Genomic DNA, 124,854 nt, shown 5'->3' with positions numbered 1-124,854 from the left:
CCATTGGCCCTGACCCTTCAGCCGGTAGGGCATGAAAGGGAGGACAGAACAGGGCCCCTGGGACTACCCAGGAGTGGTGGCAGGCACCTATAGTCCCAGCTACTCAGGTGTCTGAGGCATGAGAATCTCTTGAACCCAGGAGGTGGAGGTTGCAGTGAGCTGAGATTGTGCCACTGCACTTCAGCCTGGGCAACAGAACGAGACCCTAGCTCCAAAAACAAAAACAAAAAACCAGCTCTCGGCTTGGCACTCAAGGAGATGCCCTGCCTAACCCTCATGACCATTGGTGAGGTAGCTGTGGGCACCACCTACTCGGGCAAATGACAAAGCTCAGTGATCTGCGCATCTGAGCCAGGGTCATACAACTGGTGGCTACAGACAAACCAGTAAATTTGAATCCAGCTCTGCCTGACACCAAAACCAATGGTAACCCCCAAAACCAAGCAGGGCTGATGACCTCCAGCAGTCCCCTGAATTGGGTCTGGCCTCCTGTCCTTTGGGTGGGGTGACCCTTGGTGGGGTCCACCCATCTTTTCTTTTCTGGGGGGGTGGGATCTCACTCTGCCACCCAGGCTGGAGTGTGTGATCACAGTAGTCTCAACTTCTTGGGCTCCAGAAATCCTCCCACCTCAGGCTCCCAAGTAGCTGAGACTACAGGTGCCCGCCACCACACCTGGCTACACTTGTTTGTATTTTTTGTAGAGACGGGGTTTCGCCATGTTGCCCAGGCTGGTCTCGAACTCCTGAGCTCAAGTGATCCACCAGCCTCGGCCTCTCAAAGTGCTGGGATTACAGGTGTGAGCCACCGCACCCACCATGCCCATCTTTTCTAGAGAAGCAGCTTTCGAACCTGTAAAGCGGTAACAATACAAAATGCGTTTGAGACCTCTGTGCGTTAGTATGTACACACAGGTGTGGACAGCCACAGCAGAGCAGCACCTGCGGCACACAAAGCAACATGGAGTGGGTTTTACAGGACTTCCTGGAATTCTGAAGGCTGTGCCACTGTTCCAGCATGTTCTAAGCATCCCCGAGGCTGCCCTTCCAGCTGTCTCTGTGGTTGAGGGCTGCCATGTTACTGAATCTCTTCCCCTCTCAGCATCACTTCACTTCCATCCCTGAAGGTAATATCTGTCTGGAGCCACAATCTTCCAGTCATCGCAGGGGCCCCAGCTGCCCTTTCTTCTCCTAAAGGCCTCTTTGGAGATAGAGGGCAGCAACCTGCCTTCTGTCTGCAGGGACTGCCCCTCCATGAGTCACCCACCCACCAAAGCCCACCCATCCTTGAGACTCACAGAAAGCCAGTCCTCACCCTGCCCGTAGCCCATCCCTACGTCCTTTTTAGAATGTCAGCAGATTTTGCCTTCTCTCTGCCATCCTATTCCCAAAAAACAGAGGAGCCAAAAAAAACCCTGCTCAGAATCACTGCACTCACTGACAGTTCAAGATCAAGTAACGGAAACATCCGCCACCCACCTGGAAGGAGGCTGGCGCTCTTTCACCCGTCAGATGCCTCTTCAGGGTCCACTCCTTGGGGCTGGGGCTGTGTCTGGCAGGGGAGCCGCCTGGACAGCCAGCACACAGAACAGACACCTGAGCTCAACCAAGGCAGGCACTGGGAGGGCACGGAAAAGAGACCTGTGGCAGGTGTGACGGGGAGTAGCAGGTCGGTTGCATCTGAGGGGAGACCTTGTGGGTGAAGAGTGGGCTTTGGGGGTGCTGGTGGCTGAGGGTCCCAGGCACAAGGCCCTGGGTGGGACATGATCTGTGGGTTCTGGAAAATGTTGGAAACCCAAGAAGAGTGAGGCGGGGAAAGTGCGGTGTAGTGGGCAGAAGCCCCCTCCCGTGAGGCCTCATTGGCTGCAGTAAGGAAGGTGCCATGGGAAACAACAGGAGGGTTTTAAGAAAGTGTTGTGAACTGACATGTTTCAGAAGTTGTCTCTGAGTGGGCCGGGTGCGGTGGCTCACACCTGTAATCCCAACACTTTGGGAGACTGAGCGGGGTGGATCACCTGAGAAGTTCAGGACCAGCCTGGCCAACATAGTGAAACCCCATCTCAACTAAAAATACAAAAATTGGCTTGGCATGGTGACGGGTGCCTGTAATCCCAGCTACTCAAGAGGCTGAGGCAGGAGAATCGCTTGAACCCAGGAAGCGGAGGTTGCAGTGAGCTGAGATCGTACCACTGCACTACAGCCTGGAGGAGAGAGCAAGACTCTGTTTCTTAAAAAAGTTACCTCTGGCTGCCTTGTTTCTACAAGGAGGCAGGGGTGAAAGCAGAGTGATTATTTAGGATGTGCCACGTGCAGATGACAGCTGACTGGACTCACTCAAGCCTAACAACCCAATGGCTGAGGGAAGGGGAAAATGTGTATCGGAGACTTTGTAGCTTCAGAGCGATGGAGCCAGAATTGAAATCCAGGACTTGGTTGAGCAAGATGGCTCAAGCCTGTCAGCCTAGCACTTTGGGAGGCCAAGGCGGGCAGATCACTTGAGCTCAAGGGTTGGAGGCCAACATGGTGAAACCCCATCTCTACAAAAAATACAAGAATGAGCTAGACGTGGTGCTGGGTGACTGTAGTCCCAACTACTGGGGAGGCTGAGGTGGGAGGATCGGTTGAGCTGGGGAGGCTGATGCTGCAGCGATCCGTGATTGTGCCACTGCACTCCAGGCTGGGTGACAGAGCAAGACCCTGTCTCAAAAATGAAAAATCCAGGACTTACCCTTCCCAATCGCCATGCCTGATGTTTTACAATACTAATTGCTAACGTTTATGGGGTGTCATTTATTCTTCTTACAACCCAGACAATAGGTATTACCTCCATGGTACTGGTGGAGAAGGCTGACTCCAGCCAAGATGTGAGTGAGATCTGGCTGGCTTCAGAGCTCAGGTTCCTGATGGAGAGGAGGCAGGGGCTACTTGACACGTAGTGGTCTGGGGAAGCCCTCGGCTTTTCTCCCTCAATGTCTGTACATCCTCTCTGGGCCCCCTGGGCATTTTCTGACTGTTTGATCACTGAGTGGCTTAAGTGGCCCCTGAGCTTACAGGGTGACAGAGCACGACTTACAGGATGGGGACCTGGGGCTGGTGGCATCTGTGCCCCTTAGCTGGGAACAGGCTCCCTCAAAGCTCACTGGTGCTGACTGATGCCACTCGTAATGGCACACCTGGCAGAGGCCTCCCTCCCTCCCTCCCTCCCTCCCCCCCCTCCCATTTGTCTTCCAGAAATCTTCACTCAAAACCCTAGTCTCTGCTTTAGTTCAGGGTGACAATCATGCTACCTCTCCATGCAAGCACAGGGAAAAATCTCTACTGCTTTCACTTAAACCCCGATAGATAGGAACTTTTCCCAAAGAAATGTTTCCTATGAAATATATTGCACCCCACTGGATAGGTAGAGGAAGTTTTTATTTTTTCGAGAGCAGGTCTCGCTCTCACCCACACTGGAGTGCAATGGTGCCATCATAGCTCACTGCAACCTCAAACTCCTGGACACAAGCAATCCTCTGGCCCCTCCTGAGTAGCTGGGACTACAGGTACAAGTCACAACACCTGGCTAAGTTTTCAATCTTTGTAGAGACAGAGTTGCCCAGGCTGGTCTTGAACTCCTAGGCTCAAGTGATACTCCTGCCTTGCCTCCCAAAGTGTTGGAATTATAGGTGTGAGCTGGCAAGTCTGACCTAGAGCAAGTTTTAGAGCACAGTTTATTGTTTGTATGGCTTTTTTTTTTTTTTTTTTTTTTTTGAGACAGAATCTCACTCTGCCGCCCAGGCTGGAGGGTGGTGGCCCAATCTCAGTTCACTGAAACCTCCACCTCCTGGATTTGAGTGATTCTTCTGCCTCAGCCTCCTGAGTAGGTGGGACTACAGGTCAGGCTGGTCTTGAACTCACCATGCCCAGCTAATTATTGTATTTGATTGATTGATTGATTGATTGAGACGGAGTTTCGCTGTTGTTACCCAGACTGGAGTGCAATGGCACAATCTTGGCTCACCGCAACCTCCGCCTCCTGAGTTCAAGCAATTCTCCTGCCTCAGCCTCCCGAGTAGCTGGGACTACAGGCATGCACCACCACGCCCAGCTAATTTTTGTATTTTCAGTAGAGATGGGGTTTCACCTTGTTGAACAGGATGGTCTCGATCTCTTGACCTCATGATCCACCCGTCTCGGCCTCCCAAAGTGCTGGGATTACAGGTGTGAGCCACCATGCCCGGCCTAATTATTGTATTTTTCGTAGAGATGAGGTTTCAACATGTGGGCCAGGCTGGTCTTGAACTCCTAACCTCAAGTGATCTGCCTGCCTCAGCCTCCCAAAGTGCTGCGATTACAGGCATGAGCCACCATGCCTGGCCTATGACAGCTTTTTAAATTTATTTATTGTTTCAAGACAGGGTCCTCTCTGTCACCAGGGTTAGAATGCAGTGGCACTATCGGCTCACTGCAGCCTCGGCCTCCTGGATTCAAGCAAACTCTCCACCTCAGACTCCAGAGTAGCTAGGACTACAGCTATGTACAACAATGCCTGGTCAATTTTGTAGAGCCGAGGTCTCATTATATTGCCCAGGCTGGTCTCAAACTACTGGGCTCACGTGATCTTCCTGCTTCCACCTCCCAAAATGCCAGGATTACAGACATGAGCCACCATACTCAGCCTGTTACGGCTTTATTGAGATATGTTTCACATATCACAAAATGCACCCACTTAAAGTCTACATTTCAGTGATTATTAGTATATTCACAGATATACGTGACCATCGCCACAATGTAATTTTAGATTATTTCAGCTCCTCAAATCCTGACCCCTTGGCAGTCATTCCCCGTTCCTGCACCTCCTCGCTGCCACCTGCCTCCTCACCCCAGCCCGCAGCCCTAGGTAATTAGTCATTTACTTTCTGTCTGTGTGGGTTTTCCCACTGCAGACACTTCCCACAAATGGAATTATACCACATGTAGTCTTCTGTGAACCTTCTTTCTAGCATAATGTTTTTGAAATTAATCTATACTGTAGCATGTTATCAGAACTGATCCAGAGCAGGCAAGTCCCCAAATTGGGATTTAGCAGGGGAGGATTCTTGGCTTTGTCCAGGAAATCATTCAAGGGTGAGCCAGTGGTGTCAGCAACTTTTACTGAAGTGGCAGTGCACAGCAGCACAGGGCTGTTCCTGGCGCAGCGGGGCTACCCCATAATCAGAGTGCTTGGAGTAGCAGCTCGGAGGCAGGTCTGCACTCATATTTATACCCTTCTTTTAAATGTATGCAAATTAAAGGGTAGATTATGCAGACATTTCCAGGAAAAGGTTGGTAACTTTTGGGTCATTAGGTCGTTGCCATGGAAAAGGGTGGTAACTTCTGGGTGTTGCCATGGCAATGGTAAACTGACATGCTGCACTGGTTCGTGTATCTTATGGAGAACTGCTTTCACTCCATCCTTGTTTTAGTTAGTTCTCAATTTGGTCCAGTGTCCAACAGCTGACTCTGGAGTTGAGTCCCATCTCTTACCTTAGTAGTATTTCTTTTTTCTTTCTTTCTTTTTTTTTTTTTTGACAGAGCGTCTCTCTATTGCCCAGGCTGGAGTGCAATGGCGTGATTTTGGCTCACTGCAACCTCTGCCTCTTGGGCTCAAGGGAGTCTCCTGTCTTACCCTCCTGAGTAGCTGGGACTACAAGTGTGTGCCACCAGGCCCAGCTAAGTTTTGTATTTTTAGTGGAGACAGGGTTTCATCATGTTGGTCAGGCTGGTCTTGAACTCTTGACCTCAAGTGGTCCACCCACCTTAGCCTCACAAAGTGCTGGGATTACAGGTGTGAGCCACCATGCCCAGCCTGAATCATTTTTTCTTGTATGGATATATCATATTTTACTTATCTATTCATCAGTTGATGGATATTCAGGTTGTTAGTACCTGAACATTCGTGTACAAGATTTTTAATGTGTTGACATATGTCTCAGCTCTCTTGAGTATATCCCAAGGAACAGAATGGCTGGGTTTTACTGTAGCACTAGGTTTAAAATTTTGAGGAACTACCAAACTGTTTTCCAAAGTGGCTGCCACACCAGCCACATAATAAGCATTCTAATTTATCCACATTCTTGCCAACACTTGTTATTGTCTATCTTTTTACTTCAGCCACCCTAATGTACATTAAGAGGTAGCTTGTTGTGGTTTTGATTTGTATTCCCCTGATGACTACTGATGTTGAAAATCTTTTTATGTATTTAATAGCTATTTGCATATCTTCTTTGGATAAATGTCTTCAGATCCTTTGCTCATTTTTATTTAAATTGGGTTGTCTTTTCATTGTTGAATTTTTGTTCTTTATATATTTTAGGTATGAGTCCCTTGTCAAATACATGATTTGCAAATGTCTTCTCCTGCCAGGTGTGGTGGTGGCCCAGGAGGTCAAGGTTACAGTGAGCCATCATCATAATCATCATATCACTACATCTTAACAGCAGAGCCACAGAGTGAGTCCCTGTCTCAAAACAAAAAACAGAAAAACTGTTTTCTTCCATTCAGTGGTTGTCTTTTCACTTTTTTTTTTTTGAGATGGAGTCTCGCTCTGTCACCCAGACTGGAGTGCAGTAGCACAATCTCAGCTCACTGCAACCTCCACCTCTCGGGTTCAAGCAATTCTCCTGCCTCAGCTTCCTAAGTAGCTGGGATTACAGGCATGTAACACCATGCCCAGCTAATTTTTTGTATTTTTAGTAGAGATGAGGTTTCACAGTGTTAACCAGGATGGTTTTGATCTCCTGACCTCATGATCTGCTTGCCTCAGCCTCCTAAAGTGCTGGGATTACAGGTGTGAGCCATCACACCCAGCCTGGTTTCTTTGTTTGTTTGTTTGTTTTGAGATGGAGTCTAGTTCTGTTGCCCAGGCTGGAGTGCAATGGTGCAATCTCATCTTACTACAACCTCCACCTGCTGGGTTTAAGCAATTCTCCTGCCTCAGCCTCCCAGGTAGCGGAGATTACAGGCCACTGCCACCACGGCTGGCTAATTTTTTAATTTTTAGTTGAGATGGGGTTTTACCATGTTGGTCAGGCTGGTCTTGAACTCCTGACCTCAGGTGATCTGACCATCTCGGCCTCCTGAAGGGCTGGGATTACAGGCATGAGCGACTGTGCCTGGCCCACTTTCTTGATAGTATCCTTTGACACACATAGTTTTTAATTTTTTTGAAATCCAATCCATTTTTTTCTTTTATATCTCGTGTTTTTAGTGTCACAGCGAGGAGATCCTCTCACCTCACCTCCCAAGTAGCTGGGACTACAGGCATTCACCACCATACTTGACTGAGCGCAGTGGCTCATGCCTGTAATCCTAGCGCTTTGGGAGGCTGAGACAGGCAGATCACTTGAGGTCAGGAGTTCGAGACCAGCCTGGCCAACATGGTGAAGCCTCATCTCTACTAAAAATACAAAAATTAGCTGGGTGTGGTGGAAGGATGCCTGTAATCCCAGCTACTTGGGAGGCTGAGGCAGGAGAATCCCTCTAACCTGGGAAGTGGAAGTTGCAAGGAGCCAAGATCGTGCCACTGCAGTCCAGCCTGGGCCACAGAGTGAGATTCTCTCAGAAAAGAAAAAAAAAGGAGAAAAAACATTTTTTTTTGTAGAGACGGGGGTCCTACTATATTGGTCTTTAACTCGGCATCCAAAAGAGCTGGGATTACAGGCTCCCAACACCACGCCTGGCTAATTTTTGTATTTTTAGTAGAGACAGGTTTTACCATGTTGGCCAGGCTGGTCTCCAACTCCTAGGTTCAAGGGATCTGCCCGCCTCAGCCTCCCAAACTGTTGGGATTACAGCCATAAGCAACTGGCCTGGCCTCTTCTCACATTCATGATGTTGTCCCGTGATGTACAGAAGCTTTAAATTTTTCTGCTTTTTCTTCCATTGTTCATGCTTTTGTCACCAATTCTAAGAATTCATTATTGCATTCAAGGCCGTGAAGATTTACCTTATGTTTTTTGCTAAGAGTTTTAGAGTTTTAGCTTTGATATTAAAGTCTATGATCTCTTGTGAGTTGATTTTTGTAGATAGAGTTAGTGGGCCAATTTCATTCCTGTGCATTTGGTTAGCCAGTTGTCCCAGCACCATTCTTTACCTTGCCCCACTGAATGGTCTCTAATGGTGTCAAAAATCAAATTGACATCCAGTGTGTACCATGGATGTAAAAAGTATATAAGTTGACCATAAATGTTTGGGTTTATTTCTGAACTCAATTCTATTCCATAGGTCTATATATCTAGCCTTATGCCAGTACCACACTGTTTAGATTATTACAGCTTTGTAGTAAGTTTTGATACTGAGAAATGTAAGTACTTCTACTTTTGTGTGTGTGTGTGATTCTCTCTCTCTCTCTCTCTCTCTCGCTCTCGCTCTCTCTGTTGCCAGGCTGGAGTTCAGTGGTGCAATCTCGACTCACTGCAATCTCCACCTCCTGGGTTCAAGCAATTCCCCTGCCTCACCCTCCTGAGTAGCCGGGACTACATGGACCTGCCACCATGCCTGGCTAACTTTTTTTTTTTTGTATTTTTTGTAGAGATGGGGTTTCACCATGCTGACCAGGATGGTCTCGATCTCTTGACCTCATGATCCACCCACCTGAGCCTCCCAAAGTGCTGGGATTACAGGTGTGAGCCACCTCACCAGGCCTACTTTGTTTTTAAATATTGTCTTTGCTATTTGAGGCCCCTTGCAGTTTCCTATTTAGTAGATTCCTTAGAATTATCTACATACAGTCTCATGTCATCTGTAAATACAGTTTTACATCTTCCTTTCCAAACTGGATGGCTTTTCTTTTTCTTGCCTACTTGCCTAGGCTAAAACTCCCAGTACAATGTTGAATAAAAGTGGAAAGAGTGGACATCTTGTCTTTTTCCTGATCTTAGAGGGAAAGCTCTCAGTTTGTTCATCAATAGCATGAAATGCAATATTAGCTGCAGTTTTTGTTTTTATTTATTTTGAGACAGGGTCTCCCTCTGCACCCTGGCTGGAGTGCAGTTGCTCAGCCATGGCTCAATCATAGTCCCAACTACTTGGGAGCCTGAAGTGGGAGAACTGCTTGAGCCTAGGAGACTAGATCTGGACTCAGGCAGTCCTGCCACTTCAGCCTCCCAAGTAGCTGGGACTGCAGGCATGAAATCACCATACCTGGCTAGTTTTCATATTATTTTGTAGAGATGGGGTTTCACCATGTTGCCCAGGCTAGTCTCAAACTCCTGGGCTCAAGCAATCAGCCCACTTCAACCTCTCAAATCGCTAGGATTTTAGGCATGAGCCACCCTGCCTGGCCTGGCTACAGATTTTTTTTCACAGATATGTTTATCAGGTTCAGAAAGTTTCCTTCTCTTCCTAGTTTGTTGAGTTTTTTAATCATAAAGGAGTGTTGGATTTTGTCAGTTGTTTTTTTCAGCATGTCAAGATGATCATGACATTTTTATTCTTTATTCTCTCAATTTCATGTGTTTCATCAATTTTCAAATATTAAACCTTGTATTCCTGGGATAAATCCCACTTGGTCATGGTGTATAATCTTTTTTATATGTTTCTTGATTTGCTGGTATCTTTTTGTTCTGAGACAGTCTTGCTGTGTCTTCCAGGCTGGAGTGCAGAGGTATGATCTCGGCTCATTGTAACCTCCGCCTCCCAGGTTCAGGCGATTCTCGTGCCTCAGCCACCAGAGTAGCTGGGGATTACAGGTGTGCGCCACCATACCTAGCTAATTTTTGTATTTTTTTTTTTTCCAGAGATGGGTGTCACCATGTTGGCTAGGCTGGTCTCGAACTCCTGACCTCAGGTGATCCACCCATCTTAGCCTCCCAAAGTGCTGGGATTACAGGCGTGAGCCACTGTGCCCGGCCATTTTTGTATTTTTATTAATAGTAGAGATAGGGTTTTGCCATGTTGGCCAGGCTGATTTCAACCCCTGGCCTCAAGTGATCTACCTGCCTCAGCCTCCCAAAGTGCTAGGATTACAGGATTACTAGGATTGCACCCAACCAGTTTGCTGGCATCTTGTGAAGGACTTTTGTTTCTGTAGCCACAAGGGATACAGCTCTGTAGTTTTCTTGTGATACCTTTATCTAGCTTTGGTATCAGGGTAATACTGGCCTCATGGTTCCTGCCTCTTTTTTTTTTTTTTTTTAAGATTTGTGAGGGATTTGTATTCATTTTTCTTTAAGTGTTTGGTAGAAATCACCAGTGAATCCATCTGGGTCTGGAGTTTTCTTTGTTGAAAGTTTTTAAATGACAAAATTGAATCTTTTTCCACGTTGTAAGTCTGTTCAGATTATGAGTTCTCCTCAAGCAAGTTTTGGTAATTCATGTCTTTCTAGGAATTTTTAAAAATTTCTTCTATTTATCTAACTTGCTGGCATGCCGTTGTTCACAGTGCTCCTTTATTGTCCTTTTACTACTTTTTTTTTTTTTTGAGACGGACTCTTGCTCTGTTTTCTAAGATCTGTTTCTGCGATCTTGGCTCACTACAACCTCTGCCTCCTGGGTTCAAGCAATTCTCCTGCCTCAGCTTCCTGAATAGGTGGGATTACAGGTGCCTGCCACCACAGCTGACTGATTTTTTTTTTTTTTTTTTTTAAGTAGATACAGGGTTTCACCCTGTTGGCCAGGCTGGTCTTGAACTCCTGACCTCAAATGATCCACCCACCTTGGCCTCCCAAAGTGCTGGAATTACAGGCGAGAGCCACTGCACCCAGCCCCCCTTTACTTTTTATAAGCATTAAAGGCTCCCTTTTCATGCCTGATGTAGTAATTTGAGTCTTCTTTTTTTCCTCGGTCAGTCTAGCTAAACAGTTGTCAATTTGTTGATCTTTTCAAAGAAAAAAAATTTGGTTTTACTGATTTTCTCTATTTTTCTCTATTTTCTATCTCATTAATTTTGTTTTTACCTTTATTATTTCCTTCCTTTGGCTTGCTTTTGGTTTGGTTTGCTCTTCTTTTTCTAGTTTCTTTTTTTTTTTTTTTTTGAGACGGAGTTTCACTGTTGTTACCCAGGCTGGAGTGCAACGGCGCGATCTCGGCTCACCATAACCTCCACCTCCTGGGTTCAGGCAATTCTCCTTCCTCAGCCTCCTGAGTAGCCAGGATTACAGGCACGCACCACCATGCCCAGCTAATTTTTGTATTTTTAGTAGAGATGGGGTTTTACCATGTTGACCAGGATGGTCTCGATCTCTTGACCTCATGATCCACTCGCCTCGGCTTCCCAAAGTGCTGGGATTACAGGCTTGAGCCACAGCACCTGGCTTCTTTTTCTAGTTTCTTAAGGTGGAAGTTTAGGTTATTAGAAATCTTCCTTCTTTTCTAATATTGACATGAATAGTTATAAATTTCTTTCTACACACTGCTTTTGCTGCATCCTATAAGTTATGTTGTGTTTTAGCTTCCACATACCTCAAGATATTTTATAATTTCCCTGTAATTTCATCTTTGACTCACTGATTATTTAGGAGCATGTTTTAAGATTTCTACATATTTCTAGCTAGGCGTGGTAGCTCACACCTGTAATCCCAGTAATGTGGGAGGCAGAGGCGGGCAGATCGCTGGAGGTCAGTAATCCAAGACCAGCCTGGGCAACATGGTGAAACCCCATCTCTGTAAAAAATACAAAAATTAGCCAGGCATGGTGATATACTCCTGCAGTCCCAGCTACTTGAGAGGCTGAGGCATGAGAATCGCTTGAATCCGGGAGATGGAGGCTGCAGTGAGCCGAGATCGTGCCCCTGCCCTTCAGCCTGGGTGACAGAGCAAGACCTGTCTCAGGAAAAAAAAAAAAAAAAAAAATTCTACATATTTATTTCCTCGGTTGTCGTTTTCTAATTTAATTCCAATGCAGTTGGGAAAACAGACTTTATATAATTTCAATCCTTTTCCATTTATTGAGGCTTGTTTGAAGGCCTAGTATATAGTCTGTCCTGATGACTGTGTCGTATGTACTTGAGAAGAGCGGGTATTCTGCTGCTGTTTCATGGAGTGTTTCGATGTCTGTCAGGTCTTGGTTTACAGCATTGTTCAAGGTTTCTACTTCCTTGTTGATCTTCTGCCTCATTGTTTCATCCATTATTGAAAGTGGGGTATTGGCCCGGTGCGGTGGCTCACACCTGTAAACCCAACACTTTGGGAGGCCAAGGTGGGTGGATCACTTGAGGTCAAGTTCGAGACCAGCCTGGCCAAAACGATGACACCCTGCCTCTACTAAAAGCACAAAAATTAGCCAGGTGTCGTGGGCACCTGTAATCCCAGCTACTTGGGAAGTTGAGGCAGGAGAATCCCTTGAACCCAGGAGAAGGAGGCTGCAGTGAGTCGAGATCGTGCCATTGCACTCCAGCCTGGGTGACAGAGCAAAACTCCATCTCAAAAAAAAAAAAAAAGTGGGGTATTGAAGTCTCCAATTATTACATTGAATGGTCTAGTTCAGTTCATTTCCCTTCAGTTTCATTAGTTTTTGCTTCATGTATTTTGGGCTCTGTTGTTAAGAGTGTATATGTTTACAGTTATTTTATCTTCCTCATAAACTGGCTCTTTTTATTTATTTTTTGAGACTGAGTCTTGCTCTGTCGCCAGGCTGGAGTGCAGTGTTACAATCTCAGCTCACTGCAACCTCTGCCTCCTGGGTTCAAGGGATTCTCCTGACTCAGCCTCCCGATAGCTGGGACTACAGGCACGTGACACCACACCTAGCTAATTTTGTATTTTTAGTAGAGACGAGGTTTCACCATGTTGGTCAGGCTGGTCTCCAACTCCTGACCTCCAGTGATCCACCAGCCTCTGCCTCCCAAAGTGCTGAGATTACAGGCATTAGCCACCCTGCCCGGGCATCTTCATTCCTGTTTGAGACAAAATCTCACTGTCACCCAGGCCTGGAGTGCAGTAATGCAATCTCGGCTCATTGCAACCTCCATCTACCCGGTTCAAGCAATTCTCCTGTCTCAGCCTCCCGAGTAGCTGGGACTACAGGCATGCAACACTACATTCAGCTAGTTTTTGTATTTTTAGTAGAGATGGGGTTTCATTTACCATGTTGGTTAGGCTGGTCTCAAACTCCTGGTCTCAGGATCTCCCTGCTTCAGCCTACCGAAGTCCTGGGATTACAGGCATGAGCCACCATGCCAGGTCTATTCCTCCTTTATTTTTGAAGGAGAGCACAGGGTTTTGATCCATTCTCAGTCTACTACAGTCCGGAGGTGGCAGCTCAGTGGGCTTGTTACCCCATGCCTGTGTCCCTTCTCTGGACATAAACTTATCCCGGTTCCACAGCTTACTAGCTATGTGACCTTGGGCTGGGCAACTTATATCACTGCTGTGTGCCTGTTTCCTCGTATATAAAATGCAGAAAACGATGGTGCTGTCCTCAAAAGAGTGCTGGAGGGTGATTTAAGACACATAAAGCCCTTGAGCTGGTGCAGAGCCTACAATAACACTGGCTATAAGCTCATTTGCCCAACAGAAACAGCTTGGGAGGGTGGGGCATAGGATTCAATGAGCAACTGAGCTCTTCCCAGCCCCAGGGCTCCTCCCTAGGTGTGTGTGTGTGGTGGGGGGTGTTTAGTAGAGGTGGAGGGAGGGGCTACACTATGTTGCCCAGGCTGGTCTTGAATTCCTGGGCTCAGGCTATCCTCCCACCCTCAGCCTCCTAAAGTGCTGGGATTCCAGGCATGAGCCACCACCCCAGCCCTTCCTAGATTCCCTTTAATAAATGTCACCTGGTTTTCCTACAGAAGGCTACTAGGCTCAGCAGAGGCAGCCTGTAAACTGACTAGGGTTAACAACAAAGCCACCACCTGCACAGAAGGACGCTCATGCCATGTTGTAGGCTTTACACATGTGAAGACGACAACGGGCAAAACCCATCCTGTCCTTTTGCAATATTACCTGGGCCTGGAGTGCCTACAACAGCTGGCCCAAGCCTCCTGCTTGTGGGAAGGACTGCTGGAACCATTGTGAAGCTCCAGATAGGCCTGAGAAGGTGCCTGTGCACCTGCCTGGGCTCTGCAGGAATCCAGAGAGCAGGTGCCTGGAAACCTCCCACAGCAATGAGAGCCACAGACTCTTCCAACTCATATCTGTCCCTGTGTCATTGCCCAGGAAGAAGTTTGCATCCACCCTGACAGCACTTGGTCCAGTCCCTACTGCCCTCCTTCCCCTGTCTCCCAGCCCCACTCTGACCCTCTCCCTCCAAAACAAGTGAGACAGCTGACTCATGCCTCAAGGAAGGCCATTTATTTCCAAGATATAGACTTTTAAGACAGGACTTTTCAGAAGCAGGAAAGTTTAGTTGTTGCCAGAGTTGTGTCGAGGACACAGTGACAGGCGCCATGCGGACGTGGAGCGGGAGGTTTTGTTCAACACTGTTACAACACTTTTGTAAATGAGCAAAACATCTTTAAAAATCCTTATAAATTCTTTATAGTATGTTACACATTTAGAGACAATATTTACAATAAAAGGATGGGGAGGGAGGGAAAGAAATCTACTTTACAGTAAATCTTTGCATAAAACAAGAGGACTGATAGAGGTGGCAGCAGGCTCCCCACCCACCTGGGTTTCCCTGGAATGAGTGAGGGTGTGTGGGGGCCGGCCTGGTGATAGGAGCTCTATTTACAACAGGAACAGCCCAGCTCCGACCCCATAAATCAGTGTGTAAGTGACAGACACCAGGGGTGTTGACCATCCCCTCTAAGGGGAAGGAGGGGGGCTTCTGTGTGCCTGGGTTGTGGAAGGAACAGGCACAGATGGAAGAACAAAAAGAGGGGTACCAGCAAGGGGGACCCTGGACCCCCCATTCCCAAACTGGAGAACAGGCAGCTGCCCTGGTCAAAGCACTCGGGGTGACTCAGGCCAAAGGATGATGGGGAATAACCCTGGTGAGGGGTTCAGTCCTGCCTCCTGGGGGTGGCCCCAGCCCCCTTCTCTGGCTCTGACAAGTGAGGGCAGGATCCTTTGTGCACCAAAGGCAGGGAGCCCTGGGGGGCGAAGTGGGGACGGGGTGGGGTAGAGGGCAGAAGTCACTACTGGAAACACCTTGGGACAGTGACTGCACACACACTTGCACACACAAGCCCCTCCCCCCGTGGACACACGCACCCTACACCTCCTCTCCCCAGACAGACACACATCCGCACTTAGGAGCTAATGAGGTGCGAGGGCAGAGGGAAAAAAGCAAAAAGCCAGCATCACCCAGGATCTTTCCTTAGTCAAATTTAGGGATTCCCTAGCCACACCCATGGTCCCCAAGGGTCCCCAAGTGGAGCCACAAAGGCTCAGGAGGACCCATTGGGTACATGTGCACAGGGACACAGACGCCCGCAGCAGCTCCCACCCTCTCTGGAACCTCCTTCTGTTCACTCTTGGTCCAGCTCCAGCCTTCTCTGCCCACCCCCTGCCAGTTCCAGCACACGAACTAGAGACATGGCCTGCACCCAGGGGTCACAGAAGAGGGGGGTGCAGGCCGGAGGAGCCTCCTGGTTCCCAAGGGGCTGTGGGGAAGGGTGGGGCCCAAGCGGCACGGGAGAGGGGGGGATCACAGACACTGATGCAGGCGAGAGGCGGCCGAGCGGCGTAGGGGCTGGCTCTGCAGAGTCCCCGGGTCCCCGCGCATGGGCGGTAGCGAGGCCGCAGATGACGGAGCCCGTGCCTTGGTGGACTCCAGGCTGCTAAGGCCGGAATCCTTGTTGTCACTGTGCGCCCGCGCGCCCGCAGGCTCCGGGGGGCCCCCTCCATCCAGCTCCTTCCACTTGTTGAAGTTGAGGTCGGTCAGCGGGCTCTGCACTACCACGGTGTGGCGGCGCCAGCTGCTCCGGCGCCGCCGGGTCTCGGGCGATAGCGGCTGCCGCAGGCGCACGGCAAGCATGTCATCGGCCGTGCCGCGGAGCCGCAGCCGCAGTGTCTCCATGAGCGAGGGCCGCGAAACCAGCGCCGCCACCGGGGGCCGCAGCGACTCCTGGCTGCTGGACGACGCCGAGCCGGGCGGCTCGGGGGTGCAGGGACCACCCCGGCCCGTGCCCTCACTGTCCGGGCGGGCCCGGGCCAGGCGGCGGCGTGCCAGGGTGTCACAGGGCATGAGGTGGTGCGAGCTGAAGGACGGCCGGCGCGCCAGGCGCCCCCCAGGCCCCGCGCCCTCCGTGTCCGTCTCCACGTGGCTCAGCTCGCTGCGCTCATCGTCTGCCTCGTCCCCTGCGCCCGCCCGCTGGCCGCCCGCACCCGAGCACACGCTGCGGTCCATGGTGGACAGGGTGGAGTAGCCCGACACGATGGAGCGGGTGTCCGCGGCCGGCCGCTCCTCGGGCGCCGCCGGGGGGCTGAGGCATCCAGGAGCCTCGGGGGCGACGGCGCCCGGCAGCGACCCCTGCGGCCGCTCCCGAGCCCCCGGCGCCGTGGCCCCCGCCCCGGGCTTGTGCGCCTCCTGCTCCGAATCATCGTCGGTGCTGCTGCCCAGCCCCCGCGCCTCCCGCCGCTTCTTGCGCTTGCGGTTGACCGCCGAGATGAAGGAGATCGCCAGCATCTCCCGGGCATACGGCTCCTTCTTGGGGGCCCACGAGCCCTGTGCGGGAGACAGGTCAGGATGCGGAGGGCGCCCAGACTCGGCCCTGGGCCGACCCGCTCTTCCCAGTCCGCATCATAAAACGCTCTTCTTCCAGCCCTGTGCCGCCCTCCGTCCAAAGACTACCCCCGCGCCCCATCCTGCAGCCAGCACAGCACCCACGAGGGCCCGAATCCAGGCTCTCAGCTCTTTCCTGTGAACCGGGCTGGTCTCCCCAAGCCCCTTTCTATTCTGTTTTCCGTATCCAGGCCTGGCTAAATCCTTTAAGACATGGCTCTGCTGATGACAGTCTCTCCACAGTGAATAACGCTTGGCAGCATGAATCTGTTTCACACACACCCTGGGGTGTCATCCTCAGAGCCCCGGCAGGGGCGCTCTCTGATCACAAGGCCCCCCACCTCTTCTCCATCGGCTGGAAACCTGCCTTCATCTGCTCAGCATCTACAGGCCTCAAACCCGCCCCAATTCACATTCTCACCTTTCCACAGGACCCCACCAGCTTCCCACCCGACCAATCCCTTAATCCTAGGTCAATCCTGGCCAGCTCTTTCCCTGAAAGTGGCTGAGAGATCCCCCTACCGTGTCATGATTTGGATTGGAGCCACTCCCAAACTGATTTTCAACCCCAAGCTGGGCAACTTCATGCCCTGTTCTCACCAGGACCAGCCCTCACTGCTACACCCTGTGTGTTGTGGGGCCTTGGCCTTTCACACCTTCCCAGGAGGGCCCTTGCTGCTGGCCAAGGCCTCTGGAAGCTGGTTTTCATCCTCCCTTCTGGCCTCTCCTCTGCCTCTTAGGAGAGGAGAGGCTCTTCTTCCCCTCACTAAGTGAGCCTTAGTGTTCCCAGGACTCTGTTCTTGGCCCCTTTGCCTTCTCTGTTCATGTTCCCTAGAAAACACCATTCCCAAGTGACACTGCTATCCAGGCCTCCCTTTCCAACACCGCAATCTCTTGAGCTCCAGGATTCCTCTTCCCATTGCAAATCCATTGCTACCTGGGTGTGTGTAGGCTCCTAAAACCTATCCAGAATCACAGCATCCTACCTACCCCTGCCCCAAACTGCCTCCATTCATGTTCCTCACCTTAGGGCAGTCCTGTGACTCCTCCCTCTCCCCACCACTCACAGCCAAGTCCTGGATTCTTCTGAAATGGCTCCCAAAGCCAACTCTTCCTTCTCCTCTGGCAGGCCCTCTCTGGGCCCTCCCACCCCTCCTGTCAGGGTTTCCTGCCTCTGCCCTTGCCCCAGCCTGGGCCCCTCCTCCAGAGCAACCATTCTGAAGCAGGTGTCTGATCCTCACCCAGCTTCCCTCGGAAGCTTGCATGACCCAGCACTCACCAGGATAAAGCACACGTTCCCCCAGCTCAGCACATAGGGCTCTTGACAACCCAGCCCCAACTCACCCAGCCTACTGCCCTGTCCCGACCCTAACCCAGCCTTCACTATGGAAACCCTTCCTTTGATGTGACATACACTGTTACATTGCCGGCAGCCCTTAATATCCCCCGGCCCTATTCCCTGGACAAGATACTACTTACCCTACAAGGCTCAGCTCAAACGTGGCTTCCTCTGTACAGCAACCTCCCAGCCCTCCCCTCTCCTGAGATGGGAGATCACTTCTCTCTGTTCCTGTAGTCTCACTATGCTCCTAGCTTTTCTCACATCAGCCTCATCAAACTCTGAGCTCCTTGAGAGCAAGGGCTGTGACTTGGTTGTTTCTTCATGGCACATAATGGGTGCTCAATAAACGTGAAATGAGCAAATTGGTGAATGAAATCCCCTTAACACAGGAAGCCTTGCAGAAGCAGATGCTAAGACTGGTTCCCGTCTTGGGCTAGAATGGCCTGACAAGGTCACGCTGCCCTTCAACACCTCCTCACAGACCACCTGCTGTTTCAGCCACGGTGTAATAATGAACAGAGACCCAGATGCCTCTTGTGGCCACTACAGCCACTGTCCTCTCTCTCATGTTAACCAGTTCTGAGAAAGCCAGAGCATGTCAAGGACTCAGGAGTCACAGGCATGTGGCTCCTGGGCCATGGCTGCCCACACTGCATGACTCCAGAAGGCGCCCCCAGAGTTGTGCAATGTGGTTGCACTGCTACGATCAGCCTGGGGCATGTGGTAGCCAATACTGCTTTCTTTCCAGGCCAGTGCTCTCTGAGAGACTTAAGAGGCCGCTGGGATCATCTGATCACACTACCCTCTTATCCCGGCTGGTTCCAGAAGCAATTAAGTCAGATTGATTTCTCTTCCAAGGAATACAGAGGTCAGAATATTCAGAGAGATCAGGGAGTTAATCCAAGATATACTGCAGGAAACCAGAAGGTCAGCAGGAGCAATGGACGGAGGTGACAAGAACCTGGATATAGGTCACTATAATGAATTTTCTCCCTGTCACAGCAATCGTATGGACTGAGCTCCCTGTCACCAGGTGTGCAAGTGCAGCAGGGGCTCCATGCAGAACCTACAGGGGACCCTTGCCCCAGCTAGAGCATTATTATTTTTGGAGACAGAGTCTCCCTCTGTCACCAGGCTGGAATGCAGTGGCGCAATCTCGGTTCACTGGAACCTCTGCCTCCCGGGTTCAAGGAATTCTCCTGCCTCAGCCTCCCGAGTAGCTGGGGTTACAGGTGCCCGGCTAATTTTTAGTATTTTTAGCCATGTTGGCTAGATCAGTCTTGAACTCCTGGCCTCAAGCGATCCTCCCACCTTAGCCTTCCAAAGTGCTGGGATTACAGGCGGGAGCCACCATGCCCACAGCTTTTTCTTTTGTCCAGTGTATTCATCTGACACATCCTGAGCACCTGCCAGGTATCAGGCACAGGCCTGTGGGATGGGCTTACAAACCTGAGACCCAGACAGGTATGAGCCCAGTTCCGCCAGCCAGTGATTAGCTGATTTCACCCACTGCTATGGACTAAACTGTGTACCCCCTAAACTCACATGCTGAAGCCCTAACCATCAATTTGGAGATGGAGCCTTTGAGAGATGATTACGTTTAGGCAAAAGTGGGACCTTTGATGGGATTAGTGCCCTTCTAAGAAGGGATATCAGAGGGCTTGTGCTCTCTCGATCGCTCTTTTCTCTCTGCTTTGCCTTGCAAGGACACAGCAAGAATCAATCTCCGTCCCGCCTCGAGTCTCTGTCTCTCTCTGTCTTGCAAGAACACATTGAGAGATGGTGGCCATCTACCATCTACAAGACAGGCAGGGAACCCTCACCAGAAATGAGCCATGCTGGGACCTTGATCTCAGACTTCTAGCCTGTGGAACTGCGAAAAAATCCATTTCTGTTGTTTGAGGCACCTAGCTATGGCATTTTGTTACAGCAGCCTAAGATGACTTTACACCCACCCTGCCCTCAAGCTCTAATCTCACAGCCAGGCAGAGTCACCCAGGGGAGACTCATCTCCTAATGGGTTCTGTCTCAGAGGGGAGGCTCTGGACTTGCTGGTTGTGAGACCTGGACCAAGTTAGAGAAGCTCCTCCAGCTTCTGTTTCCCCAACTGCAAAATAAGGATAATCCTGTCTCTAACTCACAGGGCATTTGTGAGGATTAGTAATTCTGAGCACAGTAACACAGCAAATGCTCAGTAAATTGTAACTATTCATATTGTTGGATACTTTAAACTTAGGTATCAGTGATGGCCAAAGGCATTATTGATGATGGCTGAACCTGCCAAACTCATCACCAGCCCAACTACTTTGGTGAAGGCGCTCTTAACTGGAATCTCTGGGTGGGCTTTGGGGGTCCATGAACTCCTTGAACTTGCTATAGGATTTTGTCTTTCTGGAGCAAGGGTGCATAACTTTCCTTTTTTCTTTTTGAGATGGAGTCTCACTCTATTCCCAGGCTGGAATGCAGTGGCACAATCTTGGCTCACTGCAACCTCCGCTTCCCCAGTTCAAGTGATTCTCCTGCCTTAGCCTCTTGAGTAGCTGGGATTACAGGCATGTGCCAGCACTCGCAGCTAATTTTTGTATTGTTAGTAGAGACAGGGTTTCACCATATTGGCCAGGCTAGTCTCGAATTCCTGGCTTCAAGTGATCTTCCCACCTCAGCCTCTAAAAGTGGTACGATTACAGGTATGAGCCACCATGCTTGGCCTCCTCTGATTTCTGAAGGGGCCTGAGACCCAAAGTAGATGGGTTCTAGTATCTGTTATCAATGCAAACATTTTCAGGTGGCCAGCTCTCCGTCAGGGTCAGGGTCATGGAGAAGTTTCTTATGGGGCAAGGGTTGGGGCCAAGGAGTATGAGGAACTTGAATAAGGCAGGGCTGGGGAAATCAGACAGAGCCTGGTCAGGAGCTAGACTTCTCCCTGTACCAGTGGGGGTGCTTGGGGATTACCGCAGGCAGTTAAGAAAGCTGAGCGGCAGGTGAGAGACCACCAGAGAAGACAAAAGTGGTCCCCTTGCCCAAGAACTTGTTAAGATAAAGGGAGTGGGGTGCAGTGGCTCATGCCTGTAATCTCAGCACTTTGGGAGGCCAAGGCAGGAGGATCCATGGAAGCCAGGAATTCAAGAACAGCCTGTGCAAAGAAGCAAGATCCCATTTCTACAAAAAATTAGCGAGGAGTGGTGGTGTATGCCTGTAGTCCCAGGTACTCAGGAGGCTGAGGCGGGAGGATCGCTAAAGGAGCTGAGGCGGCAGTTAGAGGCTACGGTGAGCCGTATTCAGGCCACTGCACTGCAGCCTGGGAGACAGAGTGAGACCCTGTCTCAAAAACAAAAGATGATAAGGGAGGCTTCTGAGCATTAGACAGCTTCACTCCACCCACCATGGAGCTAAGAGACTGCCACATGTGCCTGCCCATACTCCTACCCACACAGCCAAAACCATCCACACAGGGAGGCACAATTGGAATGTGGCTATAACTTAGGGCACCAACAACGCCTGGGTGTCCTGGACACAGCCTGGAGAAAGACTAGAGACGGGGCTGTCACATCTACAACAGTGGCTTTTTATGAGCTTGGGAGCACTCTGTCCAAATGGAATCCTCCCAGAAACCCAACGATGTGAGACGGAGCCAAGAGCCGCTCAGAGCGAGGCTGTGGGAGCGTGGGTCCCTGCCTGCTTGGGCCTCACACTGCTGTGGTCACAACCCCATGGCAGCTCCAGGGAATGCTTTGACAATCACTGACCTGGGTTTTAGAGTTAGGCAAAAGAGACAGACGCTGGCAATCATGAGTGTCTAGCACTTGCAGGGTTTGTGCCCACCCTCAGTGCTCACAGCCTAGCAGGGGTCCAGGCCCTGGTGCCCAAGGCAGCCCCTTCCCTACAGCCGAGACAGGAGGCCGAAGGCTCTCCTGGTGCCTCCCACTTCCCTGACTCCGACCCCTGGTCTCCCCAGTAGATGAGACTGAGACCACAAGGGCACACACAACTGAACGCCCCTGTCCCTGAGGCAGTTATTCCCATCACTATTTCAGAGACTGGCAGCCTGGTCCGTGCTTCCGTTTCTTAGGGGCTTGGCCCACTGGTTTCAGCTCAGGTCAGGACAGAGCCAGTCCCTATGCCAGAAAATCCAGAAACACTCTAAGCCTGACAGCAGAGGATCAGAACTCAGACGCCAGAGCACCATCAAGGAAGGCGGCCACCTAAACAGCTCCCCTCACTGAGGCCCAAGAATATGCCCAGTCAACCTTCTAGTTACTCAAGTTCTCCGGGCCTTGGTTTCCACATCTGTAAAATGGGGATGGCACAAAACTCAAGGGTCTTCCGTAAAAATGAAATGAAACTAATGTTTGTGAAAAGTTCTCTGCATGGCAGCTGACACCTAGTAAATGTGCATTTCCTCCTCTTTCATCTCACACAATAGTGATGACCTCAGTGAAGTCTCTGAGTCAGTTTACAATACAGACGTCCTCTCTAAAAAGCATATTCTGTTGTTCAAGCCCTATGACTGAGAAGGCCTCTGCAGGAGTTCCCAGCCTAACACAGGAGTCAGGGCCCAGACTGGGGAGCGGTAACCGGTAGTGCCTCAGCAGGAAAGAATTGCAAGCCAGGAGGCTTCAGGGAGGTGCTGGCCTGTGAGCTCTGGGGAAGTCAGAGCTGAGTCCACTGGAGATGGGGTGGGGTCACAGGAAGCAAAGGAGGACATCTGGCTAGAAGGGGCTCTCAAGGGACTGTGGAGAAGCCAGGCCCAAAGGGGCGGGACAGGGCTGCCGGGCAAAGTGCTGGCTCTTGAGAAGGGGCTGCAGACTTTGGAGACCTCAGCCTGCGCATGATGCTCCTCAGCCCCTTCAGGAAATCTGCCTTGCTTCATGGGACTCATCCAGACTTCCTTCTCTCTACTGACTTTCCCTGCCACCTTCACGCTCAGCAGAGGGCCTCACCTTCCACTTCGCTGAGGAAAGAGCCATCAGCTGGGGGTGCCCCAATGACCTGCTGCCAACACTGCCTGCAGGTGTGCCCCTGCCCCTCCCTCTTCCTACTCCACCTGCTGATGCATCTGCCAGGAGCAGAGGCTACTGCTGCCTCATGGGCTCAGGGCCCAGCTCTTTCTCTTTCTCCTCTCTTCTCTCACCTGAATCATTGCAAGTAAATATGTGCTTTTGTCTTTTGTTTTTTGAGACGGGGTCTCTTGTTCTGTTGCCCAGGCTGGAGTGCAGTGGCATGATCATGGCTCACTGCAGCCTCAACCTCCCAGTCTCAAATGATCCTCCTGCCTCAGCCTCCTGAGTAACTGGGACTACAGGCATGCACCACCAGGCCTGGTTAATATTTGTATTTTTTGTAGAGTTAAGGTCTCACTATGGTGTCCAGGCTAGTCTCTAACTCCTGGGATCAAGGGATCCTCCTGCTTCGGCCTCCAAATGTGTTGGGATTACAGGTGTGAGCCATTACGTCTGGCTGTGTTCATCTTTTAATGAAAGCTTCCCTCAAGCCATACTTTCCTACGTTTGCTCTGTAAATCTGTCTTCACAGTCGGACTTCTCAACAGAGTGGTCTATGCATGCTCTCTTCCCTCCTCACTTTATTAGCTTGTTCCATCTGGCTTCTGCCTCCACTGTACCCCCAAACCTGCCAGACGGTCTATTTGTTCATCAGCTTAGTGTCTGTCTCTCATTAGAAGCTAAGCTTCGTGAGGGCAGGAGCCTATCTGTTTGGCTCATTATTTATATTTTCAGTACCCAGCACAGTACTGATACAGAGCAGATTTTCAAGACGTATTTGTGGTATTATCAAATGAATTAGTCCTATCTTTTTCAAAAACATTGTCGGGTTTTGGTATCAGGGTAATGCTGGCCTCATAAATGCATTGGAAAGTGTTTCCTCCTCTTCTGTTTTCTTTTCTTTGAGATGGAGTCTTGCTCTGTCGCCCAGGCTGGAGTGCAGTAGCACCATCTCAGCTCACTGCAACCTCCTCTTCGAGGGTTCAAGCAGTTCTCCTGTCTCAGCCTCCTGAGTAGCTGGGATTACAGGCATGAGCCACAGTGCACAGCCACCCTCTTTTACTTTCCGAAAGAGATTGTGGAAAATTGATATTTTTTAAATAAGTATTTAAATAGTATTTCAGTAATTCCAATATAATTAAAATAACTACTTAAATATTACACCAGCCAGGTGCGGTGGCTCACGCCTGTAATCCCAGCACTTTGGGAGGCCGAGGTGGGCAGATCACAAGGTCAGGAATTTGAGACCTACCTGGCCGACACGGTGAAACCCTGTCTCTACTAAAAACACAAAACTTAGCCGGGCGTGGTGGCGCACGCCCATAGTCTCAGCTACTCGGGAGGCTGAGGCAGGAGAATCGCTTGAGGTTGCAGTGAGCCAAGATCACACCACTGCACTCCAGCTCGGGCAACAGGGAGACTCCATCTCAAATAAAACATATTATACCAATATTTTAAATTATACTATTTTATATTTAGAATATTTAAAATTATTCAATTGTTTAAGATTCTAAAAATTCCTTAAATATCTGGTAGAATTTACCAGTGAAACCATCTGGTCCTGGAGTTTTCATTGTCGGGGGTGGGGAGGGTGGTGTCACAGTTTAAATGACACATTCAATTTCTTTGAGAGGTACAGGACTATTCAGGTTATCTATTTTTTTTCTTGAGTTTTGGCAGTTTGAATCTTTCAAAGAATTGGTCTGTTTCATCTGTTATTGAATTTACGGGCAACTTTATGCCCATAAGTTCAATAACTTAGGGGTGTAGTGATGTCCCTCTTTCATTCCTGATACTGATAATCTGTGCCATCTTCTTATTCTGTCAGTCTGGCTGGAGGCTTGTCAATTTCATTTTGTTGTTGTTGTTTTTTGTTTTGTTTTGTTTCAAAGAACCAGCTTTTGGTTGCACTGTTTTTTTTTGACTGTTTTCAATTTCATGGATTTCTGCTCCTCTCTTTATTTCCTGCTGTTTTAGGCTCTCCAAAGACCTTAAAGAATATTTATTATAATACCCCACATACGTATTGTTATTCCCATTTTACAGATGAGAAAACTGAGGCTCAGAAAGAGGTCAAGTGACTTGCCCAATGTCCCAAACTACTAAATGGTGGCACCAGAACTCAAACCCGGGACTGTCTGACTCCAGGGTCTGTGCTTCTAACCACTGAGCCACACTGCCTTGCAGTCACGTAACTCCCAGGCCAGGCGCTTCTACTACACCAGACGCCTTAACACTGCCAAGGTAAGCAGCTTCTCAGCTTCCCTTGAACACTCAGTACCTCCCACTTTCCCTCCCAGGGACCATCAACTTTCCCCATGGTCCAGCTGCCATTCCCTCAATTCCGTTGAACAAAAACCAAAGTGGGCTGGCTTGTGCAGGGAAAAGCCTTCAGAATTGCCTTCATACGTACCTTGGACTTGGCTGAACTACAGGTGGCAGAATCTGTTGGTGAAAGACAGAAAAAAAAAAACGGAAAACTGCATCAGGGAAAAAGAAAGCTGAATCTTATGCATACAATTCCCTACCTCAAAGGCTTCAGAAACCAGGGAATTCTGAAACATGAGATCTCCCCAGGCCCTAAGACTATGATGGACTTCTGATGTCACTTTCTAAGGAAGAGGGATGGAGCAGAAAGTGATGTTAATTGCCACTTCCTCTGGAGGCAGGAAGTGACATCAGGCTGCCAGCCACTGGCCCCACATTTATAGATGGCTAAGGGCAAGGGGGCATTGTCTTTGAGCCTGGTTCCTCTCCCTTTCCCCTCCTGTCTTGTCCCGTCCCTGTTACTCTGAAGCACTAGAGAGAAAATGCCAAATATCAGATGCAGTCCATGGAAACCACCACAGTGAAACACAGCAAGTCACAGATGCTCTGGAGAAATGGTGACCATACAGTGCACAGAGGTTGCCCTATATCTACCCCCCAGCACACGAGAAAGAGGAGGAGCCACGTGAATAATGGATAAAACGGCAGAAATGGAGTGGGTGGGATGCAGGAGGTGGAGTGGGCTGGTGATTAGACCCCTCCGGACGAGGGGTCACCCTGCCTCTTCTCCTGGGGACCCTCATGGGCAGACTCCCCAGTTATAACCAGAGCTATGAAGGAAACTAAAATCATTACTTCTAAGGGGCTTGGGTCTCCCTCCCTTAATATCACTGGGGTGGAGAAGGAACCAGAAACATGTCCTGGCAGGTCCTCTCCAAGACTAGAGAGGAAGCAGGTTGGTCCAAGGGCTTCCTGGGGTCCCAAAGGATAGTGGGCAGGTGCGGTTAATCCACACTCTCGGGCAGGCAAGTTAGATGCCCCCTCTCCAGACCCCTCCCCCTGCACAATGTGAGAAAAGCAAGATGGGCAACCACACACGACATACGGGGCAGGCGGGGGTGGCGGGTGATTAGAAGAGACATGGGGCCCCTCTCTGCCGGGCCATCCCCACATCTTCTGGCCCCTCCTGAGCCTACCTCTGGAGACTAGGGAGCTCCTGGTCTCCCTAGTGTGTGCCTGTCAGAGACAACAGAAATACTAAAGGGTGGGACAACCATAGTGGGGGAGGAGTCAGTGGCTGCAGCCATAAAGGGAGTGGCCACTCATCTGTCTCTGAGCACAATCATCTGTCCTCTGCCATGAGAGGGCCAGAGGCCCTGCAAACAGGACTGAAAGCCCTAGTTTCTTAAGCAGGAAGAGGCAGCCCATTGGGGTGACTGAGGCAGGAGTTAGAGATAAGAGAAGCTTCTGGGCGTGTCATCGCTGGTCTCCAGGGAGACTGGGTCCCTGTCAGGATCACCAGCAGTGGTAAGGCTTGGCACAGAGAGGCCACAGGGTCTGTGGCACTGTGGGAGGGCAGCAATCTGATGCCCAGGTGTCCAGGCGATGGGGAGGGCCCTGGGACCAGTGAGAAGGGGCTTTAGGATGGGAGGGGTATGGGCTGCTGGGGCAAGTAGTTAGCAAGCAGGGGTAACTGGCATGTCAGGGTGGGGTCCTCACAGCCTGGGGTATTCTGCCTGCCTCTGTGCCCACCCAGCCTTCTTATAATCACCCGCCACTGTTAGTGACCGAGGCCGCAACACTGCACTGTACCCTTTAAATCTCCAACAGGTCCGCTGGAGGAGGAGAGGGGAGAATAGGAGGAGGGGATGGAAGGAGAGTGAGGGAGAGGAGGAGGGAGAGGCAGGGGTGCAAGGAGAAAAGGAAGAAAAATTATCAAGAGGAACATGCCCAGGACACAGCCAGCCCATGGGAAATTAAAGGCTGAGGAAAGAAACCAGTGAGAGAGGGTGAGCAAAGCTCCGACCCGGCATGGGCGGGCACCTGTGCAGACCAGAGGCAGCACGGTGCGAGCCGGACTTCCCCAAGGAGGGAGCAGGCCCCCAACAGCCCCGTCTCCATGGTGGCAGGCAAAGGAGGGCCCCACTGGGGTGGCACAGGGAAGCTGGGCATCTGGCCAGACATCTGGGACCCTCAGGAACACAGTGCCCACCCTTCCGCCTCCCCACACCCAGGCCCCTGTGCTCACCTGACCCTGGGTCACCAGGGGGCACTGTCCTGCCAATGTTGGGCAGGAGGTACTCAATGTTGGGCACTGCCTGAGGCTCCTTGTCGCCCACAGGGGTCTGTGAACAGGAGGAGGGGTCAGCTGGCATGCCCTCGGATGCTAGGCTGCCAACCCCGAAGAGGGGGGTGCCCTGATGACAGGGCCCGTGTCTCCTCCATCAAACCTGGCTCACCGGGGCAGGGACCATCCCCCTTACCAGCCAGGCACTCTTAAGGATGGTTCCTACACGTCCCCTATGAGACGGTTTTGTGCATTCCTCAACACCTCGGAACCAAGAAGGCCAGAGCAGCCCCTTCAGCTGGGGGCAGGGGCTGTGTCCCCCACCACCAGACTAGAGCCCCTCCAACCTATGTCCTTCCCAGTAGCCCAGAGGCTGGAGCTGCCTTTACTCCTGAACTGGGTTCCCTCTGAGCAAGCCCTGTATCTCTCAAATTAGACTGGGACCTCCTGAAGGCAAGCTCTGTGCCTCCCTATCAGACTTGGGGCTCCTAAGGAGAGGGTGTTTCTTCCATCCGACTGGGGAACCCCCAAGGACAGGCACCTTCCCTGGCCTGAGTCCCACTGCCCACCCTGCCCCCAAGGACTGGGGCCCACGCTAGCCCAGCCCACGGCATCACTTACTCTCTCTCCCTTGTCCTCTTCATCACTGAAGAACCAGTCTGACTGCAGAGGAGACAAAAGGGAGGGATGAAATCCGTGTGGGAAAGAAAAGGCTCCTCCACCTGCTCCCTCCAGAGGACCCACGCAGCGGCAAGGGGTGCTCCTCTCTCAACAAACCCCAGGCTGGTGGGGCTTGAGAGAGGGCTCGGAGGGAACCTGACTCCACAGACTATATAAAACCCTGGGGGAGGGAAAAGGTGGGACCCCAATGCAGGAGGAAACTGGGCCTGGAATGGAAGGGGCCTCCTCAGATGGGAGGTGGGCTCAGGGAGAGCTTCGCTTTTTACTTGCTTTTCTCTAAACACTGTCCTAGGCACAGCCGTATGGTGCCCCCCCCAAGGCGAGCAGGGGGGCAGAGTACCCTCAGTGCTGGCCACATCCATGGCTGTGACAACCAAGTGTGCCCCATGCCACCTGCCACACATGGGTGCCACACTGACAACAGGGGTGTCATGTACCAGCCCAGAAAAGGAAAATGCCAGGAGACAGGTGTTGGAGGTTTCCTGAGGGGCAGGAGTCGAGAGCTTTCTCATAAAGGCCAGACGAGAGAAAATAAGGACCCCCCGCAACACTTTAATATATCTTGTGAAATTCGAGAATCTTGAAGGTAAAATTCTTTTTTTTTGAGACAGAGTTGCGCTCGTTACCCAGGCTGGAGTGCAATGGTGCGATCTCGGCTCACCACAACCTCTGCCTCCTGGGTTCAGGCAATTCTCCTGCCTCAGCCTCCCGAGTAGCTGGAATTACAGGCATGCGCCACCATGCCCAGCTTTTTGTATTTTTAGTAGAGATGGGGTTTCACCATGTTGACCAGGTCTTGATCTCTTGACCTCGTGATCCACCCGCCTCAGCCTCCCAAAGTGCTGGGATTATAGGCATGAGCCACTGTGCCCAGCCTGAAGGTAAAATTCTAAGTTTTTGTTCTTTTTTTTTAAGATGGGGTTTCACCATGATGGTCAGGCTGGTCTTGAACTCCTACCTCAGGTGATCCACCCACCTCGGCCTCCCAAAGTGCTAGGATTACAGGTGTGAGCCACTGTGCCCAGCCAAAATTCTAAGTTTTCTAGGAAAAAAATCCAGATTGCTTATAAATGAACACATATCACAGGTACTTGGAACCTACAGCACCAAGGAACAAGAAGACAAGAAAGTAACAGTTTCAATGTGTTGAAAGAAACTAGAATTTTTTTTTAATAGAATTTTATACCCTGCTAAACTCTCATTTGAGTGTGAAATAAAGCTATTCTTGTTTTGTTTTGTTTGAGGGAATCTCACTCTGTCACCCAGGCTGGAGTGCCATGGCGTGATCTCAGCTCACTGCAACCTCTGCCTCCTGTGTTCAAGCGATTCTGCAACTTCAGCCTCCCAAGTAGCTGGGATTACAGGTGCACGCCACCATGCCTGGTTAATCTTTGTATTTTTAGTAGAGATGGGGTTTTGCCATGTTGGCCAGGCTGGTCTTGAACTCCTGACCTCCAGTGATCTGCCCACCTCCGCCTCCTGAAGAGCTGAGATTACAGGCGTGAACTACTGCACCGGCTTTGAAATCAAGCTATAGTGAGACATCAGAAACTTTACTACACAAAGACTCTCTTGAGTACTTGAGCAAGTAAAGAGATGAACTTCGGAGCAAGCTCCAAGAAGTAAGTAAGGCACTTTGGCTTTTATTCTATTTATTTGTTTATTTTTGAGACAGGGTCTCTTGCTGTTATCCAGGCTGGAATGCGGTGGCATGATCCTAGTTCACTGCACCCTTTAACTCCTGGGCTCAAGAGACTCTCCCACCTCAGCCTCCTGAATAGCTGGAACTACAGGCGTGTGCCACCTCACACAGCTGATTTAAAAAAAAATTTTTTTTTTGGTAGATTTTGGGATTACAAGCATGAGCCACTGCACCCCACCAGTTTTGGCTTTTAGATGTGGTAGAAGGAAGACACAGAAACTGATAAGCATTAGAAATTGATAGTGACAGGCCGGGCGCAGTGGCTCACACCTGTAATCCCAGCATTTTGGGAGGCCGAGGCAGGTGGATCACCTGAGGTCAGGAGTTCAAGACCAGCCTGGCCAACATGGTAAAACTCCATCTCTACTGAAAATACTAAAGTTAGTCAGGTGTGGTGGCACACACCTGTAATCCCAGCTACTTGGGAAGCTGAGGCAGGAGAATCGCTTCAACTTGGGAGGCAGAGGTTGCAGTGAGCCAAGGTTGTGCCACTGCACTCCAGCCTGGGCAACAAGAGCGACTCTGTCTCAAAAATAATACAAAAATTAGCTGGGCATGGGGGCATGCACCTGTAATCCCAGCTACTAGGGAGGCTGAAGCAGGAGAACCGCTTGAACCCGGAGACAGAGGTTGCAGTGAGTCAAGGTCACACCACTGCACTCCAGCCTGGGCAACAAGAGTGAAACTCCATCTTAAAAAAAAAAAAATTTACGAAAATTACCCCTTACTTCCCTCAACACCTGTGAAAGAATGGGAATAGGCAATTTACAGTCCCATTCATGTAGACTTAAAACACACAAAGAAAGGCTGGGTGCAGTGGGTGCAATATCAGTACTTTGGGAGGCTGAGGCGGGTAGATCATCTGAGGTCAGGAGTTTGAGACCAGCCTGACCAACATGGAAAAACCCTGTCTTTAAAAAAGAACACACACAAAAAAAATATTATATACATTTAAGGATAGCCATGTATTCACAATAATCGGAAGGTGGCCTGGAAGGACACGTTAGGCTATTACAGCGGGTGCCTGGGGCTGGGGAGAGCAGAGCCGGTCCAAAATGACGGAGGGAAACAAGCGGACTTGCCTGAGCATTCATCATAAGCCTCAGTTATTATTAATCATGATCTGACATGCAATTAACTCAAACAGCACAGGAAGGCCAGAAGGGAAACAAGATAGAGACAGAAAAGAACAAAAGAAGATAAGAAAAACACAAGCTCTGGCTGGGCGCAGGGGCTCACAGCTGCAGTCCCAGCACTTTGGGAGGCTGAGTCAGGTGGATCACCTGAGGTCAGGAGTTCAAGACCAGCTGGCCAACATGGTGAAACCCCGTCTCTTCTAAAAATACAAAAATTAGCTGGGCATGGAGCACGCCCATAATCCCAGCTACTTGGGGGTGCTGAGGTGGGAGGATCGCTTGAGCCCAGCTTAGGTGATAAACTGTCTCAAAAAAAAAAAAAAACTAGAAAAAAAAAAAAAGAAAAATGGAAGCTCTGGAGTCAGTCATCTTGGTTCAAGTTCACCTTAGCCAAGTTACTTTCCCTCTGTAAGGCTATTTCCTTATTTCTAAAATGGGCATGATGTGAGTACCTCCTTCCAGGCCTGTGGGGGAAATTACGAAGAAATACTGTATGGAAAACACTGAGTGCAACACATCACTCGTGTATAATAAATGCGAGCTCTCATTCAAAGGTGCGGCTTCCAGAGAAAGGCTGACCAAAGGGAGCCTGAGGATTGGCCCAAAGAAGCCCGCCTTTAACTCAGGTTGGAGGGTACCCAGAAGTACTCTGCAAGCAGGCATCTACAGGAAGCATCTGGGTGGCCAACAGCTCTCGAGAGGAATCCTCGAGAAGATCCACTGTAAGAGGCTACTAGTTCCTGCCACCCTGCTTCTGCACATGCTGTTCTCCGCCTGGGATGCCCTTTCTCCTGGCTCTGCCTGGCTGAGTTCTCACTGTGGTCTTCTAAGACAGTTCAAGCACTCCCTGCACACAGGGCAGGGGAGGGTCCTTCGGTGGGGCTTCCTTGGGCATAGCCCAGAGCACGAAGAGATACTGCTTTTACTGGCAATATTCAGCAGGCTCCCATTCATCTCTATGTTCCTAGCATGGTGATCTGTCTCTGCATGGAAATAAGGACCACGACGAAGATGAAATAAGGACCACGTCCCTGGGAGGAAAGCAGTATTGTCATCTCCACTGAACAGATGAGGAGACTGAGGCACAGCAGGTAAAGAACTTGTCCAGGGCCACACAGCACATAGGAGCAGGCTGGCTCCAGAGCCACTGACCTCAACCCCCTCCCCCACCCCAGGGGGCATTTGCCAACGTCTAGAGATGTTTCCGATGGTGACAACTAGGGTGCTATTCCCAGCATCTAACAGGTGGCAGCCAACGATGCTGCTCAATGTCCTATAATATGCAGAACAGCCTCCCATGATAAAGACTTATCTGGCTGAGGAGGTCACTAGTGCTGAGGCTGAGAAACATTAGACAGCCAGGCGCCGTGGCTCACGCATGTAATCCTAGCACTTTGGGAGGCCGAGGTGGATGGATCACCTGAGGTCAGGAGTTCTAGACCAGCCTGGCCATCATGGTGAAACCTCATCTTTAAAAAAAATAAATAAAAATAAAATAAAATAAAGAGAAATATTATATATCACCGCATGTGCTGAGTGAGTCCCTGAGCGAATGCCCTGGGGTGATCTTTGTTTGGGTTCCATTTGGCTTCGTAAAACTTGCACATGGGGAGGTGAACACCTGAGTTGCTCTCCTCTCCGCTCTGCCATTATTTTGCCGTGTGGCCCCGGGCAAGCCACCATTCCTCTTTACCCCTCAGCTGCCACCCTCTTTCCGACCTCAAGACTGGTCTGGCTGCCGCAAGTGACAGCACTGCCCTGGCTATGGAGACTCTGGGCTAGATGCTTGGGTGGGCAGGCTTTCAGGGCTCAGAGTGGGTGGCTCATTCCCTCGACAATCATCCAGGGCTGATTATGTCCAAATACCAAAACAGCAAAGAAGGGAAGGCCACCAGCTCAGTTCTCAGGAATGACTGAATTGAAAAGCCCAGCTTGGCCAGGCGAGGTGGCTCACACCTGTAATTCCAGCACTTTGGGAGACCAAGATGGAAGGATCGCTTGAGTCCAGGAGTTCAAGACCAGACCTAGCAACATAGTGAGACCTCATCTCTACAAAAAATACAAACATTAGCCAGGTGGCGTGGTGGCATGCATCTTTAGTCCCAGCTACTCAGGAGGCTGAGATGTGAGATGATAGGATCACCTGAGCCTGGGAGGACAAGGCTGAAGTGAGCCATATTTGTGCTACTGCACTCCAGCCTGGGCCACAGAGAGATTCTGTCAAAAAAAGAAAGGCAGAAAGAAAGAAAAGAAAAAGAAAAAGAAAAGCGCAGCCTTTCACAACCTCAATTAGCAATTCACTCTTTTTTCTTTTTTATTTTTTTGAGATGGAGTTTCCCTCTTGTTGCCCAGGCTGAAGTGCAATATGGCACAATCTCGGCTCACCACAACCTCTGCCTCCCAGGTTCAAGCGATTCTCCTGCCTCAGCCTCCCGAGTAGCTGGGATTACAGCCATGTGCCACCATGCCTGGCTAATTTTGTATTTTTAGTAGATGGGGTTTCTCCATGTTGGTCAGGCTGGTCTCGAACTCCTGACCTTGGGTGACCCACCCACCTCAGCCTCCCAAAGTGCTGGAATTACAGGTGTGAGCCACCGTGCCTGGCCCCATTCATTCATTTATTTACTCCACAAACACTAAGTGTCCACCACGTGCCAGGCACTAGTGTCAGTGCCAACTGAGACAAACTCCACCTTCTCCACCCTGCCCAGGGCAGGGACTCCCCCTTGGGGCTTTGGCCTCCTTCCCTGAAGACTGCAGTTCCTGACACCTCAGCTGACCTCAGGTCTTGGGCTTCTAGTGGCTCCTCCAGGAGCACAGGGCCAGATGCCCATTCTTCCCTGCTGCTGCCCACAAAGCACACCCTCATGGGTGGCTCTGGGGCTCCCTGGTGCCCTGGGGAGTAAGTTTTCCCAAGGCCTCATCAGGATCCCCGACGCTGCAGGGCAGCCCTGGCCTCCCAGACAGCTCTGGAGTGGTGTTCCCAGTGTCAGGATGCAGCAGGCTGTGATCCTCCCTCCTGGGGCTCAAAGCCCTGACCATGCAGTGAAGGAGAGAGACGGGCAGGCAAGGCCGTTAGCACGGCTCGGCCACCCACCACCTTACCTATTGCCCCGGCCCCCTCTCTCCCTCCCAAGCCAGCTCAAAGAGGGACCCAGGAGTCTGTCCTTTGGGTTGGTGCGGGGAGGCTTTGGTCAGACAGACCTGGCTTGAAATCCTGGGCTGCTGCTTATTAGCTGTGTGACCATAATCAAGTCGCTTTGCCTTTCTGAGCCCGTTTCCCCCTCTGTAAAATGTCACCTCTGGGGTGACATGGCCCAGCTTTCCTTCCCTAAAGTGTCTATGAGGTTTGGGGGTGAGGTTTCCCTTCCTCTGACCAGCTGCCAGTCTTATTTCCCCTGGCAGGAGGGGTCTGTTCCCATTCTTTGTGGGTTGTTAACAAGAATTGGAAATGGAAAATCTACATCCGTGCCGGCCCCAGAAGGCGGTGGTGCTGCCTCAGGGTTGGGCTCTGGAAGACCAAAGCCTCCTGCGCCCTCTGCTGGCCACTCTGGGTTCTCCTCCGCCCATGCACAGTAACAAGAACCTGCAGGACCAGGGCTGTTAGCATCTAGGAAGCCATGGGAAGGGAGGTGACCAGCCCGATACATGCCAAGCACTGCTGCTGGATCCCTGTGTCCTGCCCCACCTGCCCCTCGTTACCGTGGATGCACCACTACCTCCCTGAAACCTCGTGGGGCCAACAGGGAAATTCACTAGAGCCTGATGCCCAGGCCAGACCTTGGCCCCTGTCTGCTCATGTCTGCCAGGACGCATCTCCAGGGGGGACACCTTCTGAGGCTGCCCATTCTGCCCTCCACCAACAGCACCTTCCCTGCCCTTTCTCCTCCCCTGCCTCTCCCCAGGCATCTTGGACACTCGGGGGCCTCTCGACTCTCCCTCAGGGGACCCAACATCCCAGGACAGTAGGGATTCCGGGATCCATTCCTGTCTTGCCTTGAAATGCAGCCCGTGGATTTGGGGGGGGGCACATACCACCCCAGCCTCATGCTCTAAAGCTGCTGAGCCCTTCCTGAGGCACACCCTGCCACACTGAGAAGTGAGGGGCTCAGAGGAACCCGGCCCAGGCTCCAGGCGCTGCCGGGCACTCTCCAGAACAGAGGCTTACATGCTGGATCAGTGTTTCCACGATCTTGTAGCGGTCAGGCATGTGGGTCACCATGTCTGTCATGTTGTCCTCAGACGTCCTCACCAATGTCGGACCAAAGACTAGGGCCAGGTTCCGGGGTTCCATCTGGACAGCAGGGAAAGCAGGTCACGGCGAGCACCCTGAACTCAGTCCTCCCTCACTCTGGGCCCCTGAGGCCTCTGTCCCCAACTACATCCTGATCCATCCCCAGCTGAGAGGGTGGACACCTCCTTGTATGGGTGTGGAGATGCTAGATAAGTCGAGCACAGGCCAGATTTCAGCCCCATTCATCCCCAGGCCCAGCAGCCATGAGCAGTGCCCAACCTGTACACCTGTACAGGGCAGCCCTGAGTGGTCAATGCCAGCAGTGGGAGACTCTGCAATAGGAAACATGTTAGAGATCCCAGGAGTTATTTTAGGCCTGAGGAAAAAAAAAAATCCAATCATTTCCAGGTGTCTGTAATCCCAGCTATTCAGGAGGCTGAGGCAGGAGAATCACTTGAACCTGGTGGGCGAAGGTTGCAATGAGCAGAGAACTCGCCATGACACTCCAGCCTGGGTGGCAGAGCGAGACCTCATCTCAAAAAAAAAAACAAAAAGTCCTATTGCTCCCCTCATTTTTCCCACTGCAGAACCAGAAGGTATAAGGGGTCTGATGAGGACAATGCAATTTGAGGGACTGGTGCGGAGTCAGAGGATGGCAATGCATAGGATATGGGGTGGCCAGGGTTCCCTGCCTCTGGAAAGCCCTCAAACTCAGGAGATGTCGGGGGCGGCGGGGAAGGAGGGGGATGGAGCAGTCATAGGAGGAAGGCATGCCTAGAGGGGCCTGAGTAGTCACACCTGGACCTGCAGGAGCTCAGTGAGTGCCGAGGGCCCCCACACAGTAAGTCCTGTGCTTGCCTCCCCGAGGCTCCATTCGGGCCCCTACCCACCTTGTTTTTCTCAGAGTGGTCAGCGATGGTCTTGAGATGGCCCACAAGGAATTTGAGTGTTTCGTAGTAGTGTGCTGGGAGATCCCGGATCTGAGCGGGAGACAAGAGGGCAGGGGGCCAGGCTGTGAGGACCTCCCCCTGTCCCCGTCACACCATGCCCGAAAGTGCTCCCACTACCATGCCTCAGGGAGTCTGGAATTCACTCTCTCACTGCCCGTTCTCTTGTGTAGATGGGGAAACTGAAGCCCTGAGCGGAGCAGGGCTCCTGCAAAGCCACAGGGGTCATCGGCGACACCGGCCTCCAGCTTCCTGGGACAGAGGTGCGCAGGCAGCTGACCCACCTCGGGCCTAGCAGCACCTCTCACTCCTTACCAGCTTCCTCAGCGTCCTCATCCGCTCCCGTGCATCCTCAATGCGGTTGGCCTCGATGAAGTCGTTGTATTTGTCTAGAACACAGCGGACACTCTTTAGAGAGGTGGGGGCAGTGCCTTCGTCTGTTCTCTGGGTGGACTTCCGGGCCAAGGGCCTGCTGGGAGGGCTGTGTTTTGTGTCTGTGACCAAACCCACCACAGCTGCATTCGGGCGTGCACCTGACCCAAGGTAGCCCAGGTGTGTTCATTTGGGAAGCAATAAGCTCTGAGCTGCAAGCTGATCCCAGAAAAGAGGTCCCTGCCCCGCCCCCTGTCTCCAGGACATGGACAGCAAGGTTCAACAGGTCAGAAGAGAAGGGCACCTGGAGAGGAGGAGGGGCCTCAGACACCCCCTGCCAAGAACTCCCCCAACTCTCTTCAGAACAAGTCCATGGGGACCTTTAAAACATGGACCATGATAAGCCTATTCTGACATTCATCTGGATGAGCTAATGCACAAAGACAGCCAGGAATAGTTTTAAAGAAAGAGTGACTCGCGAAGATCTGCCCCACCAGAGACGGAAACATCCGGAAAGGAGGGCACAGCTGACGCCGGCTGGTGGAGCAGAAAAGGCACAGCAATGTTAAGGCTAGAAGGGGGGTCAAAGGGGCCGTGTGGATGTTTACTATATGATAAAGACAGCACTTCCAATGGGGGAAGGATGGGGGCCCCAACAGATGTCCCCGGGACAAATGGCTACCATCTGGGGGAGGATTATTTCTAGCTCACAACACACAAATTTAATCATATGGTAGAGCCAAATGTGAAAATTATAAAAGCATTGGGGAAAAAATAAAAAAATATTTTTATAATTCTAAGGACATTCTTAACATGAGATGCAGAAAGGAAAGATGAACAGCTTTGGGTCACAATTTAAACAATTGTTTTTGGCCAGGTGTGGTGGCTCACATCTGTAAACCCAGCACTTTGGAAGGCTGAGGCGCACTGATCACTTGAGGTCAGGAGTTCAAGACCAGCCTGGCCAATTTGGCTAAAACACTGTCTTTACTAAAAATACAAAAACTAGCTGGGCGTGGTAGTGGGCACCTGTAATCTCAGCCACTTGGGAGGCTAAGGCAGAAGAATGGCTTGAACCCAGAAGGCAGGGGTTGCAGTGATTGGAGACTGCACCACTGCACTCCAGCCTGGGTGACAGAGTGAGACTCAGTCCAAAAAGTAAATAAAATAAAAAATTGTTAGGCCAGGCACAGTGGCTCACACCTGTAACCCCAGCACTTTGGGAGGCTGAGGTGGGTGGATCAACCAAAGTCAGGAGTTAGAGACCAGCCTGGCCAACATGGCAAAACCTGTCTACCAAAAATACAAAAATTAGCTGGGCATGATGGTGGGCACTTGTAATCCCAGCTACTCAGGAGGCTGAGGCAGGAGCATCACTTGAACCTGTGAGGCAGAGGTTGTAGTGAGCTGAGATCATGCCATTGCACTCCAGCCAGGGTGACAAGAGTAAAACTCTGTCTCAAAAAAAAAAAAAAAATCGGCCAGGTGCGGTGGTTTACACCTATAATCCCAGCACTTTGGGAGGCCAAGGTGGGTGGATCACGAGGTCAAGAGATCGAGACCATCCTGGTCAACGAGGTGAAACCCCGTCTCTACTAAAAATACAAAAATTAGCTGGACATGGTGGCACGTGCCTGTAATCCCAGCTACTCGTGAGGCTGAGGCAGGAGAACTGCTTGAACCCAGAAGGTGGAGGTTGCGGTGAGCCGAGATCATGCCATTGCACTCCAGTCTGGGTAACGAGAGCAAAACTCCATCCAAAAAAAAATTGTTTTCAGTTTCTTTTTCTTTTCTTTTTTTGAGGAGTCGTCTCACTCTGTCGCCAGGCTGGAGTGCAATGGCTTGATCTCAGCTCACGGCAACCTCTGTCCCCCAGGTTCGAGCAATTCTCCTGCTTCAACCTCCTGAGTAGCTGGGATTACAGGTGCCCACCATCATGCCCAGCTAATTTTTGTATTTTTAGTAGAGACGGGGTTTCACCATGTTGACCAGGATGGTCTCGATCTCTTGACCTCTGGCGATCCGCCCGCCTTGGCCTCCCAAAGTGCTGGGATCATAGGCGTGAGCCACCACGTCCAGCCTGCTTTTAGTTTCTATTTTTTTGTAAAGCCAGTCAAATTTAGCAGTGAGGGCTTGTATACCAACTTTAGTGACACCAATGTTAATAAGTTCTGATAACCCACTACCATCAGACCAGCCTGCTTTTAGTTTCTACATTGCAAAGTGATAAAGCAAATGGCAGGCCAGAGCAAATATTTGCAAAAACTAACAAAGGGTTAACATGTATAATACACAAAGAGCTTGTCTCCCACAAATCAGCATGAGAAAAAGACAACCCAACAGAAAAATGGACAAATGGTCTCCTCAAGCCATGACAGAGAAAATAGAAACAGCCAATACGCGAATAAAAAATGATTTAATCTCCCTAGTAATGAGGGCAATGAAAATAAAAACAATAATGAGATACCATTTCCCTTATCTGATTAGCAAAAGTTTAAAATATTAAGAATATTCAATGCTGCCTAGGTGAGGCAGCTCACACCTATAATCAATCCCAGCACTTTGGGAGGCTGACGCGGGAGGATCGCTTTAGACCAGCAGTTGAAGACCAGCCTGAGCCACACAGTGAGACCCTGCCTCTACCAAAAAAAAAAAAATTTTTAATTAGCTGGGTGTGGTGGTGCAAACCTGTAGTCCCAACTACTTAAGCTGGGTGGGACGATTACTTGAACCCAGGAGGTCAAGGCTGCAGTCAGCCATGATCATGCCACTGCACTCCAGCCTGAGTAAGAGTGAGACTCTGTGTCAAATAATAATAATTGTTATTTTATTTTTATTTTTATTATTTATTTTTTGAGACGGAGTCTTGCTCTGTCACACAGGCTGGAGTACAGTGGCGTGATCTTGGCTCACTGCAACCTCTGCCTCCCAGGTTCAAGCAACTCTCCTGTCTCAGCCTCCCTAGTAGTGGGGACTACAGGTGCACACCACCACACCCAGCCAATTTTTGTATTTTTATTAGAGATGGGGTTTCACCATATTGGTCAGGCTGGTCTTGAACTCCCGACCTCAGGTGATCCACCCACCTCAGCCTCCCAAAGTGCTGGGATTACAGGTGTGAGCCACTGCGCACAGCCTTAAAATAATAATAGTAATAATATCCAATGCTCATGGGTATGTGGGCAGACAAACTCTTGCTTTTTTTTTTTTTTTTTGAGAAGGAGTCTTGCTCTTGTTGCCCAGGCTGGAGTGCAATGGCACAATCTCGGCTCACTGCAACCTCTGCCTCCCAGGTTCAAGCCATTCTCCTGCCTCAGCCTCCCAAGTAGCTGGGATTACAGGCATTACATTATTAGTGGAGGTCTAAACCAGGGCCTCTTTCTTGGAGTGCAATTGACATTAGCACTCAAAAAGGTTCACCGGGACTTTGAAGGAGCAATTCCACATCTAAGAATCTCCCCAGAGAGCACAGATCCAGGTGTGCAAGGACTGATTCAAGGAAAGCCATTGGAACAGGTTATATAATAGCAAACATTTGAAGACAACCCAAATATCCATCAATAGAGGAGTACTTAAAGAAATTATAGTCTATTCAAACCATGAAATTCTATATGGCTGATTTAAAAGAAGAATGAGGTAGAGCTCTCTGCACTGACAGGAATGAACCTCAGAATTACATCTCTGCTTTTGTTAAAAACAACTCAACCAGCGGTGTGCTGGAGTCTGCTCACACCGGCTCCTGAGAGCAACTGTGGGCATCTCTAACCAATTCCATGTTGGTGACATCATGTTGGTGGCTTGAATAAGCCATGATGGGAGTATTTACAACATGGAAGCTGGAAAACTCGAGACATTAGGGCTTTTCTCCCCTAGAGACAGATGTTAAACATCTGCTAGGACATCCCTGAACCCACCCAACTCCAAACCCTGCGTATGCATGTGTGTATCTCTGCCATGCATAAGAGGGCCAGAAGAGAAACACAACAGGTTGTGAATAAGCAGCTCAGCAAGCGGCCAAGAGCTTAGCTCTGGAGCCCAACACCTGAGGCAGAATCCTGGCTCTGCCACAGGCAGCCTGTGTGGCCTTGGGCAAGGCATTTAACCTCTCTGAGCTTCAGCTGCCCCATCTGTAGAGGGAACTTGCTGTAGGGAGTTGTGCTTGGCACACAGTAAACCCTCAGAAAGTGCTACCTGCAGCCTCCCTTGAAAGGGAGTGGGAGAGTCACAGGGTCCTGTGCTGTTTTCTTTACTCACAACTGTACAATCTACGTTTTGTTTTTCTTACAAGCTTTTGTGTTTAAAAAAAATGGGTGGTGGCTCATTCCTGTAATCCCAGCATTTTGGGAGGCTAGAACAGGCAGGATTGCTTGAGCCCAGGAGTTCAAGATCAGTCTGGGCAACATAGTGAGAGACCCCCAATTTCTTTAAAAAATAATAATAATATATATATATACACACACACATATATTTTTTAATTAGCTGGGTGTGGTGGTGTGCACCTGTTGTCCCAGCTACTCAGGAGGCTAAGGTGGGAAGATTGCTTGGGCCCAGGAGTTGAGGCTGCAATGAGCTGTGATTGCACCACTTCACTCCAGCCTGGGCAACAGAGCAAGACTGTCTCAAAAAAAGAAAAAAAGTAAAATCAACAAACCAAATAAAAAAGTCGTGGTCAGGGTGCAGCAGAGTGGCATCCCCTCCCCGCCCCCACTTCCACCTCCTACTCACCATCAGTGAAGAGAGGCTCGGGCAGCTTTCGGAAGAAGGACTTCAGCAGGCTGCTGATGACATTGAGGTCTTGCCAGCGCTGCAGGGGAGAGCAGATGTCAGGCCACAGGCAGGCCTAGCCTGATGTCTATGTCTCTGTGATCACCCCAGAGCCCAATCAAGCCCACCAGGCCTTCTCGGACCCACTTAGACCAAGCTCTCTGCTCATCAGGGTGGTGGCAGCAGAACTGAGTCCCCAGCGAGGTCCTGTGCCCATGTTCACACTTGGACCCAGATCCTCCCTGCCCCAGGCTCCAACGCCTGCCCATCCACAGAAAGTCCCAGGAACCTTCTTTAGGCCAGGCACTGCGGGACACACTGAGTGACAGCTGCCTCCTCCACTGGGCGCAGGTAAATTATCTGTGATCCAGCAGCCATTGGTGCCAGCGCCTTCCTTTCTCAGGCCCTCTGCACATGCTGGTTCCCTCAGCTAGAACGTTCCTCCCCACCTCCACAAGACTGGTTCTTCATCCCGTCTAAAAGTTGCTCTTCAGAGAGGCCTTCTCTGACCCAACAGCTAAAGCAGCCATCTTCACCACTACCCACCACCTGTACCCCAGCCCTGACTTTGTTTCTTTTGTGGCGCTTAATCCTGTTTGTCATTATTTCCTGCTTTTGTGTCTGTGTTCATGCCTGTCTCCCTGCAGGACTGTAAGCTCCAGGAGGAGCCGGGATCCCATCTGTCTCACTTCCCTATCACCTAGTTAGGACAGTTAACCTGGTACTTCCGTGGCCTAAATGAGTAGTTCTGACAGAAGGAGGCAATTTTGTCCTCCAGAGCCCCACTCCACCCCCAGAGGACATTTAACAATGTCTGGAGCCATTCTGATTTTCCCAACTGGGAGGTGCCACTTGCATCTAGTGGATAGAGACCAGGGATGATGCCACATTTCCTCCAACGTACAGGGCAACCCCACACGGTGAATAACTGCTCTTCCCCAAATGCCCATTGAGGTTGAGAAACCCTGGTCTAAAACAAATGGTTAAGTACAAGAACGAACGGCTGGGTTCGTTCTGGTCCATTCTGTCCACCAGGTGGCACCATCACCACACACTGCCGCCAAGGCAGGCACAGCCACCTTGCTGGGAATGGCTCCAAATAACTCAGGCCCAGAAAGCGACCTAATACTCCCAACAAAGAGACACAACGCAGCCGCACACATACTCATTACAATGGATCCACAGCTTAATGTCAGACAATCCCACAAACAATACCCTCCCCCTAGGCTCATGGGGGATTAGATTCGTCCCCCACCACACTGACTCCCAGCATGCCCCAACAGCAAATGACGCAATGATATCTAAGACAAAATGACACACCCAATACACCTGCCAGGCCCCCATCCGTCCCTGGCTGAGGCCAAGCTGACCACACACCCACGCACACCCAGTGCAGCTCCTGCCCACCCGACCCCATTACCTCCTGGCCCTCAGGTGTAGGCCCGTCTCATCTCCCAGCTGCCAAGCCCAAGGCCCCAGCCAGGGCTTCTTGGCCCCTCCAGAGTCAAGCACCTGCCCTCACCCAGCCTCGATGGCGGCCTTCTCCTTCTGCCCCACACTGAGCATGGCCCCTGCTGTTCTGCTGCCCGCCTTCAGTCATTCCATGCCCAAGCCACAGCAGGACCCATGCCACTCTCTAGTCCGTGCTCAGTCTATGCCTGTTTATGGCCTCATGCAGCAGACTTTCCACACCCCAAATCCAATGGAGCCACTCCCTGAGACGGCCCCTCCGGTCCACCTCTCATGCTACTCTCTGGTTTCTGCCAGGGGAGATACCACCAGCCCCAGCTCAAATGTGCACCTCTTCCTCGCCCCTCCTTCCCCGTCTCAGGTGGCCAACTCTTAGGGTTGCTCCCCTCCTCCCCATTCCTCTGGGACCACCAAATCCTCCGACCCTTAGTGTTTCCATAGATCAGTGCCTTCTCCTCAGACTTCTGCCCTCCCCATTCCTATCCATCGGGCATGAGCAGGAGCATCACTCTTGAACTGCGCTCTCACAATGCCTCCCCAGCTTAAGAACCATCAAAAGCTCCCTACTGTCCATCAGATCAAGGTTGAAGGCTTCAGTGAAGCCATCAAACTCCCTCTCTGTCCCCCGGGGTCTCACCCTCCCTACCTCCAAGCCCAGGAGGCGGATCCACTCTCTGCACTAACCCTCAAACCGCCCCCCCCCCCGCCAGGTTATGAAAAATGCCATCATCTCACTCCACGGCCTTCTGGTCCACCTGCCCCCTCCTATTCTTTCCTCAGATACTCAAACCCGGGAGCTGCCACCTGCTCCAGCCTGAGCACCCTCTCCTTCCTCATCACAGTGTGGTCCCTGATGAGAGAGCTTTTTCTCTTGTCCACAATTTCTCACACACTTGTCTCATCTCCCCATTCCCCAAGGACAGGAAGACTCATGTATTTCATGAGGCTTCACGTGTGTGACTCATGGGACATCACTGCCCACGTTCATGGTTTCCAAAATATCTTTTTTATCAGGGCCCCTTTGGGCAAATAAAATTGTACAGGAAAACCCAGTACAACAGACAGGGCAAAGCAGGGTTGTCCTAGCAAGGACAGAGGGTCCTGACCTGCCCCTGGCCTCCCAAGGCCCCTCTGGGGAACCCTAAGACTCTGGGGAACAGCATTTGAGAATCACAGGCCCTGCTGGAAACACTTAAGCGTGGCTGCAAATCCCTTCACAAGCTGGTCTCGTCTCACCTGAGCAGCCACTCTCTCCATGCTGCAGCCACCCAAATTGCTGGCCATTCTAGAAAACACCCAACATTCCCCTTTCTCTAAGCCAGTGGTCTGCAAACCACGCACAGTCTGTAGGCAAAATCCAGCCACAGCCTGCCTTTGGATAGCCCTTGAGCTCAATATGGTTTTTACATTGTTAAAGGATTAGGGAGAGATCAAGTGCAGTGGCTCACACCTGTAATCCCAGCACTTTGGGAGGCCGAGGCGGGCGGATCACGAGGTCAAGAGATCGAGACCATCCTGGCAAAGAGGGTGAAACCCCATCTCTACTAAAAATACAAAACTTAGTTGGGTATGGTGCTGCACACCTGTAATCCCAGCTACTTGGAGGCTGAGACAAGAACATTGCTTGAACCCGGGAGGTGGAGGTTGCAGTGAGCCAAGATCACATCACTGCACTCCAATTGGGCAATAGAGCAAGACTCTGTCTCAAAAAAAAAAAAAGGATTAGGAAGAGGAGGAAGAGAAGGAGGGAACGCAACAGAGCAAACCACAGCAGAAAACATTCACTCCATTGCACAGGCCATTCTGTTGCCAGGAACGGCCTTACCTGGCTTTCACCGGCTTGTAGTAAACTCTACTCATCCTAAACACTTAGACAAAACCTCCGTCTGTCCTCTGGGCCTCTGCCTCAGAGCTCCCCAGCCATGACTGCACTTACTTGTTCCACTTCAGCCTGGGGTGATGCCCATCCCCAGGGTGGCCCAAGGGCAGGTTGCATCCTGCCCATTCTGGTGTACTGGACCAATGCCAGGCATGTCACAGGGCAGCATGCATGCAACACAACAGGCCGCAGAACTCTCCAAGCAGAGCGCCACCCGCACACCACCTCGGCCCCCCTTCCACAGACCCCCCCAGCTTCACCCACCTCATCCTGCATGTTGATGTCCCCAGGCCCTCGGTTGAGCTGCTCCTGCAGGCTGGACACCACTGCATTATTGCCAGGCACTCGGTAAATGCCTGTGGATTCCAGCCCTCGAGCCTCCACAATGCGACAGCACGCAGCCACGATTAAGGGGACACGCTGGGGACACAGGGCAGGGGTGTTAGGGGGACAGGGGCCAGAGAAGCAAGGGAGGCCAAGATGGGGACAGTGCAAGGCCCAGAGCTGCTGCCAGGAACCTTTCGGGGAACACAAGGCCCTTGCTGCCTCCAGTCTGGGAGCTAGAAATGATACCAAAGCCTCGCCATGGTCTGAGAGGAACTGGGCGTGGCCTTGGCCCTGATGCTCCCTCCCTGGAAGGCCCAGGGCAGGCGGGGGCCTTCTCCTCTCTGGGCTATTTTCCCAGCTGTGTTTGTACAATGAGGTGGAGAGCTGGTTCCATGTCCCTTACTGCTGACCCTCTGTGCCTCGGTGTCCCCCCTGCCATGCCTGTTCTGGCATGTGGCAGAGACCCACCTGGTTCTCCGTGGCTGGCTGACACTCCTCCAGCCTGACCCCAAACGCCCTTGGGGCGGCCTTTTTATTTTTCTTGATGATATGGATGCCCCAGGGGGTTTTGGGAGCTGCAGCACTGTCATCTGACATGGGGGAGACAGAGAGCCAGGGTGAGCTGGAGTGCCCAGGAGGCTCACACACACTCACTGCCACATTCACACATTTGGACGTATGGGGACTCCATCAGAGAAGCACCCAGATGCCCAGGACTGATGAGACACTGTATGGCAAGAGAGAAGGCCTAATGGGGACAATGCTTACCCCAGAGGAGAGGCCCAGATCAATGCAAGGACTTCCATGTGGCCTCATGGGCCAAAACTACAAGGTGGGAGCCATAGAATGTTCTTTGTTTCTTTAGAGATAGGGTCTCTGTCCCTCAGGCTGTAGTGCAGTGATATGATCATAGCTCACTGCAGCTCAAATTCCTGGGCTCAAGAGATCTTCCCTCCTCAGCCTCCCGAGCAGCTGGGACTAGAGGCTCACAACACCAGACCTGGCTAATTAAAAAAAATTTGGCCGGTCTCAGTGGTTCACGTCTGTAATCCCAGCACTTTGGGAGGCCGAGCTGGGTGGATCACGAGGTCACAACATTGAGACCATCCTAGCTAACATGGTGAAACCTCGTCTCTACTAAAAATTTAAAAATCAGCTAGGCATGGTGGCGCGCACCTGTAGTCCCAGCTACTCAGGAGGCTGAGGCAGGAGAATCGCTTGAACCTGGGAGGTGGAGGTTGCAGTGAGCCGAGATCACACTACTGTACTCAAGCCTGGCAACAGAATGAGACTGTCTCAAAAAAAGAAAAAATTTGCCAGGCACAGTGGCTAATGCTTGTAATCCCAGCACTTTGGAAAGCTGAAGCAGGCAGATCACGTGAGACCAGGCGTTCGAGACCAGCCTGGCCAACATGGTGAAATCCTGTCTCTACTAAAACAACAAAAATTAGCCAGGTGTGGTAGCACATGCCTGTAATCCCAGCTACTGGGAGTGCTGAAGTGCAAGAATCACTTGAACCCGAGAGGTGGAGGTTGCAATGAGCCAAGATCACGCCACTGCACTCCAGCCTAGATGAGAGTGAGACTCTGTCTCTAAATAAATAAATAAATGAAATGTAAAAAAATATTCTGTAGAGATAGGGTCTTGCTATGTTACCCAGTGTGGTCTCAAACTCCTGGCCTAAGCAATCCTCCAGCCTCAGCCTCCCAAAATGCTGGGATCATAGGTATCAGCAACCATGCCTGCTGGCCCAAGGAAAGAACTAACTTTCTCTTCCTTTTTTTTTTAAGCCAGGGTCTCGCTCTGTCATCCAGACTGGAGTACAGTGGTGTGATCTTGGCTCACTGCAACCTCTACCTCCCAGGCTCAAGTGATTCTCATGCCTTGGTCTCCCCAGTAGATGGGATTACAGGTGCATGCCACCACACCCAGCTACTTTTTTTTGTATTTTTAGTAGAGTCAGTGTTTCACCATGTTTGCCAGGGTAGTCTTGAACTCCTGACCTCAGGTGATCTGCCCATCTCAGCCTCCCAAAGTGCTAGGATTACAGGTGTGAGCCACCTTGCCTGGCCAGGGAAGAACTTTCTAACAGTCAAAGGTGAGTGCAGATGGGAAAGGTTGCTCTTGGAAAGGGTGGGCCTCGCCCCTGCAGAGACACCAGCAAAGATTAGAGGACCACTGGAAGGGATGTCGGTGGGGGGAATCAGGCTCCAGGCCCTTCCTCCCGGAGATCCTGAGGGCCCCCAGACCCTCACAGGCATGTACATGTGGAAAGACATACTGGGTAACCCTGGCACACACAAGCAGACACAACCCAACGCATACACATGCCCTCCCCTCCCCAGTCCCCTGGCCCACACACCACCCTGTCTCAGTGGCCACCTTCCTACCCTTGCTCCCTGCGGGCAGGTCCTGAGTCCTGAAGCCACGTGCTGCACTCTGCTTGAGGAACTCAGACTTGAGGCCCCCCAGGCCTCGAGAGCCTTTCGGGGAGGAATCAGCTTTGGGCCCAGAGCTATGGCTGTGTAGGAAAAGCGGGAGAGGAGAGGTCTTCATTGGGGGTGGCCCAGCAGGCCACCCACCCTGGCCTCCTGCTGCTTAGGACCTCCCCTCCATCCTGTGGCAACACCTCCATGCCTGACTGCAGCCAGAGACCCTGAATGCCCCTTCCTCCAGCAGAGGGTGGCCCTGGAGGTGGGTCAGGAGAACATCCTTTGCCTAGAGCCACACCGCCACCCCCACAGAGGGGACAGTTCAACGAAGGCTGGGCCTCACCTCACTTTGCGATAATCATTAAGCTTCTTGCTGATCAGAGCTTGGTTGGCACAGCCGGGGTCCTAGATCAGGAGAGGAAAGAATGGACCACGTCAGTGCCCACAGCCAGCCCACCCCAGGACTTATTCCGGGCCCTGACTCCCCTCTTGTCCACCTGCAAGGTGGACAGCCAGACCCTGGAGTGAGAAAGACCAGGCCCAGACTTCCCCCCACCCTCTCACCAGCTGTGGGGCCTTGGGGAAGCCTCTTAAGATTCTCTGAGCCTCAGTCTCCTTGATAATAAACATGGGGGGCTAACAGGGCAGGTTCGGGGTTGGGTGCAGAATCACCCAGGTAGCACTTGCCACCGTCCTAGCAGACGCTGAGCAGGTACGGAGGAGGGGCCCCAGGAGAGGCTGCTACTGCCTTAGTGACAGTGGCTTGGGACCCCCCCAATCACACCTTGTTGGGGGCAGATAAGCCAGGACCCCAGAGGAGGGCCCAATAGGTGCCTTCCTCCCTGCAGTGGGGAAAGCCATTCCAGGGAGAGCAGAGCCTGGTCAGTAAGAGGATGTGTCCTCAGTGAGAGGCCTTGCACCAGCGCCCCTCCCATGTCCAGAGCAGGCCCAGGCCCCCTGCCCTCTTGGCAGAGACCCCAGGCCCGGGACACCCACATGGCTTTGTGTGGGTGTCTCAAGGCACTTCTCTGCAGGTTCCTGGCCAAAGGAGTGAATGGGGAGGAATCCCACCCAGGACCCTGGGGTGCAGGTACAGCTGACTGTAAGAGGTGCCATTAAAAATAGGCTGGGCGCGGTGGCTCACACCTATAATCCCCGCACTTTGGGAGGCCGAGGCAGGTGGATCACGAGGTCAGTATATCGAGACCATCCTGGTCAACAAGGTGAAGCCCCGTCTCTACTAAAAATACAAAAATTAGCTGGGCATGGTGGTGTGCGCCTGTAGTCCCAGCTACTCAGGAGGCTGAGGCAGGATAATTGCTTGAACCCAGAAGGCAGAGGTTGCCGTGAGCCAAGATCGTGCCATTGCACTCCAGCCTGGGTAACAAGAGTGAAACTCCGTCTCAAAAAATAAATAAATAAAAATTAAAGTTAAATTAAAAAAATAATAATAGTAATAGGCCAGGCGCGGTGGCTCACACCTGTAATCCCAGCACTTTGGGAGGCCGAGGTGGGTGGATCACAAGGTCAAGAGATCGAGACCATCCTGGTCAACATGGTGAAACCCCGTCTCTACTAAAAATACAAAAAATTAGCTGGGCATGGTGGCGCATGCCTGTAATCCCAGCTACTCAGGAGGCTGAGGCAGGAGAATTGCCTGAACCCAGGAGGCGGAGGTTGCAGTGAGCCGAGATCGTGCCATTGCACTCCAGCCTGGGTAACAAGAGCGAAACTCCGTCTCAATTAAAAAATAATAATAAATAATAATAATAGTAATAATAATTCTAGCCAGGTATGGTGGTGGGTGCCTGTAATTCCAGTTACTCGGGAGGCTGAACCCAGGAGACAGAGGTTGTGGTGAACCAAGATCATGCCATTGCATTCCAGCCTGGGCAACAAGAGCAAAACTCCGTTTCAAAAAATAAAAAAATTCTCGCTGGGCTCAGTGGCTCACACCTGTAATCCCAGCACTTTGGGAAGCCAAGGTGGGCAGATCACCTGAGGTCGGGAATTCGAGACCAGCATGACCAACATGGAGAAACACCGTCTCTACTAAAAATACAAAATTAGCCGGGCGTGGTGGCGCATGCCTCTAATCCCAGCTGCTTGGAAGTCTGAGGCAGGAGAACTGCTTGAACCTGGGAGGTGGAGGTTTTGGTGTGCCGAGATTGTGCCATTGTACTCCAGCTTGGGCAACAACAGTGAAACTCCATCTCAAAAAAATAAAAATTCTCCCAAAATCCCTGCAGAAGCCCTTGGCTCCACCCCTGCCAACCTGTGGCCTAAGCCAAGCCTCTCGGCCTCCTCAGGAGGTAGGTCAATGTGCTCATCCCCCTGCAGACAGGCCAGCTCCCTGCAGTTCTGGAGCGGGGGCACTCATGGCCTAACACACTCCTTAGGAGGCCCCTGCCTTCTTCACCTCCTGCGAAAAGCTGGGACTGGCCTGGAGCTGACCCCTCCATGCCAAAGTCTGCCCAAAGTGACCCTGACACCGGTCATAATAATCCTTGTCATCACTAAGGTCAAGATGGTGACTGCCAGTCCCCGGACCTGAGGACCCCAGGTCCTCTGTGAGCCCTGCCCACGCACCCTCCTTACCCCAAACCCTCGGGGGACACAATCGAGAGGTGTACTCCTGTCAGCCCCCCTTTCTAGCAGAGGGAAGTGAGGCTCAGAGCGGTCATCCCAGGCCCACAGCCGGTGAGAGGCCACCCTGCCCGCCCTCCGTGGCTGCCAGGCGGGCCAGGCCCTCACCTCGCCCTCGGCCCTGCTGTTCTCCCGGATCGCTCTGATCCAGCCCAGCATGTCATCCCGGTCCTCAGCCTGAAAGAGATATTCACAGAAGTCAGCGGTGGTCAGCCGGAACACGTGCCTCCTCTTGGTCTCGCTGTAGGAGATGTCCACGAGGCAGGAGCCGATGCAGACTGGCGCCGCCTCGTCCTCACCTGCGCCGGCCGCCGCAGCCCCCGCCGCCGCCGGCCCGGGCTCCCGCCGCTCCTTGCTCAGCGAGAGCGAGCGCGCCCGCAGCGCGGCGTACACCCGCTTCCACTGGCGCAGGCCGCTGCCCGCTTTCTGCAGGGAGACACGGGGTTGGGGGAGACGGGAGTGGTGAGAAGCCAGTCCTGCCCACCGCCCTCAGAGTAGCAGAGAGAGGACAGCCAGGGGACGGGCCCCACACTGCCTACTAGGAGCCCCCTGCTCCACTCGGACCTGGGCAGCCTCCTGCCCACAGCCCACCAATGCTCTCTCAGCTCCTCACCTGCTGGACACCCCTACCCATCATCCTCAAGCACCCCAGCACACCCCAGCCCTCTCCCCTCTAAACATCAGCATCAACACTCACCGGGTGATGGCAATGCCCAGACACCCAGCATGGCCCTCTGTACATGAAATCCTTGGGAAGCCACTCCCAGCCCACGCCCCTCCCCATGCTGCCCCCACCCCAGCAAAACTGCTCAGAACCCGACTCCACTTGCTCAGAAGCGACTCTCAGGGACACCCAGAACGACCATGTGGCCAAAGCCAGTGGCTGCTTCTCCCCCTTGGCTGTTTTTTTTTTTTTTCCTTTCTTTTTAGATGTAGTCTAGTTCTGTCGCCCAGGCTGGAGTGCAATGGCACGATCTCAGCTCACTGCAACCTCCGCCTCCCAGGTTCAAGCAATTCTCCTGCCTCAGCCTCTCGAGTAGCTGAGATTTACAGGCGCGCACCACCACACCCAACTAATTTTTGTATTTTTAGTAGAGATGGGGTTTCACCATGTTGGCCAGGCTGGTCTCGAAATCCTGACCTTGTGATTCCCCCGCCTCAGCCTCCCAAATTGCTAGGATTACAGGCGTGAGCCACCTCGCCCAGCCCCTTCTCCCTCTTGCCTTAACCACTCATCGGCATCTAACACAGCCGGCCCCTCCTTCCCTCTCCAGACCCTGTCTCTGCAGCTGAGACCCCGTGTTCCCAGCTTTCTTCCTAATCCCACTGGCTCCTTCCCTAGTCTTTTCTCCTGCCCCTCCCTCACCCTCTACACCTGTAAACAGCCAGGAGGCTCGTCCCTAGGGGACATTTGTGTGGAGGGAGCTGGAGAGTGTGCTGTGGCATCTGGGGGATGCTGACCAACATTGCACAGGACAGCCTCCCCCAACAACGAATTACCTGGCCCAAAAATGCCAGCAGAGCTGAGAGTAAGAGACCCTGCCCTAAAGAAGGTGGAACTCCAGAACTTTGTCCTGACTCTCCTCTCCTCTCCCTGCACACCTCCCTCAGGGATGTCATCTGTGCCGTGCCTTTAAACCAGGTCCATCTGCTGATGGCCAGTCCTTGGCCCAGTGTCTCCAGCCCCAGCCCGGGACCCCACTCTGCTCAGTGTCTTCATGTGCAGGTCACATGGGCGCTTTGCACAATACTTGTCAGGCCATGTGATTTCTTAACATCAAACCCGTTCTCCACCCTCTACCCCCATCTTTTCCAGCTCAGTCCACCCACCCAATTGCCCAGAAACCTGAGAGCTGGCCTTGACTCCTCCCTTTTCCTCACCCTTGACATCCCATCCATGAGGAAGTCTCAACTGTTCTGCCTCCAAAACATCCTGTCTGTATCTTTCCTACTACCACCGGGTTCTCGCCATCAATGCCTCTTGCCTGGAGGATGCCCAGACCTTCCCAGTCTCTACTCTCACTCCTACAAGCATCCCCAGCCAGCAGCTGCAGCGAGCGTGTTAGGATGAAAAGATCACATCTCTCCCCCACTCAGGATCCCCTCCTGAGATCCTATCACCCTCAGAGTCAAATCTAAGGTCTCCTGTGGTCTGCCCCTGCCTCTCTCCAACAGATCCCCACGCCTTTCTCACTGTCAAGCCAGGGGGCTTGCAGGTGAGCGAGCCACGCCTTTCCATTCTCAGGGCCTCTCCGATTGCTGTTCCTTCTGCCTAAGCGCCCTCCCTCACTTCTATAAGTGGCTGCTTCCTTCTTTCCCTTCAGATCTGAGCTCCAGCGTCAACATCACCTCCGCGGAGAGGCCTTGTCTGACCATATTTTTCCCTCAATGCAGCTCCTGCTTCCAATCAGCCCGATCCCTTCCAAGAGCTTACTGCAGCCTCAGGCTGTCCTGACAGGGGAGCTTGTCCGGCTGCTCATTTCCATATCCCGGGACCTAGGGCTGCATGCAGGGATTCATCAATATTTGCTGAATAGATGAATTAATGATTCTTGGAGCACCCTGAGGGTAGGAGCTCCATCTCCCATCAGACCAAGGGCTCCTCTCCGCTGGCTGGTGGCCCACCCACCGCCCCACACCCAGCACAGGCCTCGGCCCTCCGAACAAGCCAGACAAGGAGACCCTGGGGCTGGCAGGTGGGCATAGCCCACATGTGGCCTCACATCGTGTGGCTCCTGTGCTGTGAGCCCTGCTCATCACAGAACTTCTGCATAGGGACAGGGATATTGAGAGTAGGAGACAGCAGGGCCCTCCAGGGGAATTTTAATGTTATGGTGAGGTGGTGACAAGGGCACTTCTCTGAGACTAAACCAGCGGGATGACCCGGGACAAATCACCCACACTCTCAGGCCTCAGTGTCTCTGGCTGGTAAATGAGTGAGGGAGTTGGTCACTAAGGCCACATGCAGCTCCCATGCTGGGGCTGAGGCTTCTGGGACAAGTCATTGTCCCTCTCCCTCCTCTGCCTGACAGCCCGTGTCTCTGACAGGCTGGAGCTGGGAGGAGCACGGAAAGGGTGCCCACAGCCTGGGTGGACCAACAGCCTCAGGCTGACTTGAAGACCCTCCTCTAATGCCCAGGCCACGGCACCCAGGGAAGAAGCGGCATCAGGTTTTGGGCAGCAAGGGAGTGTAGGCCCTGTCCTCCAGAACTGGCCAGTGAGCAGGAAGGGGCCAGCTCCTGCCCCTGAACTGGGCTCAGGGCCCCCAGGAGCTGAGGGTCAGGCTCCCTGGCAGGGGGAACCAGCCGCTCTCAAGAGGACCCTTACGCAGCTCACACATTAGACTGGAATCGCTGGTCCACATGCGGCCCTACTCACACTGTGCACATGGCTGGCCCCTCCCTGCCTCATGGCTCCTACCCCATGTGTCGCTGCCAACTTGCTGGCTCTTTTCAGTCTCTATTAACCTCCCCTGCCCCCCACACTTCTCTCAAGGCTCAGCTGGGTCTCTTGCTTTCTTCCTTCAAGCTCCACGCAGAAGCACACATGACTCTTGGTGCTGACAGACAAAGGCGGTCCCCAGGGAGTCCTCCCTCTAGTACCACGCCCTCAGAGCCTGTCCCCAGAACACCTCCACTGGGGTCTGTCCAGAGCCCTCAGACTTCACATAGCCCCAGTGGAACCCCTTGGCTTCCTGTCCCCAAACCTGCTCCTCCAGCATGCCATAGCCCAGGAGTCCCACCACCCACCACCCTCCCTCAGCCCCAGCCAGGAATCCAGGAACCTTGCCACCACCACCTCCTCCTCTGCCTCCTGTACCTCCCAGCTGCTGGCAAGCCCCTCCCCACCTTCTCCTGGAAACTCTCTCTAAAGGGTCCACTCCACCTGGCCCCATACCACCCCCTTGGTCAGGGCGCCCAGCCTCACTCACTTGGACAATGGCAATGACACTGCCTCCTCCTGTCACAGACACAACCCCAGTCTCCTAGCATGCCCAGCCCACATTTAAAACCCTGGACAGGGCCGGGCACGGTGGCTTATGCCTGTAATTCCAGCACTTTGGGAGGCTGAGGCAGGCAGATCACTTGAGGTCAGGAGTTCGAGACCAGCCTGGCCAACATGGTGAAACCTGGTCTCTACTAAAACTACAAAAATTAGCCAAGTGTAGTGGCATGTGCCTGTAATCCCAGCTACTCAGGAGGCTGAGGCAGAGAATTGCTTGAACTCAGGAGGCGGAGGTTGTAGTGAGCCAAGGTCATGCCACTGCACTCCAGCCTGGGCAACAGAGTGAGACTCTGTCTCAAGAAAAGAAAACAAATGGCAGTAAGCAGAATAAAGCAGTGCCAAGTGCAGGGCACCAGGTAACACCTTTGCTTAGATCCCTGCATTTAATCCTTAGTAATAGATTTATGAGTGAGGGATTACTGTTAGCTCCATTTACAGACGAGGACACTGAGTCACGGCCAGGTGAGTCAGACAGGCTCTCATGACAGGTGAGGCAGTCGGAGTGAAACCCAGGTTCATCCTAACCTCGGGGAGGGAAGGCAGTGGTCTCTCCTCCCACTTCTCCAGCCCACAGCGCAGCCCGGGCAGGGTTTGCACCCCATGGATCCGAGCCCTGCCCTTCTGTCAGAGGTTCCCTCCCAGACCTGCTGGTTCCCTTCCAGACCCTCCCCACCTACTCCCCAAAGCTTCCAGGTCCAAGCCCCCTTCGCCTCTCACCTGATCTCCATGGTGGCTCCTAACAGGTCTTCTTGCCTCCAGTGTGGCCCCTCCCTAACTCGCTCCCAGGGAGCCAAATGGATATTTGAAAGCTGTAACTCCCTAGGGAAGAGCCCTCGAGCCCGAGAGCTTTTGGTTGCCCTTAGGATGAACACTGCGTTCTTTGCTGGCCTGCCTGCCTTCCTCTTGGGCCTCAGCTCTCCTCTGGAAATCACCCTTGCCTTGCTCCTCGTTTTCCAGGAGCCCCGGTGGCCATCTTCAGGGTGGCCTGTCAAGCCAGGGTCCTTGTGGGATGGTTTCACCAGAACTCCAAGCACAACTTAATCAGATCTGTCCCACAGCAAAATCCACCTTTCTTGTTAACTTCTTTTACATAAGTTCTTTAAATCCCCCTGCCAGGAAATTCTTCCTAGCATCCAACCTCCATCCTTCATGCTGCAACCTACACTGCAAACTCTCTCTGGCTGCAGAGTCTGTCAGGATGGGTCTAGGAGAAGCTGGAGGGTTCTGCTGGAGCCAGCTTCCCCCTCATTCCTCAACCCATCTTACCTTCCCCTTCTTGGTGAGGATCTGCTTATAATACAACCAGCCTTCTCTCCTGATATCACTGAAGGTCGCATCTGAGAGGTCAGAGGTTGAGTGTCGCTTAGAAGGAGCGTCAGCATCTTCAGAGGTGCCCCAGCTATCCAAGGACTGCAGGGACACAACAGAGGGCAGTTTAGGGTGGCTCCCACAATGCCAGCATCTCAGGAACCCCATGTACCACTCGAGGCCACACAGGCCTGGCGTATGTCTGTGCTACGCCCTGATGTGCTGTGTGACCTCATGGGCGTTGCCTGTCCTCTCTGGACCACTTGTGTTGAGGTCATGAGACATCCATAAAGGAGAAGCCAGAAGGAGGAAAGGCTATGGCCAGCCCTGAGACCACAGGCCTCACCACACAAGAGGAGCCCGTCCGGAGCCTCCTGAAACTTTACAGACTTAGAAGAATTAAGGAAACGAAGGAAATGACCATGTCAGCAAGGAGTTAAATAAACAGAGGAAGTGGGAACACCGACAATGCTGAATGAGTGGAGCAGGTAGTCATGTCCACAAGGAGTTAAACAGAGGAAGTGACCATGTCAGCAGGACTCCAGCCGCAGAGGGCACAAGTCAAGGGAAAGTTAAGTAAGCAGAGGAAGTGATAAGGAAGGAATGAGCCAGGTGCCAGCATCATTGAGGCGTTCAACCAACCCAGGAGACAGAGGGCTTGACATCAAGATGGCTTTTCCAGTCCATCTATAATCAAAAACATCCAAGCAGGGTGGGGAAGGCCAGGCACAGTGGCTCACGCCTGTAATCCCAGCACTCTGGGAGGCAGAGGCAGGCGGATCACTTGAGGTCAGGAGTTCAAGACCAGCCTGGCCAACATGGTGAAACCCCATCTCTACTAAAAATACAAAAATTAGCAAGGTGTGGTGGCGTATGCCTGTAATCCCAGCTACTCAGGAGGCTAAGGCACAAGAATCCCTTGAACCCAGGAAGTGAAGGTTTTGGTGAGCTGAGATCATGCCACGGCACTTTAGCCTGGGCAATAGAGTGAGACTCCATTTCAAAACACACACACACACACACACACACACACACGAAAAAAATATATATGATTTAAAAAACAATATGTCCAGGTGTGATGGCTCATACCTGTAATCCCAGCCCTTTGGGAGGCTGAGGTAGGTGGATCACCTGAGGTCAAGAATTTGAGACCAGCTTGTCCAACATGGTGAAACCCCATCTCTACTAAAAATACAAAAATTAGCCGGCATGGAGGCACATGCCTGTAATCGCAGCTACTCGGGAGGCTGAGGCAGGAGAATCACTTGAATCTGGGCGGCAGAGGTTGCAGTGAGCCAAGATTGCACCACTGCACTCCAGCCTGGGCAACAGAGTGAGACTCCATCTCAAAATAAACAAACAAACAAACAACAACAACAAAAACCAGCCGGAGCTGTCACAGGCCTGATTCAGCCTCCCCAGGACCTGAGGCTGGGAACTCCACCTGTCCACCAATCTCAACCTGTGTCCCGGCCACCTTTCCATTTCCACCCCAGCCCCCTCGTCCCCTGAAGACAAGACACAATGCACGTATTGACTGAGGGTAGTGAAAGAAACTAATGAAGCCCCGAATATAAGCTTGGGGAGCTTCTAGTCTAGCTGGGGAGCCAGGCAGGGAAACAGCAATTGTGCATGAGGTGTGCTGAGTAGGAAAACGGAGTAGCGAAGGGAGGTGTGAAATGTCAGAAGCGGAGGCTGGAATTTCAGGGAAGACCTAAAAACCGTGAAGAAAGTGAAGTGGGTCATGTGGCCATGAGGGGTGGGCCTGGAAAGAGCCAGTCCAGGCAGGAGATGCTAAGCCCAAAGGCCCTGGGTAGGGCCAAGAGGTGTCATGTAAGGATGCCGGGACCCACACAGGAGGGCGGGTCCTGCAGTGGACACGAGGGTGAGGGGTGCAGGGAGGAGGGGGAAGGCAGCAGCTGGAGCAGAAACCCCCACGCCGAGGTTATGGCCCATCTCCCCAGCACCCTCTCTCCTGATGACACCCTCTCCTCTGATGCCTTCTCTCCTGCATGCACACTCACACATGCTGCTCACCCTGTCCACCTCCCCGACACCCTCGCTCCCAGCACCCTCCCTCCTGCTTCCACACCCTCGCTCCCACACAGCACGCACATACACACACACTTGCCGCTCACCCCGTCCGTGAAGAAGCTCCGGAGCATCCGCAGGCTGGGGACACGGTTTGGCAGGCGCCTGGAAAGCAAGGGCCGAGGGTGAGGGATGTGGGCGGCACAGCTGGGACCTCACCATCTTGTCACCCACCAAACCCCAAGGCCCACAGGCCTTCCAGCAGGGGTGGCACACTGTCCCGTGCATAGAGGACCCTAGGGCCAAAAGCCCCACCCCAGAGCAGCCAGCCAGCGCGCCTGTGGCCACCCCACTCCACCCCACCCCACGTCCAGACAGGGCCTCACCGCAGAACCCGACCCTCGTCCCGGAAGGTGTTGAGCCCATCATCGCAGGACTTGGAGCGCTCCGTGGTGATGGCCAGCAGGTAGGAGGAGCGGCGGCCAGCCTTGATGCTGCCTGCAAAGCCGCCCACATCAGGCCTCAGGGTCAGGTTCAGCGGGGCAGCAGGTTGGGGGCTTCCCAGAGCCCTCCTTTCTGGGCAGGGGCAGGAGGTGACTCTCCCAAGGGGCCCCAGGAAGAGCAGAAACCAGAGGAAGAGGGCAGACATCAGGCAACAAGCCCAACAGAGATCCCTGGGATGGGGCACCAGGGGAGAGGGTGAGGCTGGGGCATGGGGAGCGCTCACTGCAGTCCTGCGAGTAATGGCGTCCCAGGGTGAAGGTGAAGGTTGGGGAGGATGGGCTGGTGCCCAGGACGGGGGCCGAGTTCATGGCACTGGAGACCACAGCAGAGGCAGGGACGTGCTTGGCTTGGAGGTCAATGCTGGGGCTGGTGGGCTCATCTGTGCACATGGAAGGAGAGAGGTGTGAAGCAGGCAGAGAGCCCACCTTCCCCACCCCAGCCTTACCATCCCCCATGCCTCTCGCTTCCAGGTTCAGACACATCCCAAAGAGTTCCGCTAGCAACAAGCCCACTGTCAAGCGTGACTGGCCCCTGTCCAGACTGTGGCCACGGAATGCCTCCCCTCAGGAGTGAGGCTGAACCACCCTCCTTAGACCAGGCTCCTGAGGGCAGAGCCAATATTCCTCCATCAGACTGGGAGCCTCCTGAGGGCAGGGATGGTGTCTCCCCCATCAGATTGAGAGCTTTCTTTTTATTGTTTTTTTTTTTTGAGATGGAGTTTTGCTCTTATTACCCAGGCTGGAGTGCAATGGCACGATCTCGGTTCACCACAACCGCCACCTCCTGGGTTCAAGCAATTCTCCTACCTCAGCCTCCCGAGCAGCTGGGACTACAGGCAAGCACCACCATGCCCAGCTAATTTTTTTGTATTTTTAGTAGAGACGGGTTTCACCATGTTGACCAGGATGGTCTCGATCTCTTGACCTAGTGATCCACTTGCCTCAGCCTCCCAAAGTGCTGGGATTATAGGCGGAGCCACAGTGCCCAGCTGAGATTGAGAGTTTTCTAAGGATAGGGGCTCCCCCATCAGCTGGGGCTCCTCCAGGGCAGAGACTATATCCCCCCTCAGACAGTGCACTCTGGAAGAAGAGACTGCCTCTCCTGGCCACAGCCTAGAGCCTTCCTTACTAACAGATGGGGCTGCGTCTCTGCTCCACCAAAGGCTGTCTAGGGGAGCCAGGCCCGTGTCTTCCCCTGCCGCAGGCTTCCTCCCTCTCACTGTCTGCTAGGCTGTCCCAGGGTGAGCTCACCTCCCAGCTCCCACCATCCCTCACCATTACCTTGCATCTTGCTCTTCCCCCGAAGCCCCCCCCCACTCCCTATCTATCCTGCTCCCTCCTGGGCACCTCACAGTCAACAGCCCTGAACCTTCTCCCCCTCTCACTCCCAACACCGGGTGAGGCACCACCCCCAGCCCGGCCAGAAGCCTGGGCATCACCCAGCCTCTCTACTCTCTTGCCTCTCCCTCTCCCACATCCAGTCTAAGGCAAGGCGAGCCTTGGAGGGTTCCCTCTGCTCTCTTTTTTTTTTTTTTTTGAGATGAAGTTTCACTCTTGTTACCCAGGCTGGAGTGCAATGGCACGATCTTGGCTCACCACAACCTCCGCCTCCTGGGATCAGGCAATTTTCCTGCCTCAGCTTCCTGAGTAGCTGCGATTACAGGCACACGCCACCATGCCCAGCTAAGTTTTTGTATTTTTAGTAGAGACGGGGTTTCACCATGTTGACCAGGATGGTCTCTATCTATTGACCTCGTGATCCACTCGCCTCGGCCTCCCAAAGTGCTGGGATTACAGGCGTGAGCCACCGCGCCCAACCGTTCCTTCTGCTCTCAAGAGCCAACCCCAGTGACTGATGAGACCCTTGGACCTGGAGGGATTCTCACACCCAGATGGGGTTCCTGCCTCTCTTGCTTCAGAGTCTTTGCACATTTTATTCCCTCTCCTTGAACATTCTTCCCCTGATGAACTCATCCTTCCAAGCTTAGCACAAATGTCCTTCCTCCAAGATTCTCACTGTAGCCCTTCTCCGAGCCCTCACCTCCAGCTCCCTGTCCCACTACACGCCCATCCCAACGGGCTGTCCCTGGCTGTCCATCACTCCTGCTGGACTCTCCAGTCCAGGAGAGTGTGCAGCCACACAGAGGGCCTGACGCAAATGTCTGCTGAGTGGATGGAGGGTGGATGGAAGGGACAAAGAGGAAAGATACAAAGAGGAAGGAAGGAAGAATGGGAGGATGGAGGAAGAATGGGAGGATGGAGGGGAGAATGGGAAGATGGAGGGAAGAATGGGAGGATGGAGGAAAGAATGGGAGGATGGAGGGAAGAATGGGAGGATGGAGGGAAGAATGGGAGGAGAGAGAAAGAATGGGAGGATGGAGGGAAGAATGAGAGGGTGGAGGGAATAATGGGAAGATGGAGGGAAGAATGGGAGGATGGAGGGAAGAATGGGAGAATGGAGGGAAGAATAGAAGGATGGAGGGAAGAATGGGAGGATGGAAGGAAGAATGAGAGGATGTAGGGAAGAATGGGAGGATGGAAGAAGAATGGGAGGATGAAGGAAGAATGAGAGGATGGAGGAAGAATGGGAGGATGGAAGGAAGAATGGGAGGATGGAGGGAAGAATGGGAGGATGGAGAGAAGAATGGGAGGATGGAAGAAGAATAGGAGGATGGAGGAAAGAATGGGAGAATGAATAATGGGAGGATGGAAGAAGAATGGGAGGATGAAGGAAGAATGAGAGGATGGAGGGAAGAATGGGAGGATGGAGGGAAGAATGGGAGGATGAAGGGAAGAATGGGAGGATGGAAGGAAGAATGGGAGGATGGAGGGAAGAATGGGAGGATGGAGGAAGAATGGGAGGATGGAGGGAAGAATGGTAGGATGGAGGGAAGAATGGGAAGATGGAGGGAAGAATGGGAGGATGGAGGAAAGAATGGGAGGATGGAAGGAAGAATGGGAAGATGGAGGGAAGGATGGGAGGATGGAGGGAAGAATGGGAGGATGGAGGAAAGAATGTGAGGATGGAGGAAGAATGGGAGGATGAGGGAAGAATGGGAGGATGGAGGAAAGAATGTGAGGATGGAGGAAGAATGGGAGGATGAGGGAAGAATGGGAGGATGGAGGAAGAATGAGAGGATGAAGAATGTGAGGATGGAGGGAAGAATGGGAGGATGGAGGAAGAATGGGAGGATGAAGAATGTGAGGATGGAGGAAGAATGGGAGGATGAAGAATGGGAGGATGGAGAAAGAATGGGAGGATGAAGAATGGGAGGATGGAGGAAGAATGGGATGAAGAATGTGAGGATGGAGGAAGAATGGGAGGATGGAGGGAAGAATGGGAGGATGGAGGAAGAATGGGAGGATGAAGAATGTGAGGATGGAGGAAGAATGGGAGGATGAAGAATGGGAGGATGGAGGAAGAATGGGATGAAGAATGTGAGGATGGAGGAAGAATGGGAGGATGGAGGGAAGAATGGGAGGATGGAGGAAGAATGGGAGGATGAAGAATGTGAGGATGGAGGAAGAATGGGAGGATGAAGAATGGGAGAATGGAGGAAGAATGGGAGGATGAAGAATGGGAGAATGGAGGAAGAATGGGAGGATGGAGGAAGAATGGGAGGATGGAGGAAGAATGGGAGGATGGAGGAAGAATGGGAGGATGAAGAAGGGGAGGATGGAGGAAGAATGGGAGGATGAAGAATGGGAGGATGGAGGAAGAATGGGAGGATGGAGGAAGAATGGGAGGGTGGAGGGAAGAATGGGAGGATGAAGAATGGGAGGATGGAGGAAGAATGGGAGGATGGAGGAAGAATGGGAGGATGGAGGAAGAATGGGAGGATGGAGGAAGAATGGGAGGATGAAGAAGGGGAGGATGGAGGAAGAATGGGAGGATGAAGAATGGGAGGATGGAGGAAGAATGGGAGGGTGGAGGGAAGAATGGGAGGATGAAGAATGGGAGGATGGAGGAAGAATGGGAGGATGGAGGAAGAATGGGAGAATGGAGGAAGAATGGGAGGATGGAGGAAGAATGGGAGAATGAAGGAAGAATGGGAGGATGAAGAATGGGAAGATGGAGGAAGAATGGGAGGATGGAAGGAAGAGTAGAAGGGATCAAAGTTGAATTAATGGGTGGAAGAAAGGATAGAACAAATGAATGAACAAAGGAGGGAGAGAGGAAGGAAAGAAGAAAGGAAGAATAGATGATGGATGAATGGAGGGAGGGATGGATGGATGGATGGATGGAGGGATGGAGAGAGGAAGGGAAAAAAGAAAGCATGTATGGAAAGATGCTGGAAGGATAAATGAATGTGAGGTAGAATGGAAAAAAGGATGACAGAAAAATGGAAGAATAGATGGATGGACGGGCAGACAAATGAATGGACAAAGAAACAAGGTGATCCCACCAGCACCCAGCCCAGAGTCTTGCCCAAGGTGAACAGGCAGATGGGGACAGCAGGACACAGACAGCTACATCTCCCAGGACAGCCACATGCACCATCACTCACCGATAAAGGGGATGGAAGCCAGAGAGTCTTCAGTGGCAGCCAAAGCAGCCACCTTCCTGCCCAGGCGTTCCCCTCGCCCACTGGCCTCTGGCTCTGGGGACTGGTCACCAAATCCAAGGTTCATTTGCCTTGCGGGGGTCAGCTGAACCTTTCGGCCCGTCGGGGGCTTCTGCCTCAGGACTACCTCATCGCGGCGATCCTCCGCAGGAGGTTCCAGGGACCGGGTGCTGGGTTCCGGCCGGACAACCCTGGGTGGCTCAGAAGCCTCTGGTGGGAACGGTGTAGGGGACTGGGCCAGGTTGAAGGTAGGTAGCCCCCCAAAGGGTGAGTCCCGGAAGGAGAGTGCGTGCAGGAGGCCAGTCCGGCGCTGGAATGATGGGCTGTAGCTCCGGTAGCCAATGTACCCAAGGTCGTCCAGGCCCTGCAGCCCAGGTGGGGGTGGGGCCTGGGGCCCTGGCAGGTCCCGAGTTGGACAGGCAGGGGTGCGGGCAGATGCACGCTGGGAAGCCCAGCCACACCGCTCAAAGCGGGGTGACACCAGTGCCCCTGGTCCCAGTGCCTCAGCGGAACGGGTGGCCCGGCTCAAGTAGTCATCTGAGCGAGCTCGGTGCCAGCCCTCCTGGCCCAGCTGGCTCAAGGCATCCTGGGAGGTGGAGCAGGGCCATGGGCGGGGGGCGGCCACCTCCTCCAACCGGTCCTGGGAGGCGCTGCGGGCCGGGGGAGCCATGGCTGGGCACCGTCTCTCCCCCGCCCTGCGGGGTACCTGGTTTGACAGCCAGTGTGACAAGGCCTGCTGGCACTCCAGTCTGCTTGGGGGGACCCGGCTGCCAGGCTCCGGGAAGGCACAGGGCGTCCGGGGCTCCGAGGCGAGGTGGGGGAAGGCACCAGGGCTGGGGCAGGGCTGGCTCATCCCCAAGGAGGAGTTGTCCAGGTGGGCACGGGCAGAGGGTGGCACACAGAGCCTCGGGTCACTCCAGGCAGCAGGACTCCGGGAGTCACTGGGCAGTGCTGAGGTGGGCTCAGGCACCATAGTGGCCCGGGTGGAGACCCGGGCCGGAGCAGCGTAGGTCTTTCGGGGGTAGCAGATTGGGGGTGGCTCCGGGATGCTGCGGGCCTCTCCAGAATACGGCTCGTTCCCCTTCAGGTAGGCATCCTGGGAGTAGGCCTAGCCAGAGACACAGAAGCAGGTGAGCAGGGCCAGACAGGTCCCACGGGGCAGGGGCACGGCAGCCCAAGAAGATACAGGAGTCCAGGAGGGGACTGAAGGGAGAGGACCAATCGGTGGGGGGAGAAGGCAGGGGAAGGTAAGGGGAAACAGGGGACAGCAGAGCATATGTCCAGGCAGAGGACAAAGAAAAGCAAGAAGCCTTTGAGACACAGGCAAACTCCAGCAAAAGTGGGATTTCTCTAGGACTATGACAAGGACTTCCTTAGCCAAAAACATTCCAGCATCTGTCTCCTGGGGTCCTGCCCCATCCTGGCCTCCACCGCCTCCCTGCCCCCTTATGTCTACCAATGCCCACAGCTCCTCGGGTGGAGCCGGGAAACCCCACAGAGACCAGTCAAGGTGGCAGATGAGAGAAGAAAGCCGGCTAGGGGTGTGTCCGGGTGGGGCGGAAGCTGGCAGAGCCCAGCTGTCCCTCCATCCCTGGGATGGGGAGCTGGGGGATGGCTCCTGAGCCACTGGGGTGAGGAGGAGCTTGCCCACCTCCTCCAGGCTTGAAGGAGGGGCCTGAGCCACCTTCTGCCACCCCTGGGCCTGGAATTTGGCACTGGGAGCTGAGGCTGACGCTGCATTGCTAAGGAGTGACAGGGCCAGCGCCCAGGCCCAGCCAAAAAAGGAGGTGGCTCCCAGGGGCAGCGGCCTTGTGGCCCAGGCTCAGCCTGGCCCTTGCTGAGCTGCCCAGGAGCCTAACTCAGGGCGAAGAACCAAAGGGTGGGTGGGTGAAACCAAACACACGCACACCACACTACGAGGAGACACTGGAAGATACACACCCAGAGACATACACACAAACACAATGAGACACACACAAATAACTACACCTCCAGTCCCAGGCACAAACATCATGTGATGAAGACAAGCTAAGCCGCACCCCCGCACTCAGCCCCCTCCGGCTGGCACAGGGGCCGGCACACACATACCTCTCCCTCCTGCCATCCCACCGTCTCTCCAGGCTCCCGGCATCTTCACGGCGGCGGCAGCATCCCTGCCCGCCTCCGCCCACCCCCAGCTCTGGCTAACCCCCCCACTGACCACTGTGCCACCCTGGCTGGGGCCTCTGGTCCCTTCTGTCTGCCCTCACTGCGGCTCCCCCTTGCTCCCACCCCGCTCTCCCGGCTGGCTGGCTGGCGGGAGGAGGAGGGAGGGAGGATGGGTGTGGAGGGCCTTGCCGCGTCGGTGGTGGCGTCAGCAGCTGCCGAGGCCCGATTGGCCTCCAGCCTTGGCTCCCAACCACAGGAATGCCTGGGCCCCACCCTCTGGCTGGCGGAGATGCAGGGGCCAGTGGAGGTCCCCAGATGCTGACATCTGGGGCTACCAGCCCACCCCAACCTGGGCAGCAGAACTGGAAGTTGCTGCTCTTCCTACTCCTTGCCCCTGGCAGCTGGAGAGAGTGGGGGACACCCCAGGGTCCCACCCTGTCACTCCCCCACAGCTGGCCTCACCTCAGCCTGGGGGAGCTGTACAGGCCTTGAGACTTGGGGTGAGCAGTCCATCTCTGAGCCCCACTTCCTTCCTCCCTCTCCCCAGGAAGAACAAGGGGACAATCGAGGTCAGGGGTGGAGGTTTCCAGAGAGGCATCGTGCCAGGCATGGCACTGTGATTACAGTGATTACAAGAGTGCGTCCAGGGCAGAAGCCAGCACAGAGGCTCTGAGGGCCTCCCCGGGGACAGTGACCTTGGGCAAGCAAGCCACCATCTGGCTGGGACCCATGAGAACAGGGAGGTGGGCACCGGGCAGAGAGGACTGCCCGGGGCTCTCAGCACAGTCAGGCACCATGAGTGCGCGCATGTGTGTGGAAGGGTACACCTGGGAGCACAGGGAGTGCTTCATGCATTGTCTGGGCCTCGCTCTCTGTGTGTCAGGCTGGACGCTGTCTTCTAGGTATGCTGAGGTTCGGACTGAATAAATTTCCTGTGACACAGGTGGGCGCATGTGCGGAGGTGGGGCAGGAGCACGCCAGTGTTTGCGGGAGTGCGTGCTGTGATTGCGCATTGTGGGTGTACAGATGAGGAGGCGAAGATTCCGAGTGTGCGAGGTACTGCGCTGTTTGTACTGTGGGAGCCAAGCGGCTGCTGAGTGTATCGACATGTTTTAGTGTTTGTGGGTGTGTGCTGTGGTGCACTTCGCTGTGTGGGTGAACGGTGGCAGTGGATGCCGGTGTGGCTGTCTGTTTGTGGCACGTGCTGGTGCCGTGTGTGTGCTGTGCTGTGCTTTGTGCTGGATAGAGGTTGTGCTGTGTGCTGTGTACCTGTGTGCTGCTTGGCTACTGCGTGGTGCACAGGACAGCGGGGTGGGGTGGGGTGTGCTGGGCAGTGTTTGATGTGTGCTCGTTGTCTGCGTGGACGCACCCACCAGAGACACCTTCACTCAGGGCCTGGCAGGGAGCGGGTGTGGGGAACAGGCATGTCTCCTAGGAGCTGATAAGAACGTGCCAGGCTGGCAGATCCTGCTCGGTCACCCTCCTTCCAGATACCCTGGCAGGAATCCTGCCTGCCAAGGCCAGGTCTCCCACTCCCCCAGCACAGAGCAGCTCTGAATGAAGCAACAACCAGCTCCAGCCCAGGGTTGGGCCTGGCATCCCCAATTGGGCAGTGTCAGCCAGCACCCTCCTGACACTTCCTTCTCTGCCTCCTGAGGGAGCCGCTGCTGCCCCAGAGCTCAGGGGTCTCCTCTCAGGCTGTGGGGGCGGGACTCACCAGCTGGAGGATGTCCTCGTCCTTCGGCATGATAGACAGCTCCAGAGTGTCATCACTACAGAAACAGGCAGAGTGTCAGGCTGGGCCAGGGAACAGGGTCCAAGAGGAAGGGATCCTGGTCTCCACAGCATCCCCAGGGCAAAGGGGCGGGAAGATAATATGGGATGAGGGGCCAAGAGCACTCACCTATTCTGGATCAGAGCTATGACCTGAGAGTAGGTCTTCCCAATGACGCTTTCCCCATTCACCTTTACCAGCCGGTCTCCTGGGGACAAGGAGCACATGAGTGGTGACCAAGGTGCATCAGAGGCCCCATCTGAGAACCCCAGTACCAGGCATGGATAACAGTGTGGGGACAGGGACCTCCCTAGCACCTGGATCCCAGAATCCCATCTTAGACAGAAGGTAGAAAAGTAGAGCCCAGGCCAGGCACACTGGCTCACACCTGTAATCCCAGCACTTTGGGAGCCGAGGTGGGTGGATCACCTGAGGTCAGGAGTTCAAGACCAACCTGACCAACACAGCAAAACCCCATCTCTACTAAAAAATACAAAAATTAGCTGGGCGTGGTGGTGGGTGCCTGTAGTCCCAACTATTTGGGAGGCTAAGGCAGGAGAATCACTTGAACCTGGGAGGCGGAGGTTGGAGTGAGCCAAGATCGTGCCATTGCACTCCAACTGGGGCAACAAGAGGGAGACTTAGCCTCAAAAAAAAAAAAAGAAAATAGAGCCCAGGTAACTGGGACAGCTCACCTGTGCGAAGCCCCGCCCTGTGGGCAGGGCCATCTTCCTTCACATTCTTGACAAAGATGGTGTCCATGGGCTCCAGGCGGTGCCGGGGGGAGGGTCCTGGTGGGCATCAGCCAGGTTAGTTGGGGGTGGCCGCTGAAGGTCACAGCCATGCACAGCTACACACACAGGGGACACACACTCAGAGAATGATCGCGCTCACCCGGTCACAAACATGCCCAGGCCCACACATCCACGGGGGCACTGGGTAGGCCATGGAGGCACAGAACCTGGCAGGAAGACACAGACTTGGGAGAAGGAAAATCTGCGGGGACACAGAGTCACTCCGTAAATACCTCCTGTGTCCTCTTCATGTGCTAAAAGCTACACTAAAAAGGATGAACAGGCCGGGTGCGGTGGCTCACACCTGTAATCCCAGCACTTTGGGAGGCCGAGGTGGGCGGATCACCAGAGGTCAGGAGTTCCAGACTAGCCTGGTCAACATGGTGAAACCCCATCTCTACTAAAAATACAAAAATTAGCTGGGTGTGGTGGTGGGTGCCTGTAATCCCAGCTGCTCAGGAGTCTGAGGCAGGAGAATCACTTGACCCTGTGAGGTGGAGGTTGTGGGGAACCAGGACCGTGCCATTGCACTCCAGCCTGGGCAACAGAGTGAAACTCCATCTCAAAAAGAATAAAGAACAGGCACAGCCCTTGTCCTTCCAGAGCTCACTGTCCAGTTCCCAAGGCAGATTCTCACACACGTGCACACACAACTCACAAGACAGAGGAAAGGGTGCCATACAAGAGGCCCTAACAGTTCCGAAGACACAGTGCAGGGACAGACGCCCTCCACGCAGGGATGCCCACTCCTGCAGACCCAGCAAGACATGCAACACTCACATCCCCCACCTCCTCCCTTCCCCAGGCTCAGGAGATCTAAGCAGAGGTCCAAGACCCCTAGGATGGGCACAAATCACACTGCACCCCAACAAAGTTTCTTTGCTCCTAAGTGCTGCTAACTCTAGGCTAATAGAGAAATGGGCCTGCTCTAGGCCAGCTGGCCCCTCGCCCAGCTCGGCCTCTGGATGGGGACACAGGAGTGTCCTACGGCTGCCCAGCAGAAGCCGCAGTGGCAGAGTGAAAGACTGCCGGAGAAGGAGCTCTATCTGGAATACCCAGGGGGCCTGGGGAGCAAGGGCCACACCAAGGGGAGTCAGGCTCACCTCATAGGAGAGAAAGACCTTGTGGACCTTGTGTGCCATGTATACCTGTGTGTGAGGTATGGGCACTACGTGGTGCACATGACAGTGGTATGCTGGTGGTCCTGACTCTCATCAAGACCCCACTGTCTCCACCTCCAAGGAGAGCCCTTGCTCAGTGCTCCCACCACCAGCCCCCAGGCCCTGCAGCACTGCCATGCCTTGCTCTGGGCTGGGAGCAGCTTGACGGCAGGGGCCGGGTGGCAGACATCGGCACCCCAGTGTACCACCCACAGCGTGCGGCCCACAGTGTGCCAAGCTCAGTGAACTTCTGTGAAGGAAACAGGCCCAAGGGAGACAAGTGTGAGAAAAGAAAGCGGGAGGACAGAGAGAGTGAGGAAGAGGCACCAGGGGAAGTCAGGCCAGGGGCACAGACAAGAGAAAAGGCAGCAACAGGAGTCAAGGGAGGGGCACAGAAAAGGACAGGCAGACTTGGGGGAGACAGGGAGAAGCAAGGTAAGTCCCTGCGCAGGCCCCGAGCCCACCAGTCCGCCCTTACCTCCTCCGCGGCCTCCATTCTCTTCCTCCTGCAGGGAACAGAGGGGTGGGTGTGGGCCTCAGTCCAGCCCTCAGCAGCCACGGGTGGCCCAGCTCCAGTGGGCAGGGCCCTTCAGGTTCCTGCCGCCCCTTATCTCCTCCCAAGTAGCCCAGCAGAGGAAGGTGCAGGAAGGGTGTCAGCAGGACACCAAGTCCCAGGCAAAGTTCCCCAGTAACCATATACTTCCACCACCCCGCACCCTAACCATCGGGGAACCCCCAGTCCAACAGGTGACCCAAGACCCCTCCTGGGGGAGGTCCCAGTCCAATGGAAGAGGCACCACACAGGCTCGCACACACAGAAGACCTGGGCAGTTACAGATAGGCACATGACAAGTGCAAACTATGGCTATCAGCTCCAGGGAACACCAAGGAGAGGCCTGATTAGAGTCCTCCTCGGCGGGAGGGGACTCTGAGGCATCCAACGGTGGCAGGGAGAAGGCATGGTGGATGTAGGAGGTGGAGCGTGCAGGCGCTGGCTGGCAGGGATAAGCGCTCACAGCACACGGACAGCTGAATTGCTGAGTTAAAGCAGAAAGTCAACACCAGCAAGTGACAGAGCTCAGGCTAAAGCACTCAGGCTTACAGGACAGAAAGAGGGAGCCAGTGAAAGTTCTTCTGTGGGAGAAAGGGGAGGTGAAAACACCAGTCAGGGGAGAGGATTCCAGCAGCCGGGTGCAGGGTGTCAAGGGGACCCACTGGGGGGCCTCTGGGATCACCCTGGTAGGTTGGGGAAGGTGCTGGACTTGGGGAGGAATGAGAAAGGAGGTCAGAGGGACAGGCTAAGCCAGCTGGATGTGGCGATTTAGCACTGGATGGGACCTTCGGTGTCCTCTCTTGTAACCCTCTCCACAGATGTACCCATTGTGTAGTTTACAGGGCATGCTGTGTTCAACGCCACCCAGAGACTCAGTGGCAGAGTCAGGGCTGGAACCCAGGCCTCTGTGGCACCCCAGGGAGGACAGGGTGGCCACAGAAAGGCCACTGGGTTCTTCTGGGGAGCAAGCACTCGGCCCCCGTCCTCCTGTGTGGGGTGCACTCCAGCTGATATGGGCTGACAGCACAGTGAGCGGGTGGCAGAAGCAGATGAATGCACTTGGACAGCTGAGCTCCCTGAGAGCTCCCAGGCGGCAGCATCTAGGACAGGAGAACACAGCCTCCTCCTGCCTCCGGGCCAAAGGCCCCTCCCAGCCCTGGGCAGGTTCTGGAAAGGAGACGCAACCTGTCCTGGCTTGCCCCTCCCCAGGTCTTCCAGCACCCCACCTGGCCTAGACCCTATGCTGTCACCCCTCAGCAGGGTCCCCTGGGAGAAGGTGCAAGGGGCCAGAAGGAGGGCCATTCTAGGGAAGAAGTGAAAGAAGTACTGAGGGTTTCAGAGAACTAAGGGGCTGGTGTCCTTGGGCATGAAGGAGGGGGTCTGTCCACCTCTATACACCATCAACCCCCACTTATGTTCTTAAGCACAGCTGTAGCCAATGAGAACAGTCGTGCAGGAGTTGCAGCAGTCCCAGCATGCATGTGACAGCTGAACAGTTACGCATACATATAACGTGAATGTGCAGACACTACATGTGCACATACAGAGATACATACATGCATGTTCATGCCCAGCACATGCTGCACACGGAGAGACAGGTGAGCACAAGGACACAGACAGGGAAGTTCCCTGTTTGGTTCTCTGATAGGTGGGACCAAGGGAGAGTCCCCCAGTAGCAGTGCAGGCAGATCCCAGCCCTAGGGAAAGTGGATGGGGGTTCACTGACTCCAAAATCAGGGTGTCCTCCCCTGCTGGAAAAGAAGGTGGGGTGAGGTGGCTCACGCTTGTAATCCCATCACTTTGGGAGGCTGAGGTGGGCGGATCACAAGGCCAGGAGTTCAAGACCAGCCTGGCCAACATAGTGAAACCACATCTCTACTAAAAATAGAAAAATTAGCCAGGCATGGTAGCCCATGCCTGTAGTCCCCGCTACTCCGGAGGCTGAGATAGGAGAATCACTTGAACCTGGGAGGCAGAGGTTGTGGTGAGCTGAGATTGCAACACTGCACTCCACCCTGGGAGACAGAGCAAGACTCTGCCTCAAAAAAAAAAAAATAGAAAAGAAAAGAAGTGGAGACCAAGCAGAGCCCTAGTGGGGAGCTCTGACTGCTCCCTGGGGTCTCCTCTGTCTCCTTCCCACACTGCTGCTTTGCTGTCAGGGGCCCCTCCCCCTAGCTCACAGCCTTGGATTGTTGTCAGGACCTCTGGTTCCTGCACTCAGAGAACTCAACGTTTACATTGGGGTAGGAAAAACTCTCAGGGGTCAAGTTGATAAATGTCCTCAGGTTCCAGTAGGAGAAATGGAGCCCAGAAATGGGGAGGCGACCCCAAATTCACAAGAGTGAGGCGTTGTCCCAGGACTGGAACTCCAGGCTCCTGTGTTCTCTTTCCAGCACACTGAGCTGTGGCCAGGGGGGCTGGGGGCGTGCTGGGCAGGCTCCCACAGATGTGCTACGCCCTGAGAGCTCATGCTGGGGAGGAGAGGTGCAGTCCCCCAGCTCAGAAGCAGCCAGTAGACCAGAGGTCTGAGGAGCTCCCAAGATGGCCGTTCACCTGCCAGAGACAAGCATCTGGGGGTGTGAAGGGAGCATCCTGGCTGGGCAACTGCAGGGTCCTTGCCCTGCACCAGCCACCCCTGTCTCCTGAGAACACCCAGGCCACAGTGATGAGAGTGTCTGTCCGCCATCACGCAGTGCAAATGACCCAGCCAAGTTGGCACTGCCTCCCTGCAGTCCTCCTCCCCAGGCCACAGCAGAAGGGAGCCAGGCTGGACCCCAGGAAGGACCACTTCCCTGAGAGAGTCAAAGGACCATGAAGGGGACTGGCACAGAAGAGTCTCCCCTCCCCCATGCAAGCTTCCCCAGAGCAGGCCAGGGCATACCTTCAGGCTGCAGTGCACAGCCGACTCAGGCGGGTACACGATGAAGTGGCGCAGGGTGAAGCCAAAGCCGTCCTGGGGATTTTTGTGCAGCAGCAGTGTCCTCGGCCCCTGCCAGGGGAAGGGGCGCCTAGGAGAGCACCCATCTCTTGGGCCCAGTGGCAGCTGTGGGAGACAGGGAGGCAAGGCTGAGCGCCTGTGTGGCTGACACTTCTGGCTGTTTGTACTGCCTCCTGCAGCCCAGAGGACCGGAGGGGCACTGGAAGGGGTCTGTTGCCCTAGGGTTGCCAGGCACCCTCCTGCCCCTGACCTCCTCCTCACCCCTTCCTTCCTCTCCCACCCTCATCAACGAACCCAACAGCTTTTTCCTTCTTTCTTTTCCCCTCAGTCTCCTCATCATGTCTTTGCCTTCAGGAAAATAACTCACTGACATGAGTTCATTCAGTTCAGTTCAGCAAATGTTCACTGAGCGCCTACTACATGCAGGACACTTACTTATACAGCCTTCCTGCCCAGGAAGTGCCTGTCATTGTCTTAACTCATGCACAATCTCACACACACACATGCGCCCACACACACTTATGCAGACACAGACAGAGCCACATACACTCATGCAGATGGAATAAACCACAAACAGACAAGCAGGTAGAAACATGCAGACACAGATGCACACACAAATGAGTACACATGTGCACACTTATGTAGACATATAGATATGCACAGAGTCGCACAGAATCAGAGTCCTGCACACACAGTGCACACACAGGAGAAGCATGCACATGCACAGACATGCAGATACACACATGTGCAGACAGACCAGCACACAGGCATCCTTCAAGAGCGATAGCAGGAACTTGTGGGGGACCAAGAACCAAGAGGGAATGGACTGGACATCAGACACCGGAAGAGACTTCCTGAGACTCGAGAGACCAGCCCAGAGGCCTGGCTGCTTCACCAGAAAGGCTAGGGGTGGGAGCTGGGTGTAGTGGCTCATGCCTGTAATCCCAAGGCGGGTTGATCACCTGAGAACAGGAGTTTAAAACCAGCCTGGCCAACATGGTGAAACCCCATCTCTACTAAAATACAAAAATTAGTCGGGTGTGGTAGCATGCGCCTGTAACCCCAGCTACTCAGGAGGCTGAGGCAGGAAAATCACTTGAACCTGGGAGGCGGAAGTTGCAGTAAGCTGAGATCACACCACTGCACTTTAGCTTGGGTGGCAGAGCAAGACTCTGTCTAAAAAAAAGACTCCGTCTTAAAAAAAAAAAAAAAATTACAGCAGCAGCTCTTGCCTGTAATTTAATCCCAGGGCTTTGGAAGACCAAGGCTGGTGGATCATGAGATCAGAAGTTCGAGACCAGCCTGGCCAACATAGTGAAACCCTGTCTCCACTAAAAATTAAAAAAATTAGCCAGGCATGGGTGGCAAGCACCTGTAATCCCAGCTACTCGGGAGGCTGAGGCAGGAGAACCGCTTGAACCCGGGAGGCAGGGGCTGCAGTAAGCCCAGACTGCGCCACAGCACTCCAGCCTGAACAACAGAGCAAGACTCTGTCTCAAAAAAAAAAAAAAAAAAAAAATACGGGGGTTAGCAGGGACAATAAGCCTTCCGTCAGACCTGAAATTCTTGGGATTCTCCAAGATGGCATGGCAGAGGGTGTCTGAAGACAAGAGTTTGGAGGGGGAACACAGGTCTGTTTCTGGGGCAAGAAGAACAGATAGTGCCGAGAGTGGGCTTCCTTTGGGATGTAGAGAGGGAAAGTGGGTGACAGGAGGCTGTCGGATAGAGGATACATCGTGCTCACAGAGGCCAAATGGGGAAGATGGGAGGGAGGGGCTGCCTGGCTTTGAAAAGCCAAGAGGCCTCCTTGAGGACTCTTCAATCCGTAACATCACATGGCCTAACCTCTATGTTGCCCCTAGTCCAAGCCTCCATCAGCAACACTCCTTACCCCCCTCAACTCCTCCTCGGCACCCCGGGCAGGAGCCATCAGCTGGCAGGAGAAAGGGCAAGGGGCTGGGTGTGGAGGGAAGAAGCCCATCAGCTCTGGAGTGAGGACCTCCCTGTTCACTGTCAGCATCCCCTTTTGTTCTCTTCTAGGGTTTTTGGGGAGAAACCTCAAAAACATCTGCCACTCAAATGTCCTGTGCTAAAAAGTTCACTCACGGACCATACACCCTCCCATCCACACACCCAGTGGAAGGAGACAGCTGCCCTCCGCTGAGGATTTCTGCGCAGGTGAGCCTGGCTGCTGTCGAGCAGGCCTGGGGAAGAGGCTAGATCTTCCAATCTCAGAAGATTAAAGAAAAATGTGACAGAGACAATAGGCAATAGGCCTGCTTCATACAGCCCAAGGGGACAGAGCCGGGTGGAGTATAGAAGAGGCTGAGTGGAGCTCCAGGCAAAGGAGACAGGCCTTTCTAGACTGTTCTAATCCTATACAGTCTGGAAACCTACCCAGAGGAGGTGTGAGTGCCCCATACCAGACAGGAGCCACGCAAAAGCTGGATGACCCCCAGTCCAGGAGGCCTCATCAGGGATTTTGACAGGGAGGGGGTGGTGAGGAGTCCAGCATCTTCTACTTGTAGCTTTAGCCTAGCCTCTCCCACTGAGCCCTGCACCCCCATTGGGGGCTGGGGATCCCAGAGGAGAAAATTCTCTGGGAATTCTGCTGAGGTCTGAAATCCCCCGGATTTCCCATCTTTGCTGAGCTGGCAAGGAAGTGATCAGGGAGCCAAGAGGGTCTGGGGACTCCCCCCACCAACTGCCCTCTCCTACCAGAAGCCCCTGCTCTTCCCCAGTGTGGGCTCCCCCCTGCCTTTCCCCCACTCAGGCTCAGAGCCGAGGCTGTTTGCAGGGCCCATTGTTTTGCTGCTGTCCTGGATTAAGGTTCAAGCCACCAGCTGCCCCAGTGATGAGAAGTGGCTGGGACAGGTCCCCGCATGCCCCCCACCCCTCCCCCAGCACATATCCTGCCCGGAGCTGCCAGTTGCCTGGGGGAGCTGCTCCCTGGGAGGGCTGTCGTGTAATCCAGGGCAAGAGGCATGCCTTCCTCTCACCAAGCACTCCCTCCCTTATCTCTGCCTCTCCCTTCCCACTGTTCCTTCCTTCCAGTCCCCTTCCTCCCACCCCTTCCAAATAGGCTCTTGAGAATGTCAGTACCCTGCCACAGCTACCACCCTTGCTTTAAGAGGAGACACCTGGACACCCATCAAGAGCCAGAACTGGCATCTCCCCTGTAAGAAGTTCTTCCTTAGGTTTAATCTCAATCCTTCAAGCTATGATACACACGTTTCCTCTCCTCCCCTCTGACCTGGGACAGCACTAAGTCTTGCTCTCATCTTGAGGCGAGGGAGGTGAGAGGTGCAAAAACAGAGAAGGAGCCATTAATAACAACTAGAAAGGTCATTAGACGGAGGAGGGGCACAGCTCTCACACACACCCAGCTCTGGCTCTCTGACTTACGCACAGAGACAAGGGGACTTCGAGGGAGTTGCTCAGGGGACACAGGGACATTGCTGATTACATTCTCCTGGCCTAGATCTATTTCCAAACACTCCCATCCTCATGTTAGGAAAGAAAGAGACATCCAAAAATACCAGCTGATGGTGAGAGCAGGGCAGAAGGCCTCAGGCCACAAATTAGGCAGAGGTGGACACGTGGTGGGTTGGCAGCACCAGGGACTAGAACCCAGGAGCCCTGCTCCTCCCCCACGGGAGCATAAAGAGGTCATTGCAGGGAGCACAGTGCTCAGGCCGGGCATGTCGCCCACTGTGACTCACACCCTACCAGCCTGGTCCATCCCGGACATCAGAAATATGGCAGCCCCCTCCCCAGCCCTGTCGGCCCTGAGAGCACTCACTACCTGCAAGGGCCCATCTGCCACTCAGCCTCCTCTGCCCTCTAGGAAACCCTCGTGGGCCCTGTGCCCAGATCCCCTACCAGGGGTGGGGTGAGTAGTGTGCCCTTCTCCATTCAGAGATGCCTCTGCCTGCCTCGGACTCGGGGTCCCTGCCAGCCCTCTGGGATTCCTAGAAGCCCCAGAGTCTCTTCAAACACTCTGGCCCCTTCCATCCTTCCACTGCCTGGAAACCCAGAGGGCTGAGCCCCCTGGAGGCCTCCACCCAGACTGGGGTTGTCATCCCAGAAGCCCTGGCAGAGCTCCAAGACACAGATCCTGCCACCCTCAGCCCCGTCTCTCAAGCGCCTCACTCACTCCCCGCCCCAGGGGTGTCAGTCCCGGAATGCACGGCGCACACAGCTCAGGGTCCGCAAGGAGTTGGTGGCTCAGTCCCACTCAGACCTTGGCAGGGCCTGCCCGGGTCCCCGACCCGGCCCTGCGGCGCTCACCCTGGCCCGGCGCGGCCCGGGCGTGCGGCGGTCGCTGTGGCTGAGGCAGGGCAGCCAGAGGCAGCGCGGCTCCGGGGCGCTGCAGTCCACGCCGACGGCACGCTCCCAGCGCCAGCCCCCGGCCCCCGCGCGTTCCACGCGCCACACAGCGCTGCCCACCAGCTCGGCGGCCGGCGGGGGCTCCCGTGCCTGGCCTCCGCCCCGGCCCCAGTGCGCTCCAGGCCGGGCTTCCGGAGCCGCGCGCACTGCGCGCGGGCCCGGGGCCGCTGCTAAACGCCCGACGGACGGCGTCCTCGACCCCCCGGGCGGCCGGAAGGCCCCGGGGGTCCCCGCCCGCCCCCCGGAGCCGCGGGCCCGAGGCCCGGAGGCCCCGAAGGGACGGACGGCCCGCGCGGACGGTGGCAGGACGGCTGCAGCGGCTCCGCGCCTCCCGCGCCTCCCGGCTGAAGGCGCCCGAGCCCTGACACGCCCGCGAGTCTCGCAGGGCTGACGCCTCCCACTCCGGGGCGGCCCCTGTCCGCTGCCGCCCAGATCGCACACTCTCACCGCACAGGCCAGGGCACTACACAGTCCCCTGCACGGCCACACCCTCTCACCCTCACACGCGGACGGCAGCCCGTGACCCACAGACACGCACTCTCCCAGTCCGCACACCTTGCACCCTTACAGCGCGCGCGCGCGCACACACACACACGTACGCACATCAGCCGGCTGCACCCAGAGAAACAGGCACACAGGCTCCAGCTGTCCCTCACCCAGCTGCACGCTCTGTACAAACCCTACCCTACCCACTCGGTACAGACCCACACCACACACATCCACCCTATGTGCACATGCCCCCAGAAACACACTATCCCCCCACACAGAGGACACTCTTTCACATCGTATATACACACCTCAGATACCTCCCAAGTGTACGGTCCACACACTTACAGAGACACATGTGCAAACACATGCACTATGCCCCTGAAAGAACACCAGACCCACATTTACCCCACAGGGACCCCCACAACATGGCAGGTGCCATGCACACACCGAACAGTTCAGGCACTCCAGCCACGGATGCCACAGCCCCTCAGGTGCTACACACACTGCCCCGAACAATAACAGCCGCACACCCTCAGGCACACGTGGAGTCCCCAATACGCCCGTGGGAATGACCACCCATCCCCAGGACTGCCTACCCATTAACTCTACCTAGAGGGGCACCACAATCTGACGATCACTCAAAGCTGGCCCCTCTACTACCCCCTGGCATGTGAGGCAGACAGGAATCACCACGCTGTGCTAGTCCCTGCCCCGTTCGCCCCTCCTGGCTCTCCTTCTTCCCAGGCCCCATCCAGGTGGGGCTAGCAGAGGCCTTGGCTAGTGGACTTGTAATCGCCGCCACCATTTCTAGCCCACTGGACTGTTCACCAACAATATCACTAGAGCCACTTGCAGTGGCCCGGGGCCACTACTATGGCCTCATCTGTAGAGAAGGAAACAGGCCAAGTGCATTCAGCTTGTTATGGCATCACCGGGACTCCAACCCCAGGGCCCCTCATCCCAGCTTCGATCTCACACCCAAAACCTAGCCGGTAGCCAGGAAAGCGGGGCAGCTCCAGCCCAACCCCACTCCTGAATCTAGGAGGAGTCCAGGAGGAAGCGTCATAAGGGTTGGGCCTTTGCGGGGCGACAGAAGGGAGCACCAAGCGGACACAGCTCCTCTTCCTCCCATTCCACCTTCCACTGTCCCCAGCAAGGCCCTGCCTGAAGGGTGGCCCAATGGGGAGGTAGGAAATCCAGAAAGGGGATGGTGGGGGTGGGAGAGGGAGGGGCAGAGATGGGGAGGAGCCTGGGGACAGAGGGAGGGGAAGGGAGCAGACAACAAAGTGTGGGAAGGTGGAGGTGCAAAGGGACAGGAGTGGGGCCTGGGGACCCAGGGGAGGGGTGTGGGAGGGAGCAGAACACGCCGAGAGGGAGGTCGGGATCAAGGGAGGTAGATGGAAGAGAGGAAGGGCGAGGGTGAGGCGTGTGGGGGCGGCTGCCTGTGACAGCCTGGGAGCCGGTTTTGTTCTCATGTTTCCTGTTTGCTGTTTGCTGGGCTCCCCCTCCGGGCCTGAGCTGGACCCCCCACCCCCACCCTGGCGGAAGCCAGATGGGAAAAGTGAGGCTGCCACCAGCTGAGTCAGGAGAGCTTAGGGGGAGAGCGGGAAAGGACTGCAGCCAGGGAGAGCAGGATGCACCGGCGTCTCCATCTGCACCCTCTCCCGCCCCACATCCATAGTTAGAAAACTAAGGATTCTGTCAGGAGCACTCCTGCCTTGCCTGCCCTGTGACTCCCTGTCATACTCTCCAAAGGCGGACCCTCCTCGACCAGCTGGAACCACCATCAAGATGTCCCCAGCCATGTCAGACTCTGGAGCCCCAAGTGGAGGGCAACCAGCTGTCTTCAGCTCCAAGTCTGGCCTGCCCTCCCAGCAAGCAGCCAGTAAGTCCTTCCAGCTGCTAACTTGCGGTCCTCTTGCTGCTCGTCCAGTTCCTGGTTCTGAGGAAATGGAGTGACTCTCCCCTCTCATCCCCCGTGGAGCCTCTGATGGCCAACAGTGCTGCTGTGTGCCCAGATCAAGCATCCACCTCCACGGAATTCAAAACCGCTGCAGGTTCTGGGGCTGCAGGGAGCAGAGAGGTGGCGATGCAACGTGGGTTTTCTGTGTTCAGGCTGCAGAGACCTTGGAAAGGATCAACCATATACAATGTCCACTTCCTGCCCTCTAACCTGGCTGGGCAGCGAGGCCCAGCCAAGGAGTTAACAGATTCCTCCCACGCAAGCCACACCTTCCTTCCCCACCCCGACCACCTCCACACCCAGCTGCCTCTGTGGGACTTCAGGGGCAGAGTGCACACAGTGGGACCTCAAAGGTTGTCCGCAGCCTGAATAAATGATCCTCCAGGCCAGGGGAGCCTCTCCCCTCCCTCCCCCATTTCCTCTGGGAAAGGAATGTGGGGTGGGCCCCAGAGGGCGGTGGGGGAGGGGGCCCAGGGCTGGGAAATACCAGGAGTAGCTGAGATTCTATTCCAAGCCTTCCTGCGTAGTGTAGCGTGAGTCCTCCCACTACGCCCTGCCTAGCTTCCTCCCGCTCCATCACAAATTACGCCGCCGCCGAGCTGCCCCTCCCATCCCCCTCTAGTCTGACCAGCTTGCAAAATCCATTCAAGCTCATCTTCCTGAGGGTCCCTGCCCCAAAGATATAGGCATCCAGTCTTCCCTCCTTCCAAGAGATCATTGTCTTTTACTATTTGAAAGCACTTTCACTTGTCCTCATTTGACATTTGCCCTAAGAATTCGATAACCAGAGATTATTTATTTATTTTGTATTTTTAGTAGAGACAGGATTTCACCATCTTGGCCAGGCTGGTCTTGAACTCCTGACCTCGTAATCCACCTGCCTCGGCCTCCCAAAGTACTGGGATTTACAGGTGTGAGCCACCTTGCCTGGTCAACCAGATTATTTTTAATACCTGTTTTTCAGTTACAGAAACTGAGGCTTGGCTGGATTCGGAGGCTCACGCCTGCAATCTCAGCACTGGGAGGCCGAGGTGGGTGAATTGCTTGAGCTCAGGAGTTTGCGACCAGCTTGGGCAACATGACGAAACCCCATCTCCACAAAAAATACAGAAGTTAGCCAGGTGTGGTGCGCATGCCTGCAGTTTCAGCTACTCAGGAAGCTGGGCCCCGGGAGAGGTGGGGGGTGCAATGAGCAGAGATCACGCCCTTTCACTCCAACCAGAGAGACAGAGTGTTATTGGAGACCCTGTCCCCAAATAAATAAATAAATAAAAATTAAATTAATTAAATTTTAAAACAAACTAAGTCTCAAAGAGAACAAGTGACTAGTTCAAGGACTCTTTTACTAAGCTGGGACCGAATCTCAGGGTTCCAACCGCTTACCGGATCCTTTTCCATCACCTCGTTTAACCACATCTTGAGTACCTGCCGAGGGCCAGGAGCTGGGACACCTTGCAGTCTTTCAGGAGTGTTGTTCCAGCTTCTGAAACCTTTAGGGATCCCCAAGTTCTAGACTCTGGACAAAGCTGGCTCCCTTCACCTCCACCAAGGGAGACCCTCACACACCAAGGGAGCCCTGCTCTCAGGGGCACAGGGCCTCTTCTCTCTGGGAGGGACAGTTTTTTGAGGGTGGGGCCAGACACCTCCCAGGCTAGCCCTCACAGGAGAGGGTGGTCTGGCCTGCAGGAGTGCCAACCGGGCACTGGGGAAGAGGAGAGCGTCCTGGGTCCCAAGGGTCAGGGATCGGAGCGAGAAGGAAACTATGAGGCGTTGCAGGGTGTGTGGTTCAGGAAGTGAGAGAGGGGCTCAGGGTCAATGTTGCCTGCTTTTCCTTCCTCCAGCTTGCTCAGTGCTCCTCCCAGAATGCGGGCCCCAAACCGCAAGGTGACAAGCAATGCCCCCACCCCAAGAGAATCATCCAGCGTGTCTGAAGCTCCATCTGGTCCGGTACAGCAGACGCACACCACCAAACAGACCCATGACCACTCCACAACCTCGCACACCGACTGGGCAAATCCCACCGCAGATCCGAGCATCCCAGGCATGCGGGCAATGTGATACGGACACATGCCCGTCCCGCCCATGCCTGGGCCTCTGAACCCTGCTCCAGTCTCCCCAGTCAAGGGCGGCTGCCCCCTCAGGCCTCCTCCACCCTTTTGCCCCATTCAGATGCCTGGTTCCCAGCATTGCTTGGGTAGAGGCTCTCGCCTGACAAGCCCCAGCAGGCCAAGTCGATGAGCCGGCCAAGCAAGCCTGCCTCTTCCCAGTGCCCTCCATGTGCACATAACTCCTATCACGGGGAACCTAGGCCACCCTGCACTGGCACTGGCACTGTCTGGCCCAGTGGCAGGGGGTGGTTCCCAGGGTCTCCCCAGACCCAGTGCCCTCTGCCTGTAGGGCCACTCCTGCCTGGGGTTGGGATGGACTGTGCTCCCTCCCCCTCAAACTAGGGCAGAGCCCCAGAAGCCTGGGAAGGAGATGAGGAAGCGCTTGTTACTCCAGAAACCCCCGACCAGCAGGAAGGTGGGCTGAGATCATCCCAAATGCTCAAAATAACTCATGCCTGTAATCCCAGCACTTTTGGAGGCCAAGGCAGGAGGATCACTTGAGCCCAGGAGTTCAAGACCAGCCTGGGCAACATGGTGAAACCCCATCTCTACAAAAAATATAAAAATTAGTGGCTGGGTGCAGTGGCTCACACCCGTAATCCCAGAACTTTGGGAGACCGAGGAGGGCAGATCATCTGAGGTCAGGAGTTCAAAACCATTCTGGCCAACATGGTGAAACCCTGTCTCTACTAAAAATACAAAAATTAGCTGGGCGTGGCAGTATGTGCCTGTAGTCCCAACTACTCGGGAGGCTGAAGCAGGAGAATCACTGGAACACTTGAGGCGGAGGCATGTGAGGAGGCGGAGGAGGTTGCAGTGAGCTGAGATTGCGCCACTGCACTCCAGCCTGGTGACAGAGCGAGACTCTGTCTCAAAAAAAGGCCAGGTGCGGTGGCTCATGCCTATAATCCCAGCACTTTGGGAGGCTGAGGTGGGCGGAGTACCTGAGGTCAGGAGTTTGAGACCAGCCTGACCAATATGGAGAAACCCCGTCTCTACTAAAAATACAAAATTACCTGGGTGTGGTGCCGCATGCCTATAATACCAGCTACTCGGGAGGCTGAGGCAGGAGAATCACTTAAACCCAGGAAGCAGAGGTTGCAGTGAGTCAAGATTGCACCATTGCACTCTAGCCTGCACAACAGAGTGAGACTCCATCTCAGAAAAAAAAAAAAAAAAAAAAAATTACCCAGATGTGGTTGTGCCTGCCTGTGGTCTCGGCTACTCAGGAGGCTGAGGTGGAGAGGATCACCTGAGCCAAGGGAGGTTAAGACTGCAGTGTGAGACCCGGTCTCAAAAAATAAAAATAAAAAAGGCTGGGCAACTTGACAAGATCTCATCTCTACAAAAAAATTTAAACATTAGTCAGGTGTGGGGGCGTGAACCTGTGGTCCCAGTTATTCAGGAGTCTAAGGTGGGAGGATCACTTGAGCCCAGGAAGTCAAGGGTGCAATCAGCTGTGTTCATGCCACTGCACTCCAGCCTGGGTGACAGAGGAAGACCCTGTCCCAAAAAAAAACAATCCCCAAGTTCTTTCAGTGGCAGCATAGCTCAGGGGCCGGCACACAGGATCTGGAGTCCTCCGGACACCAGGTAAAAGCCCCATCTCTACCACTTCCTATCTGTGAGATCTTGGGCGAGTTACTTTACCTGTTTAAGCCTTGGTTCCTCACCAAAAAAATGGGAATTACACTAATTTCCACCTCGAAAATTGCTGGGAGGATTAAGTCAATTAAAGAGAGTCTTAGCACAGACTCTGCTCTAGCTCAGCACACGTAGTGGGGATTTAATAAATGCAAGCTGTTTCTATTGCTTTTCGGATAGTCATACACAGTCACACTCACACTCAGACATGCAGACACTCAGCCATGTACACACAAAGACACGGTGACACATGCGGACACTCACAGACCCAGGCAAACTCATTCTTCCCTTCCTGGCATCACCCGTGCCTCCCACTGCCAGCCCCAAGTTCCTACAGGCTCCAGACATGCCCAGTTCCTCCCAAGCAGGAAGGATTCGGCAGGATCTCCCACTTCCCTGGCTGAACTTTGGCAAGCCCAGAGCACGAACCTGTGGGCCCTCTGGGAGTAGGGAAGGGGTGGGCAGTATGAGACCCCAGAATGGGGCCTCTCCCAGCAGGCAAGGAGCATGGCAAAGGTGCCAAGCTGGCAGGGCCTCTGTGCCACAGGAGGGCCAGTCCCCACCTCAGGGACAGCAGAGGGAGGGAAGACTAAAGAGGAACCTCTTTCCTCATGGTGGGAAATGAGCACTTGCAGAAAAGGGTCCGTCTGGAGTCAGCCACAAAGTAAACACTAGGGCCATCGCCCAGGCAACAGCAGGCTGGCATGGGACAGGGCTTACCGCAGCCCCTCTGTACCCTCTGATTTAGCCACTCAGCAGCCCCTTGGCTGTCTCTGGGGTCTCCATTCTGGTCTCTGGGACTGTCTGCAGACTCCCCAAAGGAAAGAAGCTAAGAAGCTGTGTGTCCTCCATCAGATTGGGGGCTCCTTGAAAACAAGGGATTTTTGATCCACATCAGTCTAGGGTCTCCCAAAGGGCATGGCCTGTGTTTTTCTCCTTAGACTGGAGGATGCTCAAGGGCCTGGCCTGAGTCTCCCTGAGGACAATGACAGCTTCCCAAGGACTAATGGGTTTTCAGAAATGGATTTTCCCTCCTAGAGAGCTTTATGCATTACAGGCTCTCAAAAATGATTATTATTATTATTTTTGAGATGGAGTCTCATTCTGTCACCCAGGCTGGAGTGTAGTAGCGTGATCTCAGCTCACTGCAACCTCCGCTTCCTGGGTTCAAGTGATTGTCCTGCCTCAGCCTCCCAAGTACCTGGGACTACAGGCACACACCACCATACCCAGCTAATTTTTTTGTATTTTTAGTAGAGGCAGGGTTTCACCGTGTTAGCCAGGATGGTCTCGATCTCCTGACCTCATGATCTGCCTACCTTGGTCTCTCAAAGTGCTGGGATTAGAGGCGTGAGCCACTGCACCCAGCCTCAAAAATTATTTCTTAATGGTGAGGATGTGGAGAAATTGGATAGCTTGTGGGAATGTAAAATGGTGTGGCTGTGGCCAGGCACAGTGGCTCCTACCTGTAATCCCAGTGGTTTGGGAGGCCAGGGTGGGAGAACTGCTAGGGCCCAGGAGTTCAAGACCAGCCTGGGAAACATATTGAGACCTCAACTCTTTATAAAAAATGCAAAATTAGCCAAGCATGATGGCGAACACCTGTAGACCCAGCTACTTGGGAGGCTGAGGTGGGAGGATCCCTTGAACCCAGGAGTTGGAGGCTGCAGTGAGCTGTGGTCACACTACTGCTCTTCAGCTTAAGCCACAGAGCAAGACTCCTTCTCTCAAAAAGTAATAAAAGTAAAATAAATAAACAAAATAGTGCAATTGCTATGGAAATCAGTATGGCAGTTCCTCAAAAAATTACACATAGACAGGAGGCTGAGGCAGGAGAATCGCTTGAACCTGGGAGGCGGAGGTTGCAGTGAGCCAAGATCAAGCCACTGCACTCCAGCCTGGGCAACAAGAGCGAAACTCCATCTTAAAAAAAAAAAAAAGTTAAACATAGAATTACCATATGATCCAGTAATTCCACTTCTGGGTATATATCCAAAACAACTGAATGCAGGGATTAGAAGAGATCATTGTACGCCCATGTTTGTAGCAGTGTTATTCACAACAGCCAAGAAATGGAAGCACCCAAGTGTCAGTCTGCGGGTGAATGGATAAACAAAATGAGGTGTATCCACATGGTGAAATTGTCTGTGTTATTGTATTACATGTAACACATACATTATGTGAATAATACATAGTTGTATTATTTAGCCTTTCAAAAGAAAGGAAGCCCAGGCAGAGTGGCTCGCACCTGTAATCCTAGCACTCTGGGAGGCTGAGATGGGAGGATCTCTTGAACCCAGAAGTTCGAGACCAGCCTAGGGAAGACAGCGAAACCCCATCTCTACCCCACCCAAAAAAAAATTAGCCAGATGTAGTGGCACACACATGTAGTCTCAGCTAGTTGGGAGGCTGAGGTGGGAGGATGACTTGAGCACAGGAGATGGAGGTTATAATGAGCTGAAATTGTACCATACATCTCAGCCTGGGGGAAGAGCCAGACCCTGTTTCAAAAAAAAAAAAAAGAGAGAGAAAGAAAAAGAAAGAAATTTGGCACATGCTACAATGTGGATGAACATTGAAGACATTCTGCTAGGTGAAATGAGCCAGACACAAAAGGACTAATATTGGCTGGGCTTGGTGGATCACATCTGTAATCCCAGCATCTGTATTCCCAGCAATTTGGGAAGCTGAGGTGGGAGAATCACTTGAGGTCAGGAGTTCAGGGTCAGCCTGGACAACATGGTGAAACCCTGTCTCCACAAAATATAAAAAATAGCAGAGCATCATAGCATGCACCTATAGTCCCAGCTACTCAGGAGGCTAAGATGGGACGATCCCTTGAGCCCGAGATGGGAGGATCCCTTGAGCCCAGGAGGTCAAGGCTGCAGTGAGCTGTGATCACACCACTGCACTCCAGCCTGGTGACAGAGTGAGATGTTGTCTCAAAAAAAAAAAAAAAAAAAAAAGAGGCTGTGTGTGGTTGCTCATGCCTGTTGTGATCCCAGCACTTTGGGAGGCCGAGACGGGTGACTCATGAGGCCAGGAGATCAAGACCATCCTTTCTAACACAGGGAAAACCCGTCTCTACTAAAAAAATTAAAAAATATGTGGGTGTGGTGGCATACGCCGGTAATCCCAGCTACTCAGAAGGTTGGACAGGAAATTCACTTGAACCTGGGAGGTGGAGATTGCAGTGAGCTGAGATTGCACCACTGCGCTCCAGCCTGGCGACAGGGTGAGATTCTGTATCACAAAAAAAAAAAAAAAATTAATAAATACTGTATTATTCCACCTACAGTGATAGTGGAATATCACCACTTACAGTGATAGCACAATATGGATGTACTTAATGCCACTTTACAGTTAAAAATGTTTTGTTTTGTTTTGTTGTTTTGTCTCGCTCTGTTGCCCAGGCAGGAGTGCAGTGGCTAGATCTCGGCTCACTGCAACATTCGCCTCCCAGGTTCAAGCAATTCTCCTGCCCCAGCCTCCTGAGTATCTGGGACCACAAGTGTGTGCCACCACGCCAGGCTTATCTTTTGTATTTTTGGTAGAGGTGGATTTTCCCCGTGTTAGGAAGGATGGTCTTGATTTCCTGACCTCATGATCCACCCACCTCAGCCTCCCAAAGTGCTGGGATTACAGGCATGAGCCACTGCACCCAGCAAATTTTGTATTATATATTTTATAATTTTTTAAAAGGATAAGTCAGAAATCAAACACAAAAAATAAAACAAAAGTCTGGCCATGGTGGCTCAGGCCTGTAATCCCAGCACTTTGGGAGGCCAAGGCAGTTGGATCACCTGAGGTCAAGAGTTCGAGTCCAGCCTGGACAACATGGTGAAACCCGTCTCTACTAAAAATACGAAAATTAGCTGGGTGTGGTGGCGAGTGCCTGTAATTCCAGCTACTCAAGAGGCTGAGGTAGGAAAATCACTTGAACCCAGGAGGTGGAGTTTGCAGTGAGCTGAGATCATGACATTGCACTTCAGCCTGGGCAACAGGACAAGACCCTATCTCAAAACAAAACAAAACAAAAAGTTGAAAGATGAAACAAATGAACAAGTCTCTCCTTGGTGCTCAGGAGCAGGCCCTGCCACAGAGGTTGCCCAGGAGCTTGGCACTCCCTGCCTGGAAGACCTTTCCCTGCTGTCCCTCTCTACTGCCCCTTCTCAGATCCTCTACTGTCATCTTTGGGGCCCTAGAGGCCCCTGCAAGTGGGAACGCCCAGCCTGCACCTGGCACGCATCAGGTCCTTGGCATTGATGGGGGCCTGCCATCCACAGAGGCTGGACCCTGGCATGCACACACTCTCCCAAGGCTTTGCCACATCGCATGGCTGCTTGCAGGACCTCAGAAGAGTTTTCTTGGCAGAAAGCTGGCTCTGTGTGGGGGTCCTCAAACCCACCAAGCACATGCATGCCCCTTCCAATGCGCCACACGCTCACATCTGCCTGTAACATACACACAAGGGCGTGCTCTCAGAGACATTGCTGTCCTCGCAAGCACTCCTGGAAATGAGCCTGCACACTGAAGGCAGGTCCGGTGGACAGCAGAGCCCCCTGCTGGCCCACCGCTGGCATGCCTCATCTCCTCGACAACCCAGGCAAGTGGGGGGTCCTCCTTACCTCAACCTCGCTCCCCAGGCCCCTCAGCTCCAACCTGCTCTGGGATCTTCCCCTCTGCATCCCTACAGAGGAGAAGAACCCCCTGCAGAAGGACAGAGCAACTGTGGATCCTCAGGCTCTCTCTTTGGTCAAGGAGAGAGGCCAGAGCCCCTTTTCAGACTAGACTGGAGCAGGCATTGCTGGAGGCAGGGGAATGCCTGCAATGACTCTTCTCCAAGGTCAGCAGCTCCATCCCCCCCGGTCTCACACTGGTGTGACTCCGCCTGCCCCCAACCTTCCAGGAGTGCTTCCTGTTGTCTGACCACCTGGGCAGAGATAACAGGTGCACACACTGGTTTCCTTCAGGCAAGAGCCGGGTCCCAGTCAAGCTGAGACCCTGTGTCCTCCCAGGGCAGGTCTCAACAGATTCCAAAAGCCTCCCCGGGGCATATGGGGCTCCCTGCAGGGAGAGGCTCTCAGCCTCACCCCTGAAACCACCCACCCCCTCACTCCAGCCCTGCCCAATCCTGCCGGGTTACCCCTACCTTCCCCTTCACACGAGTGGCCCTGCCTATGAACTGAACCGCTCCCTAATCCTGTCTGTGATGCCTGAGGCAACTGGACAGGTGGCAGGGACAGTGGCTCTGCAGGGACAAACAGCCTACCCTAGGCCGCTGCCATGAGGGAGCCCCTTGGGCTGGGCTCTGTGGGCAGAAGAGGACAGATGGCATCATCCTCCTCGTCCCAGACCCTCCTCCAGCCTCTCTCTGCCAGTTTGCCTGGGAACACCGGGTACAGGATAACAGCCACATAGTCATCAGTACGTGTGTAGTGCTTGCTATACACCAGGTACACCGCACAGGCACTAGTTCATTTCACAGCTGAACAACCTCTGGAAATAAAGGTGGCACACAGCATCCACCACCTGGAACTCCTGACTCTACCGGATCGAGTGCTAGGCAGGGAACGCTGGGCTAACCTGCAGGGGCACCAGGCATGGGGATAGAGAGGCTGGTGAGAGGAGACACCAGCATCAAGATGTTCCAGCATCGAGAAGAGGCCACACTGGCCACTCAGACTGGCCCTGGCCCTTTTCTGGCTGTGTGACATCAAGATCATCACTCAAGGTCACTCAAGTTTTCTTATTTCTTCAGCTATAAAATGAAGACAGGGATAGCAGCCTGACGAAGTTGCTGATGACCAAGAATCAACTTTGGTTACAGCCCCGGCCCTCCATCTGCGGATCGGAGTGGCTCTGCTTCCTAGCTGTGTTCCGGGCCTGCTCACTTCATCACATCATCTCCCTGCTCCAAGCTACGGTCACCTCTCTGGCATCTGACTGTCCAGATAGATTATTTTAATATTATGACCACTAGGCCCTATGGGACGCGCCTTGGCTGCCACATCCGCCACACCCCCTTCCTCTGTGCTCTGGCCACCCTGGCCTCCTTCCAGCTCCTGTGAGGACCAGGCACCCTTCCAGCCTCAGGTCCTTTGCACATGCTGTTTCTGGAATGCAACCCACGCCCTAATTCACTCCTACCCACCCTCTTGCTCTTAGCAAAAATGTCACTTCCCCAGGCACACCTCCTTTGGCCCCAGACCAGGTCAGATACGTGTGCACCCTCTTGTCAGTGTCTATTTATGAGGTTATTTTGACCAACGTCTCCCCACAGGGCTGTGAGTCCTGGAAGGTGAGGACCATGCCTGCTTTGCGGTGATCAAATCCCTGGCTCCTGGCCCAGGGTGGGTACTCTGCACACTGTTTCAGAATGTTGAGGAATGAATGAGCCTTTCCTCAGAGAGTTAGGGGTAACCAGAGCCCTGTCCCAGGAGGGGTCTAGCAGAGGCAGGGGCTGCTTCAGACCTTTGTTTTTATATCCCTACCCCTTCCTCAGAGGGAACCAGATCCAGAAGTTCAGGGTGCTGGAGTAAGGAAGAAAGGGGGGCCGGGCATGGTGGCTCATGCCTGTAATCCCAGCACTTGGGGAGACAGAGAGAGGAGGATCTCTTGAGCCCAGGAGTTTGAGACCAGCCTGGTCAACATGGTAAGACCCCATCTCCACAAAAATAAAAATAAAAATTAGCCAGGCACTGTGGAGCACCCAGCTACTTGGGAGGCTGAGGTGAAAGGATTGCTTGAGCCAAGAGTTCAAGGCTACAGTGAGCCATTGGTTGTGCCACTGTACTCCAGCCTGGGCAACAGAGCCAGATCCAGGCTCAAAAAAAAAAGGAGTGGGAGAGAAAGGCGTGGAGAAAAAGGGGGGAGCTGCTTCAATCTTCTTTGCAGCTCTGTGCCCTCACCCCAGCTGGCCACACTCCAGCCACGAGCCCTCCTCGTGGGTTCTGCAACGTGCCAAGCCCTTGTCCTGAGACTCAGGGCCTGCTCCCCACATCCAAGGTCCTCTTTCCCTGGACTATAATACACTGCCTGCCTGCCCCTCCCCATCCCCTTCTTCCCCGACTCAGCCCTTACCCTGACTCAGGTAAGGCCTGATTTTCTGAAATGCTTGCTTAACTTAGCAAGCTAAGGAACTGCCATGGTGCCACAGCTAATGTCAGCTTGGATTGAAGCTACAGGCAGAGCCCAGACTCTCAGCCACCTCATCATATGCCTCATTACTACTGGTTTCTCCCTCTGGGGCCTCAGTTTCCTTCTGTGGGCCCTTCCATGACGAGGGACTTGGACATCTGTAGATTTCAGGAAGATTGGTTGAGAGGAAGAAGGTGGGGGAAGAGGTTAAGGGAGGAGGGGAAGGGGGAAAGACAGAAAGGAGGAGGGAAGGGAGGACAACAGAGGGGCGGCTGCCTCAGGCCAGCCAGACGTGAGAAACGCCAAGTATGTGAAGTACGCCAGCCCTGAGCTATGAATAGTGCTGTGGGGCATGCCTGGCAGCCCAGGTGGGCCTTCCCACTCCTCCCACAGGAGTTCTGCACAGGGGGCCTAAAAAGGGGAATGGGTTGTGGGCTGGGGAGGCACACTGGGGGACAGAGCAAGGGGTGTCGTCACACAAATGACATGCAAATACACAGCAGCAAGCAGGTCTGATTGGTGGATCCCTGTGAGGCTGGGAGCCTGGGCTGAATGGTCACTCAGCGAAAGGCAGTGAGTGCCCAGCCTGTAGCACGACCCAGAGCCTCTGCCCACCAGCGCTGCGGCCCCTGAAACTCTATTTCCCAGGCTTGGAGGTCCCTTCTGGTCACCTGTGGCCAAAATCCCACTGATGCTGTGCAGCCTCTGGAGGCCTCTAAAGGTCATGGTAAGGCTCTGCCTGCCCCGGACATTGTCCCTGACCACCCAGTGCCAGGTCAGCCTCTCGTCTTTGGAGCTCACTGGTCTGACAGACAGCTGGGCACCTGGAAGTTACAACATCCCCAGTCTTTGCCTCTAGACTCCTCTCCCCCATCAGTGACCCCAGTGGGACACACACTGGGCTTAGGGCCCAGAGGTCCAGTCTGTGGCCCTATCCTGCCCCTTGTGGGCCCCCAAAGAGCCAGTTCCTCTTTCTTTCATTCTAGGACTGGTCACTGGATGTCACCAAGGGCCCGGCACTGGGCTGGGGGCGCCAGTGACATGAGGGAAGACGAGTCAGAGGTTTCAGGTCCCAACTGCATGACCTTGGTCAAGTCCTTTCCCTCTCCAAGCCTGAGTCTCCTCAGCTGTAAACGGAGTCCTGGAGAGGACTCAGTGTTGAGTGCGTAGCATGTAGGAGTTCCTCAACTAATCAGTTCCATAGTCTGAGGATTTTCAAAAATTAACAAAAGCAATCCCTGATTTTAAAAAACCAAAGAGATGGACATGGAACAAATAAAGCAGCTGTAGGGTATAGTGTTTAAAAGTTCCTAAGCAGAGGCCAGGCACAGGGGCTCATGCCTGTAATCCCAGAACTTTGGGAGGCCGAGGTCAGAGGATCGCTTGAAGCCAGGAGTTAGAGACCAGCCTGGCTAACATGGTGAAACCCTGTCTCTACCAAAAACATAAAACAGCCAGCTGCAGTGGCACCTGCCTATAGTCCCAGCTACTCAGGAGGCTGAGGCAAGAGAATCATTTGAACCCAGGAGGAGGAGGTTGCAGGGAGCTGAGATCTCACCATTGCACTCCAGCCTGGGCAACAGATCAAGACTCCATCTAAAAAAAAAAAAAAAAAAAAGTTCCAGCCAGGCTCGAAGGCTCAAGCCTGTAATCCCACACTTTGGGAGGCCAAGGCAGGTGGATCATCACCTAAGGTGAGGAGTTCAAGACCAGTCTGGCCAACATGGCAAACCCTGTCTAAAATACAAAAATACGGCTGGGCGCAGTGGCTCACGCCTATAATCCCAGCACTTTGGGAGGCCGAGGCGGGTGGATCATGAGGTCAAGAGATCAAGACCATCCTGGTCAACAAGGTGAAACCCCGTCTCTACTAAAAATACAAAAATTAGCTGGGCATGGTGGTGCTTGCCTGTAGTCCCAGCTACTCGGGAAGCTAAGGCAGGAGAATTGCTTGAACCCAGGAGGCGGAGGTTGCGGTGAGCCAAGATCGTGCCATTGCACTCCAGTCTGGGTAACAACAGTGAAACTCCATCTCAAAATAAATAAATAAATAAAATACAAAAATACTAAAAATACAAAATTAGCCAGGGGTGGTGTCGGACACCTGTAATCCCAGCTACTCAGGAAGCTGAAGCAGAAGAATTGCTTGAACCTGGGAGGAGGAGGTTGCAGTAAGCCGAGATCCTGCCACTGCATTCCAGACTGGGGGACAGAGCAAGATTCAGTCGGAAAAAAAAAAAGTTCCTAAGCAGGATCCAGAGGAAGCTGATGTTTGAATCCCGACTCAGGCCCACTTCCTAGCTGTGTGTCACTGCACAAGTTACTAATCTCCCTGAGCTTCTGTTTCTGCAGTTATTAAACAGAGATAATCCATCCCCCATGGGATTGGCATGCAGATTAAAGAGACAGTGTGCATAAAGTGCTCCACACAGCAGTGTCTGGCACTGAAGGCCGCCATCCATGTTTGCTATAAGCAATACTCCCATTGGTATTATTATTGGTTGGCAATGCAGTGCCAAGTGCTATGGGAACACTCAGTTCATCACATGAGGGCCTGGCCTTGAAGCTGGTTACAGAGCAGTGAATAAGACAAAGTCCCTCCCCTCTCGGGGCTCAAGGTCTAGCGAGCAGAGGAGGAAGTCTCTGTATATTTGAGTGGTGGAGGGGTGCTTTACAGAAGATATTTAAACTGGGCATTGAAAGAGGAATACGAGTTGGAGAAATGGAAAAGGCAAGGAAGGCCCTTCTAGACAAGGGAAAGAGACAGTACAGCAAGTTTCAGGAAGGGGAAGAGACATGCTCCCCTCCTATCCTGTCCTTCCCACTATACCTCCCATCTCAGCTCCCGCCTCCTCTCACCTGCTCGCCTGCCTCCACTACCTGAGCCCCTTGCGTGGCTCCGAAGTAGCAGTGGGAGCAAGTTCCTCAGTACAGCATGAGGGATACGCCCTGATGGGGGAGGGGAGGGATGGGATCTGGCCTCACTGGCCTCCTCCCTCTACTCTCAGCCTTGCACTCACGAGTCTTGCCTGTGCTCCTGCCGGGTCCCTCCGCCTGGCACACCCTTCTCTCTCTTCTCCATCCCTTTCTTACCGCAAACATCTTTCAAACTTTGGCAAGCCACATCTCCCCACAGTGAAGCCTTCTTCCCTGCTGAGCTGGAGAGTCTTTGGAGGAGGCAAGGGCTCAGCCATGTTCATTGACAGAACCCTGGGGTCCTCCGTGCCACTCATGAGCAAACCCAGACGCCACAATGAGTCGCAGAAGACACAGAGAAGTAGAACATAATCTACATCTCTCTGCACCCACCACCCATGACGTCCACCCTCCCACTCCTTCCTCATGCCAACCTCTGCTTGGATTTCAGGGCTCAGCTGTGGAGAAAAGGGTCTACCTTCCCTGGGTCAGGGGTGTCCTCACAGGCTCTTTGTTGTCAGAGAATACAGCAGTCACTACAATGACAATGACAGACATAGGATTCTGAAAGACCCAGCTTTAATTTTTGGGGGGTGTGGGGGGATAGGATCTTGCTCTGTTGCCCAGGCTGGAGTACAGCAGTGAAATCATAGCTCACTACAGCCTCGAACTCCTGAGCTCAAGCAATCTTCCCAACTCAGGCTCCTGAGTAGCTGGGACTACAGGCGTGCACCACCACACCTGGCTAGTTTTTTAGAGATAGGGACTTGCTGTGTTGCCCGTGTTGGTCTCAAATTCTTGCCCTCTGGCTCATTCCTGTAATTCCAACACTTTGGGAGACCAAGGCGGGAGGATCACTTGAGGTCAGGAGTTCAAGACCAGCCTACCCAACACAGGGAGACTCCAATGCTACAGAAAAAATTAGCCAAGCATGGTGGTGTGTGCCTGATTGTGCCACTGCACTCCAGCTTGGGTGACAGAGCAAAACGCTCTCTTAAAAAAAAAAAAAAAAAAAAAATCCTGGCTTCAAGCTATCCTCCTGTCAAAGCCTCCCAAGTTTCTGGGATTACAGATGTGAGCCACCATGCCTGGCCCAGCTTAAAATGTGATGCTTGGTGACCTCGAATGAAGTTATTTGCCCACTCCAGGTCTCAGTTCTTGCATCTGTAATTTTACACCCCCCTTATGACGGCACTTGAAAATCGATCAAAAAGGATTTCACAGTGGGGCACAGTGGCTCACACCTGTAACTCCAGCACTTTGGGAGGCTGAGGCAGGCGGATGACCTGAGGTCGGGAGTTTGAGACCAGCCTGACCAACCTGGAGAAACCCCATCTCTACTAAAAATACAAAATTAGGCGGGCATGGTGGTGCATGCCTGTAATCTCAGCTACTTGGGAGGCTGAGGCAGGAGAACTGCTTGAACCCAGGAGGTGGAGGTTGCAGTGAGCAGCAATCATGCCACTGCACTGCGTCCTAGGCGACAAGAGAGAAATTCCATCTCAAAAAAAAAAAAAAAAAGGATTTTACAATAGAATCCTCAGGTTAATGATAGATTTTGGAAACAGGAGTTGAGAGAAAGGAGATAATCATATCACCAACTGTTTTTTAACCAGTCCCTACGGCGATTCAACCCAGCTTCCGGCTTCTGGCTTTAAACTCCTGTTAACGCCTTTGTGAGCACACTCGATCTCAAATGATTCCCACGGTGAAGATGCCGGCTTGTGTCAGCTGCAGGTCTGTCTCCCCAGTCAGTCTGGGCCATTTTTACATTAATATTTTTGGCAGGGGCCCCCGAGGGGTGTTCTGGACTGGTCAATGGGGTAAGATGCAAATCTCAGAACTCATGTTTATAAATTCTTCATGGAGACTTTTTGTCTGGCTTTTGAGCGGTAGGAAAAGCAGACCAGGAGGCCCTCGAGGGCAGGGTTGTGTCTCATTGGTCCGGGTTCCGAGAGAGAGCCTGGGACACAGAGCGCCAGCAAGCAGTGGTCACCACTGACAGCAAATTTGATTTGCTGCGGCCAGCTGCCCCACTTTCCCAAGCCCTGGGCCTCCCATGATGGGATCGGGTCCTCCTCCTGCCCCAGGTGGAAGTTAGGGAGAGGGCAGGAAGGGCGCTCTCGACAAGCCAGGCCTGGGAATATCCTCAGCATCCCCAGGCCACACCCTGTCTCTCAGATAAGGCTTTCCCTAACAGTGGGGGTACTGAGGCCTCTATGCCACTGGCGTAGAAAAGGTCCCAGTGGGGAAAGAAGAGGGGCTGTTTCTCCCTCACATTGGCAGCCCAGCCTGGTTGTGTGGCCCCCATTTTCTTCCTCCCACCCTCCCCTCTTGCAAATATCCCCCCCATCATCTCCTGGGCTCTGGACCCAACCTAAGCTGTCCTCCTCACCTTCCCTGCAACACCTAGGTGCTGTGTGGGAGGGGCATGGTGCCAAGGCTTCATTAGAGCTAACGAAGCTCAGCTCTGCGATGCCAGTGCAAGATACAGTGCACAGACAGCCTCCATTGCAGCCTGGGGCCTCCGCTCCCTCCTCCACCTCTCTTGGAGAGGATCCCAGGGCCATACCTCCAGAAGAAGAAAGGATTTATAAGAATCTTCCCTGTACAGTGAGTGCAGAGAGGCCAAGGAGAGTGCTGGTTCTGGGGCAAGAAGTAGAAACAGCATCAAGGGGGATTTAAGGTCCTCTCCCTCTTCATGGAATCACTGCAGGCCGGAACTGAAGGGACTCTGGGCACTTCTCTACAACCCTCTTACGACAACTCAACAGCCCGAAGCCCCTTCCTCCTCCCACCTAGCATCCATCCTCTCAAGCAGTCCTCCCGCTCAGCCTCCCAAGTAGCTGGGACTACAGGCACGAGCCACCATTGTCCCTACAGTCCCAACCCCACAGGCTGGCTTCCTTCCACTCTCGTTGGTCCCCTCCTCTCTGCTCTGTCCCCTTGGCCTGCCCTTTCTCTAGGCCTCAGTTTCCCCATGAGGTGAATAGAGAGACAGGGAAGGAAGGTGGCCTCTAATATTCCTCCAGATGAAACAAACAAAAACGTCCCCTCTCTGGGTAGCTTTTCTCCTCCTTCCATCCCTTTTCAGGAACAACACAGAGTTCCGCCGCCTTAAGCATAAGAGAAGCTCAATGTGGGAGGGTGGGGTCTCCTCTTCAGCCTCTCCCTCCAGCCTTGGGGTCTCTCAGGAGCAGGAAAAGCTCTAGATTGCCCAGGTCCCTACCCCTCCTTCCTCCGAAGAGCTCTGAGTCTGGTGTCCACACCAGATTCTTTCCAAGCTCTCACACTTTTGGGGAAATTAAAAAAGAAGGAGCAGCTGTTGAGGCAGGAACGCAGAGCCAGACAGAAGTCAGATCGGAGACAGAAACACTTGGGGCCAGAACAAACTCAGCCCCTCCCTAGGTTGACCCCCACTTGGGGCCAAGACCCCTTGAGCGCTTGTCCTCCCACATGGCTCCCAGGCGGTCCCCCAGCCCACTGCATTCCCCTGGCCCACACACCTCCCGCCAGCCTCCCCACCCCAAGAGGCCAAGGCAGGGTCTGTTTCTGTTCCTCAGGCCTAGGCTGTGGGTCTCAGTCGTCCCCATGCGCTGCCCCATGCTGTCTCTCCTCCCAGGCCTAGGCTGTGGGTCTGTCACCCCATGCGCCGCCCCATGCTGTCTCTCCTCCCAGGCCTAGGCTGTGGGTCTCAGTCACCCCATGCGCCACCCCATGCTGTCTCTCCTCCCAGGGATTCAGGCCGAGCTTTGAAAGGGTCACTTCAAAGAGGACCTGCCTGCCGAGGGCCTAGCCAGACCCAGGGCCAGCTCCTCGGCCAGATTCCCGGCGGTTGGGGACAAAGGCCCCACTGTTCCCCGACCCCCGGACGCCCCCAAATGCACTGGGCATAAGAAGTCTTTCTTTCCCCAGTTCTGCTCCTTACTGCCCGGGCTCCTTGCCACCAGGAGTAGCCCTGGCCTCTCCTCCAGGAGAAGCTGGGGGGTTGGCGGGACAGGGAATTACGTGTTTCCCCGTTGCCACCACCATACACCCAAACCCCTTGGGCACCCAGGATGATGAGAAAACCCAGCTGGGGCATGGCTCACGCTTGTAATCCCAGCACTTCGGGAGGCGAGGTGAATGGATCACCTGAGTTCAGGAATTCGAGACCAGTCTGGCCGACATGGCAAAACCCTGTCTCTACAAAAATAGAAAAATTAGCTGGGCGTGGTGTCGAGCCTATAATCCCAGCTGCTCAGGAGGCTGAGGCACCAGGATGATGACGCAACCCTGGGGCCAACTTCAGGACCAGTGGCCCAGGCTCCTCCCTGTCCCTTGGTCTCCAAGCCCTCCCTGGGCCTAGAATACAATCCCACCTCAGCCTCCCAAGTAGCTGGGACTACAGGCATGAGCCACCATAGTCCCTGCAGTCCCAGCCACACAGGGCTGGCTTCCTTCCACTCCTGGCAGTCCCTTCCTCTCTGCTGTCACCCATCAGAACCATACCCACCCTTGCAGTCTTCTCCAGGCAGCCTCTCAGGACTACCTCTTCTGAGGAGCGTCACAGCCCAAACCACAGCAGCCAACTTCTGATGCTCCCAGAGGCTGGGGACCTCTCTGCCCGCTCTCCCCAGTGCCCTGCAGCAGGAAGTAGGATTCACATGCTCCTCTAATTTTTTATCATACAGTGCTGATCCCAAAGCAGCACTTAAGAGTTTTCTGCGCCAGGCCTTCATCTAATGCCTGAATTCTCTCTCTCTCTCTTTTTCTTTTCTTGTCTTTTTCTTGAGACGGAGTCTTGCACTATCACCCAGGTTGGAGTGCAGTGGTGCGATCTCGGCTCACTGCAACCTCCACCTCTCAAGTTTGAGATTCTCCTGCCTCTCAGTCTCCTGAGTAGCTGAGATTACAGGCATCCACCACCACACCCCTCTAATTTTTTGTATTTTTAGTAGAGAGGGGGTTTCACTATTTTGGCCAGGCTGGTCTCAAACCCTTGACCTTGTGATCCGCCCACCTTGGCCTCCCAAAGTGCTGAGATTACAGGCGTGAGCCGCTGCGCCCTGCCCGCATGCCTGAATTCTCTCTAGTGCACGTCATTGTCCAGTCTGTGCATGCCCGGACCTCACTGAGCCTCCAGTGATAGGGGCCTCATTACCTGCAGAGGCAGGTCACTTTCTCTTTAGATTACTCTGACCATAAAGGTCAGTACTTTTTACTGAGCCAAAAGTGCATTGTTCTCCTTTCTACCCATTGATTTTTTTTTTTTTTTTTGAGACGGAGTTTCGCTCTTGTTACCCAGGCTGGAGTACAATGGCGTGATCTCGGCTCACTGCAACCTCCGCCTCCTGGGTTCAGGCAATTCTCCTGCCTCAGCCTCCTGAGTAGCTGGGATTACAGGCACGCGCCACCATGCCCAGCTAAATTTTTGTATTTTTAGTAGAGACGGGGTTTCACCATGTTGACCAGGATGGTCTTGATCTCTTGACCTCGTGATCCACCCGCCTCGGCCTCCCAAAGTGCTGGGATTACAGGCGTGAGCCCCCGCGCCCGGCCTGATTTTTTAAAAATAATAGTTGCTACCAATAATTGAGATTACTAAATCTCAGCCACTTTACCCATATTATCTCATTTAGCCCTCTCTATAATTTTGAGGGATTATTTCAAGGATAGGAAAACCAGCCAGGTATGGTGGCTTATACCTGTAATTTCAGCACTTTGGGAGGCTGAAGTGGGAGGATAGCTTGAGTCCAGGAGTTCGAGACCAGTCTGGACAACATGGCAAAACCATGTCTCTATAAAAAATACAAAAATAGAAAAATTGGCCAGGTACAGTAGTTCATGTCTATAATCCCAGCATTTTGGGAGGCTAAGACAGGCAGATCACCTGAGGTCAGAAGTTTGAGACAAATCTGGTCAACATGGTGAAAACCCATCTCTACTAAAAATACAAAAATTAGCTGGGTGTGGTGGCAGGCGCCTATAATTCCAGTACTTGGGAGGCTGAGGCAGGAGAATTGCTTGACCTGGGAGAAGGAGGTTGCAGTAAGCCGAGATAGTGCCATTGCACTCTAGTCTGGGCAACAAGAGTATAACTCCACCTCAAATTAAAAAGAAAGAAATATGGCCGGGCGCGGTGGCTCATGCCTATAATTCCAGCAATTTGGGAGGCCGAGGCGGGTGGATCACAAGGTCAAGAGATCGAGACCATCCTGGTCAACATGGCGAAACCCCATCTCTACTAAAAATACAAAAATTTTTAGTATTTAGCTGGGCATGGTGGCACACACCTGTAGTCCCAGCTACTCGGGAGGCTGAGGCAGGAAAATTGCTTGAACCAGGAGACGGAGGTGGCAGTGAGCCGAGATCGAGCCATTGCACTCCAGCCTGGGTAACAAGAGCGAAACTCCACCTCAAATTAAAAAAAGAAAGAAAGAAAAATTAGCTGGGCATGGTGGCATGCACCTGTGGTTTCAACTACTCAGGCTGAGGAGGGAGGCTCCCTGAGCCCAGGAGTTCAAGGCTGCAGTGTGCCAAGCTTGCACCACTGCACTGCAGCCTGGGCAACAGAACAAGAACCCGCCTCAAAAGAGTAAAAGAAAACCAAGGCCAAAACAATGAAGCAACTTGCCCAAGGTCACACAGTGAACAAGGAGGAGAGCTGAAATTCGGACCAGAGCAGGCTGAAGGCAGGCACAGCCGTACACTCAACCCCGAGGCTACTCCTGCCTCCCAAAGAACTGAGGGCCATGCCCAGCTCAGGCCTCATACCTCCCCTGATTGGCCTGTCTGTCTACATTAAACAGTGGACCATATCTCCCTCAGGGTCCTCTTTTTTTCCTAGCCAGCTCCTCTCCAGCCTTTTTCAGTAGATGAGGTGTAGCCTGCAGATAGTGACTGACTAATCTTAATTCTAACCAGCAAATGGGGAGCAGAGGGCATCCGAAGGGAAGAGGTTCTCTGCCTAGGTTCATCGGGGCTTGAGGAGGTTTGAGATGTTCCCGGGCCTAAGGTTTAGGACGGGAGGGAGGTGGCCAGAAACCCAACATCCGCTTCTTTCTCTCTCTCTCTCTTTTTTTTTTTTCTGAGACAGGGTCTCATTATGTCGCCCAGGCTGGAGTGCAGCAGTACACTCACAGCTCACTGCAGCTCAACTCCCCCAGCTCAAGTGATTTTCCCAACTCCACCCCGCAAGTAGCTGGGACTACATACCCAGCTAATTTTTCTCTCTTTTTTTTTTTTTTTTGTAGACTAAATTTTACTCTTGTCACCCAGGCTGGAGTGCAATGGCACGATCTTGGCCCACTACAATCTCTGTCTCCCAGTTCAAGCAATTCTGCTGCCTCAGCCTCCCAAGTAGCCGGGACTACAAGCGTGCGCCACCACACCCAGCTAATTTTGTATTTTTAGTAGAGACAGGGTTTCACTATGTTGACCAGGCTGGTCTCGAACTCCTGACCTCAGGTGATCCACCCACCTAGGCCTCCCAAAGTGCTGGGATTACAGGTGTCAGCCACTGCTCCCAGCCCCAGCTAATTTTTTTTTTCTGTAGGTATTGGGTCTCCCTATGTTGCCCAGGCTAGTCTCATGAGTCCAAGTGATCCTCCTGCCTTAGCCTCCCAAAGTGGTCAGATAACAGGTGTGAGTCTCTGTGCCAGGCATCAATACCCCTTCTGTGAAAGATGGAGAACTGATAGATAGGATAGGTCCTGCCCCAAACCGGGCTGTGTCCACCCTCTAACTTCAAAAAGACAGAATCTTCCGCCACAAAGTGATGCGTTGAGCGGAACATCTCAGAGCCAGGGAGATGAAAAACAAACAGGCCTCTTGATTCCAACCTGTGCCTTTGTCTCCGTGCATTTTCCTCAGCACCGACCCCTCAGAACTCTGAGGGAACAAGAGAGGGAGTGAGAGCCAAAGAGAAGCCAAAGACTGGGAAGCTTGGGTGGCCCTGCTAAACTTCAGCATGGGCGAATGGGCCTTCCCTTCCTCTCTAGGTTTGACTCAGGCATTGTTGTGAGATAACACAGTGTGACGCACCTCCAAGCTGCCTTCCCAAGCCCCCAGCACCCTCACTTCCAAAGGGTTAGGCTACAGGATTCTGTGGCTTTTCCATACACTATCCCATTAGTCATGAATTAGTTTTTTTTTTTTTGAGATGGAGTTTCGCTCTTGTTACCCAGGCTGGAGTGCAATGGTGCGATCTCGGCTCACCACAACCTCCGCCTCCTGGGTTCAGGTAATTCTCCTGCCTCAGCCTCCTGAGTAGCTGGGATCACAGGCACGCGCCACCATGCCCAGCTAATTTTTTGTATTTTTAGTGGAGACGGGGTTTCACCATGTTGACCAGGATGGTCTTGATCTCTTGACCTCGTGATCCACCCGCCTCGGCCTCCCAAAGTGCTGGGATTACAGGCTTGAGCCACTGCGCCCGGCTCTTTTTTTTTTGAGACAGAGGTTTACTGTTGTTGCCCCGGCTGGAATGTAATGGTGCTATCTTGGCTCACTGCAACCTCCGCCTCCCAGGTTCAAGTGATTCTCCTGCCTCAACCTCTCAAGTAGCTGGGATTACAGGCATATACAAAACCACGCCCAGCTAATTTTTGTATTTTTAGTAGAGACGGGGTTTCACCACATTGGCCAGGCTGGTCTCAAACTCTAGACTTTGAGATCTGCCCACGTAGGCCTCCCAAAATGCTGGGATTACAGGTGTGAGTTACCTCATCTGGCCTGTGTCAGTTTCTTAATCCGTCAAGTGCAGTGATGGTAATATGCCAACATAGTGGTAAGCACTATGGAAGGAGTTGCTATTCTTATTTTTCTTGGCCTCAGATAACTCCTGCCTGGTGGGGTAGATGGATATGAGATGGACCATCACAGTGTCAGGGGTAGAGCCGGGAATGGTCATCCTGGGAGGCCACGGATGGGGCTGTTTCCTGGTTTGCACTTCACAAACATTTATGGAGAACTGCTCTGTGCCAGGCTCTGTGCTGGCCACTCTGTGCTGGCTGGACACAGAGATGAACAGGACACATTGTCCACTCCTCCCTGCTCCTCCCTGCCCTCCCCTCTCCCTCTTGGAGCTCAGTCCAAGAACTCTGCACTGAGGGGGGCCACGAAGGACAGAACCAGCCACAGAGGGACAGGAATGGCCTGGGAACTGAAGTCAGAAGATGGGTTTTTATCTGCCGAGGCTGAGGAACCTGGGGAGCTCCCCCGTCTGTGTCTCCGATGCACGTGAGAGAGTTGGACACAATGACCCGGTCCTCACCCACTCTGACAGGTGGTAAATACACCCCACCCCAAAAGGGCTTTAAACTTTCCCCAAAGTCCAGCCCCAAGGCCATCCCAGCCTGATGTCCCACTGAGGCAGTGGGGGAGGAGATGCCCGCTTGGCACAGACTGGTACTGCCCTGCTGACAAACTGGCACAATTTCACAAGAAACAGGGGGGCCTGGATCTAAAGGCGGGTTGTCTGAAGGGGTGGGGTGTGCTAGGAGAAAGGCAGCACCAGCTCCCACAGGCCCTATTCATGTCTCCCTCCCGAGACGGTGAGAGCAGCATCATTAAAACCAGGCTTTGTCCAAATCCCTGACCAAGCCAATATCTCACCTTTGAACCCCTGCAGCCAACAGAGTGGGGCTGATGCCCCTTTGGGAGGAAAACACCAGTGAACGGAGCCCTGGCCCAATGCTATGGGCCAGCATGGGGCAGGGTGGGAAAGCTTGGAGGAGTAAAGAAATAGAACAAAGACAAGCAACTGAGCTGCAATCCAGCCAGAAGCTGACCTTGATCTTGGGCTGTGTACATTTAGACACAGATTTGGAGTGGGAGTGACAGCGGGACATGACAGGTCCTGAGAAGCCAGATAAGACTCCAGAGCCAGACTGCCACATTCCTACCCTAGCTCCACAGTGCACTGGGGGTGTGATTTTGGCCACAATATTAGGTGTCTGAGCTTCAGTGCCTCAAATGTAAAATGGGGATAAGAATGGTATCTACCTCTTAGTGGTAGTGTGAGGATCAAATGAGGTAGTTTTATAAATCCTGGCCAGGAGTTTTGCTGTCTGTGTATTAGCTATGAGCTATACTGTGAAAGCAACTCCCCTTCCTAAAAAAAAAAAAAAAAAACCCACCTTTTTGTTTCCAGGCACCAATGCTCATTTGAATACATTTACGGGAATGTATGACACCTCCAGTCACCATCTGCAGATTTCTACATGAATCCAACATCACAAGAACCCACCTGACCCACTGTACTGAAGGGAACTTCCCTGCGTGGCTCACCTGGGATGCTGGTCACAAGCCCCTCCCTGGAAGTTCTCCTGAGTATCTAACTGCAGTCCCTCACATTGTAACTTCTTCGCCTCTACTGCTTTGCAGTCTCTCTTTTAACCTTACACATCGAGAAGTCCTTCTGAGTAACCCTGCAATGAAGGATGAAGCAATCCACTGCCCACTCCTACACTGATCTGCTCAGAACACCCTCCCTTGCCCCACTCCCATCCATGCCAAGAATGCTGCACTTCTTCCTCAAGAGCCCAGGGTCAGTTTGAAGAGGGGGGCACAAGGGCCAGGCCTCTTCTCCCACCCAGTCCTTCTCTGCTTGGGCTGGGATCCACACAAGCCTGCCCCATCCTCGAAGTCTGACACCTTCTTAGAGGCTTTCCTCCCCAAGCTTCACCTTGTGCCCTGACTACCCTCAAGGGTCCTGGGTTCTTGCCTGGGCACTGTCACTATGTAGGCTCAGACCCTTTCTGTGAAATGGGGCACCAGTACCTACCCTGCCCACTCCCATTCTTCCTGTTTATTATTATTGAGGCCTTTGAATCCAGCATTGAATGTAAGGGGTTTACTGCTCCCGTGGTTCCCAAGGAGAGGGCAAGGCCTCAGATGCAGGATCCTGGAATTCCCAGCAACCTTGGGGTGCACTCAACTGCACTGTGGGCAAGTGGAAGAAGCTGGCTGGGCTGGGGACCTTTGGGGCTGCCTTTGGAAGTGAAATGACTGGTTACATAATTGAGATTCAAATCGCATGCCAACGAGCACATGGCAGTAAGAGCCGCCACTCTGGGGAATGGGGTCTGTCGCCTGGCAGAGGGGGAGAACTGCATAGGATCAAAAGCCACTCACCCCCAGCTAGGCTGCAGGGTGGGAGTGGAGAGAGGGGTGCAGGGGATGGAGATGAAATATGTTGTTGGTGGGGAGTTGAATCCAAGGGACTCTTGCTTAATGACCTAAACACCCCCTTTCCATCCCCCGTCCATCCTGAATTTCAAGTTCATAATTAGGAAACACACTTTAGCTGAAGGGAGCCGGAGAGAGATGCAGACTAAGGGAGAGCTGAACGCATCCAGCAACCAGAAACACCCCAGTCTCAGAAAGAGTTGCACGCCCCAGATCCCACCTTCTGCACTGCCGGGAGAGCTGAGGAGGAGGGTCCCCAAGTCTTTCGGCCCTGTCTAAAGAGGAAGCCACCTCAGTCCAGGCCTTGACCTCCACCTAGACTCTGGGGAATTACTTTTCCGAGCTCAGGGAAACTGTTGGCCTGACAGTGTTCAACCCTTCAACTTAGGAGCAGGGAGGCCTGCTGGGGTGCTCCTGCGTGGCGGGCGGCCAGGCTCAGAGGTAAGGGAATGGCCCCGATGGGGGGATGGGGCCAGGAGGCCCCTGCTGGCCCCTCCCCAGCCTCAGCAGCTGGCAGATGAAAGAACCCAAGCAGAGCAGCCCAGCGCTGAGTAATGCCCCTGGCACCCCGCGCTCTGACCCACCCACAGCCGGTCGGAGAGGGCAACAGGGGAGGGCAGCCGCGCCGGCAGAGCCGAGGGTCCCAGGCCTGCGTCTAGAACTTCCCCAGGACCCAGAAGCGCTGAGGACCCGCAACTGGCAATCCGTCGCTCAGTCCGACCCGGCCGGGGGGCGAGTGTGGAGCGGGGAGGGGGTGTCCGGACGCCTTGCGGAGGACGTCCCGCTCCGGGAACCCCCTCCCCCACCCCCTCTCCCTCCAGCTGTGCCGGGGCCTCGCCAACGGAAAACGAAAACTCGGGCAGAGGAAACAGCGGCAGGCGCCCCGCCTGAAAAAACCGGACAAAAGCCGCTGGCCTCCCTCCCCCGCTGTCCAGCCGCCGGGGGCCTGGCACCATCACCAAGGTCTGTGCCCCTGTCCTGGCAGCCCCGTGCCCGTCCTGGCCCCTTGCCTACTTCCCTCATTCCCACCCCTCTGCCCCGGACAGCTCTTGCTCGGGCCCCCTACCGGGCCTGCCACCAGCTGAAGTTCCCCGAATTGGTGCCCGTGGTACCCGCGCAGTGCGCCCCAGGCTGTGCAGGGCGAGCGGGGGCGCAGCGACCCCGGCCCGGCCACCAGCTCCCCTGCAGCGCCCGGCCCCGCCCCTTTCCCTGGCTCAGCGCCCTCACCTGGGGGGGCCGGGGCTCCGGGCGGGGCGGGATCCCGACCAGGCAGAAGGCGACTCCATTCATCGGGTGGCAGCGGCAGCTCTGAGGCCGGGGAACTGCTGGGGGCGCAAGCAGGGACCCGGGAGGGGCGGGGCCTGGGCGGGGCCGAGCGCGGGGTGGCCTCCCCGGGCCCCGCCCCTCCCCCTCCTCCTCCCACCACCAACCTCGCGCTTCCTTCGGGGTGCGTCGGCAGCCTAGCTCAAGGGCCACAGAGTGGCCCCTGGGCTGAGGCAGGGGCGAGCGCTGCCCTAGAGCCGGATGTCAGAGCCCAGCCTGGGGAGAGGGGCGGTCTCCAGGAGACGCTTGCCAGGCCTCCAGGGGACCGGCCCAGATAGAGGCCATCGGGGACCCAGGAAACAGGACAAGGGCACCGAACCCAGAACTAGCACAGGGACAGGGAGAGAGGGAGATGGAAGCAAAGAGAAACAGCCGGCCAGAGATGGTCAGAAACAGAGATCCAGAGACCCAGAAACATGAGAGAGGCAGAGACAAGATAGAGACAGCACAGAGAGAGGCAGAGAAAGTCAGAAACAAGGATGAGGAGACCCAGGATCAGAAGGGGGAGAAGACAGGAAAAGGCTTAGAGGCTTCCTTCCCTTTAGAGACCCATAGACATTGAGACACCAGGGCAGACTTAGTGCAAGGGGCAGGGAGACGGGGTGCCCGCAGTGTAGGGTAACCTCCTCCATGCCAGAGGCTCAGCCCAGGATCCCAGAGAGGCAGGGGAGTCGAGGACAGAAGAGAGGCTGGTAGGTGCCCCAGCCCTCCAGACCCCCACCCAGCCAGTCCTAGGGCAGGCCATGGGGTCAGCCCACAGTCCTGCTCTGCAGTGAGCAGCAGTGACAGCTCCCAGTCACCAGCCCCCACAGCCACCCTTCCTGGCATTACTCTGAGCTCGGCCTAAAGAGATGCCCTGGTCCTGAGACAGCTTCTTTCCTTGTCTCCCAAAAGGACCCTTCCAGCCCATCCCCTGACAGTCCAGGGAGAGACAGTCCCTCTGTCCTTCATTTCTTTCTTTCTTTTTTTTTTGAGATGGAGTTTCACTGTTGTTACCCAGACTGGATGGAGTGCAATGGCACGATCTCGGCTCACCGCAGCCTCCGCCTCCTGGGTTCAAGCAATTCTCCTGCCTCAGCCTCCTGAGTAGCTGGGACTACAGGCTCGCACCACCATGCCCAGCTAATTTTTGTATTTTTAGTAGAGACGGGGTTTCACCATGTTGACCAGGATGGTCTCGATTTCTTGACCTCATGATCCACCCACCTCAGCCTCCCAAAGTGCTGGGATTATAGGTGTGAGCCACCGCACCCAGCCGTCATTTCTTTCTTTCTTTCTTTTTGAAACAGTCTCACTCTGTCACCCAGGCTGGAGTAGAGTGGCACGTCCAAGGTTCACTGAAACCTCTGCCCCCAGGTTCAAGTGATCCTTCCATCTCAGCCTCCCCAAGTAGGTGGGACTACAGGCACATGCCACCATGCCCGGCTAATTTTTGTATTTTTTGGTAGAGATGGGGTTTCACCATGATGGCCAAGGTGGTCTCGAACTCCTGACCTCAAATGATATCCGCCTGCCTCAGCCTCCCAAGTGCTGGGATCACAGGTGTGAGCCAGCACACCTGGCCTTGTCCTTTATTTCTAGAAAATAGCTAGAAAATTCTTTCTGCTCCTTCTAACTTCCGTCTTTCCCACTTCTTACTTTCTACAGCTTCTGCTTACCTCTTTCCCATGCCTTTTGAAGTTTAAGGTGCTTCCATATTCCTTTCCCCAGATTATGTAGAAAAGAAAGTGGAGGCTGCAGATAAAATAGGACTTGGAGAGAGCAGGGAGTGAAACTGTGAAGACCACCTCTGCCTGCTGGAGTCACCACCCTCCTTGGACAAGGAGACCCCTGAGAGCTGAGCAGCCCCAAGACCCCACCCCTTTACCCTTGGATCAGGGTTGGGGACTCAGGTCTTAGAGGGGTAGGGGTGGTCCAGACAACAATTTGGCCATCCCTACTCAGTGAACCTAAGGAAAGAGGTACTGACTGGGGTTTAGATCATATGCTTCATTTAGGTATTTTAAATCCCTTGGTGGTCAAGAGAAAGAGATTCTGTTTCATAATAATGGAGGGACAGTTAAATGACTCCTCTCCCTTCCTCATCCCTTTCATCAAGGTAATATGCAGCCAGAATTATCCTCTGCTTCTGGAAAGTCCTTCCTGCTGTCTAACTGTAATCTGTCATACTGCCTGGATTTTCTTGCCTAACCTTCAGCCAGGCCCCTATTCCTGCCTCTTTCTGCTCCATAGCGCTAATGGTCCAAGGCCTGCTGACACCTTGGCTCAGAGGTCCTTCCCTCCCTAGATAAAGGGTTGTCTCTTAAGGGGGAAAGGTTGGCATCTGAAATCAGACTGAACGGAGGCTGGGGGGAGTAGGGAGGGGGTGCCCCTGGCTCACTTTTTCCAGAGCCTGATGCCTGCAGGAGGGGGTGAGAGGAAATGAGCTCAGGCTGCCCGGCAGGCGAATTCCTCCCTCCACAATGCACAGCCTCCCCACCCGCTCCCACTTCCCAGAAAGTGCGGCTCTCTCCCCACCCTGCTGCCCTTCCCACCTCTTCCTGCACCTTGACCTGCACCCCCACCATGTCCCAGCCCACCCCATCCATATTCTGTAGCCGATGTTCCTCCTCACCTTCCTCTCCATCCTGGCTCCCCTTCCTCTCTCACTCGGGGTCTCATTCCACGCATCCTGCCATCCACCCCAGAACACACTGTATTCCTATACCCTCTTTTGGGGAGGTTTGGAGCCACAGAGCCCAACATGGGGAGAGTCTCCCTCGTTGAGGACCCTCCTCATACTCCCCTCTTTCCAAACTCCTCCCCCAATGCAATCACTATCCTTCATTCACAAAGGTCTACTATGTGAGGGGGTGGGAAAGAGGAGGGAGCGGGGTCGGTTGGCCCTGGGAATATAGAGATAAGGCCTAGATCCTTCCCTCCAGGGACCTGGGTCTTCCCCAGTCATGACCCTATAGAGAACTCCCAGCACAGGAGCACATTCAGCTGGAGAAGCAGGGAGGCTTCCAGCAGGAGGTGCCTTGAGCTTCGTGGGCTTCATGGGTGGGGCGAGGGAGGGTGGGAGTAGGGAAAAAGGCACTCCAGGGAGAGGGATGCTGGGGTGAACCAGGGAGGCAGAAGAGAGCAAGCATCACATCGTGGCTGGAGCCAAGCCGAGGGTGCCTGTGGGCAGGAAGCATGGAGGGATGAGGCAGGAAACATGAGCGGGGGTGTGATTGAGGAGCGGGTGTGATGGTGGAGTGGTATGAAGGCGGAGGGGGTGTGATGGCGGAAGGGGTGTGATGGCCAGAGGGGGTATGATGGCGGGAGGGGGAGTGATGGTGGGAGAGGGAGTGATGGCGGGAGGGGTGTGATGGTCAGAGGGAAAGTGATGGCGGAGGAGGTGTGATGGCGGAGGGGGTGTGATGGCGGGAGGGGGTGTGATGATGGAGGGGGTGTGATGGCAGGATAGGGAGTGATGATAGAGGGGGTGTGATGGCAGGAGACGGAGTGATGGTAGAGGGGGTGTGATGGCAGGAGGGGGTGTAATGGCAGGAGAGGGAGTGACGGTAGAGGGGGTGTGATGGCGGGAGGGGGTGTGATGGCAGGAGAGGGAGTGATGGTAGAGGGTGTGATGGTGGGAGGGGGTGTGATGATGGAGGGCACTGTGATGGTAGAGGGGCTGCCCAGAGGCGCTTCCAGGCTAGCCTAGTTTGGGGCAGGGAGCTGAGGCAGCGATGTGCCATGGCAGCTGTGGCACACAATGGGAACAGGAATGGAGGGTGGCAGGCTAGGGGATTCTGGGAGAAATGTACTGAGGCAAGGGGCAGGGGCAACAAACAACAGAGGCTCTGGGACTTGGTGAGCACCAGGAAGGAAATGGAAGAGTCCAGGGCAACGCCAAGGCTTCACATATCAGGCTGTCTAGGGTGTTCAAAGAGAGAGGGGACAAGCCAGGCACCAAGTCCTTTGTATGTGTGATCCCAATTAAGCCTTACAAAGGCCCTGTGAAATAGATCTCATAATCCTCATTCTATGGATAAGGAAAATGAGGCCCAGAGAACTCAAGTATCTTACCCAAGGCCACACAAGATTCAAACCCAGGAATTTGGGCTCCAGCATGGTCCACACTCTTAAGCCACAGGCTGTGGGGCAGGTGGAATGGTGACGGGCTGCTTAAACCCTGGGTCCATCTCCTAGAAGAGAGGCTTGAGCTAGAGACTGGTAGTCCTTGAGACCAGGGGTGTGGTTCAGATTCTCCAGGAAGAGTGAAGAGTGAGAGGAATCCTGGCCCAAGGGGTAGGCAGAGAAGGAGGAGGCAGCGAGGACTGAGAGGAAGCAGGCAGCCAGAGAAAATGGCACCGCATGGGGCAGAGATGGCAGCCTTGGGGGCCAGTGGGTGTGCGGGTCAGGTTGTGCAGGGAGGAGGAGCTGCAGGGAGGAGGGAGTGGAATCTGCGCACTGAGCGTTATTAGCAAGAAGGGACAGGTGGGCAGCACAGGTGGGTGTGGACAAGGCAGGTGTGTTTGGGTGGGGAAGGCGTCAGCAGGCTGTTGGGTTGAGGAGCAGGTGCCATGAGAGAGAGCCAGAGGGGACGGAAGGAGGGCATGAGCAGACTGGAGGAAATGTATCTGGAGGCTGGGGCTCCAGAGGAGGAGCCCACCTTCCCCAGGGCTGGACAGAAGCCAAGAGGGGAACCTGGGGAGACCCAGGGCCATCCAGGGTCAAGATCAAGCCCAGCCCAGGAGCTGGCAAGGGGGTTATCAAGCCCTTAAAGGAGCACTGAATCAAGAGTCTAAAGACCTGGGTTCAAGTTCTCCTGCTGCCCCTGCCCCCATCTCAAAGCTGTATGACTTTGAGAACAAGCACATTCTCAGAACCTCCATTTCACCCTCGGTAAGGTGAAAACAGTAAGGCCTTCCTGGCCCGCCTCTGATTGGAGGCTCACATTTGACAAATAATGTGAAAATCTTTGAGCTGAAAAGGAGAAACCACAACGTGTGAAAGATGGGTTATGGGGCACGGGCACCTACACCAGGCCCCAGCTCGGGCCCTTTCACCAAAGGGGAAAGAGCATCCCCTGGTGGAGAAGGATAGCAGGGCAGGGCTAAAGGGGACAGCGGTTGTTGCATTTTCGTGGCTTCAGCCCCCAGGTCCTCTACTGTCCCCTACAAGCAACACCTCCACCCCAGTTTGTATCTCCAAAGCAAGGGGGACCCCATTTAATCAAGTCAAAAGACATTTATTGGCCATATGAGGTGGCTCACATCTGCAATCCCAGCACTTGGGAGGCTGAGGTAGGCAGATCACCTGAGGTCAGGAGTTCGAGACCAGCTGGCCAAAATAGTGAAACCCTATCTCTACTAAAAATACAAAATATTAGCCGGATGTGGTGGTGGGCACCTATAATCCCAGCTACTCAGGAGGCTGAGGCAGGAGAATTGCATGAACCTGGGAGGTGGAGGTTGCAGTGAGCCAAGTTGTGCCACTGCACTCTAGCCTGGGTGATGAGCAAGACTCTGTCTCAAAAAAAAAAAAAAAAAAAGATATTTATTGGCCAGGCGCAGTGGCTCACACTTATAATCCCAGCACTTTGGGAGGCCAAGGCGGGCAGATCACTTGAGGTCAGGAGTTCGAGATCAGCCTGGCCAACATGGTAAAATCCCATCTCTACTGAAAATACAACAAATTAGCCAGGCGTAGTGGTTCAAGCCTGTAATGTCAGCACTTGGGAGGCCGACGTGGGTGGATCACCTGAGGTCAGGAGTTCAAGTCTAGCTGGCCAACATGGTGAAACCCCATCTCTACTAAAAATACAAAATTTAGGCAGGTGTGGTGGTGGGAGCCTGTAATCCCAGATACTCGGGAGGCTGAGGTGGGAAAATCGCTTGAACTGGGGAGATGGAGGTTGCAGTGAGCTGAGATCATGCCTGGGGGATAGAGTGAGACTCTGTCTCAAAAAACAAAAACAAAAACAAAATTATTCAGGTATGGCATGCCTGTAGTCTCAGCTACTCAGGAGGCTGAGGCAGGAGAATCACTTGAACCCAGGAGGCAGAGGCTACAGTGAACTGAGATTGTACCACTACACTCCAGCCTGTCCAGCCTGGGAAACAGAGAAAAAAAAAAAAAGACATTTATTGAGCACCTAGTACATGCAATCTGCTGTGTCAGGTGGTGGGGAGGGAACTGTCTCCATATTCCAGGGAGGGCAACAAACACAGCAAAGAGTGCCTGGGATGGTGCTGAGATGGTGGTGCAGGCACAGTGCTGAGCAAAAGAAGAAGGAGCCTCCGGTGACTGGGGGAGGAAGAAGGAGTCTTGGGAGGTAGGCAGGGTTTGTCCTAGACCTCAAAGCCCTCTACTAGCAAATGGCAGAGAAAGGGGTGAAAGAGTTGGGTGCAGGCACTGGCCACAGCCCCAGACATCCCATAGAGTGAACCTCATTCATTGAGCATGTCACCAGGCTGGAGTGCAGTGGCACGATCTCAGCTCACTGCAAACTCCGCCTCCTGGGTTCAAGCAATTCTCCTGCCTCAGCCTCCCAAGTAGCTGAGATTACAGGCGCCCACGACCATGCCCAGACAATTTTTGTATTTTTAGTAGAGACAGGGTTTCACTGTGTTGGCCAGGCTGGTTTCAAATTCCTGACCTCATGATCCACCCGCCTCAGCCTCCCAAAGTGCTGGGATTACAGGCGTTACCCACCGAGCCTGGCCTCACTAAGTATCTTTAATGGTAGAGGGTAGGGCAATGGTCTACTCATCCCTGGTGCCACGCCCCCCAAGAGAAGAATCCCACCTGAACACCCCTCGGGGAGGGAGGCTGAAGACCCGTTCGCTGGGCTGGGGGCCAAAGAGCTCTGGTAATCTGCCAAGCAGCTGGGGAGTGTGCAGGAAACCTCTGGACAGCTGGCTGGGGTGGGAGCAAGAAGGCTCGGCTTCTCTGGGCTGGCAGCAGGATAAGCAAGCCACGCCCCTCGAGGCCTCCCGTCAGGGCAGGAGGGTGGCCAACCGATAATCCACTCTGAACTGGCCACCTCTAGGGAAATCTGGTCTGGAAAACCCAGCCTGGCAGGCTCTTCACCTTCCCATCAGGGAAGGCCGGTGGCAGGTACCATGTGTATGAGTGAGTGTGCACAAGGTTACCCGCACCATCACTCAGCAGGGGCTTGCAAACACCAAGATGGAGAGGAGAGGAGTAAGTACGTTGAGCACCCACTATGTGCCAAGCTCTTATACATGTTATTTTAGTCCCCATGGCAACACTGTAAGGTGGGTATTATTAGCCCCGCTTGTATATGAGGAAACAGGTCCAGAGAGGCTGGGCGGCTTGTCCACGACCTACAACTAGGATTCATGCAGGACTCCAGCCCGAGTCTGGTGTTACTCTTTCTACTGAATGATCCCTCTGGGAGGGGTCGGGCCAGGGCGTTCATTCCAGCTCAGGGTGCTAAATTCTAGTGTGGGCTTTTAAATTCTTTCTGCTTCTGCCCCAGGCTCCCAGCCCCTGCCCAGCCCCACCTGGTCCCTACACATCACTGCACTTGGGACCCACCCTCCTCCCTGTCTCCATTTTGCCCTTCTGGAAGGGAGGAAAGAGAGGAGCAAAGAAGAAAGAAGGGAACATAGAGGAGGGGAAGAGCGGGGAGGCAAAGGGGAAGGGATTGGAGAGGAGGCTCCTACCTCCCCTTCAAAGCTCTGGAAATCCCCCGGCAGCTGCTCCCCTCTCCTCTGTCTGGCCCTCAGCCAGCCCTGGGCTAGAGTGTTGGAAGTCAGATGAGGAGAAAAGAGGGGCGGGACTGACCACAGTGGGGCAAGCCCCTTAGTCCTGGCACTCATCCCCCCAGCAGTTCCAGCCCCCGTGAGAGATTCCAGGCATGCTCCTCTTAAGGCAGCCCTCCATGTCAAAATCCACACATACCAAACAGACACATTGGTGCTCACGCACTATAAAAGGATTCTTTGCTTTACAAGAGGGCTCAGCACATGGGAAACTTAAAATAGGAGCTCTCCCTGGTGCATTGAAAGAAGCTCTGATTTCATACACATCATGCTTCTGGCACATCCAGAAAGCTGGTGACACCAGTGGGCGTTAACCACATTAGCCTGGCACCTCAGAGACAGTGCCGATCGGCAGAGTCCACGCCTGTGGGGAGGGACCTCACGGTCCAGGGGACAGACTGAGCTGCTGTGCTCGGCAGAGGGGTCCTAGGACATCTAGAAAGGACCTAGAAGCCACCACTTGGGATAGCTGACAGAGATTTCACAGCAGCCCAGAGAGAGGATGTACGTCCAAGGCCTCCCAGTGATTCTGTGATGGAGCCAAGGGCAGAAGCCCCATGTCCTGACTCCCCTTGATGTTTCTCCTCCCAGGAGAGGCACCAGGGGAGTAGGCTCTGGTCTTCCCTCTGGGAAAGGGTAAGCGGCTGATGCCCAGAACAGTTACGGAAGGCTAATGAAAGCTGATGATGGGCAGATGGGCTAGTTGGAGAATAACTTGGGCTGAGCTGCAGGCTCAGTGAGATGCATTTAGGGTTCTCCAGACAGAAAGTAGTAGTGGCCCCTAGCCCTGCCACTCCTTTTTAAATAACATCCAGGCAAAATTCTAATGTAAAATTAACCATTTTACAATGAGCAATTCAGTAGCATTTACTACTCTTCCCTCCCTCCCCGCCCTACCACTATTTTTGTGCTCAGTCAGTAATGACAATAGCAGCCAGGCCTGGTGCTCCAGGGAGCTGCCATTGGCCATTTAAATTAATGCCCAAGATGCCAAACAGGCCTGGAAACTGGACCAGCCCACAGCCCCACCCAAAACTCACACCCAGCCCAGGGAGGATGCCCAGAGCACTTCATGCCAACCGGTGACCTCTCCAACCCCCCAGAACTTGGTGTGGTCACCCCTTCCACAGACTCCACCTCCCCCTGACTCGTCATCCTCCACTCCTCCTTACCCTCTCCTCACCACCATCACAGGCCACCCACTGGCCCTCTGCCAGAGTGACAGGGAATCTGTGGTCAGCCTGGAGGGGAGGGTCTCAGAGCCAGGGCCCCAACCACTGCTTCAGGCAGAACAGTCCCAAAGAGCCTGGAGCCTGGGCCGGGAAAGGAGGGGGAGTTTGGGTGGCTAAGCACTGAAAGGCGTGCCCCAAACAGAAAACCCACCCCACCCCTGCAGACCCCACCCGAGACCTCACCCCACGTAGGGGTTGGGAAGGGAGTAAGGCCACCCCAGGAGCAACCCCATCGCTCTGCCCATCAGGCTGCTGGCTTCTCTTAGAGCAGGGGGCTGCAAATCAGGATAGAGCCCCTTGATCACGGAAGGAGACCGGCCCAGCTTGTCTGGGATTTGCTGAGCTCCGTGCAGGGGATGAGAACTCTGACCAGAGGGGGTCTTCATCTCCACCCGCAGTGCCCAGCCCACACTCAGTGTATTCTGATGGAGCCTGTGTGAAAGGAAGGCAGCACCCCCCTCCCCAAACCTGGCTAGGGCTGCAGCTCTGCCTTTGGGGTACATTTGGAGAAAGCCTACCCACCCCGTCTTTTCGCTGACACGAAATGGTGGCAGCAGCTGCTGCAGCTGCTGTGACTGGGAAAAGGGGGGAGTGGGGCTGGAAGAAGCCCCTTGATGTGTAGGGGGAGGGGACCAGCGCATCTTGAGGTCCCACCAGGAGGGACTGGGGGTCAACCAACTGGTAGTCATAAGACCCAGAGCCCACTCCTTCATTCTGCAGAGCTTGTAGCCTCTTTGGGCCTGGGTTCGGGAGCAGGGGCTGTGCCCTTACCAAGTGGGGATGGGGGCTTCTCGGTGTGGGGGAATCTCTTTCTGGAAAGGGAGTGGGGAGAGATGCGCCCTGTGCACACGCCTCCCTGGGTGTCAGTGATAGGGGAGTACTCGTGTGTGTGTGTGTGTGTGTGTGTGTGTCAGCTCTGTGTCACATCGGTCCCATCCCTCCCCCAGAGCTCCAGCCCCGCCCGGAGCTCCAATGCCCCAACCCCTCCCGCGGTGGCGGCCCCCAGAGCTCCGCACGCCCACCTTGCCGGGTCACAACGCCCGTAGCCCTCCCTCGGCTCTCGGCCGCGCACCCAAGCCCGGCGCCCGCTCACCTGCTCCATGCTGGGCCCCGCTATGCGGTCCTCGCCGCGCTGGCCCCTGGGGGCGCAGGGGGAGGCGGCCCCTCCATGCGCCCTGTCCGGGCAGCTGCAACCGGCAACCGCCGAGCGCGAGGAGCGCCTGGTGTCAGCGCCCGAGCCCCCTCCCCGCCCCGCCCCGCCGGCCCCGCCCCTCCGCCCGCTCGCCCCCTCCCCTCCTCACCCCGCCCGGCCCGTGGCAGCACCGAGCACCGGCGAGCACACGCGCTCACACGCAACCGCACAATCGCACGCACGCGGGGGCGCACACACTCGAGCACACACACAACGCACACCCGACCCTCACATGTCCCGGGCTCGCCGGCGCCTGCATCCCGTGTTCTGCCCGTCCTGGGGGCGCTGCTAGGGGAGAGGAGACCCCCTCTGCAAGGGAAGACCCTTTCCTCATTCCTGAGAGTCAAGGAATCGGGAGGACCCCACCCTCATGCTACAGGGGCCAGAGAGGGGCTTGCCCGCGGTCCCACCGCACCTTGGCTACAGAGTTGATGATCCCAAGACCCAGACCAACTGCCTCCCAGGCTACCACCCGCTGCAGGGGGTGACTGATAGCAGGTCAGAGACACCCAGAGCACTGGGAGGCAGGGAGACACTGTGCCACCCCCACACTGAGATCGCTGTGGGAACAGGAAGCTGTTGCCAGGGTCCAGCTTGTAGTCCACGGTGTTCTGAGGCCCTTGGCTGGGAGTGGGAAAGAGATGGGGCTTTTTGTTGCCCACCCAGTGAGCCATGTTCCTGGCAGTGCCAGGCAGGAGGAGGGGGCTGACCTGTTTATCCACTCCCAGAGAAGGGGATCTCAACCCCCAGGTGCTACTCGAGAACCTAATGTGTAGGCATCGGGGCCACCGAATCTAGCAAACACCAAGGAGATGGCAAAAAGACGCCTTCACCCTCCGACACTTTCCATCAGGGGTGGCTCCTGGCCGCCCACTGCCCTCTGTGCTGTCTCTGATAGGGCAGGGCAAACTGAGAGGGGCATCACATGAATGGGCATGTGAGAGGTGGGCACGCTGCCTGGGCAGGGGTACGCAGTCCCCAGTGGACAGGGGTGGGAATTAACCTGCCCTGAGGTGGGCAGTGGGTGGAGGCATTGGTGTACAGGGACTGGCTGCCCACACCCCCTGGGCCAATGCCCAGGCTGGCATGAAGGTGGCTTCACCACTTCTCACTGAGCCCTGGCCTCTTTGTTAGGCACCAGAGGATGAGGGAAGAGGGGGCGGAAAGCTGAGATGGGGAGAGTTAAGATCCTCAGTGGTTCAGACAAAGGGGGCTTTATAGGCTGGGTGTGGGGGGCATGTTGGGGTCAGGGAGGCAGGAATGTGGGCCAGGGAGGCCCTAAGCTCCAGGGCAGCCGATTTTGGGGCTGAAGTTGGACTCTCCCAGCCACCCATGCTTTGGCCCTGCAGGGTCTTTGCTGCTTTGCTCCTGGGACTACAGCCAGGAGTACATGGAGCCCTCATCCCAGGCTGCCCTGGTGGGGATGTGGCGGGCACTGCCCCCACACTGCCAGTTTTCCCCGGCAGCTGGCTGCCGTCTCTCGGCTTCCCCGCCTGTGCCCTCTGAGTGGCCTTGTGGCCCCTGTCTGCTACTCGAGGGCCCTGCTGGCTGGCTGGGGAGGGAGGGACAGACTTGGGTGGGGTCACAAGGCTATGAGGTCAATGGGGCTCTTTGTCCCTTCAAATGGAGCCTGCCTTGAGCTAAAGAGACAGGAGACAGAAGAGCCTCAGCCAGCAAGCCTGCTCCTCACCCTGAGCCGCATTCTCCCAGGCTGTGGTGCAGCAGGGCCCTGGCTGTGGAAGCCAGGCTCTATGCTCTCCAGTTCGTTTCCCTCAGATTCTCTTTCAGTGCCAAGAAGTGAAAACAAGGAGATGGCGGCAGCAGCCACCCAAGCTGGGCCTCTGAAACAGCTGTTGCTTGGCCAGGCCTAGGGTCTGGTGTTGGGCTTTGCAAGGTCAGGGACTGTCTGTCCTCAGAGAAGCTAATCTGGCCCTCAGGAGTAAACTCCTACTAGCCAAAGTTATGGTGACTAGATTGTTAAACCCAATGCTATTTTCTTTTTTTTTTCTTCGAGACAGAGTCTCACTCTGTCACCCAGGCTGGAATGCAATGGTGTGATCTCTGCTCATTGCAACCTCCACTTCTCAGGTTCAAGCGATTCTCCTGCCTCAGCCTCCTGAGTAGCTGGGATTACAGGTGCATGCCACTGTGCCCGGCTAATTTTTGTATTTTTAGTAGAGACCGGGTTTCACCATCTTAGCCAGGCTGGTCTCAAACTCATGACCTTGTGATCCACCCACCTTGGCCTCCCAAAGTGCTGGGATTACAAGCGTGAGCCACCGTGACCGGCAACCCAATGCTATTTTTTTCTTTTTTTCTTTTTTTTTACTTCCTGTTGATTTATAAACCCAATGCTATTTTATCAATACACCCTGAACACTGCAGGGAGTTTCACAAGCAGAGCCCCTGAGCACGGAAGGGATAGTATCACTCACAGTCTCTGTGCCAGCCTGCAGGGTCCACAAGTACAGCCCCCCCAGTCCTCCTTCCTCCCCGGCAGTCTGGATCCCCTGGTGCTTCTCCTCTTCTACACCCAGCAGGGACCAGAACCTTCAGCAACAATGTTGCCTCAGAGGTACCACAGTGTGGAGAGGGGCAGGGTTCATTGACTAAGCTTCAAGCCCAGCGTGGAGTACAGTGGTGCGGTCACCACTCACTGCAGCCTCCACCTGCCAGGCTCAAATGATTCCCACACCTCAGCCTCCCGAGTAGGGACTACAGCTGCATGCCACCATGCCTGGCTAATTTTTTATTGTTTTAGAGACAGGGTCTCAGTATGTACCCCAGGCTTCCATGGATATTTATTTATTCTATCTTTTTGATAAAATTAAAATGAGACACTTATCTCTTGATGAGTGTCTTAGCCTAAAGCAATCTTTTAGGGGTTAAAAAATGTTCCAGGCAGGTCAGCATCAAATTTTCCAATCATCTCTTCAGAGGCTTCAAGAGGGGGGCACACCCAGATTCACCTCCCAGCACTGCCATTTAATATTCGAGTGGTCTTGGGCAAGTGTTCTGACCTCTCTGTGCTGCAGCTCCCTCATCTGTAAATCGGACATGCTAACAGCACCTCCTCACAGAGCTGTTGAAAGATGACGTGAGAGTGTGAGTCTAAAATGCTTGGTCTACTGGTGGGCACAAAAGCGATCAATAGGCCGGGCGCGGTGGCTCATGCCTGTAATCCCAGCACTTGGGGAGGCCGAGGTGGGTGGATTACCTGACGTCAGGAGTTTGAGGCCAGCCTGACCAACATAGAGATCAACTCTACTAAAAATACAAAATTAGTCCGCATGCCTGTAGTCCCAGCTACTGGAGAGGCTGAGGCAGGAGAATTGCTTGAACCTGGGAGGTGGAGGTTACAGTGAGCTGAGATCATGCCATTGCCCTCCAGCCTGGGCAAGAAGAGAAAAACTTCATCTCGAAAAACAAAGTGACCAATAAAAGTTAAGCACCAGCCAGGCGCGGTAGCTCACACCTGTGATCCCAGTGCTTTGGGAAGCCAGGGTGGGTGAATCATCTGGAGTTCGAGACTAGCCTGGCCAACATGGTGAAACCCCATCTCCACTAAAATTACAAAAAATTAGTTGGTTGTCATAGTGCATGCCTGTAGTCCCAGCTATTAGGGAGGCTGAGGCAGGAGAACTGCTTGAACCCAGGAGGTGGAGGTTGCAGTGAGCTGAGATTGTGCCACTGCATCTAGCCTGGGTGACAGTGAGACTCCATCTCAAAAAACAACAACAAAGAAAAGTTAAGCGCCCTCTACAAAGGCTTGAATTCATTCATTTTATGTTGATTATTATTAGCTTTAGTTCAGCAGGTGACAATTTCTGACCTTGTCCCCAGATTATAGGAGGCCATACCCTGGCTACAACCAGGTGTTCCCTTTGCAGGTGGCACCTGCTTTCAGCCAGATGGAGACTAGAGGTGATGAAAGGAGCTTTCCAGCCTGGTTCTCATCCTGCCTACCAACCTGCCTCCTTCCACCTTGGTAGGCTCCAGGGCTCCCTGGGGAACAAGGTGGAAGGGGAGCTGAGGGCTCCCGGGGTGCCAGGAGCCTAGGAAGGGAGGAAGGAGGGGGATTACCCAGGAGGGAGTGGAAGGAGATGGGAGGGAAGTGGGGGCGGGTGGCGGGCCCCACTCCTGCACCTGCTGCTCTGAGAACAAAGCCAAGAGTGATGCAATCCCGGCCTGATGCAGCCGAGGCTGCAGGGCCCCAGATAGAGGTGAGTGGCAGGGGCCGGGAGGGCGGTGGGCAGCTGGGCAGGACGCCTGACCTTGATTGGCAGGACAGCCAACGTGTGTCCCCTTCATGAGGCCCCTCAGCCTCCTCCTGAAGCCCCTCACCCAGGGCCAGACCCCTCCCCAATAGTCACAGCCACCTAATAGGCAGGAGTCAGGCGTGATGCAACCAGGCCATCTCTCCAGGCAGGCTCCTCTGAGGGAGGGGCATGAAGAGAGGCCCAGACCCAGGTGTCTCCCAGGTCCCTTCAGGCCCTCAGGCCTCGGGCGGCCGGTCTCTATCCATGTCCCCTCCATGCTGGAGACAAAAGGGCAAATTCCTCGAAGAAGGTGAGATGGGAAGGCTCAGGAGAGCCCTAACCCAGAGCCTCCACAAAATAGTGCCTATTTATAGAATTAACTAGAACCCGCAGCAGACACGGACAGATGTGGTCCGGGGCCCAGTATCTCCCATCAGCAGTCATCAAGCCATTGGGGGCGGGGTGCATGAGGGTGGCATCCACTGGCCCCAGGTGTCTGCCGCGGCCCCCCCACTCTGCCCAGGAGCCAGGACAAAGGCTTCCCACTCTCTCTCCACGTGAAGGAGGGGAGTCTTGTCCCACACGACAGGGCCGGGTGAAGGAGGCCTCATGGGCCAGGGTCCCTGAGAGGGCAGGGCATTGAATGCGTTAACAAAAGGAGACTGAAGACTTTTTAGGAATATTTAAATCGGGCCTCGCCCCACCACCACCAAGGGGACCTGAGGGAACAGCAGGGTGGCTTCGCCCCGAGGAGCCACTAGGTGGCAGGAGAAGCCCAATGACTCACCCAGCTCCGCCTGCGGCCACCAGCAGCCTCAGGGCCCTTCCCCACTGAGAGGCTCCCTCCTCTCTAGCTCCCTAGGGCACACCCCTCTCACAGGCTCCGGTCGGGGAGCTTTTCATTTTTCCTCTGCCTTTGGCAAAAAGAATCCCAATCCTTGTTTTCAAAATACTGCTAATAGGGCCAGGCACTGTAGCTCACGCCTGTAATCCCAGCACTTGGGGAGGCCGAGGTGGGAGAATGGCTTGAGCCCAGAAGTTCCAAGTTGTAGTCAGCTAAAATAGCACTACGGTACTCCAGCCTGGGTGACAGGGCGAGACTCTTTCCCTCCCCCACCAAAATAACCCGATAATAATAATGATCATGGGGCTGGCATGGTGGCTCACACCTGTAATCCCAGCACTTTGGGAGGCTAAGGCAGGATCACCTGAGGTCATGAGTCTGAGACCAGCCTGGCCAATATGGTGAAACACCATCACTACTAAAAATACAAAAATTAGCTGGGCGTGGTGGCAAATGCCTGTAATCCCAGCTACTTTGGAGGCTGAGGCAGGAGAATCGCTTGAACCTGGGAGGTGGAGGTTGCAGTGAGCTGAGATTGCGCCACTGCACTCCAGCCTGGGTGACAGAGAGACACTCCATCTCAAAAAAATAATAATGGCCAGGCATAGTGGCTCATGCCTGTAATCCAAGCACTTTAGAGGCCAAGGCAGGCGGATCACCTGAGGTCGGGAGTTCAAGACCAGCCTGATCAATATGGTAAAACCCGGTCTTTAAAAAAAAAAGAAGAAAAGAAAAGAAAAAAAAAATAATGATCATAATCAGTGCCCAAAGACAGAGAGGGAGAGAGATGATACACATTTGAGACAGTCTCTCTCTGCCACCCAGGCTGGAGTGCAGTGGTGCAATCACAGCTCACTGCAGCCTCGATCTCTCTCTGGCTCAAGGGATCCTCCCACCTTAGTCTCTTAAATTGGTTGGGACTACACATCACCATACCTAGTCTAATCTTGAGCTTCTGGGCTCAAGCAATATTCTTCACTATTCTTGTGTGTGTGTGTGTGTGTGTGTGTGTGTGTGTGTGTGATGGAGTCTCCATCTGTCACCCAGGCTGGAGTGAATGCAGTGGCACAATCTTGGCTCGGCTGCAACCTCCACCTCCTGGGTTCAAGCGATTCTCCTGCCTCAGCCTCCACAGTAGCTGGGATTACAGGTGTGTGCCACCACACCTGGTTAATTTTTTGTATGTTCTAGTAGAGACAGGGTTTCACCATGTTGGCCAGGCTGGTCTCAAACTAAAAAAAGAAAGAAAGAAACAGACTGGCATTTGTTGACTAAAAATCCCCACTTCTAAACAATCCAGTTGTCCTGTGTGAATGGTGGAGATCCAGGTTCAAGGACTGGCTGACTAGAGACCAGGGAAAATTAGCAACATTCCTGGAAGGGGACCGATCTCATCTCAACTTACCACAACCTTGGCACGATCATTCAACCATGCCAGGCCCTGGGAGTGGGATCAGAGATGAATAACAAGACACAGGCTCTGTGCCTCGCAGAGGTCACAGTCGAACAAGCAGGCAGAGATAGATGAACAAACATCATAAACAAACTTGTTTATGGCTAGTGACAATTTCACAGTGTCCCTGGGGCAGGGCCCTGAAGGATGAGTTCGGCAGGTAGAGAGGGTGACAGATAAGGATCCTCCAGGCACAAGATGAAGCATGAGGGAGGGCGGGGTGGCAGGAGGGATGCTGTGATCTCAGACTTCAGGTCACACCTGTGGCCAGACTGCAGCCTACGTGGCAGGGAAGGAGAGACAGCACTGGAAGGTAGGTCGAGGGTCAAGATTTTAACAGGGATTTCTCTTGGTTGAAAGACATCAAATATTGTAAACTAAAGAAATGACACCATTGGGTACAGTAGCTCATGCCTGTAATCTCAGCACTTTAGAGGCCGAGGTGGAGGACGCTGGAGCCTGGAAAACATAAGACCCCATCTCTACAAAAAAATTAATTAGCTGGGTATGTTGGTTTGTATCTTAGTCCCAGCTACTCAGAAGGCTGAGAGGGGAGGATGACTTGAGTCTGGGAAGTCAAGACTGAGCGGAGATTGAGCCACTGTACTCCAACCTGGGCAACATAGTGAGACCTCATAAAATGACATTTTGAAGAGCTAGAGAGGAGAAACAGGAAGCAGGAAGACCAGTTGAAATTGTCCAGGTTCGCAAAGGAGAATGCCTAATGAGAACATGGCAATAGACAGATGTATGATGAAATCACAGCTTCAGTGGGTATCTGTGCAGCAGAGGAAGCTTCAAAATTCCTCTTAAAAACCTCTTGGGGAGGGGCTCCATTAGGGATCAGCTAGTGACTTTCCTAAGCTGGAGTCAACTCTTGTGCCTTTGGCTGAGCACCAGTGAAAACAGTTGGTCTTCAGAATCCACGTGGTACAAATATGCACTAGAATCCTTATGCATGAGATGCTCACACTATGAGAGGCTGGAGGGAATCAAGAGACAGAAAACACTGTTCCCATCTGACCTTCAATCAGAGGGACACACAATGGAATGAACGAGGCATCTTCTGCACCATTTCTCGCCAAGTGCTTATCACTGAATTCAAGTAAGTATGTGCAGGGGGAGATGCCATCGCAGAGGTTTGATGGAACAGTCTTTGTGATGAGGAGATGAAGTAGATCGTTTTAGGTTTTGGAGGTGAAGACAGTGGGAAGGTGTTTTATTTGGGGCCCATTGTTTCCAAAAGAATGCTATAATCTCAGCGCTTTGAGAGGCTAAGGAGGGAAAATTGCCTGAGGCCAGGAGTTCAAGGCTGCAGTGAGCTATGATCTAGACATGGCACTTCAGCCTGGGCAACGTAGCAAGACCCTTTCTGAACCAAAAAAGAATTTTTTTTAATTAGCCAGATGTGGTGGCAAATGTCAAAGCCACACAGGCTGCTAAGGCAGGAAGCCAATGCAGCGGGTCACCCAAGAGCTCTGATGGAGCTGAGCAAGATGAGTGTTGTCTTCGTGTCTGCTAACCTAACATCCATTCTGCAGCCAATGGATCAAGGAGCAATTTTGACTTTCAAGCCTTATTTTTCTGAGTTGGAGTCTCACTCTGTTGCACAGGCTGGAGTGCAGTGGCATGATCTCGGCAACCTCCACCTCCCAGGTTCAAGCAATTCTCCTTGCTCAACCTCCTGAGTTGCTGAGATTACAGGTGCGTGCCACCACACCCAGATAATTTTTGCATTTTTAGTAGAGATGGGGTTTGACCATGTTGTCCAGGCTGGTCTGGAACTCCTGACTTCAGATGATCCCCCTGCCTTGGCCTCCCAAAGTGCTGGCTTCACAGGCGTGAGTCACCACACCTGACTCTCAACTTTTACTATTTGAGAAATACATTCATAAGGCTGTAGCTGCCATAAATAGTGGTTCCTCTGATGGATCTGGGCAATGCAAATTGAAAACCTCTTGGAAAATTAGCTGGGCATGGTGGTGCGTGCCTGTAGTCCCAGCTACTCAGGAGGCTGAGGCAGGAGTATTGCCTGAACCCAGGAGGCAGAGGTTGTTGTGAGCCGAGATCGTGCCATTGCACTCCAGCCTGGGTAACAAAAGTGAAACTCCGTCTCAAAAAAAAAAATACAAAACTTAGCTGGGCATGGTGGTGCGCACCTGTAGTCCCAGCTACTCGGGAGGCTGAGGCAGGAGAATTGGCTGAACCCAGGAGGCGGAGGTTGCGGTGAGCTGAGATCGTACCATTGCACTCCAGCCTGGGTAACTACGGCGAAACTCAATCTCAAAAAAAAAAAAAGAAAACCTTTTGGAAAGGATTCACCATTCTAGATGCCATTAAGAACACTGATGATTTATGAGAGGGGGTCACAATATCAACATAAACAGGAGTTTGAAAGAAGTTAATTCCAACTCACATGGATTACTGAGGGGTTCAAGACTTCAGTGGAGGAAATAACTACAGATGTGGTGGAAATAGCATAACTAGAGTTAGAAATGGAGCCTTGAAGATATGACTGAATTGCTACAATTTTATGATAAAACAGATGGGAGTTGCTATTCTTTGGGTCTTATTATGCTGCCCAGGCTGGCCTTAAACTCCTGGGCTCAAGGGATCCTCCTGCCTTGGCCTCCTGAGTAGCTAGGGGTACAGGTATGCACCATCATGCCTGTCTAAAGTTGCTGCTTATGGATGAGCAAAGAAAGTAGCTAAGATAGAATCTTCTCCTGTTGAAGATGCTGTGAACTTTGTTGAAATGACAACAGCCGGGCGTGGTGGCTCATGCCTATAATCCCAGCACTTTGGGAGGCCAAGGTGGGCAAATCATGAGGTCAGGAGATTGAGACCATCCTGGCCAACATGGTGAAAACCCTGTCTCTGCTAAAAATACAAAAACCAGCTGGGCATGGTGGCGCGTGACTGTAATTCCAGCTACTTGGGAGGCAGAGGCAGAAGAATAGCTTGAACTAGGGAATCAGATGTTGCAGTGAGCTGAGATTGCGCCACTGCACTCCACCCTGGTGACAGAGTGAGAATCCACCTAAAAAAAAATGACAACAAAGGACTTAGAATATTACAT

At 53.7% G+C, this 124,854-nt stretch overlaps 1 protein-coding gene across 11 annotated transcripts; it reads right to left on the bottom strand.

The window, feature by feature from the left end:
• Nucleotides 1-14,229: 14,229 nt before the first annotated feature.
• Nucleotides 14,230-115,258, bottom strand: ARHGAP23 (Rho GTPase activating protein 23). Of its 11 annotated transcripts, XM_078374281.1 has the most exons (28): nt 115,121-115,258; nt 109,089-109,207; nt 106,691-106,766; nt 104,937-105,034; nt 71,832-71,993; nt 68,876-68,903; nt 67,139-67,234; nt 66,573-66,651; nt 66,387-66,441; nt 62,465-63,629; nt 58,181-58,336; nt 57,840-57,951; nt 57,561-57,618; nt 55,381-55,524; nt 50,218-50,535; nt 47,807-47,868; nt 47,422-47,552; nt 45,499-45,620; nt 44,968-45,123; nt 41,316-41,394; nt 36,534-36,607; nt 36,162-36,251; nt 35,206-35,331; nt 28,140-28,181; nt 27,480-27,576; nt 27,044-27,066; nt 25,377-25,408; nt 16,409-16,564 (listed from the first exon to the last, which is right to left on the bottom strand). In XM_078374281.1, the coding sequence occupies exons 2-26, from the start codon at nt 109,131-109,133 to the stop codon at nt 27,047-27,049; spliced, it is 3,591 nt and encodes a 1,196-aa protein (XP_078230407.1). In that variant the 5' UTR covers nt 109,134-109,207; nt 115,121-115,258; the 3' UTR covers nt 16,409-16,564; nt 25,377-25,408; nt 27,044-27,046. The 11 variants fall into 11 exon arrangements, with proteins under 11 accessions (XP_078230401.1, XP_078230404.1, XP_035157284.2 ...); XM_078374275.1 differs by lacking the exon at nt 27,044-27,066 and having other exon boundaries at nt 14,230-16,564; XM_078374278.1 differs by lacking the exon at nt 27,044-27,066 and having other exon boundaries at nt 14,230-16,564; nt 50,218-50,286.
• Between the last annotated feature and the right edge of the window lie 9,596 nt (nt 115,259-124,854).

The sequence above is a fragment of the Callithrix jacchus genome, chromosome 5 (genome assembly GCF_049354715.1).
Source record: "Callithrix jacchus isolate 240 chromosome 5, calJac240_pri, whole genome shotgun sequence".
Classification (NCBI taxonomy): domain Eukaryota; kingdom Metazoa; phylum Chordata; class Mammalia; order Primates; family Cebidae; genus Callithrix; species Callithrix jacchus.
This window is presented reverse-complemented; position numbering and strand designations above follow the sequence as displayed.

Coding starts and splice junctions, on each gene's coding strand:
- ARHGAP23 (XM_078374275.1), bottom strand. CDS start 109,133: ATGCTGGAGCCCAAATTCCTGGGTTTGAATCTTGTGTGGCCTTGG. Junction 47,553..47,806: donor AATGATTATCGCAAAGTGAG/GTGAGGCCCAGC, acceptor TTTCCTACACAG/CCATAGCTCTGGGCCCAAAG. Junction 25,409..27,479: donor CCCTGGTGACCCAGGGTCAG/GTGAGCACAGGG, acceptor TTTCACCAACAG/ATTCTGCCACCTGTAGTTCA.